At 56.5% G+C, this 137522-nt stretch overlaps 4 protein-coding genes across 16 annotated transcripts; 3 read left to right on the forward strand and 1 right to left on the reverse strand.

Annotated features, from left to right (window-relative positions):
• Nucleotides 1–22409: 22409 nt before the first annotated feature.
• TACC3 (transforming acidic coiled-coil containing protein 3) lies at nt 22410–35156 on the reverse strand. The gene is made up of 16 exons (XM_041752876.1): nt 34725–35156; nt 32859–33021; nt 32566–32708; nt 29865–30797; nt 29042–29117; nt 28726–28843; nt 26698–26750; nt 26304–26407; nt 25844–25943; nt 25644–25748; nt 24908–24984; nt 24787–24830; nt 24150–24310; nt 23030–23136; nt 22795–22915; nt 22410–22612 (listed from the first exon to the last, which is right to left on the reverse strand). Exons 2-16 carry the CDS (start codon nt 33018–33020, stop codon nt 22547–22549), a joined length of 2370 nt encoding a protein of 789 aa, XP_041608810.1. The 5' UTR covers nt 33021; nt 34725–35156; the 3' UTR covers nt 22410–22546.
• A 79-nt stretch (nt 35157–35235) lies between these two features.
• TMEM129 (transmembrane protein 129, E3 ubiquitin ligase) lies at nt 35236–40338 on the forward strand. 3 transcript variants are annotated; one of them, XM_041752877.1, is made up of 4 exons: nt 35236–35599; nt 37561–38035; nt 38645–38804; nt 38917–40338. In XM_041752877.1, the coding sequence occupies exons 1-4, from the start codon at nt 35395–35397 to the stop codon at nt 39163–39165; spliced, it is 1089 nt and encodes a 362-aa protein (XP_041608811.1). In that variant the 5' UTR covers nt 35236–35394; the 3' UTR covers nt 39166–40338. The 3 variants fall into 3 exon arrangements, with proteins under 3 accessions (XP_041608811.1, XP_041608812.1, XP_041608814.1); XM_041752878.1 differs by having other exon boundaries at nt 38702–38804; XM_041752880.1 differs by lacking the exon at nt 38917–40338 and having other exon boundaries at nt 38596–38803.
• A 355-nt stretch (nt 40339–40693) lies between these two features.
• Nucleotides 40694–55002, forward strand: LOC121489633 (stem-loop binding protein). Of its 2 annotated transcripts, XM_041752881.1 has the most exons (8): nt 40694–41095; nt 41197–41313; nt 45288–45392; nt 47800–47859; nt 48558–48695; nt 49323–49472; nt 50875–50956; nt 54055–55002. In XM_041752881.1, the coding sequence occupies exons 1-8, from the start codon at nt 41037–41039 to the stop codon at nt 54169–54171; spliced, it is 828 nt and encodes a 275-aa protein (XP_041608815.1). In that variant the 5' UTR covers nt 40694–41036; the 3' UTR covers nt 54172–55002. The 2 variants fall into 2 exon arrangements, with proteins under 2 accessions (XP_041608815.1, XP_041608816.1); XM_041752882.1 differs by lacking the exon at nt 45288–45392.
• A 1284-nt stretch (nt 55003–56286) lies between these two features.
• FAM53A (family with sequence similarity 53 member A) lies at nt 56287–101403 on the forward strand. 10 transcript variants are annotated; one of them, XM_041753062.1, is made up of 7 exons: nt 56287–56500; nt 79493–79732; nt 83788–83873; nt 84765–84813; nt 86314–86368; nt 88040–88713; nt 95187–96038. In XM_041753062.1, exons 2-7 carry the CDS (start codon nt 79655–79657, stop codon nt 95490–95492), a joined length of 1248 nt encoding a protein of 415 aa, XP_041608996.1. In that variant the 5' UTR covers nt 56287–56500; nt 79493–79654; the 3' UTR covers nt 95493–96038. The 10 variants fall into 10 exon arrangements, with proteins under 10 accessions (XP_041608996.1, XP_041608991.1, XP_041609000.1 ...); XM_041753057.1 differs by lacking the exon at nt 56287–56500 and adding an exon at nt 69535–69652; XM_041753066.1 differs by lacking the exons at nt 56287–56500; nt 95187–96038 and adding exons at nt 69695–70366; nt 101079–101403.
• Nucleotides 101404–137522: the final 36119 nt, after the last annotated feature.

Here is a 137522-nt window from a genome sequence, read left to right on the forward strand (position 1 = left end):
GGAGGACCGTGGTGGGAGGGTGGTATGTGAAGGAAGGCTCACGAATAGGGGTATGGGTATGCCAGCCATTCTAGGACCTTGTGGGGACCCCAGAGGCCTGCTGCTACTCGGGAGCTGCCTAAAGCCCTGGCTAGGTGGTAGGACACTGGACCCTAACAGAGGGGCAGCCCCCTTCAGCAGGCATGGGCTGAGCCCATGGGAGCATCCACTGGGTCAGGCCACTGGACACTTGAGGCCCTTTGTGGCTCCTGACTTAATCTGGTTTCCCGGAGGCTTCACCTTGGGGTCTTGCAGCCGGGAGGGCTGGATCATGGGGGCCACACTGGCCCACAGAAGGGTGCAGGTGACAATGCAGGGGGCATTGCCTTGCTTCCAGAAGCTGCAAAGGGCCTTGGGGCAGGGGGCATGGTGTGGCCTGGCCAAGGGGGTTAGGTGGACAGGCTGAGTGAGAGGCTGGGGCCCGACCAGGGCAAGCACACAGTGGAGGGTGGTGCAGGAGGCCTTGAGGCCTGGCTCCTGGCATCTGCTGTTGATGGGACGTGGAGGGAGAAGGGGTCCTCTGCTGCTCATAGGCCTGTGGTGGGGCCCTCAGCCGGTCACCCCCATGCCAACCCTGTCATTAGTTGATCGGGTTTCCCGATGCAAACCCCAGGCTCCATGCGGTTTCTCCAGAGTCATAGGATCTGGCCTGGCCTGTCCTTGTCCCGACTAGGCGGGTGGAGGCCTCTGGGCAGGGGAGGGTCTAGATCTGCCCCTCTTCTGCCTTTCCAGAGGCAAAGGGGTGAGAGGCAGTCATGACCTCCTGAAGCCAGCAACAGCAGGACTCCTAGCCTTATGATCCCAGTGGGGCCCAGGACCCAGGGAGCCTCTGTTCTGGGGCCCTACAGCCAAGGGCTCTCCAATAAGGCCTGGAGGCCCCACGCTGTATGTGGTGGGCCTTGAGTTTGGGGTGAGGGGTGGGGTGGGGAGTAGGGGGTAGGGGGAAGTGGTATACTGAGGCAGCAGAGCTGTGGACCCACAGGCAAGGCAGCCTGTCTTTCTTTAGGCAAGATCCCAGGAGCAGATGGGGCAGCCCTGGGGGCCTACAGGCCCTGAGTCCTTCCTGGGGGCTGGGGGCAGGGTTGGCCACATGGGTGCCTGTCCACCGGGTACTATGCCCCCACCCCCCACAACACCCTCCCTGTGTGGGAAGCAGGCCTGTGGAGGAGGGGAGCTGTCAATGTTTTACCACTAAACTTGAGAGGCCATCATGACTCCAGGGTGGTAGTAAGAGTGAGGCCCACAGGCTCCTGGGTCTGGTTTGGCCACATTTTTTCTCTCAGGAGACAGGCCTGTTGCTTCCTCTGGAGAAGATATTTACTCTTCCCAGGGTGGGGGCGCTGCTGTGGTGCACATGCATGTATGTGCATGTATGTGCGTGTGTGCACATGTGGGGCCCGGTGCACTGTCTGGGTGGCAGGTGGGTTTGTGCAGGAAAGGAGGCCCAGTCCAGGACCTGCTCACGCTGGGCAGATGCTGAGCCCCGCCCTCCCCCAAGAAGGATGTGGCTGCTGAGAGTGAGAAAGGGGACCCTTGGGTGTAGAATTTGGCACTATGACCTTCCCCACCCAGGACTTCAGTCTCCCTGTTCCATCTGTGTCAGGTGTCTGGGACACCGTGGACCAGCCACTGTGTCACCCCAAGTCTAGCGGGGGACAGTCTTCTAACATCTGTAGTCTCCTCTCTGGCCCCCCTGGGAGTCACTGGCCCCACAGCCCCAGAATTACTTTGAGAGAAAAGGGTGAGCCTCTTGCAGGGTGCTGGGGGAGGGATGCTAAACCACTGAGGTAATCTTAGAGCCCAGGGCTCCAGGAGAAGAAAGTTTTGGAGACCCAGAGGTCTGGAGCTCAGTTTAGGAGAATTCAGGCAGGCTGCCGGGAGGAAGAGATGCTCAATTTAGCGAGAAGGTTAGAAGCAAGGGCATGAGGGGGTTTTGGAGCAGCCAGGCCCTATAGTTCTAGGGGCGCTGCTTGGAGGTTGAGGGACCGAGCACCAGGCCACCCCAGAAGCTGTGGGGACAGGGGTCCCGGGGGCAGGGCCTGCCCCGCAGGTTGGGCGTCCAGGCCCACGCTGCCCTGGCCTGGCACGCGGGCCTCCCGGGCCTCCCCTTGGCTGGGCTGCAAGCTCGGCCGACGCCCGGTCCGAGCCCGACGCCCTCGGGGGAGGGGGCTCCCCCCCACCCCACCCCGCCCGCGGTCCGGCCTGTGCGGGGCGGGACCGGCGGAAGGGGCGCCCCGGGCGCCGCTCAAAGGGCCGCTAATGTGCGCTAATCCCGGCCTTTCAGGCGGCCGGCCGGGCTGTTGGCCCAACAACCCGCGTCTGAAAGGGGAGCGCGGGGCGCGGGGGGCCACTGCCCCCGGCCGCCACGCCCCCGACCCCGGCGGCCCCCCGCCCCCGGGACCCGGAGCCCGCGCGACCCGGCGCAGGTGCGCGGGCGCAGGCCGGCCCGCTGGGGAGACTGAGGCCCGGGGGCGGAGCCGGGGGGATGGGGTGGGGGTCCAGCTCCCCCTCCCGGGCGGAGTCGGGGCCGGCGGGGCGGGGAGGGCTGGCTGGGCCGCCCCCTCCGGCTGCGCGGCGGTTCCCAGGCCTGGGAGGGGCGCGGGGGCCCTCACGTCGCAGACGGGCTGGGCCCCTCCGGAGCGTGACCCCGGCTTTCAGCGCGCCTCTGGCCCGGCCCCAGCGCCTCGTTAGGGATTTAATTAAGGAGCCGCCAGGGATTTGCATAATCTCTGAGCGGGGCTGGGAAGCCCCGGGCTGGAGGGTGGGCAGGGGAGGAGCTGGCGGCTGGGCTTTGGGCTGGGGTCTCCCGGGGCGGGTACAGAGGGTCCCTAAGGAGGCCAGGGGGCAGGCTGGAGGCAGGAAGGACCCCTTTGTGTCAAAACCGGCCCTGGAATTCCCCATCGGATCCGAGGGTCCCTCCCCCACCCCAGCTGACTGAGCCCGTGGACTCAGCTGGCCTGGGGCCCTAGGAACCGGGAAGGGCTCCCCAGGAGGGCCCCCCCTGTCCCTGTCCCTGGGCACCACCCCCCGCAGGCAAACAGTGAACGCAAACATTCCAGCCCGGGTGGCCCTGGGGAGCAACAGGCCCCGCCCCGCCGGCAGGTCCCTCGTGGCAGCTGGGGTCAGGCCCGTAGGGGTTCCCAGCCCGGGGGAGTGATGTCCAGGGCTGCCCGCTCTCCCAGGGCAGCCATGTCCTTCCCAGGAGGTCCTGGCTTGAAGAACACAGGGACCCAGATCTGCACCCCAGTTCTGGCTGGAGCTTCCCTGTGGCCCCGGGAGCTGTGATGGTGGCCCCAGGATAGAAGTTAAAAAGAGGCCTTTTTCTTGGGGACTTGGCCTCCATGAGGCCATCCATGAGGCCCACACTGCAGGCAGCCTGGCTTCACATTCTCAGTCTCTGTCCCTACTGGCAGTACAGATGGGGACACTGAGGCACTGGTACATCCTGCCCCCACTGCCCGCTGGCATCTCTGACAGGGCAAGGACATGACCATGTGGCCTTGGGAAAGTGGCCAGGGCTCAGCCAGGAGGTCCTTTCGGCCACTGCCGCAACACCGGCAGCCCCCCTCCAGTGCCTGGCACCCGTCTGCCCTGCGGGCATTCCCACAGCCTTCAAAGGGCACTGTGGGGGCCCAAACAGGGCAGGGCTGAGGCAGGGCCTTTCATCTCCGGGGTGGCAGGCTGGGAGCGGGATGATTCCAGGGGGCACAGCCACCTCCCAGGCCCTTCCCCCTGGCACCCCCTGGCAGGACCTGGCACCATCACCCAGCCTGGGTGCTGCTCCAGACATCAAGAAGGAGCCCCAGGGAAGGCTGCGGGGGAGACAGGAGGCTTGGGGCTGGTAGCACCCCATTCAGGCTGAGTCCAAGGGCCTGGAATCATCCTTCCCCATGATTGACCCAGACCTCTGCCCCTGCCTGGCCCTGCCACCTGCACCCATGTGCCACTCTGCATCTGGAGAGGCAAAGCCAAAGTGCCTGCTCTACCCCTGAGGCGAGAGTCCCTGGTGCCCCTTGCCTGGTAGCCCTCGTTTCCTGCCTCCCCCACAGGTCCATGTTCTCCAGCCACTGGACCACCAGGTGCCCCATGCTTGAGGCCACTAAGGCCTGGCTCCTTCTTATTATTCAGGTCTCAATCCAAGAGGGCCCTCCTCCCTGTGCCGGCCCTGCCTGGGTCCTTGAACTCCTGTCGCTGGATCCAAGTATCAGGTCTTTAACATATACTGTGATCTGTCTCAGTGGGAGGCCAGCCCCACCCCGTGCAGGTCATGTTCTCAGGACCTTGCACCTGAATTGGAGGGGATGGTATCAGCCATCTGTGACCCCTGGTGCAAACAGGGAGTATAGAGTGCGGGCACCTAGCCAAAGCCAGAGCATGGGGGGGTGCAGGCAGAGGGGCTCTGAAGCCCGGAGGGAATCTCCACCCTAGCCGCTGGCCCCATTTTCAGGGGAGGTGTCTGGAAAGTCCACAGGCCAAAGCCCATTGCGCCTTCAGCAGAGCAGCCAGATGACCCTGTGCCCCAAACAAGCCCTTGCTTGTCTGATTTGGTGTGTGAGGTCTTACTACTGGGTTCCTACCCTGCTAGGGACCCAGATGCAGGAGGTCACCTCAGCCCAGTCCTCTGGGCTCTGCAGTGGTGTAGAGAGGAGGGAGAGAGGACCTCAGGCTGTACCTCCACTGTGGTTCAGGGGCTGGGGTGCTTTGGGGAGGCCCTGGAGGAGGCCGTGTGCACAGAGGTGCTGGGCAGAGGGTGTCGCTCAGGAGGGTCCCTACTGGGGCGAGGCTCGGGGGCTGGGCTGAGGGCCACCAGGGCTTCCTTTGGGGGTCGATGTGTGGCAAGAAAGTACACTTACAGACCCCTGAATTTCTGCCCACTGTCCATGCCAAGGCCTGTGTGTGGTACCCTCCAGCCCTCCAGCCATGGGAGGGATACAGATAAGGCCCCTGGTTTCACATTCATTTCCACTTGATTTGTCTCAATACTGTCCTGGGCATTTCTGAAGCCTCCAGTCCCCTCCCCTCCCACTGCACAGCCTTTGGGGTGGGGGGGCTGTGACTGAGGGCTGGCCTGGGGCTCCGGCCTCCACTGCAGGGTGCCACTGTTCTGAGAAGCCCTGACCCCCTCCCCTTCTCTGGCCCCCACCCCTCCCCCAAACCCCCAGCCCAGAACAGGCCTGGGTCTTCATACCAACCCCTCTGTTCCTCACACCCACCCCTCTGTTCCCCAGGCGGCCCATCGCCAGGCCCAGACAGGGACAGAGGTGTTGCACCCGGGAGCCGGCTAGGGGGTGCATAGGGGCCCCAGCGTTGTGGAGGGGGGGGACCCGGGTGGGGCCACCCAGAAAGCCCGTGGCTCTGGCCATCGGGTCCCTGAAGCTGGAGCTGGGCCCTCCCGACGGTGTGGGGGGGTCTCTTCTGAGGTCCTGGGGTGCAGCTAGAGTCCTGTGCCTGCCCGGTGCCCAGCCTTGCCATTGGCGCCTCCCAGCCGGGCGGCCGCAACCCCGATGTTGCTTTAATAAAACAAAGTTTTTCTTTCGTGCACAGCCTCCAGCGGTGAAAGGGCCGATTTACGGACGCCCGCGCCCCCTCCCGCCGCCCCGCCTGCGCTGCGGTGGCGCTGGCCTCACCGGGTAATTTATAGCTTCAACTTCGGGCACTCGCGCTGGGCCAGGCAGCAGCATGACTGGGGCCATTTATCCAGGGGCCCCCCCCCAGGCCGCGGAGGACGGCCTCTCCCCGCCACTCACAGGCGCCATTCACGCCCGGCCGCCCGTTCCCGCCCAGGCCACGTTCCTTATTAAGACTTTTGGAAACTCTGTAGAAGCCATGGGTGAAAACAAGCTGGGCTGTTTGCACGGTGGCCACCGCCCCCAGGTCACCGGCCCAGTCCGCAGGTGAGCAGCGGGGGAGGCCACTGCTTGCAGCTCCCTGTCTCCCTCTCTGCTTGGCAGATGTGGTGTCCTCTGGGAAGCACAGCTCACAGGGCCGTGGAGGCAGGCGAGTCACAGTAACATCATCCCGTTTGGAGGTTCCCGGGTTGGTGACCTGCTTGCCCGAGGCCAGGAAATGGCTTCCTTTGGGGGGTGCTCACTGGTGGCCCTCCCAGGATCCCCACCCCAAGAAGGAAGGTATCCATCACAGGGGTCGGGGGTCTCAAGCCCATCTGAAGCTCAGAGTCCCAAGGGTGAGTGTGGTATGTGGACAGAGCTCAGGGCTCCCCAGGGAGGATCTGCACTGTGACCCCTTGGGGCGGGTGGCGGGTAGAGGGGTACTGCTGTGATCATGAACACACAGTGCGTGCCTCAGCATCAGCACCTGCCTCACACCCCACCCTGGTGATGCTCCTGGGCCCAGGCCTGGATCTGGACTGGCACACATAGGCCCATGGGCACACACTCATGACACATGCACCAAGGGACAACCATAAACATATGAATATGCCACCTACTCAGGGTCTGCACGTGGACCCAGCCCACGGGCATCTTGACTGGGGGTCCTGAACTCAACAGGGTCGTGCCTTGCTCCTGATTCTCAGTCACTGCCCAGCTTGAGCACTGGCAGCTCTGCACCGGACTGGCTCCCAGGCCAGATCCCTGAGTCCTTCTTGAGTCTATCTACCTTCCACCCACCTGGGCACCCCACTGGATCTTGGCCTCCCCCCTGGCTGGCCTCCCCCACATTCTCTGGACCACCCCAGGAGCCCCTCCCTGGTCTCCCTGTGTTTGCCTGGCCTCACAGTACGTTCAGTGGAGCGGTCCTGGGGAGGTGTGGGTGGTGAGTTGTCTGCCGGGACTCAGGTCCAGGAGCAGGGGTGACCCTGTGGATTATCCTGTGGAGGCACCCTATCCTGAGCTGCCTGTTCCCCCCCCCTGCCCCCAGCCCAGTGCATGCTGCTGATGCAGGATAGGCTGGGTGGGTGCTGAAGGCAGTGTCTGGTGGTGGGCTAGTGCCGCGGAAGCTGGTCCTCCTCCACAGGCATCTGGCACTGGGGCGAGGTGAGCCCTGTCTGTTGCTCCCGGGATGCCTCCTCCCACTGCTGACGCCCAGGAACAGCCCAGGCCTGCTGGCCTCCCTGGGGGCTGCTCACTCGTGCCCCTGCCCTTGGAGCTCCTTGGAGATTGTCCAGTTTGGCTTGGACTGCAATCTTCTATGTGTCGCTCTACTTCTGCACCAGGTCCCTGGACACCTGGCCCTCCAGAAGAAGGAGGCTCCGGGGCACCCAGGAGCTCGCCAAGGCCACAGTGGATGATGGGCCTTGCATGCTGCGCCCGGAGGCTGTGTGGGAGGCACTTTGGGTGGCACTTTGGGTGTGAGGGCATGGCCATGGGCAGCGGGGCAGTGGGCAATGGGCTGGGGGCATCCTTCTGCTCAGGGCCTGAATGAGGACATGAGCAGGTGGCTGTCACCTCCACCATCTCTGCCCCAGCTCTGTGGCCCACAGGGGCTCCACCTTCCTTCCCTTTGTGAGTGGGAGCTCTGCAAAGGTGACACTCCACCGGAGTGCAGCTCCTTGTCCCAGGTCAGGATGCCAGAAACTTGCGAGCCCAGAGGGGAAGTGATGATAACCCAAGCCCTGGGTTGTGTCCTGCTGCTGCGCAGGGCCTCATCCCACCCAGTGCCTCTGGCAGGGGACCGGGGCACAGGTTGCCTGGGTGGGGGCACTGGCAACCCAGGTCTCAGGCCCTGTATCTTCGGAGATGAGATTTTTGGTTTGTTCCCCATCTTAAGGGGTCAGTGATGGGGGCCTGGCTGGAGGTGGGCGGCCCCAGGGCAAGGGCCCGACAGGGTTAACGAGCTGCCTCCACTCCCACCGTCATAGTCGGGTCATTAAAACCCCATCTCCTGCCTGTGTCTCGGCCCTCCCGGGGCCTCCCGGTCCTTTGTCTCACTTTCTAAGGCTCTGACAGGATCGGCCGGGTGGGGGCCCAGGAAGAGAAGGGGGCCCGCAGCATACAAAGCCCCCGGCCCCCTGGCCCTGGCGCCTCCTCTGCCAGGATGCCAACCCAGAGCCACTCCCAGGATGCCCTCCTCCGGGGGCTGGCACGGGCCGGGCTGGGCAGGCGTCCCCCAAGCCCAGCCTGGGATGGATCCGCCCCAGCCGCACCCCACGGCCACCCCTGCGCTGTTCCCAGGCCCTGTGGCACGGAGCCCCCAGCCCTCCTCACATTTGCCCACGCTCGGCTGCAGGTTGCTAGGAGCTGGCTGGGGGGTGGGGGTGTGCGGCCTGCGGCCGGCCCGGGTGGAGGATCCGGGCAGGGAGGCAAGCGCCCAGGGACAAAGCCTGCCTCTGATTAAGTCATCTGCCTGATGGCACCACACATGCCCCTCCAGCCAGCTGAGGGCCACTCCTGCCCATGCTTCATGGTCACTGCAGCCCCAGGAGCCCCTGTGCTGGAGCTAGGTTTGAGGGCCCCCCTGCCACAATCAGAGGTGTCTGTTTCCACCCACCTGATCCTCTATGTAGCGTCAGCTGCCCATGAGACCCTCTCAGGTCTGCCACTGACCGGCAGGTGGCCACAACCAAGGCCCCTTGGCCTCAGTGTACTGTTTTGTTCTGCAGGCTGGCTGAGCATCTCAAGGCCTTAGTGCCAGGGCTGCACTGTCCCCATATGCCCCTGTCTGCCCCCCATGCCCCATGACCTCTGCCACCCCGAGTGCCCATCGGAGCTGGAGGTGCTGCCACGGGGCACCAGGAAATGGCCAGGGTGGGAAGGTGGGCCCCTTAGTTTCGGGAAAGGAAGTAGGGAGGTCCTTGTACCACAGCCGCCTTTCCTCCTGCCCCCTCACAGGTCCTCCAGGGACCTCTGTCCTCCTTGGGGGCCTCCTGGGTGTGCCCACCTCCATGAGAAACTCTATGTTAGCTTTCCTCTAAGACCCCTCACCTGGGGACCTGCTGCCCCACTAGGCATGTAGGAGGCCCAGGCCCAGCAACAGCAGTCAGGTGGGGAGGCCCTGGGGGCAGGGCAGCTTCAGGACCCTCAGGCACCTGACCCTTAAGGTCGGTGGAGAAGGCTGGGGCCTCAGGGAGGGGCCACGGGTGCATGCCAGGGGTGGTGGCCTCCCAGGCTGGCCTGCCCCGGATGGGCGGGATCAATGCCCAGGCTGAGCCAGGCTGCAGATGGGGTTTCAGGATGGGGCGGGGACTTCCTGGGATTTGCCATTAATCAGGTCCTGGGGCGGGCAAGTTTATCTGCATCTCAGTCACACACTATCTCTGCTGCATGGGGAAAGGGGCACTCTGACTGCAGCAGGGGGCCCCAGGGTCAAGCACGGCTTGGGGTGGGTGCCAAGAGCCTTGCTGTGGAACGTGGACCTGCCCTTCTTTCTCAGGCCTTGCCCTCTCCAGGGGTGAGAAGACTGATGTGCTCCACAGCCAAAAGGGTGGTGGTCAGCTCTCTGGGGAGCCCACCTAGGGTCCCAGGGCCCTTCTCCCCAGGGAGCTGCTCTGTGAGCATGAGATGCCCAGAGAGCTTGCGAGTGAGGGAGGGGCTTTCTGCCCTCTTCCCCCTGCTCATGAAGGGGTGGGCTTCGGGTGGGTGCCAGGATTTGCCAGGACCTCACTTCCTATCCTATGGGCTATGGCTCACTCTGCTCTCCTGGGGACCTTGGCTGAGTCTCAGTACGGGCACAGGATGGAGCTCTGGAATCATCCTTTGGTTTATTTTTATTTTATTTTATTTTTATTTATTTAATGATTTTATTGATTTATTTATGAGAGACACAGAGAGTGAGGCAGAGACACAGAGAGAGAAGCAGGCTCCATGCAGGGAGCCTGATGCGGGGCTCGATCCCGGGACTCCATCCCGGGACTCCAGGATCATGCTCTGAGCTGAAGGCAGATGTTCAACTGCTGAGCCATGCAGGTATCCCTCATCCTTGGTTTAAGCCCCAATATTTCCAGCTCCATCTTGGCTGGGCCCGGGACCTGGGCTTACACGCAGATAGCCTTGAATCCACCAAGTATCCATTGAGCAGCCATCAGTGTGCCCCATGGTTCAGCCCAGGGGCAGTGGAGGGAGCACCCAGATGTCCACCCTCTACCTGACACAGCTTCGAGTGTGGCTCTCGAGGCCAAGGCCATTGACTCCTGTGGACTGAGAGCCTGGTCTTTGGGTTCCCAGGTATGAAAGGGGTCCCGACCTCTGGCCAGGTACCATGCCAGCCCAGGGGACATGGTGATGAGGCAGAGCCACTTTCTCCTGCCCTGGTGGCAGGGAGAAGGCCTGTATGACTCCTGAGCCCTGTGGCTACCTCCCACTGCCCTCAGACCCCCAGTTAAGGGAAGGCATGTCTCTGTCCTCACAGCCTCACTGAGCTGGTTCCCCTGGCCTTGGAGACCCAGAGCAGCAGGGGCTGACACCCCAGGGGAGGGAGCTTTCTTGAGCCAGTGCCCTTGAGGTCCATGGTAGGGGCACCTTCAGCAGAGCCTTTCCTTCACTGGCAGGAGTGCAAAGCAGCTCTGGGGGTGGGTTCCACCTTGGGGCTGGTGGGGACCATCCAGTGTCTCCCCCTAGCCAGGATCCAGCCAGGAAGCTGGGGTAGGACTGAAGAAGGGCCTGAGGCAGGGAGGTCGTGAGAACGATGCCAGTGCTGGTCCACCCTCTGCTGGGGAGGCTGGAACAAGATGGGAGGGAGGGGTGCCTCCATCGTGCCTGCTCAGGCCTGTTCAGGCTGAGCTTTCCCAGAACCCTAGGCTACAGCCCTGGAAGGATGAGGGGTGTCGGTGTCTGTGCCACCCCTCCCCCAGTCTAGCCCCACCTTTGGTGCAGCCCCTACCCCTTGTGGCAGAGGCAGACCCAGACTGCAGGGGCTCTGGATGGAGGGAGAGGCAGATCCTTTCCAAACCCCCAGACCCGGCTGTCCCAAGGTAGCTCTTGGCTTCTTCCTTGGGGTCCCAGACTCCTGGTATACAGCAGGCACTTATCAGGTCTGTTGTGGGACTGTCTCTTGCACCATTTCCCTCTCATTCCTTCTGTCCTGTTCATGGCCTCCTGCCCCACCCCACTCAGGACCTGCCACTTGCCATCTGCCCTGCTAAAGACCCTGTACCCCCACTGACCTCCCCACACACCACACTCACTTTCACAGACTGACTGCCCCTCCCCCCGCAGCTGATTCACTGGCAGTCTTCTTGCCCTCAGCCAGGAAGCTCCTGAGAGCACGACCTTGCCCCACAGTGCCTGGGACCATGTGACTGGGCAGTTGATGTTTGTTGGGCAGATGGATGGCTCAGTGACTGGTCCAGTGGCAGGGTGGGACAGGCAGAGTGATGGAATGGTAGCCAGGGGCATGCACACAGTTGTCTGGTGAGCCAATAGGTCTGTGGGCGGCATGTAGCATGCAGAGGCTGCACACCACAGGGTGAAGAGATGGGGAAGGCTGATGGGCATATGGGACTCTGATATCTGGGAGACAGGTGGGTGGTGAGGGTGTGGAGGGGCTATATATGGTGGAGGGGTGTGTATATGGAGGGTGAGGGGGTGGTGGAGGGGTGTGTGTGCAGTGGGTGGAAGGGTGGAGAGGTGAGTATATGGAGGTGGAGGAGTGATGCAGGGATGAGTATGTGGAGGGTGGTGGGATGGTGCAGGGGTGAGTGTGTGCAGGCTGGGTATATGGGGGACAGAGGGTGGAAATGGAAGTTGGTGTCAGCCCGAATCCTGGGAGTTGGCACCCTGAGCGTGTGGAGGTTTGAGCTGCTGGGAGTTGGTGATGGTCCCAAGGGGAGGCGGCTGGGGGGCTCCGTCTGGAGTGTGGAGAACATGCCTGGGGGCCTGGAGGCCTCAGGTTGGGAGCTGGTTGCTGGTATTAGTGGTGTGGGGGCCCGAGCAGCCAGGAAGCCGGACTCCCATCAGCACTGGCCAGGGGCCGGGAGGCATGCCTCTGCCTCCCCCTTCTTGAAGCAGAGCTGAGGGCTGCTCATGGGTGGGGAGGGGTGAGTCATCAGCCTCGGGAAGCCCGGGTGAGGGAGTCCCACACCTGCCTTGGTGGGCCCTGGAGCACCTCTCTGTTCCCAGTGGAGGTGAGGCCGCAGGATGACATCACGTCTGCCACGGGTGCCCCGGGGCCTGGCAGCGGACACCGGAGGTTGGGGTGCTCTGCCCAGCACTAGGCCAGGTCCTCACCTTGACCCTGCCAGCTGCAGTTCACTCAGGGTCACTCCAGGGTCACCGGGGGGGCGGGGCACTAGGAGGGAAAAGCCACCCGCCACCGTCCTCAGGCGGCCTCACCGGGTCTTGGCTGTGGCTGCCTGGCTCAGGGTCCAGCCCTTCTCTCCCCACCCTGCCCCAGGCCCCTGGTAGGGACTTTCAAGGACTCAGGCTGAGCTGGGTCACCTCTGGTGTGCTGGCTGTGACAGCAAATAGGGTCTTGGTAGAGCTTCCCCAGAGAACAGGGCCAGGAGAGGCAAGGGCAGTCCCACAGAACGAAGCCACCCTCCACACCTTCCCAGACACACTGGGAGGTATCCTCTGCTCCGTGGGGTGCTGAGGCCAGGTGGTGGAGTCGGGCTAGGGACAGCCAGTGGTGCCACCTCAGGGCTCCCGACCTGGTTGCTGCTCATCAGCAGAGCCAGGTGAGGAGGCCCTGAAGGGGTGTGGGCCTCACCACCGTTGACACTGCAGCTGCCATTGTGCCTCCTGGGCTCTCTCCCCTGTGCCAATGGGGTGAGCGGCCTCAGCCCAGCACATGACAGAAATGGGATCTCCGCCCCCTTGGCCCCTCACTGTACTGCCCGTCCTCTGAGCCTGGCTGGGCTGGGGCAGGGGTGCAGCGGGGCAGCAGAACAGGGCGAGGGGCGGGGGGGCTGGGCAAACACTGGCCACCATGTCCACAGGAAGGGCCAGGGAGGCTGAGCTGGAAATCTTAGTAGCCTCCTCACTAACCACCTATTGACCTTCCCCTTCCCCCGCCGCCCCTGCTGTCTGTGGCTGGGGCTCCCTGAGCAGGTAGGACCAGGGCCTTGGCTCCCACTCTGGCCCTGGCCAAGCCCCCTGCGCTCTTGCAGCTGAAGAAGGATGTGGCTCTCCTGGTACATCCCTGCCTGGAGGGAGCTGGAGGGGCAGGTGGCAGCCCTGGGCTGTGGGCAGCAGGCAGACACAGTGCCCTGCCACTTGGAGCCAGGATGGAGTTGCGGTCAGTAAGCAGCGATGCTCAGCCTATCACCATGGAGATGGCCTTCCCTGGGCATGCAGTCCAGGCCCTCTGCTGACCACGTCCCTGACACACCAGCTGGAAGCTGGCCTCTGCTCTGGGGCCTAGGCCTGCCCCGCCCCAAGGAGTCCCTTGCCTGGAAAGGTCCCCGGGACAAGGTACCAGCTCTGCTCAGCAGGCCTGGGCCTCAGCTTCCCCATCTGTTAAATGGAAATCATGAACCATGAGAGCTACTCCCATCTGGGCAGTGAGCCCTGTGCCGTGGCAGCTGTTGTCACCCGGAGGGGGCCCAGCCTGTCCCCCCCCTTCTTCCCCCAATCCCAGGCCTAGAGCAGAGCAGCCATCACTGGGGTCCCCATCTGGAAACGATTGTGCTCGTGGCCCTCAAAGATATAATTAAAATATATTGGGTTTTTATGCTCTTTCCTTGGCTGGGGCGGAATCCAGGCTGGTTATGAAACAGGATCGCGCTGACGGTAGGCGCAGGGGGCATCTGACCCCAGCCCGGGCTGACCGTCTGTACAGCCTCCTCCGTCGAGGCAGCAGCAGGGGAGCCTCTGAGGCCTGTGCCTGCTGCCCCTTGGCCTCTGAGTGATCCTGTACTTGGGGGGTGTCTCCTGCCTGCCCTTTGGCAGGCAGTGAGACTGCTGGGTTTGGTCCTGCTCCTCCTCCCTGGGAGCCCCTCCCTTCCCTCTCCTGGGTCGTACCTTCTAGGCCTTGCCTCCCCCAGGAAGCCTCCCTGCCTGGCAGCCACATTGTAGAATGGGACCCCCTTCCTCACACAGCCCTGTCTGTGAGATTCGACGGTCATCCTGGCCTTGAGTGCCCAGGATGGGTTTGGGGCTTGAGGGGGCCTTGGATGGGTGCCTGCCTGGCTGAGGCCAGCCGCTCTTCCAGCCCCGGCATCTCCGCCAAACCGCCGGCTCCAGGAGCTGATGAGAACAGCCCACTGCAGCCTCCGGAACTGGCAGCCCAAGGGGCAGGGCACTGGGTGGGCCGCTGCCTCCTTCAGAAAGCCCCCAGCCTGCAGGCTGGGCTGCTCCTCTCACCCTGGGCTTGGGCTCCTCTGAGGGACCCCAGGTAGCCTCAGGCCCTGTCTCCCTCCCAGCCTCAAGCAGCGGTGCCCTCTGGCCCCCTGCCATTCCATTTCTCCCTGGCCTGGGGCTGGCACTGGTGGCTGGGGGCAAGGCCAAGGCAGGGGCGACCCTGACCGTGTCCGGAGAGTCCTGCTCAAAGCGGCTGCTGTGTCCTGTCCGTGGGCTCTCCAGTGTTGTGGCCTCTCAGGGAGGGGGAGAGGACAGAGGGGGCCCGAGGGGCCCTATGTCCCACCGAGAGCTCTGTGTGTCCAGCCACACATCGCCCCACAGCCTGGCCCCAGAACCCTCAGTACAGGGCCGTCCCTGCCACAGAATGGGTGACACAGCCATCCATCCCCACTGGGTGACACAGCCATCCATCCCCACTGGCCTCTGGCAGTGGGATGGAAGGCTCTCCTTATCAGGAATGAGCCCCGGGGGCTGGCAGTGCACTGTTCACACTGTGGGGGGAGCACCTGGGCATGCGGGCCCTGCTGGGCTGGGGGTAGCCTGCCTGGCCCTGCGGGAGCCCCATACCCCACCTCCTTCAGGGGATCCTTCTCCCGGGGCCTTCCCGGGTCTCCTCCAGGTGTCCCCACTGCCTCCCCGTATCTCCCACAGGCCAGTCCCCACAGGTCACTGTCCTTGCCATCCACCCTCTGACACCCTCTGCAGCTTCTCTGGATATGGGTCCCGAGGCCAGGGTGCTGGCCTCCCCTGCCCATGCACTCCCCCAAGTCCCCGCACTATGGGACTGGCCCTAAGCCTGAAGGCTGCCAAAGGGAGCCCAAGGTAGCTTTTCTGGGGAGGGGCTCCTTTGAGAAGCCCCCAGCCTCCAATGAGTCAGGGCCTGGCCAATGTCGCAGAGCAGGGCTCCGTGGTAGGGTGGGCCCAGCCAGCCTGACCTGTGGGAGGGTGTGGTCTCCCTGCTTATTGTCCCCGCCCCCTCCTGCAGGTGTGGGTCAAGAGCTCAGGTCTTTGAGTCCGGAGCTGGCTTCAGAGCCTGGCCATAAGGAGGATGACAGCTCGGCCTGGGGCCCCAGAGCCCTGGCACCTCTTCTCTTCCTGCTTTGCTAGAGCTAAGTCCCTGTGCAGAATCCTGGCCTGCAAGCCTCCCCGTGGGCTGCAGGGCAGTCAGGCCCAGAGCACCTCCCCCAGGAAGCCAGCCTTGCCCAGCTGTCCCTGGCAGGAGGGAGGGGCACGTGTGGCTGGGCCTGTGGGGCACCTTGGGCCAGACAAGCCTGGGCTCAGGGCGAGGGCACATTCCTGCTTCCTGAGCATGTGGGGAGGGGGTTCCCAGAAGCATCAAGCCGACCTGGCCAGTGGCCCGTGGGAGAGCCCCAGCACTTCCTGCTTGGCGGAGGACTGCCTGCAGGAGCCCAGGAACCCGGGAGCAAAAGAAGAAGTGGAACATGTCAGCAACAACAACCATACTTGCCCGCCTTCTCGGGGCCTGCCCTCTGCCAGGACCTGCATGGCCTCCCCTCCTGGGGATCCTGAGCCGTCAAGGGCCGCCCCGGGCATCTAGAGCCCCTGCCCTGCTGCCGCGTGTTGCCGCCTTCTCTGGTGCTGCAGGGCCAGGACTATGGTCCCATCCAGCCCCCTGGCTGTCCTGACTCCATCAGGGCCCCTGCTTTGGGTTGTCACCGTCCTTGTGAGGACATGGGGAGGAGGGGCTCAGGAGCCCCTGGGCTATTCCAGGAAGCAGAGGAGGGTGGATCACCAGGGCAGGGTGGGGAGTGGCCGAGAGGGCTGTGGGACCTCGGGCAAGTCACGTCGCCTGTGGGGTGGGGTGCCGCCCCGGCCCGCCCTGCGGGGGGGGGGGCAAAGTGAGATCATGCTGCTGGCAGGCGAGCTGGCACCTGGCATGTAGGGTGCGCTCCCAGAGGGAAGCGGCAGCAGGGTGGGCACGTCAGGGCGGGCATAGATCCGGCCCATGCCTGCCTGGCCCGGGTGGCCCTGGGGCTGGGTGGGGCCTCGCCAGGGGGACACAGCGACCCCCCAGGCAGTTGAGAGGCTGGGCGGGTCACGCAATGACCAGTCTCTTCTTGGAGAGGGGCCCTCTGCTGGCAGCACCCACTTCCCATCCTGAACCCAGCTCTAGAGCCCCTCCTCCAGGAAGCCCGTTGGTGCTGGGCTGGCCCATAGTGGAGTGCCCCATAAAAAGAAGTGGTGAGCAGGATGGCAGCGTCCCAAGGAAGGCCTGGACCTTGTCAGCAGCATGGGGTGACCAGGACCTGGGCGCCAAGCCCTGCTCTGGAGGCAGCTGCAGGGTCAGCTCCCGTCATCCCTCACAGTGACAGGAACCCCAGAGCCTGCCCCCCGGCGGTGTGCTGTCATGTCTGTGACTGGGTGCTCAGGAGGGCCCTTCGGAGCCTGAAGTCCCAAGTCCTCCAGGTGCCAGGCTACGGGGTGGGAGGACCATTTACCTGGGAGCCTCCAGCTTTGAGGACCCACCTTTAGTCAATGAGGCCAGGTGAACGGGCAGGAGCCTCAAAGCAGAGGAAGCACACCCACCGAGCTGGGTGATGGAGGGGTTGAGACCACATGGTGTGTCCAGTGTGGACAGGTGGGTGGAAGTGGGAAGGCCTGGTGGATCCCGGCCCTTGGGTTCCCGCCCTGGCTCTGCTCTGTGGGTGAGCTGCCCGAGGGCTGGATGCAGGGACACAGGGACACGGGGCTGGCCTAGCCATGTGTTTCTGATTCTTGAGGCTCCCCAGCGTGCTACTTGTGTAAGAGGCACGCCCCCCCCACCTTGGGCCTGCCCAGAGCCCGGGCTCCTCTGGCTGCTTGGCCTGGCACAGGGTGACATACCCGCCAGCCCCAGCCCAACTGAGGGGGATGGTGGGGGGCCACCTTTCAGGTCCAGAGGAGGCTGAGAATCATTGGCACATGACCTCTGTATAGTACAGAGAGGGTGAGGGCTCTGCCTGTGGTCCTGAGAGCAGGGAACAGAGCCGGGCCAGCCTATTCTTTGGTCTCCCAGGATAGATGCTGCTCCAGTCATCTGCCCTCTGGGGAGCGCCGGGCCAGTCGGGGATGCGGGCTGCCTATGCTTTGTGGGAATGTCAGGCCTTGCAGAGCACAGGGGCCAGTCCTCCCTTGGGTTGGGGCAGGCTCACCCCTGTCCCTGTCCCATGCTCCCTGCTTCTGCCACGGGAGGGGAGGGAGTATCCCAGCCACCCCTGCCCGGGAAGCTTAGCGGGAGTGGGTGTGTCTCCATGGCATGTAGAGGGTAGGGCAGAGGAGGCTGGGAAGCAGCAGCTGGACCTTACTGGCTGCAGAGGGTGCCTGGACATCCCTGAGGTGCACTGATGCCCCTACTCCCCCCACACCCCTAGCCCACAGCACGCCACCTCTCAGTGTGATTTGTAGTCATTTGCTCACTCCTCTGCCTTCCGCCCCTAGGTCAGCTTTGCCAGGGCAGGGACTGGACCCATCTGCTCCCGGCTGTCCTCCACGGCCTGGAAGAGGGCTTGGAACACAGGAGGCCCTCCATACGTGTTTGTCATGTGTGTGGACAATGCATATGTGCAGTGTCTCAGGGCCTGAGGTCCCACCTCCTCTTGGGGGCTGTCAGGGGTCTGGGTGGCCAGACCCACAGTGGCCAGCCCCTGCCCTACCTCACCCCTAGCACCAACCACTGTCTTCTGGTCAGCCCTGCTTACTGGACTCGCAGTCACCAGGGCCCGTAAGAGGGTCAGGCGTGGCCTCAGCAGCTAGTGCTGGGCAGTCCCTAGGTTGGGGTAGGGGGGCGTCAGGCTCTCCCACAGGCCACAGGGCTGGGACACTGCCTGCGGGTGGGAGGTTCACAGTTTGGCCCCAGGCCCTGTCCTTGGCAGCTCACCAGGCCCCACCCGGTCAAGGCCCTGCCAGCCTGGCACGCCAGGGAAAGACCGCCCTCTGGTGGGACCCCGTGAGCTGGCTGCAAGTCTGGCTCTCTCCCCGTTGGCATACACAGCACCATTGGACACCCAACGGACAGATAGACAGCAGGCCAGGCCAGTGGCCCACAGGCCCCCACCTCTCTGCAGCCCAGCTCAGGGGTCCCCTCCTCAGGGAAGCTCAGTGTCACGTCACCCCGTTGAGATAAACACAAGCGTGCTCTCCCACAGCCCTGCCTGCCCCATCTCTGCCCCAGCAGAGTGAACACCTGGGTCCCTAGGATCCCAACCCAGGGTAAGCCCAATGTGGGCCTGCGGGGGCTGGGTGCACACAGGACTGGGGCATCCTCTCCCAGTTGGCCAGGACGACCAGGTCAGAGGGTACCGCCTCTGGGCACCTGGCTCCTGTGCTGGGCACAGCCTCCCCTCACTGGGTCATTCCCTCCCTCCCTCTCCCACTCACTCATTCGTACACCCTGTCAGTGCACCCGCTGTCTGCAGGAGGCATGTCCTAGAGCAAGGGGACCTGGGGGTTGGTTTCCTGCTGCCTACACGTCTGTCTACCCCTGTGTTCACTCTACAGACACCTGGAGCCCAGGGCCAGGTTGGGGGCAGAGGGTTTTCTCTGAAGAGTCTGGCCCACTCCTGAAGTATTATTGTGCCCTGTTGCCTGGCTGGTGATCAGGGGGGCCAGGGTGCAGTGCCTCCCACCCCCAACATTGCTGGACAAAGACTGGGCAGGGAGGGAAGGGGCTGTCCACCCCGCGCCCCCCCCCCGCCCCAGCTTGCCCAGAGCCTCAGGGGATGATGCTGGCCCCACCCTGGGACTTCCTCACCCAGCACCCCTGCTAGACTTTGGGGCAGGCCTGGGTTGGTGCATGGGGATCTACTGGGTAGAGGGGAGGTGTAGGGGGGAGGATGGGTGCCCCCAACAGCTGAGCAGGGCCCCAGGGTGGAGGCTTGGCAGGAGGCAGCCCAGTCCAGTCCAATGGCACCCCCTGCAGGCTTCCTGGCCCAGCGGCTGCCTCACAGCCTTGGTCAGAGAGCAGGAGGGTCAGAGGAGCCAGGCCGGGCAGTGCAGGGGTCCTGGGAATGGAGGCCTCTAGGAGCAGGGCCGGGGGGCATGTCCCCACATGTGTAGCCCCCACAGGCATGCTGTCCACCTCATGCACACACCCTGACACATGTGCCCACCTCCTGAGTGCACCCCATCTGGGCTGCATTCTGGCCTCATGCAGCCTCATTGGAAACAGGAGCAGGCTTGGGGCTAGAGAGCAGTCACTGGGACCAAAGTGGTATGGTGGCTTGCTGGCCTCTGCCTGCCAGGACCTCCCAAGAAGGCATGAGTGACATGAGCCCAGCACACCCAGGGTAGCAGAGGGGCCAGTGAGGGAGCCCAGAGCCCAGGTCACACATGCACACACAGCACAAATGCCCTTCGGTCTTTCCAGAAAGCATAGTGGCACAGACGGGGTGGCCTGCCCGAGAAAGGGCCTTCTGGGCACCCACTTGGCCACGCAGAAATCCTCATTCCCTTCTAAGGGGCCAAGGAGAGTGTGGGGTTCCACTGGGGCTGGGGGCAGCTGTGGGTGGAGGCAGCACTTGACTTCAGGGAGAGGCAATGGCGAGGGGGAACAGATGGTGACCTACAGCTGGGGGCCGCAAAGGTGGCCAATCCCCTGCTCCTCCCCCAGGGGGATGGAGCCACGTGGCTGGCAACCCCTGGCCAGCAGCCCTTGCAGCGGGGTGTGGTGGCCACAGGTCAGGGGAGGTCAGGTGGGGCACTCATGCCGAGTGTCCCAGTCCCTCATGACCTACCTAACCTAAGCAACCCCTGCTCCATCCTGATACCATCCTGCTAGGGGGTTAGACTTGTCACGGGAGTTTGGGGATGCACATTCAGTTCATAAGAGGAAGATTCTCCACAGGCTGGCGGGGGGGTCCAGCACCCTGGGGTGCTCATGTCCCGGGCAGGAGAAAGATGGCTGGCAGCCCCTGGGTGCCCGGCTACGAGGCCTCTGCACCCACCCTGCTGACCCTACTCCCCCCTCCCCCCCGCTCCTTTCTGGGGACCTGGAGGCAGACCCTGTGTCCCCAGGCGCCGTGGGTATCGCATGCGGGGAACGCAGGGTGCGGAAGTTGAGCCGCAGCGCCGCATGCCTGGCTTGGCGGTGTTTATCCGGGGAAGACCGGTGCCAGGCCTGCCCGGCCTTGCAGCCCCGAGTCAGCTCAGGCTCCAGTATAAACACCCATTCAGCCGCACAAGGCCCCTTTGTCCCGGAGAGAGGCTCCTGGCCCAGGATGCTGCCCGGCGGCCCGTGTCCTCAGCACGGCCTGCTGCCCCGACTGGCCTTCTCTGGGCAGACTCCTTGGCCTGGCTCAGAGAGGCCCCGGCAGGGGACAGGGCCCCGGCGGCAGCACTCGGTGAGGGGGGGTGGCAGAGAGGCCAGGCAGGCAGGCCTGAGTGAGGAGGTTGCCCCTACAGACCTCTTCAGGGCAGCCCCGACCCTGCAGAGAGGCAAGAGCCCTGCTGCCACGTGGCCACCGTGCTGCCCATGCCAGACGTGCCTGTGGGGCCAATGAGGCTGCAGGGCTGCCCGGTCCTGTCCCCAGGCAGAAGAGGTGCTGCCCACAACCTGTGCCCTGCCCGGCCTCTTCTCCCACTGTGGCCTTTGGTCCCTGTGGGCCTCAGTAGGCTCTTGAAGCTCTTCCTTGGTGGGGGTGTGGTGGGGGTTCCTGTGCAGGGGAGGAGTATGCTGGGGCAGGTTCCTGTGTAGGGCAGGTAGGTGGGTCCCAGGGACAGGGTTAGGGCTGACACGTGGGGTGGCGGGCAAGGAAGAGGTTACGAGGTTTGGAGTAGGGTGGGAGGGACTGTATGTCAAGAGCAGGAGCCCCAGTCATCCTTGGGAAGAGCTCGTATGATGAGGACGGCCCAGAGTGCTGCTTCAGAGGGGCAGGCCTTGCAGCTGGGCCAGCCTGGGTGGTGCCATGCTTCTTGCCCACACCCCCTTGCCAGCCAGGGCCAGCTGATTGTACACAAACCCTGCGACACCCAGTTCTGCTCTTAAGGGGATGGCTTCTAGGGTCCACGTGCCCTAACCCTAACCTCTCGCAGGGGAACAGGGGAGCAGAGGGGGGCACGGCCAGTGGTACAGAGGAATCACAGAGCTCCGGGTGGAGGAGCCTGTCGGGTTATTGTGGGGGGGTCAGCCTGGCCTGCTTGCTGGGAGGCAGCAAGGGGTGGCCTCTGCGTGGGAAGAACACTTAAGTGGAGGCCTCATTTGCAGGGGCCTGGGCATGGCTACCAAGGGAGTTCCCGGACACCGGTGCCCCCAGACGCACCCGGTTTGGCTTGGTGATGTCAAGGAGGCCACTCTGAGAAGTGGCTTTTGAGCAGAGGTGATGGCTGTAGGGCAGCACCTGCCGGGGCCAGTCCTGGGGGTTCTTGAGTGAGGGAGGTTACGGATGGGAGGTGCCACAAGGGCAGAGATCCTGGGACTGCGGGCAGGAAGGTCATGAGGACAGAGGACGGGGGACAGGGGAGGCCTGGAGTCGGGGGCCCCTCAGTTCCTGCTCCTAGCCTGGCTCTGTCCCAGTACCAGGCACGTCCCCTCAAATGCTCAGAACAAACATGCTCTCCACCTGGGGAGTCCAGGATGCTCTGCTGGCTGGCCCCATAGTCACCTCCCACCCTGGATCTTGTGCCAAGGCCTGCGGCTGGCAGCGCCCCTACTGGGGGTCAGGACATCAGTGCTGCCCACCCCTGGGTGGCATTGGGATGCTGAGGCCTCCTCACAGGCAACACCGCCCTGGGCTTGGTGTTGGGCGCCTGCTCCCTCTTGCTGGCCGTTCGTCCTCAGGTCTGGGCACGAGCCTCTCCTTACCTACGTCCACGGGTGTTTTCTCCCCTGTGCCCTCTGCCTGCTTGAGGACAGCGTTAGCACCCCAGCACCACCTGGGGACAGGTATCTATCTGGCTGCATCCAGGGGCCATGCTGTGAGGGCACGGCCAGAAGGCCAGCCTGCTGTGGGAGGTATGGGCAGGACCCACACTCGTGGGGGTGGGCAGCATTGACGTCCCAGCCACCAGCATGGGGGCGCTACTGGTTCCCCATGGGGACTGCGTGGTGGTGTGAAGTCAAGGGCAGGGCTGGCACTCAGGCAACCGCAAGGTGCACAGGTCACAGCAGCAGGGGTCGAGTCACCCTCTGGCCAAAGCCAGAAACCTGCACTGTAGTCAAAACCAAGCAACCTAAACATGCGAACCTAAGGGAAACTTTATTTACTCTTCTTAAAGTAGTCTAGTTTAAAAACCAGAGGTTAAGTGAGAGGAAAGAACACAAAACCTTCCCCAGACAGACAGACAGATATACAGAAAGGGGGGGGAGGGGCTTCAGGTCAGATCTTCTCCATCTTGGAAATGAGGTCATCACAGATTCGGGTTAATTCTTCATTTTCCTTAGTCTGAAAGAAAAAAGTCCAAATCTTCAAGAAAACAAACTGGGATTTAAGTCACCCCTTTATCCGCCATGGGGCTGAGTCCGAGATGAGAGCCGGGTGCCCTGAGTCCCTGCTTCTGGGTACTGGCCAACAGCCTCTGCTCCAGGTCCCTGCCACCCCCAGGTGCTGTGGGTCCATGAGCCCACCTTCTGCTCTACTGTCTTCTCCAGTGACTGGATGCGCATCTGCTCCTTCCTCAGGCTGGCCTGGAAGGCCAGGGCCTCCGCTTGGGCCTTGCCGCGCACCTGGGCGATCTCCTCACTGGCCCTGGAGACACAGAGGACAAGGCTGAGAGGTCAGCACAGGAGCTCCCTCCCCAGACTTGCTGGACGTTTCTCCACCCACTTCCAGCCCCGCTGGGGCTCTCCCAGCTGCACTCACAGCTTGAGCTTCTCTTCTGCGTGGGCCTTCAGGGCCTGGTACCGCTGGCCCTCCTTCTCAATCCTCACTATGTAATCCTCGACACACTTCTTTAGAGATTCTTCATTCTTTGAAGAATGAGTGAACATGAACCGCCAGCAGGGCACCACTGTCAGAGCCCCCCCCCCCCCAGGCCTGGCTTTGGTCAGGTGTGGACGGGCCCAACGAGTAAGGCCACAAGGACGTTGCTGGTGCCCCCAGTGTGTGGCTCAGGATGGACCCAGCCCCTCACAGCTGCCACCGCTGCCTACAGCTCCCCCATCCCCTCAACCTGCTGGTCACGCAGCACCCAGGCCTCAGGCGGGCATCGCTGGCCACAGGAGGGAAGATGTAGACAGGGACTGGGGCTGTCCCGAGGGCCACGTAACCACAGCCCCATAGCAGTCGGAGCTCTGGCTTCAGACCATGACAAAGCAACAGCTGAGAGGCACAGGTGGAGGGAGGTTGTAGGCAGGGGGAAGGCTGGAGGCAGAGGCCCCAATGTCCTTCATGGCAACAGGGACCTGTCAGTTCTGCCCGTTGCTTCCCTCCATCCAACACATCAGGCAGCACCTTCTGGCTCCCCCACCACCCCACAGGCCCCTCCAGCAACTACACGGTCACTGCAAGCCACACATGTGCCTCCCTATGTCCTCTGGGTAGAGACTAGCTCCTTTAGGTGCCCTCCCCTCCCAGAGGAAGAAATGGTCAGCCGCAGGGGAGCCCTGGCCCTGCTGTGTCCCCAGAACGCATCCACCTGTGCCAGGTCACCCCATGTGTGGCCCGACTCCTGCAGGTGCATGTGGTGGGACCACTGAGGTGTGTGTGGCCCAGGCCTTCCTCCAGAAGGCACCTGCTTGGCCTGCCGTGGCTCCATCTCCAGTCCAGGCCCCACAGCTCGTGCTGCGCGCCCCTTGATGGATAGGAACCTCCCCCGACCCTGGGCACAGCCAAGTGCCAAGCTGCATGGTCTTCCTGGAGAGAGAGCAGCTTGCAGCCCCCACCAACGTGAGGACACAAGGCAGGCTGGCTTGGGGGCCAAGCCCTCCCCTCCTCTGGGACCCTCTGCTGGACGGGCACAGGCCCACCCACCGCCACCTACCGTGTGATACCCCTCGATCACTTCCTTCTGTTTCTCAAACCGCTTGAAGAGGTCAGAGAAAGACTTTTCCATGGAGCTCAGGTCTGCAGCCAACTGGTCTTTTTCCTTTAGAATCTTCTGGATTTCAGCTTTTGCTAGTTCCTTCTGTTTCTGAGCCTCCTCTTGAAGGGAAGAGAAACACATTCTTGGGATTAGAGGAGCAAGTGCTTGTGCCACAGACTATGGCAAACCGGAAGCAGGGGATGCATGGTGGTGGAGGAGAGCCGGACCCACTAAGGGCCGGGTGACAGGGCCCCTCTCCAAGGTGGCCTTCTAGAGCAGAGCCTGGGGGACAGGGGCACGAGAGCCCAGAAACAGCCATTGCCTCAATGCCAGCCCTTGGGGTGGGGGGGATCATAGGAACTTGGGGCGGCTCTGGAGTGGGTCCCCAGGCCAGGGGCCCCCCGGAGCTTGAGGCTTCGCCCAAGGTGAGGTGCTCATGCTCAGCCTGCCTGACACATCCACAGCTGGACACCATGGGTACCGACCCACTGAGGCCCCAGATGCCCACCCAGCGCCACCCGCTCTAGTGACTGCCAGATGCTCCCTCACTGGCCTCGACTGCTCTGCCAGAGGCGCCCAGGCCAGCAGCACTCACCCATTGCCTGATACACGATCCCCTCAAACCCGTCCATTATCTTCCTGTGGGAAGAACAGACGTGCTGGTGACCCCGGGCAGCAGGTGGACCCAAGCCGCCCAAGCCCACCACGGCCCTTACCCCATTTCCAGATTCTTTGCATGGAGTGTGTCACACCTGCTCCTCAGCAAGGAGTTCTCTTCTCTCATGGCTTCCACCTGCACAAACCACACGTCACAAGGACATTGGGTACCACCTTGTGCCCAGGGTCTCTGGGGCAACGTGTCAGAGTTGGGGGGCTGGCTGTGAGGAGCCTGGGGCAGGCTGAGGACCTGGTGCCTCACTGGAGGAGGTACTGCGGCCAGCTAGTGCCCAGGGAGAACACATCTGTGGGTGGATGGGTGACATCCTCAGCCATAGGCAAGGCTGGGAGAGCCACCTGCAGAGGGGAAGGGGTCTGACGCCGTGAGCTCCTGGTTAGCTCTGAGCGGGACAGTGGCCATGGGGCACTAAGAGCAGGGCAGGACTCAGCTGCTGGCAGAGGTGGCCTGGATGTGTCTGGTCAGGGGCATATCCCAGCCTGGGTCCCAGGAGGGGCCAGGCCAAATACCATCCCAGGGACAGCGGGGCAGCAAAGGGATATGGGGGTGCAAGGCCCAGCAGTCCTGCTTTACCACCCCAAGGTGGCCGGAGCAGTGCCCTTGGAGGATGCCTGTGACCCTCAGCGTGTAAACAGGCAGAAGTACAGGAGTTCCAGGTCCTTGGGCTGGGGAGCCCGTAAGTGGACATGTCCAGTTCTCCCTGCAGCCACCCAAGGAAAGCTGGTGCTCAGAGCCGTTGGCCTCAGCAGCCCGTGGACGCCACGCCTTGCCCTCACCGCTGCATCCATGTCCTTCTGGGTGTACTGCAGCACATCCACGATGGAGCCCAAGGGCAGCAGCGGGCCTCCAGGCCCGAAGACACAGGGAGGCGGATCCAGCACCTGTGGGGGTGACAAGCCCTCAGAGGGCTCCCAGAGCAGCACGGTGAGCTAACCCTCCGCCCCTTTCACCAGAGGCATCTCTTTGTATCACTTACGGGAGCATCTGGGGCTCCTAGGAAATCCAACTCCACTAGCTTCGCCTCGGGTGGGCTGCCTGAGGGAGGTGCGGCCATGTCCTGTGGGAGGTCCTGTGTGCTGAGACCCAAAATAGAAGGTAAGCGTACCCAGCTTCCCCAAAGGCCAAGGAAGAAAGGTCTTTGGGTCCTGGGCCCCACAGTCTCTGTCACAATGGCCTGATGCTGCCTAAGGCTCTGTTGCTGCAGCACAGGCCACCGCAGACCGTGAAGGAGAGGGGGGTGCCCATGTGCTCACAGAGCCTCATTCACAAGGACAGGCAGGGGCTGCAGCTGACCACAATCACTCCCGGGTACCTGAGAGGCTCCAGGGGATGCTGCTACAGTCTACCTTCCTGAGCTGGAATTGGCATGTCCCCACTTAGTCTAGAAATACTGACCAATGGCCATCCTGAAGCCCCATGACCGGGGGGAGGAGTACCTGTTGGTCTCCGGTGCCACAGGCACTGGTCTCCGAGGGCTGTCCTTCAGAAGCGGGTCAAACTTGAGGTACAAGGACTGTTTCCTCAGGGCTGACTCCTTGAACTGAAGGGACAAGCAAATCACTGTCACCCGAGGAGGCCTTCCTCAGCATAGGGCAGTGTGCACTTGAGTTTACCTTGGCACGGGAGCAGAGATGGGCATTGGAAGCTGTGAGTGTGGCTTGGGAAGGGCCCTGGGTGGGAGGTTCCCGGGGAGGTGTGGACACCACAGTGGGGCAGTAGGGCCATCATGATCTTAAGAGGCGCGATGGTGGCTCAGGGCTGTTCTAGAAAGAGCTCCCTCCTGAGAAGCATACTCAGGAAGAGATCACCACGAAGGTGCAAGGTACTCACCAAGGAACTCCCGAACTGTTCCAGGTAGTCCACCTCAGCTCCCGTGCCTAGGACTGAGAAGCATAGCGTCAGGGCAGCCGTTACTGGCCCACGTGGTGGGCGGGTCCTGCTGCTTGGGCACAGCAAATAGTACCCCAGTGCTTCCCGCCCTGCAGCGCTGAGGCTAGGACAATCCCTTTCCCTGCCTAGCCTGGACCTGCAGCCAGTAATTCTGTGCTTTGTAGCGGGGTTTCTGGTCTCACGCTAATGACTCCTGGGGCCAGGGCACTTTGTGGGGTTGTCTTGTGTCCTGCGGGAGCTGAACAGCTTCGCTCCAGGCATGATGACCAAGTGTCCCCAGGACCAAACTGCCGTGGTTAAGAACTACTGTTTAATTAATTAATTCATTCATTCATGAGAGAGACACACACACAGAGGCAGACACAGGCAGGGGGAGAAGCAGGCTCCATGCAGGGAGCCTGATGCGGGACTCGATCCCAGGTCCCCAGGATCACACCCTGGGCTGAAGGCGGCGCTAAACCGCTGAGCCACCCGGGCTGCCCAAGAGCTACTGTTTAGAACTACCCTAGAGAGTCCCTCGATTCCTGATTAACATATATATACATACACACACACACACACACACACACATACATGTTTAGAAAAAATCTAAGGTGGCTCACGTCATCTATGAAAATTAACTCAAAATCAAATGTAAATGTTATAATTGTAATGTTTTTAGAAAATGTAAGAGTAAATCCTTATGGTATTGACTTCACACCAAAAACACAAATAAAAAAACAAAAAAGATAAATGGGACTTCAGGTTAACGTCTGTGCCTCAAAGAACACCATCAGGAGGGAGGAAGCCCACAGGATGGGAGATGGTTCCCTCCATGTCACACGTCTGGTAAGAAGTCCCCACCTATGATAGATCCAAAGGCCCTGACGACTCAACAATAAAAACGCAACAGTGGAACAGCAGGGGAAGAACCAGAGCAAACACTCTGCAGAAGGTCTGAAAGGCACAGGAAAGAGGCTCGTCACCAGGAAGATGCAGGTCAAAACATGCGGAGGTGCACCTGGCCCCCTGCACCCCCACCCTGGACGGCTGGAATCGGGTCACAGTGGCCCTGGCGGCGACAAGGCCTGGAGAAATCGGGACCCTCAAACACTGGTGCCCTGAGATCCTTATATGCTGCAGCCACTTTAGAAAGCACCCTGGTGGTTCCTCAGTTTCACCCAGAGTTACTGCATGACCCAGATCACTTTCTAGGTTTATGCCCAAGACAACAGAACCCTCACAGGCACATGAACACATGTATGTGAGAGCTCACAGCAACCTTCAAACCGTCAAAAAGGGCAAACAACCCCGACGCCCACCAACGGGTGGACTGATGTGCCAACTATGGCCCATCTGCGCGGTGCTGCGCTACCCGCCAGGAAAGGAAATGCTGATGTTGTGGTACAAGGTGTAGGACTCTAGAAAACCTGACGCGCAGGAAGACAAACCAGACGTGGGACTCACAGGACTCCAGAGTCTCCGTGGCTTTTGTGCCACAGTGGTGAGAGCCCTGGGATCATTCCTCCACAGACCAACCCTGCATTCCATTTCCACTCTTCTCTAGGTGTGCAGGTTAAATAGGGAGCCCATCACGTTGCCTTACGGCTCTCGAGGCAGTTCAATTCCAGATTCCCCCTGGAACCACCTCAGGGCCTGCTGTGTCAGAGAGGTCAGAGGTGCTTGTGCCCCATCTGGGCTCCCCTCCAAAAGCATTTCCCCCAGAACTGGCAAGGCCCCACCCATGTATATGCAGTGCAGAGCCACATCCCCACCCCCAGCCCGCTTTCCTGAGCCCAATTTCTGGCCCCAGGATGCCTTCACATTAGGGCTACATCCTGAGAGCATCCGTCTCCTGAGAAACCAGTGGCCTCTGGGCGCCTTGCTTCAAGTCACAGCACGGAGTCTCCAGAAAAACACCTCTAAACACCAGTGCTTGGAGCAGTGCCCTGGTGGTGGGGACAGATAAGTGACCTGGGGGCAACATACCCTCAGTGGGGTCTCGGAAGCACTCCTCCTTGGGGTCTGAGGCTGGCTCCGGGTCCTGTGGAGGACCTCCCAGGCTGCCTGCTGGAGCGGATGCCCCTGCGCGCTCTGCTGCTCCCTCCTGCAGGAAGGCCGGCTCAATTTGGGCAGCTCGGGCACCAGAGGTCCCGTGTGGGACCCGTGCCTCCCCCCGTGTCTTGGGGGGATAGGGGTGTGTAGGAGGCTCTGGGTGCTGCCCTGCGTCCCACCCCATCTTCACCAGCCCCCCTCTGCCCAAGGACCCACACAATGGAGGCATGGGCTGTGCTCGTGGCCCTACCTCACCCGCCGTGTCTGGGGTCCCTGCCGCCGTCTGCACCTCATGTGCGTCCTCTGCCGAGGCCGTAGGCACCTGCCTGAAGAGATGGGGTCAGCAGGGCCTGTGCCCTAGCCTGGAGCTGCCTCATGAAGACTCCCCTGAGTGGCAGGGCCACCCCTGCCCACCTCAACTGCCCAAGAATCCTGTGCTCATGGGACTCGGCCAGGAGCTCCCAGGCTGAGTCTGCTCTGGGAGCCACCCCCAAAGCTTTGCTGGTCCTGTTTCATTAGGACATTGGCAAACATGCTCGGGGGAGGGTCACCAGTTACCAGGGCCAGGATCCTCCCTAGCCGGACTGTTAGCCCCAACACGTCCCACCAACAAGCTGCAGGTACAAGTGGCTGGGCACTGGCTAAGCTCCTCTTGGGACCCAGCACACAGTGGCCACTAAGCAGCCATCCCCAGAGAGCACCATGAGAGGGCCAGAGCACCCCAGAAAGCATGGAGAGCCGCTCCACTGGCTCTGGGACTACAGACAGAATTCGCTAGAGAGCTTCCTAAATTTCCAGTTTTTTTATAGACAATGCCCTTAGCAAGCATGTGGATAGCCCCACCCCTGTGGAGGGGATGGAACGGGGCTCCGCCATGGATGCTCCTCCACAATCTACAGTGGCTGTGAGCACCCTCCCGGTCTAGGGATCCAGGACCAGCATGCCTCTGCAGCCTATGTGTGCCCCAAGAACCCTTCTCGGGAGCATGTATGTGCATCTCTGGTCTGTGGTCCTCTAGCGTGCACACTACCAAGCAGCTAGCTACTCCCCCCCCGCCCCCACCAAGTACTCACTGGCTCAGAGGGGAGTACCCTGTGGCCTCGGGACCAGCATGCAGCTTCTTGGCCATAGGTCCAGCTGGCCTGCTCTGGGGGCTTTCTGGGGGCTGGGCCTCTCTTCCACCTTCAAACGGGTTAAAGTCTGGGTCATCCAGCTTGTTCCAGTCCAGGTTGTAAGACCCCCGGAGAAGGGGAATGGGCTCCTCATCCACCTCCTTGGGTGCATTTTCCTGCCTGGCCTCTGATACCCTGGAAGGAGGTTTAAGGCTGGGTCTCTCCCCCAGTTCCCTTTTGCTGGTGGCATTGTCAGAGAAATCAAATTCTAGCCTTATGGGTCTGTTGCTCCACGAGCTGACCCTTTGGTCATCATCTTCTTCCTTCTGAGGACTTGGGGATGGGGCCCCTCTAGCCTTCAGAGAGCTGTCCAGGATGGTGTTTCTAGGACCAAAGGGGTCCTCAGGGCTGGCTGGGGCCTTGCCAGGCAGGTCTGCGAAGGGTCCTTCTGCACATGCTTCTGTAGGCTGAGTGCCAGGTGGCCAAGTAGCCCTGGATGAGGATGCAGGGACCTGGTTCGAATTTTCTCTGGAAGCTCTGTGAGGGTCTTCTGTTCTGTCTTGGGGAGCCATCTGGGAAGAGTCTTCTAGGATTTCAGAGGTGGACATAATACTTTTTTCTAAGAAATAAGAACGAACACTTTCCTCCAAGGCTTGCTCAGGGCTCACAGATGTTTGTCCTAGAGAAGCCACTTGATTTTCAAGACTTTCTGGCATCTGGGGAGAGCTTGAGGGATCCAGGCTGGCCAGGTGAGTGGAGGTGGGTCCACTGGAATGCCGCCTATCTTCAGAGACTGCTCTCACATCCCCAGGAGGGGGGTTGGCATTGGTCATCATTGGTTTCTGGAGAATTCCATTGGTCATTTTGAGGTCAACCTCCTTTGTAAGCTGTTGACTTTTTAGAAACAAATTTAGTTAATATTAAGGAACCTATTAGCTTTTCAGTTATAATTCAGTCCACGAGAACACGTTAGTTACAAACAGGAAAGAGGAATGTTCAGTCAACACTCTTCTTAGGATTAACTTTAGCAAGTATGTCCTCATAAATCAAAGCTGGTGGACCAACTAGATCACACAAGTTTTGTTTGTTCATTTTAAAGTTTACTTATCAGGTAGTGAAAGACAAGGAGAACGAGTGATCACAAGCAGGGGGAGGTGCAGAAGGTAAGGGAGAAGCTGACTCTGCTGAGCCAGGAGCCCAATGCGAGGCTCGATCCCAGCACCCTAGGATCATGGCCTGAGTTGAAGGCAGAGGATTCACCAATTGAGACCCCAAACACCCCTAAATCACACAGATTCCTGAGAGATATAGTACAGATCTGACAAATAATTAATCAGTTAAGGTTTTCTGTGCTAGCTGATTTCCCCCTTTCAGGTAAGGGCCACTAGCTACACAGTCCGGAACAGAGCACAAGAAGGTCAAGATTTTCACCAAAGAGAAAGGCAAGATCGAGAGCTCTGCCTTCTGACAGAGCAGGGTTTGACACTGAGAACACCCAAGGCTGGCTTGCAAGTAGAAAAGAGTCCCTATTGGGTGTGAATAAAGAACCATAACCACAGAGCATCCTTCCTTAGAGTTGTGATCAGACATTTCATGAAATTAGAGAAACAAAACCCAGACCAATCTGCTGGCAAAGGTACAGTAAAGGAGTGGAACATAAACTTATTTGAGGCACTTGGTGGCTCAGTCTGATTTGAGTTCAGTTCAAAAGTTGAGCGTTTAACTCTTGAATTCAGCTCAGGCCGTGATCTTAGGGTATGAGGTGATCTCAGGGTGTGAGGTTGAGGTTCTCTCTCCTTCTCACTCTTCCCCTCCCCACTCCTGCTCTCTTTTAAAATATATAAAGACCTTAAAAAAAAAAAAACCAACAAAAAACCCCTTAAACTTTGTTCTGTATTTTTCGTCATTTGCTTTTCTACTAACAAATGACCTCTAATGCTAAGTGCAGAGCGAGCCAGGCAACACACTGCTCGAGCTCAGAGCAGAAACTAGGAGGAACTCAACCAGATGTGACTGAGGACAAAACAATTTTCCTGCCACATCCCCTGGAGGGGTTACAAATTGCAGCACATCAGGGAAACCTGGGTGGCTCAGTGGTTGAGCATTTGCCTTGGGCTCAGGTCATGATCCCTCTGCCTACATCTCTATGTCTCATAAATAAATAAGATCTTTATTTTATTTTTTAAAGATTTTATTTATTTATGCTTGAGAAACACAGAGAGAGAGAGAGGCAGAAACACAGGTAGAGAGAGAAGCAGGCTCCATGCAGGAAGCCCGATGTGGGACTTCGATCCAGGACTCAGGGATCATGCCCTGAGCCAAAGGCAGATGCTCAACCGCTGAGCCACCCAGGTGTCCCTAAATAAGATCTTTATTTATTTATTTATTTTAAGTTTTTTTTTTTAAATTTATTTATGATAGTCACAGAGAGAGAGAGAGAGAGAAAGAGAGAGAGAGAGGCAGAGACACAGGCAGAGGGAGAAGCAGGCTCCATGCACCGGGAGCCCGATGTGGGATTCGATCCCGGGTCTCCAGGATCGCGCCCTGGGCCAAAGGCAGGCGCCAAACCGCTGCGCCACCCAGGGATCCCCTAAATAAGATCTTTAAAACAACCAACCAAACCAAACAAATTGCAATACATCAAGCAGCATCAACAACTTACTTCTCTTTCTGGATCCGGTTTTGAGGAGAGTTTTCTAACCCAAAAGCATCCTCCAGAGCAAAAGGAGCCTCGAGCTTCCTGCTCATGCCAGGACTTAATATCCGATGTGTCTGTGGGTCCCGAAGAGGAGTCTGAAAAGTCACCTGTTGGGAGAAGAGACCTGTTCAATAATTCAAGTCTTGAGCAACTCTGCCAGCAGTACCCTGCCCACTTCCTTAAGTCCCCAGGAAAGCAAGTCCCAGGGTGATCGAAGGCGTGACACACAGTAGTTAACAGGGGCAAAACATGCTTACTTTCATAGCTTTGACTACGCTCTTGGGTGGCACATTTTCTTTTTGTGACAGACGAAGAACAGATAATCTTCCAGTAAGTTCCGGTGGTGAAAACAGGAACTCATGGTTTTCTGTACTTTTGTCACCAGTGACGTTTTCATCGTTGCAGATCTGCAGACTCATTCTGGAAAAGCAGACACTTTGCGTCAGTGGGAGGGCTGTGCAGTTTGGATGAATGGCCAGCGCAAGAAGCTGGCCTCACATGGGAGATGTCCCCTTCCTGCACAGGTGGGTCCCATCTCAGGCAGCATGTCCTATGCCAGACAATCCTTGTCCTATTTTAGGGCAGCTGTCACTTCTCAAGAAAAGAGGTGTAAGGGCCCTCAGGCTGTAAAGGGAGGAAGAAGAATCAGATCCTGAAAACCACTGGGGTTTAGTGGTAAAGGTCAGGAGACAGGGGTGCTGGGCTGTTGGAAAGCCTGGGTCTCCCCTCAGGCCTTTGCTTAAGGCACAGGCCACAGCACAGCTCCAGCAGGCTGCTAAGTCAGCTGAGCACAAGAAACAGAAGAGTGCTGTGGCTTGCTCTCCCATCACAGGCTGGGAAACAGGGAGCACCCTGGGGGCTCATGAGGGCCCAGCCCCAGAGAAAGAGCTGGACAAGGCACCAAACAGCAAAATGCAGCATGACTTGATGGGGACTACACTGAGACCTGGAGTCTAGAAACATGCACCAGTGACCTACACAGAGGCCCAGAGTGTTCTAGAACAGCCCCCGCTCCTCCTTCCCCAAGGTCCTCATGATGGTCACGTCATCAGTGTGACACTCCCAAGCCAGGAGTCACCAGAGGACCCATCTGTGGGAGTATCACAGGTGTTTCTGGTGTTGGGGATGCTGGAGACTATAGCTTGAGGAGCCAGGCCAGGGCAGCTGGGGCAGAGGAAGGAGGCTGGCCTGGAAAGAGGTGAGTCAGGGTAACAAGATGCCCTGGCAGGAATGTGGAGGCCAGGGAAAGGTAGGAGGGAAGTAGGGGGTCCTAGGCTTGCAGCCAGCCAGGGGTGCAGTTGTCGGCTCTGGCTGGCCAGCAGGCCCCTAAGGATGTGGAAGCTGGAGTGAAACAGAACTCAAGGGGAATTCTTTTTTGGTGTGACCTGGGTAAAGCAGAAAGGAGCTGGATGGCTGTGGGGTACGTGAGGGAGGGGGTAAACAGCCCCCGCGGTGCGTGGGTTCGGCCTCCACCCACAGCGGGGAGACGGCTCCGGAGCAGAGGCGGCCGGGCCAGGCAGCCCCGGAGCACAGGAGGTGGGTGCAGGAGCCACCCAAGCAGGTGGGGAGGATCGGCAGCACCGGGAGGGCTGGGCAGCTGCAGTCAGGGAGGCTCGCAGGTGCAGCGTGGAAGAATAGTAGGAAGCTGCCCCCAAAGGCTGCGGATTGGGGTCCAGTGGTGGGACCCCTGGACACTGCGCAGCCGGCCTGAGGGTGGGAGCTGCACGTGTGCAAGGCTCGGAAGCGAGTGGTGCTAGAGGCTGGACAGGCTCAGGAGGTGACGAGGAGGGGGCGGCCAGCGGACTGGCCGGAGAAACCCTGACACACGGGCCCCCTGGACCGCCACAACGCAGCCCATCGGGCGGCTGGGCGGCTTCGCAACCGGGTTAACTCGGGACCTCGGGGAGGAGGAGTCCCCGGACGGGCGGCCGCTGGGGCTGGTGCGGCGCGGCCAGCGCACCTCAGGGCCACGGAGGAGCGCGGAGAGCGGGGAGGAATGTCGGTCAAGGGCAGACGCCGCCCTGATGCCGCGGGGGCCGGGGGCTGGGGGAGGAGAGTGGATGGAGCCCTGAGCCCGGGACCCCGGGACTCCGGGACTCCGGGACCCCGCCGCCGCCGCCTACCTGCCGGCGGCCACGCGAAGCCCAGGGAGCGGGAGGCGCCGAGTCCGGGAGACCGTCCGCCCGCCGCGGATTCAAATACCGACGGTTGGCGCCCGCGGCCAATCAGCGCGCGACCGGGGGCGGGACGCACGGAAGCCGCGGCCACGCCCACGTCCCGCTTCCGGGGTAGGGGCCCGCGGGGCGTGACGGGCGCCGGAAGCCATCGGTGGGAAGGGGCGGGCGGCCGGCGGGCGGGCGGAGGCTGCTGGGCTGTCGGACTCGGCTGCACGCCCAGAGGTCAGGGCCTGACAGCCTTTGCCCCGGTCTTAGTTTCCCCAGGTGTAAAATGGGACGAGCTGTAGAACCGCCCCCAACGCGGGTCCTGAGATGGGGCCAAACCCTCGCGAGGACCGTCGCGGTCTCACCACGTCGGGCTGTGTGCTGGGCGTGGCGACTCCATTTCCCAGGGTGCCCCGCGCCAACGTGACGTCTCCTAGCGCGCCCACACAAGCCTGTGGGCGGGACCCCGTCTCCCAAAATGCCCCGCGGCGGGGGACACCATCTCCCAGAGCACCCCGCGCCGGCCCGGCGTCTACCTGCCGACGCCCACCGGCTGGGCGTTCTGGTGTCTGTTTCCCGTCCAGGACCGCAGGGCTCTCCCTGACGGCCTCCTGGCAGCCGCGGCAGCGTGATGGACAGCCCGGAGGTCACCTTCACGCTGGCCTACTTGGTGTTCGCCGTGTGCTTCGTGTTCACGCCTACCGAGTTCCACTCGGCCGGACTCACGGTGCAGAACCTGCTGTCGGGCTGGCTGGGCAGCGAGGACGCCGCCTTCGTGCCCTACCACCTGCGCCGCACGTCCGCCACGCTGCTGTGCCACTCGCTGCTGCCGCTCGGTGAGCAGGCCGGACCCTCCCCATGGAGGGCCCTCCTGGGTGGGCGGAAGCGGCCCCCTCGGGCTCGCGGCCGAGTTCCGGGGCCCCGGGGGCGGCTGGGCCCCTGGAGCTTGCCAAACCTGTGGAGCGGAGTCGGGGGAGCGCGGACCCGCGGCCACTCTGAGCCGTGGCTGTGGGCCCACCGCCTGTGCCTCTCGCGTCCGCTGCTCCCGGGAGCGGAGAGGAAGGTGCTGGCGGCAGCTGTCCGCTTGTAGGTGGAAGAAACGTGGGCTTAGGATGTTGGGGGGCGGGCATGGGGGGGATGCTTCACCCAGCTGGGATAGGTCGTGAGTTACTACGTGGGGGCAGTTCCCAGGAGAAGGGCAGGAGTTAACTGATTGTAACAGGAAGGTGGAGGGGCCTGGGAGAGCAGGTGGCCTTGTCCCAGCTTCCTTCTGGAAAGGAGGGAAGGTGGGAAAGAAGGCAGAGATGGGTGACTCCATGGGGGTGTCACAGGTGCAGAGGTTGGGAGGGTATGGTGTGTGTGGCGGGCCAGGAGGCTCACACGCTGCCCAGGGATTGGCCTGGGTGGAGACCTCTGAAAGACTGGCTTGTCAGCTGGTTGGACAGGGGACTGGCTGGAAAGTGGGGTACTAGGTGTGTGTGTGAGGGGCTGGTTCTTTGGAGGATACAGGGCAGAAGCAGGTCTGGAAGGACAGGTGGCTGGTAGGGGGCCTGCTCTAGCGCTCAGTGGACTCGACAATTTCCCGCTGCAGCAGGGCTCAGCAGCCTGGGCCAAGTGGAGAGCAGCCTAGAGGGGGCTGGGCTGAGGCCAGGCATGTGCTTGAGAACTGCCTGCCTCATTGGGAAGAGGAGCAGATGGGCCCATGCTGAGACAGACACAGGGCCTTCTTGGCGATTGGTGATCTCTCTGCCTGCTGTTGGGATAACTATATGGGTTTCTCAGCTTCCCTGTGAGGCAGGGATGTTAATTAGCCCATTCCTCAGATGCGGAATGTGTGGCTCAGAACTTGGGCTCCCGGGAGGCTCATGGGTAGGGTTTCTGACCTGGGAACTAAGGGTCCCCACAGCTTTCTGGAGTCCTTTTAGCAACCTTTTCTATAAGCCTGTGAGTGGCTACGCTGTCACCACGCTACACATGGGTGGAGAAACCAGAACTTAGAGAGGAGTTCAGTGACACATGGAGGTGGAGCCTGGTCTGGTGACTGGTCCTAGGGTCTTTTTCTTTTGAACTCATTTTGAGCAGCTTTGAGAGTTTGTATGTGTTATCTTTTGCTGCATGAACTACTTTAAACATAGCAATTTAATCAACAGTAAATGTTTACTATTATTTTGCAGCCTTAAACGTGCTTGCACAGGTATCCATTATCTGCTTTATTACTTCAGTTGTTTGGACATGCAGGTTGGCCCTGATCTGGCTAGCAGGGGCCCTGGATCTGGCTAGCAGGGGCCCTGGAGCTGTCTCCCACAGGCTGTGCCCCATTATTCTTTGCTTACTGTTTGGCACACGAATCTGAGCTCTGGGATTGGGCCACATTGATTTGCCTCCTCAGAGGGGGTGGGGCTGAGACGCCAAGATCCCGCCCGTTGGAGGGCCAGCGTGTACCTCTGCGTTGGGTGACACCAAATCCTTGCATTTGTTTTTGCATTTTTTAGGTTTTCCTATTTTTTTAATCATATTGTGTAAAACTAAACTAGCAAATTAAAAACACTTTTTCCTCATTTATTGTATTACTATCGTGGGCAAAGGTTGAGCTGGGCCAGCCATGAGGGCAGGTAAGGTCAACCTGCCCTAGGCTACCGTGGTCTGGCCCTGGGAGCCCGCCAGGGCTGGGGATGAGGGTAAGTGGCCCCTTCCGGAGATACAGGGACAGGACTGTGGTCCCTGTAGTCACTATGGGGGGGGAGAACGATGGCTTGGCAGTCCTGATCTCTGCTGAGGCCCTCCCCATTCTTTGTAGGCTACTACGTGGGCATGTGTTTTGCCGCTTCAGAAAAGCAGCTCTATTCTCTTGGCCAGGCCCCGGAAGCCTGGCAGCTCTTCCTCCTGCTGGCAGTGACCCTGCCCACCATCGCCAGCACCGTGATCTACTACTGGTCCTGTGATCAGTGGGCCCGCCACCCACTGGCCCGCACCCTGGCGCTCTATGCCCTCCCGCAGTCAGACTGGTGGGCTGTGGCCTCCTCAGTCAACACCGAGTTCCGGCGGATTGATAAGTTTGCCACGGGGGCACCCGGTGCTCGTGTGATCGTGACAGACACGTGGGTGATGAAGGTGACCACGTACCGTGTGCATGTGGCTCAGCAACAGGATGTGCACCTGACCGTGACGGAGTCACAGCAGCACGAGCTCTCCCCAGATTCCAACTTGCCTGTGCAGCTCCTTACCATCCACGTGGCTGGCACCAGCCCTGGCGTGCAGGCCTTCAACATCCGGTAGGTGCACTTATGGCCAGGGTGAGCATGAGTCTGGGGCCACTCTGGGAAGCGATAATACGTGGAGCAGACTCTTCTAGCCACCCTTCCAGCAGGATTCTTAAGGCTCTTTATCCCTTGCACCCCCGTAGGTACCTTTTGTGGCCCTTTTCTGGGGGGAGCACATTAGGGATCTTTGGGGGTGGTACAGGACCGAGGTTTGGTGATTGCCTTGGGTCTGGGGCCCAAACGGAGATCTTCTCCTCCCATTCAGACTGTGGACTGTCTGTTGTCCCCCTCCTGTGACCCGCTTTGTGCCTGAACTTGTTGAAAGCTAGGCATTCTGTCTCCGCTGCAATCCCCCAACTCTCTCTGCCCCTCCCTGCATCCCTTGGGGGCAGGTCGGCGGTGCAGGTTCTGTGGGTGCTAGCCTCAAGGCTATCTTTGCTGACTGGTCTTCACCTGGCAACTGGGCTGCACCTGAGCCCCCATCCCCGTGTTCTGTGAGGTTTGTGAGTGCCCTGTCTCCTGGAGGCATGTCAGCATCCCCAGCAAGAATGATGGCCCTCCCTGCCTTGCAGAGGGGCCTTGGCTCAGTGGCCCCAGCCTAGCAGCCCCCACCTTGTGCAGGCTGAACTCCACGGAGTATGGTGAGCTGTGTGAGAAACTCCGCGCACCCATCCGCAGTGCAGCCAACGTGGTCATCCATCAGAGCCTGGGCGACCTGTTCCTGGAGACATTTGCTTCTCTGGTGGAGGTCAACCCAACATACTCAGTCCCCAGCAGCCAGGTGAGGGCTGGGTGGGGGCAGATGGGTTCCCATAGGCCAGGCCCCCTGGGGTGGGGGTGGGGCCCACAGCCACTTGGCCAGGATCCCCATGACCCTCTTGGCCCACCCACAGGAGCTGGAGGCATGCATTGGTTGCATGCAGACACGTGCCAGTGTGAAGCTGGTGAAGACCTGCCAAGAGGCAGCTGAGGGCGAGTGCCAGCAGTGCTACTGTCGTCCCATGTGGTGTCTCACTTGCATGGGCAAGTGGTTTGCCAGCCGCCAAGACCCACAGCGCCCTGATACCTGGCTTGCCAGCAGAGTGCCTTGCCCCACCTGCCGTGCACGCTTCTGCATCCTGGATGTGTGTGCTGTGCGCTGAGCCTTCTGGCTGGAGCAAAGGAGTGGCCTTGGGGGTCCCTGAAAGCCCTACCAGGGACCCCACAGCCACCATGAGGAGTAGCCAGGGCTCCAGGCCCTTGTTTGTGTTGTCAGCCAGGGGCTCTTTTCCCAGCCTCATGGAGCTTGAGGGTTTTTGTTTAAAAAGGAAGATTTTTTTTGCAGCAGTGGCAGTGGGATGGGACTTCAGTGCCTCTGCTTCCTCGCTGCTTGTTTCTCCAGGTAGAGGCAGGTGCTGGACACGAACACAGTATGGCGTGGGGCCCATTTCCAGAGCATTCTGAGGCTGCCTGAGCTATCTTCTGGGAGACCAGGGGTCTGCCTCCATGGCCCTACCCTGAACCACTTGCCTTAACTTTATGCAGCACACCTGCCTCTCAGTTACACACCAGAACCAGGTTCATCTAAGCTGGTTGCAGTCTGTCCTCCAGGCTTCTGAGTCCAGGCTGGCTGCTGGCCCTGTGGTAGTGTCCCCTCTGCACCCCACCAGGCTGCTGTGAGGATGCAGAGAGAGGGGTGCAAGTTCAGGGTGAGAGCACTATGTAGGCTTCCTGGGTGGGGTGGCCCCTACTTAGTTACCTGCCCCCCCCCAGAGGTTCTGGACTTCCTGTCGGGCTGGCTTCCATCAACTCCTGTAATTCAAATGCATGCTTGTGGGGGGGGGGGGTGCCTTTCTCCTGGAGGGCATGCACCTCCATGCCTCCTGCTGCCCCAGGAGCCCCGAAAAAGGCCAGGCCTGACTCCTGGCTGGAGATGGGTATTGAGACATCCTACATCCGGACAAGTGCTTTGGGACGTAGCACAGGGCCCACCACAGCTCTGCACCCTGGAGCGGAATGACTTGCCTCTTCCCCATTCCTGGTGGCCCATGGGGAGGGCAGGAATAGCCTGGCCCTCGTGGCTGTGGGGGTGTGTGTGCGGGGGGTCATGCGTGGGGCCCTAAGCCGCGCCCCCCCCCCCCAGCTGTTGTGTCCGCTGAGGTGAGGGACCCAGCTGGCGGCCATCGGGGCGGGGCCGGCAAGCCCAGCCTCAGCCCCAGCTCACGGGCTGCCAGAGGAGGCCGGGTCGGGTTATTTTTACTACTAGGGAAAGTTTTATAAAGGGGAATTTATTGTAGCTGAGTGCGACGGTTCTTAATAAATGTTCGTCTGAAGTCCGCACTGGAATGGCTTGTCTTTCCTGATCCTCGCCCTGGGCCCAGGAGAAGCCAACTGGGAAGTGAAGCGCCGTGGCTATGGCTGCTGCAGGCGAGGCGGGCGGCTCCGGCAGGGAAACCGGGGCAGCTGCCGCCGCAGGGCCTAGGGCACCGGGACGCCCCTTCCGGGTGCCTCCCCTTCCGGGTGCCCGTTTCCCGCTTGCACGGAAGGCTCGGCCAATCAGACGCGCTCTCTCTCCTCGGCCCCGCTCAGCGCCTGCGTCGCGCGCGTGTCCGAATCTCCCGCCAAGGCCCCTTCCCTTCCCCCCGCCCTGCTCGCGGAGGCTGCGGCCCGGGCCGTCCCAAGGCTTGGGGGTGGGGGGCACCGTTCCTCGGGCCTCTTCTGGCTCGGCCGTCTCCCGGAAGGCCGTGGCAGCGCCGTGGTCCCTGTCCCCGCGCGGAGCGCGCGCCGCCGCCTGGGCCCCCCCCGCCGGCCTGGGCCCGATGGTCTCGCCCACCGCTGCGCGCGGGAGCTCCGAGGGGCGGGGCCGCCGGCACATAAAGGCGGTTGGGGGCGGGGCGCGCGCGCAGAGCCTGTCAGCGCCGGCGCGGGTGAAGACGCTACCCCTGTTGCTGCCCCCGCCGCTGCCGCCGTCGGGCCTGAGACCGCCACCTGAGGACCCCGCCGCCGCCCGAGGACCCCGCCGCCGCCGCGCTCGATGGCCTGCCGACCGCGAAGCCCTTCCGGGTGCGGGAGCCGCCGTGACGGCGACGCCAGGTGAGGCGGACCGCGCGCCCCGGGGCGTTCCGGGCCGGCCGAGGGGTGGGGGGGGTGTCCTCGCGGCCGGCCTTACCCCTGACGCGGTCTCTCGTCTGCAGCCCGCCGACCCCCGCCAGATGGAGCCTTGGACGGAAGCGCAGAGCCGACGGGAAGCGCAGGAAGCCCGAGGACGCCGAGGGCCCAGTGAAGCCCGAGGGCGACGGCAGGCCCGACAGGTGGGCCCGGGGCGCTGCGCGAGCTGGGGGTCTGGGGCGCTAGTGATGGCACTGGGAGGGAGGGAGGCCCTCATCCTGGCTTCTTGAGGCGCCTGGGGGGCTCCAGCGGGCTAGCGATGGCGCTGGGGGTGGGGGTCCTCATCACGGGTGCTCGAGGTGTCTCGGGGTGGGGGTTCTCCTCCTGGCTGCTCGAGGCGACTCGGGGTTAGGGGTCTCTGTGTGGCTGATTAAGTAGATGGGGTCTGCACTCGGCTGGTTGAGGCGCCGAGGGTCCCTACTTGGTTGCTTAAGGAGATTGTGGCTCACCACCTGACTGGTAGAGGCCCCCAAAGATTCTCATCCGATTGGTAAAGGTGCCCGGATTCCCCACTTGTCTTGTTAAAGAGGCTGTGGGTTACTACCCAACTGGTTAAGGCCCCTGGAGAGTCCACACCCAGCTGGTTAAAGTGATTGTAGGTCCCCACCCAACTGGTTAAGGAGGCTGCGGGCCCACACCCCACTGATTAAGGTGCCCAGGGATCCCCCACCCAGCTGAAGAGGCTGTGGGTCCCCACTTGGCTGGTTAAGGTGTCTGGGGCCACCACCCAACTGGGTAAAGACGCCTGGCAGCCCCAGCTGACTGGTTAAGGCGCCTGTGGGCCCCTACCCGATTGGTTATGGAAGCTGTGGGTGGCCTCCCTGACCACTTGTGGTGTCTGTGGCTCCACATCAGTTGATTGATCAAGGTGCTTGTGCATCTCAGCACCTCACTAGTTATAGGGCCGCTGCCTCAGAACACTTGGTTAGTCGTGGTGCCTGCTGGTCTCTGTATCTGACTAGTTAAGGCCCCTGTGCTCCAAATGCTTGGCTAATTAACGAGCCTGTGTCTTCTGACATTTGACTACTAATGTACTGACATGTTATGTGATGTGGCTGAAGATGTCATGAAGATCTCTAGTGACAGGTGTCAACAGGATCTGGTCTCAGTGAGTGAGCCTTCTTGGGTTTTTGGGACAGCGTGGGAGGCTGCCCTGAATTTCCTAGAATGTTTCAGTGCAGCTCGTCAGGTTGGCTTCCTGAAGAATCAGTTTAAAGATAGTCATCCCACAGTGAGAAAAGGCGTCTGTATGCAGAATACAAGCTGGGTTTAAGTTCCACTTTCCTTTTCCCTGTGGCGCTCCCTGGCACTTTCTCTCCGAGGAGCCTTTGCTGCAGCATTCCTGTGAGCTCTTTATTGGGTCATGTGCTGGGGAGGCTAGGACACTGTGCGAACCCCACCCCCATTTTCTTGTCTCTGTACTCTGATGTGGGTGGCTCCGCTACTCATGGGACAAGGAACCGCTGAAGAAAACCAGGGGCAGTGGTGAAGTCCACGGGCAGGGAAGGCCTCTGTTGGCGACCGTTGTGTGGTGACCAGGTGACGATCAGAGTCTGTGTGCCAAGCCCCTCAGCAGGGGACGTGATTGGCCTGTCTGAAGCCTGACTTAAGGACAAGGGGAAAGGGAGGTGAGGAAGAATGTGTGATGCACACTAGACTTTTTAGGGCAGTTCTTACACTTGCTCATGGGGCAGGGCGGGGGTTCAGAGAGGGGTCTAGGATAACTGTGTTTCACTCTGAACACCTTTGTTCCTTGTGGGACCATTTGCTAAGATGAAGAGGGTGGGGGTAGAGCAGACCTGGCATGGGGAAGGCGGTAGTTAATGAGGCTTGGGTTTGGATGCAGAAGTGCTTACGTTCTGCATGAGTGGGACCTCTCAGCACATGGTTCAGCCTTTTGGAGATTTGGGGCCAGAAGATATATGTGGGAAGAGATGCAGAGTGTGGGAGACGGTCTGGACGGTGCTGGAGCTGGATGTTAAGAGAAGCCATTAAACACCATTGAGATCAAGATCTGAGTCTTCCAGGGGTCTCCCGTTTAGCTGAGGAGAAAATGTTAAATCCTTACATTGCTTTAGAAGTTTCTTGTATCCCCGTAGCTACCCCTCTAGCCCAGTAGTTAGCTACACAAGTCTTCTTACTCATCTACAGTGGCAGCAATGCCTTTGGCTCTTGCTTTTGGCTCTGTGGGTAGTGCTTGTCTGCCCCGTCCGCTGTGGTGGTGCCCGGGAGATGCATATAGGTACCTGCAGGAGAGCCCGGTGCATTTCTATTGCAGAATGTGGGTACTTTCCCTGAGAAGACTCCTGTGCTAAGGCGTAGGATAAGTTCATGAATACAGTGTGCTTACTCTAAAAAACACGGGCTTTAGTTCTACAAGAGGTATTTTCTATCGTTGTATGAGAAAGTTTGTGATGTAGTGGAAGGTCATTTGTAAGCTCCTTTTAAGAGTTCAGGATCCTTTCGTGGCCCAGACCTGAGCCTCATGGTCCGCTAGTGAGGTCCAGCTTTGGACAACCCTCCATTTGGCTCCTCTGTAGCTGGGATACAGTTACTGAGTCACATTAGTTTTTGGCTCATTAAGTTGATTTCAGAGCCTGCCAATCATTTTTAGATTCTGGAAATTTAGTTTTAGAAATCTAATTTTAGTTTTTCTGGGTGAGGTACCTATAGGACAAGGAATGCTAATTGTGCACAGTGATCGATCATCTGTTACTGCAGTTGTGTTTTTTTTTTTTTTTTAAACTTGTTTTATTTATTCATGAGAGACAGAGAGAGAGAGGCACAGAGACATAGGCAGAGGGAGAAGCAGGCTCCTTGCAGGGAGCCCAATGTGGAACTTGATCCTGGATCCTGGGATCATACCCTGAGCCCAACGCAGACGCTCCACCACTGAGCCACCCAGGCGTCCCTGCAGTTGTGTTTTCAAAGTACCTTGTGGTTTGCAGCTAGGGTGTATCCGGTTGCTTAGAGTGGCAATTGAAGCTGTGTCTAGCTTCATGCATCAATGGTGGCCAGTAGGAAATTGAGGAAAAGTAAAAACGTCTTAGTTTGCATCTAATCTACAGATAATAGGCGTACCAGCAATTCTGACTGCCAGACTTCTTGGCATTAAGGGTTTTTCAAATTGCTTGCTCTTGACAAAAGAGCTCTTGATCTCTAGATAGATAGACCTGAGCTCCCTATTTACGCTTAACCCAACTCTAGGGGGTACTGTTATCAGTATAGTAAGTCCTAATATAGCAAGGACTCACTGTATGTTCCCATTCCCCATTTTCATTATGTGACACATTCTGAATTGTTTTTTTTTTTTTTTTATTTATTTACGATAGTCACAGAGAGAGAGAGAGGCAGAGACACAGGCAGAGGGAGAAGCAGGCTCCATGCACCGGGAGCCCTATGTGGGATTCGATCCCGGATCTCCGGGATCGCGCCCTGGGCCAAAGGCAGGCACCAAACCGTTGTGCCACCCACGGATCCCTGAATTGTTAATTATGTGCATTTAAAGGTAAACAGCAACACTTAAGGACTTTTTTTTCCTTTTTTAAACAATGGTTTTTTGTTTTTTTTTTTTTTAAGATTTTATTTATTTATTCATGAGAGACAGGCAGAGGGAGAAGCAGGCTCCATGCCGGAAGCCTGATGTGGGACTCGATCCTGGGACTCTGGGATCAGGCCCTGAGCCAAAAGCAGATGCTTAAACACTGAGCCACCCAGACATCCCATTAAGGACGTTTTATGTGCTAGTTGCTTCGCTTAGTATGAAATAGCATTTTTTAATACACTGAAAATAACTTCTTATTTTGTAAATTAAAGAACAAACTATTAGGCCCCATTCTCTGCCTCCCCCCCACCCCCCGCCAGTGGGCTGTTTCCTAGTGATTCAGCTAACACTGGCACATGGTGGGTGCCTAGAAGTTCGACAGATGAAGCCCAGAGAGGCTTGAAGTGAATTGTCCAAACTCAGTGAGCTTGTAAGTGATGGAGCAAGAGATGATCCAGGAGCCCATTCCCTTGGCCCTCTCTAGACAACATCTGGACATCTCCTGATGTGCTGTTTGAAAGAGAACTGAAAGTAGGTGCTGCGGTTCAAGTGCACGTTTTCATTGTATTGCAGTTTTACGACTCCTGAAGGCCCGAAGCCCCGTTCTAGATGTACAGACTGGGCCAGTGCAGTTGAAGAGGATGAAATGAGGACCAGAGTTAACAAAGAAATTGCAAGGTATACATTCTGGAACATTGTGAAGTGTTCTCTGGTGTTTTTAATTCTATGTGAGCTTTGAGGTATGTGTTGGAAGGATGATTCTTCAGAGTCCGTCCCCATCCCAGCAGCATTAGCAGGGCCTGAGAACTTACTATAAAAGTGCTCATCCTCGGGCCTCACTGCAGAATGGGTGATGAATGGGAAACTTGGGGTGGGTCCAGCCGTGTTTTAAAGAAGCCGTCCGGATGAGTCTGCTGTCTGCAGTCTTAGGTGCCATCCTTCTACCGTGACAGCGGGGGGAGATGGTGCTCGTTGGCGGCAGAGGATTACCATGTGGTTCTCACCTACTACATAGGGTTCTACCACTCCAGCAGAGTGTGTGGCTCTCTTTGGAAAGGGGGCGCACTCTTGTCTGCCATCTGGCTTGGGTAACAGCTCAGGAGTGCGGGAGCACAGAGGGGTCCCTGAAGTGGGGCCTGTGAACCCGTTGCAGTTGTACCCAAAATTCTTGTGTATATATAGATTCTCACAAACTCCAAGCTACTGCCTCGACTCATTATGGTTCAGGTGATGCACCCTTAAACACTGCTTATCTCTCTTGATTACATTCTCTGGTATTTTTCAGTTTTTCCTCCCATTTGATATATGCCATCCAACCTGGATGATTGAGCTTTGAGTTAAATGCTGTAGCTCATAATCATTTGGAGTATGTTGAACTGAGTCTGGTGGTTCTTAGTTCTTATGAGAAATTGTGTCCTCAGCAGGGAAGCAGGGCCAGATTGTCTGTTCCACCTCTGAGTGGTTGATGATATTTATAGCTGCCTCCTTAGGAAAGCCACAGGCACACGTGGGGGTTAGGATCACTCAGAGGGCTGCTTTAATTTCTTTTAGCATCAAGATGTATGTGTGTGGGTGGGCAGCATGCCTGGGTAGAAGAGTGAACTGGAAGTTGACAGACATGGACCCCTCTAGTGTTTTGAATTAGCTTTATTTACAAAGATCTCAATTTTCCCGGCTGTGGAGCTAGGATGTTTGATTTGTTCTGTGTAGTTTGTGTGCTCTGCTCTCAGGGCTCACCCAGCCTCATAAATACTCGTGTGTGCTGACCCTTGCTGGGGACTGTCTGCAGATCTTACGCTCTGTAGGGAGACTCATCTGTCTGGACCTTCTGATGGGCTCTACCTTGTTCCTCAGTTGTCTCACAGGTCTGTCTCCAAAAATTGTTTTCCTTTGCAAAACAGGCGTGCTCTGTTGTGGGCCACCGCTGCTTTAGGAAGGCTCGGGTGCTCTGCCTTCTCAACGGAGTTTAGTTTACTATACTCAGGGAGCCTTATACACACCCCAGCTGTCTGAAAATTGGAAAATGCATTTTTTTTAAAAGATTCTATTTATTTACTCATGAGAGACAGAGAGAGAGAGAGAGGCAGAGACACAGGCAGAGGGAGAAGCAGGCTCCATGCAGGGAGTCTGACGTGGGACTTGATCCCAGGTCTCCAGGATCACGTCCTGGGCCAAAGGAGGCACTAAACTGCTGAGCCACACAGGCTGCCCGGAAAATGCATCTTAATCATAATTCAAGCCAGTTTTTTTCACCTGGAGTTTGGAGAGCATGAAGCCCCTACAGAAAGTGGTACTGAGGGCCTGCTTTGTCAGTTCTCACAGCCTGGTACAGAATTGGTGCTTTCCTAGGTACACAGAGGGAAACTGATTCCTGCTATCCAGACTGTACAAATCTTGGGAGCTGGCAATTCTGGAAGGAGACACAGTAATGTATGACTTGTTTTAGACATGTGAACGTCTAGCTTGCGGTAGTTCATGGTTTTGGTGTTAGATTGTGCTGCACTTCTTTGGCTGATGTACCTTGGCAAAGGTGGGTTTTGGTAGTTGCTGTGATAGAAATTAGATGCCTCCTGAAATCCACGAGGAACAAGCCTGGGGGGTGGTGTTTGGTCTCCTTCCAAAATTAGAGGAGAGTAGAACCCAGTAGGCACACACGTAAGTAGTTGTGGTATTAGAAATAAAGATTGTGTATTTCAGCTTTACATTTATTTTTTTCAAAAAACAAATCTCACTACTTAGCCTGAAAACTGTTAGGGGCATTTTTTTATTTTATTTTTTTAAACTTAGAACCTCTCTGTTACATATGGTGGTGCCTGGGGAATTGAGGTAATCATTTGCCCCCAGAGCCTGGTTGCCCTAAGCAGTTTGTACAAGTGTGACCTCTAACTGATCTTACGAGAGCAGATGCCCGAGGGAGATTGGAAATAAATGGAACCACCGTGTGCTGTTGCCCTGACTCGCTTACCAGACCACACTGCTCAGGGGCAAGGCCTAAATGCTGGGGGGCTGTCTTTTAGTATTAAAAGCATCGTGTTCAGTTAATTTGTATACTTTTCTAAACCAGGAATATTTATTTTGCTCTCAGATATAAAAGAAAACTCCTCATAAATGATTTTGGGAGAGAGAGAAAATCCTCAACGGGAAGGTAAGTGCCACATAAATGTTTCTTCTCTAATCTAATAGACCTGCCATTGGCTAGGGGGCAGAACCGCGCATAGGATGCTGGGTCCTTTGTTCCCTCCTTTGGAGTCTGTATCTGATGTGTGGACCGTTCTCGGATTTTTTTTTTTTAATACATATTGTTTTTATTTTTTTTAACTTTTTATTTATTTATGATAGTCAGACACACAGAGAGAGAGAGAAAGAGAGAGAGGCAGAGACACATGCAGAGGGAGAAGCAGGCTCCATGCACCGGGAGCCTGACGTGGGATTCGATCCGGAGTCTCCAGGATCGCGCCCTGGACCAAAGGCAGGTGCCAAACTGCTGTGCCACCCAGGGATCCCCCGTTCTCGGATTAATACGGTTTGTAATCCAGAGAACAAATGTTCTTTCACCACTGTGTTTCAGCATTTTCTTGTAGTGGTTTTATTTTTTATTTTTTATTTTTTTTAAAGATTTTATTTATTTATTCATGAGAGACACACACACACACACAGAGAAAGAGAGGCAGAGACACAGGCAGAGGGAGAAGCAGGCTTCATGCAAGGAGCCGGACATGGGACTTGATCCTGGGTCTCCAGGATCACACCCTGGGCTGCAGGTGGCGCTAAACCGCTGTGCCAGCGGGGCCGCCATTGTAGTGGTTTTAATCTTGAGGCTCGTTCTGTCCATCTCGTCTCTAGCTCTGACTCCAAGGAGGTGGGGCCCATGATGCCAGCTGACTTAGAGACGGATGAGAGCGTCCTGATGAGAAGGCAGAAGCAGATCAACTATGGGAAGAACACCATCGCCTATGACCGCTATATTAAGGAAGTCCCGAGGTAGTCTTGTCTCATTGGTGTGTCCTGATGGTGTCATGGGGCACTGCGGTCTAGAGTCTAGTTGCTTCTGTGCTGAATCTGACTCTGAGTGTCCTTCATAACTGCTGAGGACCATTGAACAACTTTGAGGCACTTACATGAACGAGGAGGAAGGGATACGAAGATAAGAAACCAACGCTTATAGTTCAGGGTATTAGAGAACATTTCAGGTCCCAGAACTCCAATAGCCTCAGAAATGTAAGGCTATTAACGTGTGATGGGGGAAGAGTAAAGTTCAGGTAGCAGGTTGTAAAGATGTTATTGGAGAAAAACATGAGCTTTGCCCCTTTGTCCCAGCAGCATGCTCTCCCTGGTCTGCTCTCGCACAGGGTTGCAAAGAAAGCTAAGAGAGGGCATCCATTTCTCGGTAGGACTGGAGTTTAGGTGTGCTTTTTTTTTGGAGCACAGATAGCAAAGGAATAGCAGAGTCAAAAGGGTAGTGCTTTTTTTATATATTACTTTTGTTCATTTTATAGAGTCTCGGTTGATTAGTTTTTTGGTAACTCTGATCTCCAAGTTTGGTTAATCTTCAAGCTGATGTACAGGTGTGGGTGGTGTGTACTAGGACAATCTCCCTTTCTCCTGTAGACACCTTCGGCAACCCGGCATCCACCCCAAGACTCCCAACAAATTCAAGAAGTATAGTCGACGATCATGGGACCAGCAGATCAAACTCTGGAAGGTGGCTCTGCATTTTTGGGATCCTCCAGCTGAGGAAGGATGTGATGTGCAGGAAATGTATGTCTTTGCTGCATTCTTATCCTCTTTCTGTGATTTGTGCCATGACTGAAAGTGCTGGATCGCTTGGGTGGCAGGTTATCATGGTGTTAAGTCCCCCTGGGAGTTCTGAGAGAGCAGAGTAGCCAGCTGTCACAGCATCCTATCTTGTCCTGTTGGATGGGTGGTGGAGGTAGGAACATGCTTCCTGGATTTAATTCACTTTTTGTAGCTAGAGAAAATGGAGCTCAGTAAACCTAGTAATACGTGGGCTGTTGTTCATTTTTTCTTAAATTTTAAAATAGACTTTTTAAAAAAGATTTTATTTATTTATTCATGAGAGACACAGAGAGGCAGAGACACAAGCAGAGGGAGAAGCAGGCTCCTGATGCGGGACTCCATCTCAGGACTCTGGAACCATGCCCTGAGCCAAAGGCAGGCACTAAACTGCTGAGCCACCTAGGGATCCCCTAAAAGGCATTTGAGTAATTTATGTTGAGTTATGAAAATAAAAGGTTGGGTTTTTTTTTTTCCTAAGATTTTATTTGTTTATTTGAGAGGAGAGCAAGAGTGGTAGAGAGGGGCAGAGACAGAAGCAGCCTCCCTAACGAGCAGGGAGCCTGATGTGGAGCTCCATCCCAGGACCCTGAGATCATGACCTCAGCTGAAGACAGATGCTTTACCAATGGAGCCACCCTGGTGCCCCTCACTATTGGTTTTTAAACTCAAGCCTAGTTGGAAAGACCTCAGGCCCAAGTTCTGGCCCTAGCCTTAGGATGCTTGTTGAACAGGGACGAGGACTGCCTGGTCTTGCACTCGCCCCGTCTTTGGGCACATCTTCTCAGACCCCTCCTGACCTGAGTCTTTCCCTTCCTCGGAGACAGATTCAGTAGATACTTGAGCTTCTGATTTGCACTGGGGAAATTGATTAGAAACTGTTATGTTTGAAATGATTTCTAACATGGCTTTACAGATTTGCCTCACAGATGTCATAACATCATACTGATTTTTTTTTTTCCCACCGTGACACTGTTGTCCCATTTTCTATGAGTAGAAAATTGGAAAATTAGCAATTTCGGTGTTCATCCCTCGCCCTACCCTCTCCTGGGCTTATATTGATGCTTCTCCTTAGAAGGATGCTTGTGGGTGTATGAACAGTCACTGTGCAGTTGAGAACGGGCAGGTGTGTGCTCTGAGCTAGGTGAATGTTTCCCCCGGCCCTAACTGCCGCCAGCTCTACCTGGTGGACAGGGCAGAGGTGGGGATGGGAGTCTCACTGGAAATTGTCTTGATTCCTCCACTCGACAGTCAGTGTTCTTGTGAGGCAGCGCAGGACTGCTGGTGCTTGTATTCCGTCAACGGACTCAGAGGACCTCCTCGTTTTCAGCGGCAGCTGACGCATCTGTTTGCTTTCATTCCGCAGACACCCTGTGGACCTCGGGGAGATGGAGACTGGGTCTGCAGAAAGCAGCTCTGAGTCCCAGACCAGCTCGCAGGATACCTTCGTAAGTACCTTTTCTTGGTTTTCTCTCTCCCCATGGTTGTTTGTGGGCAGTTGCTGACCGCGTGTACCACCTGATGAGCTGACATTTAAGCTGAAATCTGGTTCTGGTGCTTGTAAGGGGCTCCTTTCTCCCTTGTATGGCATTGTTGAGACATCCAACTGGATGGCATTCCTAGGCAGTGGCCCTAATTGAGGTTTTTGGGTCAGTCTACCTAATCAGTCCTACCACTTTCATTTTAAAAGAGAAAGACCTTTTTTCCTGTGCTCCCAGTGTGTCTGTAGGCCTCGGCCGTAGCCTTATAGGCTGTGTACTGTTCGTGCTGGTGATTTGCTGCCACAAGAATCATTTGCTGATTATTGCTAGATAAAGGTATTCTTTGGGCCTATGGGTTCCCCCACATTTGCTGACTTTAGAATTACATGTTTTTGAGGAAGAAAGCCTACAAAGATGAAAAACAACATATAAAATTACCTCATCTAATCCTGCAGTTGTAGGTTGGGTGCTTGTTCTTTCAGACTTTTCTGCACCTATACAAGCAAACATATGTGAGCAGTTTTTTTTTTTTTTTTTTTTAAGATTTTATTTATTTATTCATGAGAGAGAGAGAGAGAGAGGCAAAGACACAGGCAGAGGGAGAAGCAGGCTCCAAGCAGGGAGCCCGACGTGGGACTTGATCCCAGGTCTCCAGGATCATGCCCTGGGCTGAAGGCGGCGCTAAACTGCTGAGCCAACTGGGGCTGCCCAGTATTTTTTTTTTTTTTTTTTTAAGATTTTTTATTTATTTATTCATGAGAGACAGAGAGAGAGAGGCAGAGACACAGGCAGAGGGAGAAGGAGGCTCCATGCAGGGAGCCTGACGTGGGACTTGATACTGGGTCTCTAGGATCACACCCTGGGCTGAAGGCGGTGCTAAACTCCTGAGCCACCCGGACTGCCCCATGTGAGCAGTTTATAATAAAAGGAGCCCTTTATTACTTTTAAAAAAGAGACCACCCTGACATTTGCATATTGAAATACCCAGCATAATAAGTGAAAAAACTGATAGAAACTAGGAAATGCAAATATTTGTTGTGAAGTACTTAGACTTTATTTGGATCATCTTGTACTGAATTTGGATGGTTGAGAAGCCAATACAATAAAGGGATATAGTGACCTTTTTCTTTTCTTTCTTTTTGCCTTCTGTCTGTCCCCCCACCCCCTCGTAAGCCTGGGAGGTTTCCTTCCAGTCTCATGGCCCAGCTGCCCCCTTCACACTTGGGCCTGACAGCATGTGACTGCCAGGTTAGGAATAATACAAATGTCCAACACTAGAGGAGTAGCAAAGTTATATCATAAGGAACAGAGCTATTCTAGGTTGTTTTTGAAGACTAATGATGTGGGAAAATTGTGGAGATAAAAGCAGGATATTTAATGATAGAATGATCTCAGTTTTTGTGGATATTTACATGTGTGTAGGACTGAAAAGGAACCCATGAAAATCTAACTGGTGGCATCTTGAGTTTGGATCAAGAGTAATCCTTGTCCCAGCTTAAGAAACAGGTTCTGAACATACCGCTTGTGGAATCAGGAGTTAGAGGCAGATGCTTAGGCCCAGGAGCCAGGGGAGGGAGCCAGATGGAGATGTGAGGCAGGAGTCCTGGTGGGGATTGTGCAGGGTCCCTGAGGAGGTGGTTCAGAAATGGCCACGTGTGCTGAAGGGAAGAGAGGCCCGGGCCTAAGCACTTTATTTAGTACATCCCTCAGCCACCCCACTAGGTGCTGGACGCAGCCATGACGGCGACGCCGCACTCAAAAGTGTCAATGCTGACAGGACAGAGACACTCCTGTGTGATCAGCAGTCGGTGGTGGTCAGGCTTCCCAGCTGCCATGAGCACGTTCTTTTTACAAGTTTTTTCTTTTTTGATCCACAGTTTGATCAAGAATTACTTGTCTAAATTGCCATTTCTTATGTTTTTATTAATTTAGAATTGTTTCCCTTTTTCCTCCCAGACATTGACTTTTTGGGAAGACTTGAGTCTAGTTTTTGTAATGCACAGTTCCTCATTTGGGAGTTCTGTTTCTTTAAGAACTAGATTTTTTTTTTCTTTTATAGATTTGATTTATTTATTCATGAGAGATACACAGAGAGAGAGGCAGAGACACCGGCAGAGGGAGAAGCAGGTTTCATGCAGGGAACCCGATGTGGGACTTGATTCTGGGACTCCAGGATCATCCTCTGAGCCAAAGGCAGGCACTCAACTGCTGAGCCACCCAGGCGTCCCCAGTAACTTTGTTTTTAAACATTCTTTTAAAACTTTGATTTCAGTTGACATAAACATTGAGCTTTACTGGGTTTAAATACCTTAAATTGTAAACTCTTTATGTTTGGTTGTATGACCTTGTAATTAAGCTTTTATAGCGAAAAAGGAAAATCAGTTTAGCAATGCAGAAATATACTAAATTAAACCCTTCTGTCTCCTGCCCTGAGAGCCACTACTCAGTTTTGTCTAGTGTTTGAGCAGTTTTTTTGTGCTTCTAGAAGATGTACATGGGTGTACACACCTGAACTTTCTGTTTCACACAGTGCCTTGCATCTGTCATACATGATCCCTTTGGTAGCACAGTTACTGGGAATCATAAGTGAGTGCAGTTATGGGGTGGGGAGAGGTCTGTGCTCTTCCCCCAGTGCCAGAGCAGCTAAGCTAGATCCCCCTTGGCTGCTGAGCATGTGCTCAGTGGTTTGTTGTGGGGAGCGGGTGATGGTGCACCCAGGCCACATTGTAATCCCCTAGAGTCAAAGGGCTGGGGGGCTTAGAAACCATAAAGGGTCAGTTAGTTTCTACCAGGTTGGTTAGTGGATAGGGATTTGATTTTTTTCTACCTAGAAGAAAGATTGATGTTCCTTGTAAATTTTAATTAGATAATGGTTTTGAATTCTCTCCCAAGCATGCCAGCTGCATAGACCTTCGCTGGTAACACTGCATCTTAGTCCTGTGGTGCTGTGGGCACAGGAGGATGCAGTTGCCTCCTGGTCGGGGTGCACAGCCTTGTGCTTAGTGCCACCAGCAGTAAGTCCCATGTGTCTTGGGAGCTGGCATGACCATATTCCTGTTTTCTAGGATGTGTACTCTGGTACACCCACTAAAGTCAGGCACGTGGACTGCTGTGTGGAGGACGAGTTTGATTTGGAAGCTTGTTTAACTGAGCCCTTGAAAGATTTCTCAGCCATGAGCTAACTGATGCCACCTGGAGGCCACTGGGAATGAGCATTGGCTCCACCTGGCAGGTTGGGGGCCAGCCAAGCATGTCCTGCGTTGGTAACTGGATGGTTTCTGTTCACAGTTCGTAGTCACATTATCTCACGGTGAATTTACTTTTGCCTTATTTCCTTAAGCGTTAATTTTATGTATAGTAAGTGTATTTTGCATGTTTTAAATTGTAAATGGAAAGAAATCCAAGGAAAATTGAACTCGGAGCAGTCTTGAAAACTTAATTGCTTGAATCCCTACCATTCTCCAAGTTAACCTGACAAGTATACTTTAATAACTGGTTTTATACCGGTACATTAGACATTAAGTTGCCACTTTTGTCAGGTGGCTAGTTTGGGGTTAGCCGCATATCCATGGGGCCAATTGTGTGTCAGCTTTCTTTACTGGTATCTGAGTATTCTCATCATTGGATAGCTTTAATATCTTTATGGAAACTTAATTTTGGGCCTTTTGTCAATACGTCAAGATGTGTTTCTTCCTCAGAGCACTGAATAGTCAAAGATAGTAAATTGAGCTGTTAATGGATTTTATGTAAGTTACACATTCTTAATTTGGTCCTTGTAAATAGCACTAGGTAGGCCTTCTACCTGTAATACTCCAAGAGTTAAAGGCAGCAGAGGGGTTCAGAAAGAACATTTTTTTACAGTCAGTTAATTTACCATGTAAAATTGCTGTAAATGATAATGTGTACAGATTTTTTTGTTCAAATATTCAATTGTAAACTTCTTGTTAAGACTGTTATGTTTCTATTGCTTTTGTATGGAATGATATTGCAAAAATAAAAAGAAAAGAACCTTTTTTAGTTGATTTGTTATGTTGCCAAATAGATTCACTGCTGAGATAATTAATTCCTGTGTTTGGAGGACCTGAGTATCTGTTCTTAATGCATGGCACTGGGGGGACCTCATGCATGGTGAAGGAAGCGTGGCCCAGGCTCATTAAACACCCAGCAAGGAGACCTCATGTCATAGGTTTGGAGCTCTGATGGGGGATCTTGGTCAGGCCAGAGCCACATCTAGATCTCCCATCACTGCAGAGCCTGGTCACGTTCTGTGTGGGCCCAGGACTCATGGAGGAAGTAGGTGGGCCTCAGTTTGATGCTTATTTGGCAACTGGGGTGGCAGGGCCTTTCCCTGTTTGCTGAGATGGACCAGGGCTGTGCAGTCTGCCCTGGAGCAGGGTGAGCATCAGACCTGGGTCTCGAGGGGCAGCCCTGACCACTGCTTGTTTTCTCTAGCCATGCTCTCGAACCCTGGAAATTCTGCTGACAGACTTGGCCATGTGCTCAAGGACGGTTCTTCAGAAGTGATGCTGAAGTTGCCTTAAGCAAAGGATGAGTTTTGGCAGCTTTGTTCAAAGTCCTTCAAAAGGGCAGGAACCCTTCCTTGTTCACTTTGTTGAGCCCATGCTGTGTGTCAGGCACAGGTCTAGTAGACATCAGAGACTTGCAGGAGACTGGGTACTCCGAAGTCTGTGCCTATGCTCTAATGGAGACAAGACTAAATACAGTGTCAGGTTAAGGGGTAGGAGCGGGAATGGGCAGGGGGGTTTGGGTGATTGGGAGGTGGAAAGTTGCCATTTTTTATAGGCTAGTTGATAGATGCTTGATGAGGTGGCATCTGGACAGACATGCTCTCAGAGGAACATCCGCCTCAGAAGACAGCAAGTGCAAAGGCCCTGAGAGTAGGAGTTTGGTGTATAGATTACTGGCAAAATCATCACATGTGGGAGAGACTTTGTAGCTGGGCCAGAGCTGGTGGGGCTGTGAGGAGGAAAGTGCTGGTGGGTGCCTCTGGGGCTTTGAGGAGACTTGGGAAGGTGTGGGATTATTAGGAACTAGAGCAGAGTGGGTCCTGGCCATGTAGCGACAGAGTTCAGCACCATGTGGGGTGGATGGCAGGATGACAGCCTGGATGGTCTGGGCAGGAATCCCAGGTGGCACTGCAGGCCCCTCTGTGTCCCCCCAAAGCTCAGGCTGAAGGGTAAGGGGAACAAGGGGAACCCGTGGGAGGGCTGGGTGCGAGGGGGTTGCACTCAAGGGGCTCCATTGCCTTCAGCTTTCTGGGGCCTCACAAGGCTCCTGTTTAGATGTGTGCTCGCCAAGGCTGGCCCTATGGGACGGCCGGGGAGGTGTCCTCTGTGATGAAACTGTGGCTCGGGGGACGGGCTTAGCTCAGGGAGGCCCGTGCTGTCAGCTTTTGTTGAAGGAACTGAGCCCGAGGAGGCCTCGTGGGCAGCTCAGAAAACTTTGGAAAGAATTATGTTGTCAGCTGCTGGTGTGTGCTGATGGGGACAGGTAGGGAGTGAACTGGGGCCTCGACCCTCCTGTTCCACCAAGAGGACGAGGCGCACATGGCCTGCTTTTCTCTCTTCCCTTGGGAGGGCGGGGAGGGGCAGGGGGAGAATCTCCAGTGGGCTCCATGCTCAGTGCCCAGCTGGCCTGTGGCTCCAGTGGGTCGAGATTGCGAGTCCGGCTGCCTAACCGGCTGAGCCATGCAGGCTGCCTTTTGTGGAAAAAGTGACTCAGGGTGGACCCAGGAGCCCAGAGGCAGAGCCTGAAGCATGGAGCCCCCTGATGGGGCAGGACCAGGCCCAGTCTAGGGGCTGCATTGCCAGAGGCCCCCATGTGCCTCTACCCACTCTGAACAGTGGGTACAGGCCTGGCCCATTGCTGTGACCTGTCTGTGTGTGTGCGTGCATGGTATGTGCGTGTGTGCCTCTGTGCATGTACATGTATGTGTGCATGTGTATGTGCATGAGTGCACGTGTGTGCGTGTCTGTTGTATGAGTGCATGTGTACCTATCTGCATGTATGTGCATGTGTGTGCATGTATGTAGGGGGTGCTGGGAACAGCAGATAAGGAAGGTATCTCTCACACGGAGGTCTTCAGACTGAGGAACTCCAGGCCAGGAGAGCCAGGGTGGACTGGGGTGGTCTTTGATAAGGGTGAGGCAGCTGGGGGGTCTGAGGCGAGGGTGAGGCAGCTGGAGTCTGGGGGAGTGGCGTGTTGCCCATGTAGACTTGGGCTTTATTGAGTGAGACGGGCAGGGCAGCAGGGGACAGGACATCTGATTTAGGTTCTAGAAGAATCATTCTGGCTACCAGTTTTGCTTCACATTTAAATTCTTGGAATGCTCTTAAGCAACAAGGAAATCAATCTTCAGGCTTTAGTTCTTGCCTTTTAATGCTGTTAACATAATCTAGTATTTTCTATATGAGTTACAAATAACCAATAGGCTAGGATTGAGTCGTCTTTATTCTTGACTCTTGTACATCGAACCAAGAAGTGTCAGAACTAAATTAAGTTTGTCGGGCATGATTAATTCTTCACAATTGCAGGCTGATTGCTATCTCGTTTCCATTGGTGATTCATTTTCCTATCTCCCCGTGCATAGACGTGGTCAGCTTATCAGGGTTGTCATCCTATGTGCCCCAGCTTACCTTTTTTTGTGCACTGGAAAACCATTCTTGTTTCTGGTTGGTCTCTCAGGATCCTTTCCCTTGAGTGGGAAGAGGTCGATGGAGCCTCTAAGGTCTCTGCCTGAACCAAAAGGCTGTACTTTTTGGCTTTCTGGACTCATATGGGTGGCTCTTCGGATCAACAGAGGACTTTTTATTCCATGCAGGTCAATTTGGAAAGCCTGCTAGGAACGTCCTATCACAGTACTTAGCAACTAAAAATGCCTTGCACGTTAACAGCTGGGCTGTTGTCTTTGAAGCTGGGCTGGTGGATTTGATCAGCAGGTCTGCATGTTTTATTTAAAGATGGTTTTAGGGCAGCCCCGGTGGCGCAGTGGTTTAGCACCGCCTGCAGCCCAGGGCGTGATCCTGGAGACCCTGGATCGAGTCCCCGTCAGGCTCTCTGCATGGAGACTGCTTCTCCCTCTGCCTGTGTCTCTGCCTCTCTCTCTCTCTCTGTGTCTCCATGAATAAATAAATAAAATTCTTAAAAAAAAAAGATGGTTTTAGCATGATTTTTCTGTGTGTGTGCACACACGCATGTGCAGGTGCATGTATGTGTGCGCACATGTGGGTTTTTTGCATTCCAATGTGCAGGCTTTACTTGGATGTAAGTTTTCCCTCAGTGCAAAAACCAAGTCCCCAGATGTTGGGACTAAGGGTTCTGGTGACTAGTGTTCCAACAAAGGTACCGCTGTGTACGTGTCCTGGACTCTCCGCCGGACCTGGCATGCCAGGGCCGCTCAGAGTGTGCAGAGTGTGGGATGTAGATCTGCTGCGGGGTCTAGCTTCTCCACGGGATGGGGCTTTCATGTTTCCATCTATAAAACTAGGATGGTAGCGTCTACCTCGTGGGACGTCTGTGAGGGTTCAGGGAGAGAAGGAAGGTCATATAAGCAGCTGTGGTGGCCGAGAGACATACTTGATGCATTACCACAGCCCTGCAGTGGAGGGGCACGTGGCATATCCCCCAGTGGTCCTGTGTGTGACTGAGCATGCTGTCCAGTGTGAAGCTATCTGCGCCCAGGTCTGCTCCTCAAGGAAAAGGCAAACTGAGTTTCCAGAGAGACTCCTTCCTCTCCTTGGGCAGAATTGCCACGACAGGGGCCTGCAGTTGACATAGGCAGGTGGTGCGAGGCCGTGTGAGTTCTCTCTTGCTGCATAGCAGGTTCCCCAAAGCTTAGTGGCTCACAGGAATGACCTTGTCTCAGTTTCTGTGGCTTCTTGGGTCATCTGATTCAGGCTCTCATGGGACAGTTGAGAAGTTGGCTAGGGCTGGAGTCTTATTGGAAGTCTCACCCACATGGCTGTTGGCCAGAGATGGCCTCTGTTCCCTGGCACATGGGTTTCTCCATCGTCAGGGCACACAAGCGGGAGACTGAGCCAGAGCCAGCCAGATAGAAGGCACAGGCTTGTGTAACTTGATCTTGGCAGTGAGAGTCTATCACTCCTATTGATTAGAGATGAGTTACTCGCCAGCCGGTGCCCAAGGAGGGGGGATCACAGGAGAGCGGGAAACTGGGAGGAGATAATTGGCATCGCCTTAGAAGTCATCCTATGGTAGAGGCACTTGCTGGGCAGGTGGACATCCACAGCTGAGCCATGAGGTAAACCTTACATTTTAGGTGATGTAGGCCACAGACTTCAGTGTAAATTATAAAACTCGTAGAAAATCATTAGCCCCTGGGGCTGGGGAGAGTTCCTAGTCTTGACCCCAAAAACGACCCATGAAATGAAGCCTTACTGACATGGACCTCATCACAGTTAAAAGCTTTTGTTCTGTGAGAGAGCCTGTTAGGATGGAAAGACACACCACACCGCAGATGAGAAAACCACACATCTGACGATGGACTTGTATCCAGAATATGCAGAAGTCTAAGACTCTAAAGTAACTCCAATTAGAAAGTGAGTGAAAGGGGGGCACCTGGGGGTCTCAGTGGGTGAAGTGTCTGCCTTTGACTTAGGTCATGAACTTGGGGTCTTTGGGCTCCCTGCTCAGTGGGAAGCCTGCTTCTCCCTTTCCCTCTTCCCCTTCCCCTGCTCATGCTCTCTCTGTCAAATAAATAAAGTCTTATAAAAAGTAAAGTGAATGAAAGGGTGTATGGGGAGTTTTTGTCGGAGTGGCACAGATGGCAGAGAAGCCTGTGGAGGGGACTCTCCACATTGCTTTCCTCAGGAACGTGTGTCTGAAAACTACCTGCTGGAGCAGCTAACCTAGTAGTGTCGACACTAATGCTGCTGAGGACAGGGCAGGGGGCATGGGGGGCAAGGGCCCCTCCCATGGTGCTGGTGGGATGTGGGAAGGTCAGCCACTCTAGAAGCGAGTTTGACCATTTCTTAAAAAACTGAACATATAGCCACCATGAAAGCCCAGTACTTGTGACCCTGGGTATTAATCGCAGAGGTAAAACCACACATTCACACAAAAACGTGTATGTGAATGTTCACTGTGCTTGTAATTGTAGCACCCCCAAAAAAGACGGCCCAGGTTCCATTGAGCAGGTGAACAGTGAAACTACGAGTGCTCGGGGCAGCACACAGCATCCCAGCATGGACTGCCTACATCAGTGCCTGTGTTCCCAGGTCAGAGCATACTCTGAACTTGCCAGAGATGACCCTAGGGGCAAATAACCATCCACGAAGACTTTTCCAAGGTACAAAAGATTCAAAACCATACGCTGAAAGCATACTACATTCCTGAAAATATCGGCCCAGAATGACCAACACTAAGACAGAGTCTAGCAAAATTACTGGACTTTAAACAAACAAAAAAATCCTTTGGACATTTTGGAGAAAAAGCACGTTATTTATAAGGGAAAGCATTGTTAGGTTGTTAGACTTCTTGACAAAAAGACCTTATGCTAGGACATGATAGAGTAGTAGCGTGTTTAAGAGATTTGAAGAAAGAAAATGTGCACCAAGGATTTTATATCCAGAAAACTCAATTTATTTTTTTTAAAGATTTTATTTATTTGATAGCACACAAGTAGGGGGAGGGGCAGAGGGAGAGAGTGCCCGATGTGGACTCAGTCTCAGGACCCTGGGATCATGACCTGAGCTGAAGAGCCAAACGCAGACGTTTGACTGGCTGAGCCATCCAGGCGCCCCCCAGAAAAGTCAACTTTACAATATAGATGGTACAGGGCCTTGTTATCCACATGGGAGAACCCCAAATGCTGAGAACCTGCTCCCGGGAGCCCTTCCTGAGGAATCTACTGGAAAATGAGCTCTGACGGCTAGCGTGATCACGACACAATTTTCCTAGCGATCATTGTGCAACACGTGCTGTTGGCTGTAGCGCCAAGACACAGTGAGGCTCCGGTGGAGATGGCACGGCACTTGGGTGTTTGCTCTGGCGGCTGTTGGAAAGGGCAGGGGAGGGTAGCAGATGTGAGGATCATGTTTGTAGTGATAACGCTCTGACACTGTTGGGAAAACCCAGGGAGTAGTTACAGGATCTCCCATGTCCTCCATGTAGGGGAAAGGACACACATGCACCCAGCGGACAGGTGCTTCCAGAAGAGCACTGTGATCTTGGATCCTCGGGGAAAGTACCAGGAGGCACCATGGATGTTTAATAGCCAATTAATAGCCAAACTGGGAATGACAATGCAGACGCCCTTCAGCAAGTGAGCGCTTGGCCTGGGGTGGTGTCAGCTGACCTTGGATCCTGCTCAGCCACAGGAAGGGGTGAGCTGTCCACGCATGCAGCCCCAGGGAGTCCCTAGAGGGTCCTGCTGAGCAAAGAAGCCAGTCCAAAGTGATTCCTTTGATATAATGGTAAAAAGGCAAAATTAGAGAAATGGAGAAGAGATGAATGACTACCAGGGATTGTGTGTGTGATGTGTATCTGTGTCTCATTTACATGTGTCTGGATCGTATCTACATCTGATCTGAATCTTACCTATAATCTATAACTAGCTTATCGTTATCCATATCCATATCTAATCTGTGTCATCTTTATCTCCCCTCCCGCTCTTTTGTGCTGAGAAGCTCTAGAAACAGTGACTAGTCCAGTGTGGTGACCATCCTTTGCCCCATCTTGTGGTCTTGAAATACGGTTAATCACTACAAGGGACTCTTGGAAACACGGCTGACCCCAGGCGTGGGGTGTCTGTGATGAACCTGGGCATTGCATCATGGCAATCACCCCTGTGTTGAAAGTCCAGTAGGTCGCACCCCAAGACTCAGCAGTGACCTGAAGAGACCCACCCTCACACTGGCCCCAAACTGAGACAGTTTGATCTTCGATGGGGACAAGGATTGCAACGGATTAAAACCCATCAAAATGTTTCAAATTCTTAAGTTTCTAATGATATTTTGGAAAAAGCAAGGAATGGACCACTTTAGGAAGATGAGAGCCAGTTCTCTGTTGAAAGCTGGTGAGTCAGTCTCTGGTCTGACCTGGATGAACCGTGCCACAGGGTCTGCAGGGTTGCTGACAACACTGGCTCCATCTCTGGCCCTTTGTCCTGTTCACTGGTTGAGTGCTCTTGGAGTGAGTGATGTATCTGGGCCCCTTGGAGATGGATAGACATCCTGAGAAATGCCCGCCAAGGCCAGAATGCAAGGAGGCTGGCTGTGCCCCTGGGAATCTGTTAGAGATAACAAACTCCCCTCCTTGGGTACAGGTCATGCCCAAAGTCTCCTTACAGTTAGCTGTCAGGCGCGTGCAGTTACCCCGATTGCACCGCAGTACCCTTCTGTGTGTCCCCGTGCTCTCTGAGGTCCAGGACTAAGGTGTGGATTTTCTTTTCTTTTTTTATTAAAGATATTTATTTATTTATTTATTTATTTATTTATTTATTCATTCATTCATTCATTCATTCATTCATTCATTCATGAGAGATACAGCAAGAGAGAGAGGCAGAGACATAGGCTGAGGGAGAAGCAGGCTCCCTGCAAGGAGCCTGATGTGGGACTTGATCCTGGATCCCAGGATCACATCCTGGGCCAAAGGCAGATGCTCAACCGCTGAGCCACCCAAGCATCCCAGATGTGGATTTTCAGAGAAAAACTGAGCTGCCATGGATCATCCTCTGCCCGATGTCCTGTCAGCCAGTTCCCTTGAATAAAACTGGAGACGGTGTGGAGTGGCCTGCGTCATCTGGTCTTAAAGCACCTTCTCAGTGTGGGGGATGCTTTACTTCTTACGGGGGCACCACGTGGGATGGTGTTTATATCAGGATTCTAGCTGATAAGCGTAGAAGGAAGAATTGGAATGTCTGCGCAGCATGTGCAGCCTGACAGGCACCAGGTGCCAGTGGCTGCTCAGATCTCGTGGCACCAGTGGCACTGCCTGGCATCGGAGCCGCCTCGGCCTGGCCCGCCAGCACCGTAGTGTGACCTGTAGAGTCAGAGTGGAGTCCAACCCAGGCCCTGGGAATGACTGCCGGTGGGCAGGAAATGAGACGAAGGAGACTGTGCCAGACTTGGCCCAGAGAACACAGCCATGTCCAGGCCGTGAGCTTCTGCAGGGACAGGCCCCTCGGCCCTGCTCCTTCAGCAGTATAGACCAGACAGAGGGCACCTCTGTGGTCTGAGATGCCAAAGGGACATAACGTACGGACATAGGCAGTGTCTGGGTGGTTGCCTCAGGCCATGGAAGCAAGGATTTAAAGTCAGGCTAAGGGTGACTTCACAAGCTGGGGGCCCTGCCCACACGCTGTGCAGTTTGCTTGTTTAAAGGGCACCGTTCATGGGCAGCCCTGGTGGCTCAGCGGTTTAGCACCGCCTTCAGCCCATGTCATGATCCCGGAGACCTGGAATCATGTCCCGCGTCAGGCTTCCTGCATGGAGCCTGCTTCTCCCTCTGCCTGTGTCTCTGCCTCTCTCTCTCTCTCTGTGTCTCTCATGAATAAATAAATACAATCTTAAAAAAAAGAAAAATAAAGGGCACTGTTCAGTGGCTTGAGAACCCTCGCCTGCACAGTCTGGCCCCTGCTTGGGCCTGTGTGGCTGGGGTCTCCCGTCCCTGCTGCCCAGGATGGCGGACCTCTCTGGCTGGCCTGCATAGCTTGTTCACCAGGCACAGGGCAACCGGCCAAAAAGTCGGGTGCAAAGGAGAGTAGAGATGATGGTGGCGGCTGCCCCACATGAAGGGGCCATGTGCGGGGGGAGGGGGGGCGGTGCACAGGGACAGGGCTAGCCCATCCACCCCCGGGGGGGCATGGCTGGCCCTAGGTAGCCTTTGATATGTTACAGATTTAAATGTAAACAAGATATCAGAAGAGGATTTTGGAAAAGGTTTGTCACCTTTGGGACAGGGAGAGAAGACTGGCCAAAGCCTAACCAGCACCAGGGAAGGCAGGCAGAGGGAGTGGGTTGATTTGAGGACCCTGGAACCCCGAGCCCTGAGGCTGACTAGGGGGAGCTAGTGGATCCAGACCCCAGCTGATGCTCCACAATGCTGGGCGTAACCCAGGCCTTCTGCCCAGGGGCTTGATACACCTTTGTCCCTGAGGCTGATGCCCTAGTACCTTTTGTTTATGATTCGGTAATCATAAAGTGAACAAATAGAGCCAGAAAAAAGAAGCCACATCATTTCTTTATCACATAAATATAAAAAAATGAGTGAGTCCAGCTGTGAGGCCTTCTGGAAGAGGCGTACCTCCAGGGACAGTGACTGGGTTAGCAGTGGTCGGGGTTGGTGGGAGGGGGTGAACAGGTGGAAGATGGTGGCTTTGGGGGCCGTGACGCCACGCTGTGGGATACTGTGGGAGTGGGCACCTGTCATGTTGCGTTCACCCAAACCCACAGAGCGTGCACCCCCAGGGGGTGACCCTGACGCTGTCTGTGGCCTCAGGGTGATGACACGTCTCCATCACAGATGCCCCACTCTGGTGTGGGTGTGGGTTGGGGGGGATGGTGGCACATGGGAGACCTCTGCACCTCCCTCTCAGTGTTACTCTAATCCTAAAACTGCTCTAAAAATAGTCTTAAGGCACCTGGATGGCTGAATGGTTGAGCAACTGCCTTTGGCTCAGGTTGCGGTCCTGGGGTCCTGGGGTCAAGTCCTGCATTGGGCTCCCTGCCCAGTGAGGAACCTGCTTCTCCCTCTCTGTCTCTCCCTTCCCCCACTTGCACCTGCTCTGTCTCTCTCAAATGAATAAATAAAATCTTTACACATAGATGTTTTTGCTACTAACTTCCTGTTTACGTCTGTTGCGGTCAGAGGATGGGCTCTGTGGGATTTCTTTCTTTTTTTTTTCCTCTGTGGGATTTCTATCCTTCAAGGTGTGTTAAAGAGGTGGTGATCCAGGTTCCCAGTGGGAGGGCAAAGCACTCTGATGAAACTGCTGGCTGGCGGTGGTGGCGAGCAGGGCATCCTTCCTGTTTTATGTCCACTGCTCTATAATTGCTGCCCACAGTCCAGGAGGATGTTGAAATCCCCCTCGTGGGACCTGGTCTGCCTCTTCCTTGCTTCACTTCTGCGTGTTTCTGAGCCCTGTGGTTAGGGTCCTTCCATCCCTCTGAAGACCTTCCTCCCCTTAGAGTCTTGCTGCCTGGCAGCTCCCCAGCTCTGCAGCCTCTCAGTCCTGATGGCCCCAGTCCAGCTCCCGCAGGTAAGCAGTTTATTTTCCTACCTCTGTTGCTCCCAGGGGGAGAGGATGAAAAGTCATTAGGGAGAAGCACAGGCGGCCTCGTGTCAGCGATGGAGAATGGCCAGGAAGTTCGTCAAAGTAAGGAGGGGGAACCATACACATGTGTTAAGGGAAAACGTGTTAAGTGAAAACCATACACATGTGTTAAGGGAAACACTCCTGAGCAAGCCTGTGGGAAAGTGACAGGAATGGCTGCCATCCGTTTGATGGCAGGAGCAACATGGCTCAGGTTGGGTCACAAGAACCCTGCCACGTGGACACACGGAGCTGCTCCTGTTCATGGTGAGGTCCGCCTCCCCCCCCCGCCCCCCTCCCCTGCCGTGAACCACACCAGGGTTGTGCATGAGGCCGGCTGCTGCCCAGGGTGCCCCAGCTCCCGCTTGCCCCCAGGTGCGGGCGAGCACCGGAGCTGATAGCTGCTCCAGTGTGTGTGGCGGCTTCCCGCAGCCTTTTAGTCAGCGATCAGGGACAGTTCCTGCTAGTGGCCTTGCCAGTGGCACCTCCTCCGCAGTTGTGTGCACTGGGGACACCCCATGAGGCATTGGGCTCTTCCATCTTTGCAGTTGTCAGTGTGACCTGGAGATTCTGGGCTGCAGAGGGGGTGAGGGCCACCCCTTGGGGCAGAGACATGGCTGGGGTAAAGCCACACATCTGCCCGCTGCCAGCCTGTGTGGGTGTCTCTGGATGGCTGTTCAGCTTTGATGGCTCCACCCCTGCCACCTGGGCCCCCAGCATCACCTGCTTCAGGGCCTTTGCGTGGCCCTTGTCCAAGGGCTCCCTGTGGGCCGCCAGACAAATCAAGACTACTGCCATTCCCTGGGTGCTCCTGCTTTGGAGGGTGTCCTTACTCCAGAGGGTCACCCCACAGCCCAGCCCAGCCCCTAAGCTCCTATGTCCACTCCCTGCCAGGACCACAGCTCTAGGGCTGGCAGGTGTGGGAGGGAGGCCCCAGGGTCTGCATGTGGTACAGGTGTGTGCTCGGTGCCCTGGACTTGTGGCCAAGCCCTCTCATAGGCCAGACAACAGCACACTTCCCTCCCCACTCTGGTGGCCATCCAGCCGGGTGCTGGTTTCCGCATCCTCCTCTGGCACAAGGGGCCTCAGTTTTCTCATCTGTAAAGTGGGAAATGAGCACACGCAGGATTGACTGGATGCAAGGACGCTCTGCAAAGGGGTAGCATCAGTGGCGTCAATGCTGACGGGCACCCAGCCTCGCATCAGCATCGCAAGTTGCTCCATGAATGCTGCGGACAGCAAAGGAGCGAGGGCAGGCCGGGGCATCCCAGGTTCCTCTCTCTCCTGGAGCTTAGCTCCCGAGTCAGGTGAGTTGTTTCTGCTCTCTTTCCTCTATCCCTGTGGCATTTCTAAAACGATTCCCTCAAAGTCAGCATGAGAGATGCTCTGGGATCAGAAATTCACTTAATTCTGGCAAAGCTGCATTCCCCATCTCCTTACAGCAGTCCACTGACTGCAGATTGAAGGCTCTGATAAGTCCCGCAACAAGGGAGCCAGTATAACATGGAGTTGCCAAGTGTCCCCCACACTAATGGATGGTAAGACTTCTTTTGTGAACACCTATGGCAGCACAGTGAATGAATGGCTGAAAATACTATATTGTGGCTCCTTTTGGAATAAGATGGGGCAAGTCACTTGAAAGGCACTCTGCCTTCATGTCCCCATTTGCAGCTCCCTCTCTCTGGGTACCTCCCATTTTGCCAGTTGGAAGCAAGGTGCTCAAAACTAAGTGACCTGATTCTTGCTTGTTTGGTGCTTGGCAGTTTTGGCAGGTGGTGGTCAGGTGATGGCCACCGGCAAGCTGGGACATCTCTCCCTTTGCCTGGCAAGGCCTCAGTGGGCCCACTATGTCCCCCAGTGAGGGGTAAGGGCTGGTGAGTGGTGGGGGGAGCTGGCAGCCAAATGCCTGGGAGCACTGAGGCCTGAGCAGAGGAAGCAGCAGCAGCAACAGGGGGTGTGGGGTTTGGGGGCAGCTACAACAAGGCCCCTGGCCCCTTGCCCCCACACTGGGGTTTATGACCCTGACCTGCAGGGCCCTGGCTTCCTCTTTGCAAATGCGGTTTTCATTCATGTGTCAAAGGTCACATGAGAGGACTGAGCATGGAGAGAGCTAGGAAACCATGTCCCCAGAGAGAGTGGACAGCCTCTCCTTGGAGGGGTCTATCAAGGACAACTTGGCTTCTCCCTGCCAGGGGCAGAGGCAGGTGGCAAGGAGCCAGGGTGCCTTCCCAGGGGGCCTCAGCCTCAGAGCACATATGGTCCAGGTTCAGTCCACTCTGCCAAGCTGTCAAGGCTGTTTTGTTTGTCCCCGGCTGTCCTGGGGAATCTAAACAGGGTGCTTTGACACAGTCCTCCCACCTGCGGTCTTCTGTAACCGTCCCTCCGGGGATCCCCTCCTAAGGCTCCCTGAGCTGTGGGACCCAAGGTCCAGCCCCATAGGGGTGAGAAGTGGTGCAGCACCTCTGCATTTACCCCTTCAGGGATACATTATTCAAGGTCCCTTCCTCCAAAAACACAAAAATAAAAATTGCATTTTAGCTGGCATTGGTCCAAAGGCAAATAGATTAAATTATGTATTAACACATTTCCTTTGACCTAAGGTCTCATTTTTTTTTCTGGCTTCCCTCTGCTCTAAGCTCAGCTGGCTCTCTTGTAATTGGGGGGGGGGGGCTGGACCCTTCCCATGGCTCTCGCATAGCAGGGGCCTGACATCCAGCCAGGGGTGGGTCCCCTCAACAAAACCATGGCAGGTGGAACTCGCATCCATCCATTGGGCGGAGCAAGAAACCTGGCCCTGAACCTGAGGCTCCCACTGTGACCTCTGCTCTACTGCTCTGTCCCCACAACATGGGCCCTGGCTGCAGGAGGGCTCTGAAACGCTTCTCGGGTTTATGTGAGATCAAGCCCGATGATCTCAAAAAAAAGTGGCACAGGCTGTCTGTCTCTCTTCTTCCACAGTGATCCCAGTAAAGGCTGAGAGGGGCAGGTGGATTGAACCTGATTCATCTCAGGCTTTGGTGACTTGAGGTGTCACTGGTCCAGCTCCCCTGTCCTGGCACAGGTGCTCTCAGGTATGAGTCCTGCTCTGGCTGGGGTCACAGACCCATGCATCCTTGGCTAACCTGGCCAGTACCCATCCACTCTTGGAAGGCCTAGGACAGCAGTGAAGACCTCTGTGGCTTTGCAGGCCTGCCTATGGGAATGGCCAGAGCACCTGCATCCCAGCAGTTGCCCCCAGGTCCTGAGGTGCTGCTGGCTCTGCCCCTGCGCCAGCCCCGCGGGGCTTCCTGCTCTTCCAGAGGACACCAGGCCACATCTTTCCCACCAGGTCGGGGAGCTGCATCCCTGACACCCTCTAACCCAACCCCAGGATGCTGGGTGCTTCATGCTCGCTCCTCCTCTGGGTCCCTTCCCGAGTGCCACTCCCTTTTCTCCCTAAACATGGCACTCTGCCTCCAGGTGTCCCGGCGGAGGGGAGCGCAGAGCGGGCAGGCAGGGAGCTCTGTCTCCTATCTGTCCCCTCTCTACACCCCCATGCAGAGCTTGGGGCTTCCCCGTTGGAGCCCCGGACCGACCGCACCGTCCCAAAAGGGCCCCTCCCGGCCCAGGAAGGTCTGCAGCCCGCCAGGAACGCGCGTGCGCCGCCCCGGGGCGGCCCTAGGGAGCGGGAGGCGGCGGGGAGGGAGACGACCGCCCCCCCCGAGACCGGGAGGGGCCCTGGACCACGGCCGGCTCCCACTGCTCTGCCGGTCACTCCAGGCGGATTTGGGGGGAGACCCGAGAGGGCGAGCGCCCTGCCCCAGGTCACACAGCGGGTCGCAGGCAGCTCACCGGCTGCGCGCCGAGCCGCCCCAGCGTACGGTCGGGAGTGGGGACCCTAAACGACCCTTCGCGCCGGCCGTGGCCGCGCGCCCCCTCCCCGCCGCAGGCCACGGCCGCCAGCCTCCGCCGCCCGGTACCCCAACGTCACTTCCAGCGCAGGCAGAGCGCACGGCGGGCGGGGCTTCGGCCCGGGGGTGGGGCCTGGTGGCGCGTGCGCAGTCCTGCCGCCGACGCGGATGCGCGATCCCGAGCTGGCCGACGGCGGGGGAGCTGCGGGCGGGACGTCGAGAGGCCGCTCCCACGCCCCCGCACAGGCCCCGCCCCCGTGCGCGGCGCTGAGGGCACGGCCGGGCGCAGGCCGGCTGACGGGCGCGCGGCGGCAGCGGCGGGGGCCAATGAGCGAGGCCGCTGGGGGCGGGGCCCCGGCCCGGTGGCGTTCCGCGCAGGGAGGCGCTTGGCTTCTCGCCCGGGGAACGCGGCCTTTGGGGCTGGCGCCTCCCGCGCTCCCCCGGTCCGGCCGTGGCCGCCGCCGCTCGGCCGCCCTCAGGTACGCGGCCCGGCCTCGGCCCCGACCGGCGCGCGCCCCCGAGCCCTGCGCGCGCGCCCCCGAGTCCGTGCGCCCGCGCGAGGCCGCGCGTGAGTTTGGGCCGCCGGTTCCCGCGGCTGTCAGGCGCGGAGCGCTTTCGGCTCGTTACCCGGCGTTGGGGCTGCTGGCCGCGCGGGGGCTCCGGTGCCGGGACGCGCGGCCGTAACGCGCCGTAACGAGCGCGGGCGGGCTGCTGGACCGGACGGCCGGCGGCGCCCGGGGCGCGGCCTTCGGTGCCCGCCGGGAGGGGTGCGCCTTTCCTCTGCGGCGTGCCCCAGGACCGGGCGGGCGGGGCGAGGGCTCGGGGGCGCCCCCTCGCCGTCCGGAGCCCCCGCCGCCTGAAGGGACGTGTCCCTCTCCCACCCGGAAGCCCGGGTTTGGAGCGGCGTCCGGCTTCCCGAGACCGTGGTGGAGACGATCTGGACTCTGCTGCTTCCAGCAGCCGCCCGGCACCGTCCCTGGTGGAGCAGGTGCAGAGGGAAGTGACCTCCCCGGAGACCGCCGTCAGCCGGAATGCACTAGACGCCGTGGCTGTTCCTCAAGCCGCGCTAGTTTGCAGGAAGTCTAAACAGGGTGCTTTGACACAGTCCTCCCACCTGCGGTCTTCTGTAACCGTCCCTCGGGGATCCCCTCCTCAGGCTCCCTGAGCTGTGGGCAGTGGCCGTGGCTTCACAGGTGCTTCCCGCGCCCCGCCACGGCCCTAGAGCGCCTTGGTTCTGGGGCGCGGCCCGCCCGAGGGTCACCCTGCTAGGGCGGCAGGGGGCGCTGGTGAAAGGGGGCCTTCAGGACGGCTCTGCCCACTGCGCGGGCTGTATGCTTTCCTGACCTATGTTGGATTGGAAGCCATAGAAAAGAGAGTTCTTACTGCTCCTGGAAATACAGATCAGAGGAAACACCAGAGTTATTGTCACTGTCCCTAGTTACCCGCACTGCTTGGGCACACTCACTGCTGGAGCCAAGCGGACACTTAGATGTTTTCGCAGGTGCCTTGCAAACATTCCAGACCAACTTTTTTTTAAAAAAAGCAAATGGAGAGTTTTATAGAAAGCCCTTTGGCTTTTTCTGCAGTAATATTTCTTTTTTTTTTAATGTTATTTATTCATGAGAGACATACAGAGAAAGGCAGAGACAGGCAGAGAGAGAAGCAGGCTCCCTGTGGGGAGCCCATTGCAAGACTCAATCCTGGGGCCAGGATCACGCCCTGAGCCAAAGGCAGATGCTCAACCACTGAGTCACCCAGGTGTCCCTGCAGTAGTATTTCTTGAAGGAAGGTTGACTTTCACAGTCTTCTGAGCGTTTGTGATGCATAGGCATAATTATAAACATGTCCAGGAGCCTGGGCATTGTCACATGTCTTCAGTCATTTGACTCCTTGTGGCCTCATGAAGTGTGTGGTTCTTTACTGTCTCAGTGGGGAAAGGCAGGCCCAGGGGTGCAGCCCCCATCCGGGAGAGCCCAGCCCGTCGGAACCCTGTTCTAGCCTGCCGGGCCTTCCTTACATCATTCCTCTCAGAACAAAATTACTTGTTGCGGTGTTTTTTCAATTCAGTATGGTCTCCACAGATCAGTGGAGAGAGAGCAGTGATCATCTCATTTGGGATGCGAGCTTCTCCTCCTTCGTTGACTTGCAAACGAGGTTTCCGTGCCCCTTTAACTTCCATGTGTGGCTGTCCAGAGCCTCCAGTTGTGGGTGTTAACGTTAGCACGATGCTGGTTCATCAGGACAGGTGACCTTTGTTTTGAAGTTTTTTCAGAACAACGTCTAGTTTGTCAGCATTACCAGCTTCATGGTGCGAGCACGGGACTTTGCCATAGGCTTTTCCAGGAACCGCTAAACACAGCACCCAAGTGAGCTCTATTAAGAGAAGGTGCTGAGCCCCTTAGGCAGAGTTGTACCCCTGGCTCCAGCACCTGAGAATAGTTGAGTGATCTTAGTGGTCCACATTAGCTTCCTCTGTGGCTTATACCCCGCCATGAGTGTGAGGACACGGCCCCTTTCGCTTTACCCCTCCCCCCCCCATGTTAAGAGGTGGCAATACTTAGGCCTGGCTCCAGCAGTGCCAGAGGGACGTTTGGCTCCATTTGCTTTGTTAAAGTGTCACTGCTTTAATTGTTTTGGCAGCATTACCAAAGCCTCCAAAATTGGTGGCTTTAGACAGCAACAATCACTTATTATTGCTTATGGTCTTGGGGGCCCAGGATTCCCAAGCAGCAGACTGGGAGGTCTTGGCTTGGGGTTCTTGTGCTGGTTGGTCAGATGGCGGCTGGGGCTGGAGTGTCTCCTGTGGACATTCTCACTTGGCATCTGGTACCTGGGCTGAGAAGGCTTGAGCAGCAGGGGCCCCTAGGCCCTCAGTCTTTCCCAGTGCAGTGGCTTTGAGGTGTGTCCTCCGAGAGAGCCAGGTGGTTGTAGGGTTTCCCCACTTCAGTCTTGGAAGTCACTGAGCATCTGTCCATATTCAGGGGCAGGTGAAGTCTGCCTTTACGGGAGCAGTGCCAGAGGATCTGCAGTCGTGTGCTCAGACCAGCACGTTGCTGATGGCTGGCTAATGTCTGTGGGGTGCCTGGGGATTCATTGGTGAAGCGTCTGCCTTGGGCTCAGGTCATGATCCTAGGGTCCCAGGATCGAGCCCCACATTGGGCTCCCTGCTCAGTGGGGAGACTGCTTCTTTCTCCGCTGCTCCGCCTGCTTGTGCTCTCCTTCTCTCTGTCAAATACATAAATAAAGTCCTTATTATTTTATTTTTAAAAATTTTTATTTATTTATTCATGAGAGAGAGAGAGGCAGAGACACAGGCAGAGAGAGAAGCAGGCTTCCTGCAAGGAGCCCAGTGCGGGACTCAATCCCAGGACCCCGGGATTACAACTGGAGCCGAAGGCCAGACGCTCAACCACTGAGCCATCCAGGCATACCATAAATAAAATCTTAAAAAAAAAAAATTAACGTCCAAGCAGACCATGTTGTTGCGTGAGTGCTCTTTGAGAGACGGCTCTGAAACCTGGACTTCGTTCTAATGTGTTAGCAGTGTGTCATGAGTCTGCATGGTACTCATGCAGAATGAATTTGGAAGGTACTTGGTCAGGCAGTGTTGGTGGGCTTCTTGTTTTCTGTGAAAACCCACCCTTGGCACCTGATGGTTCTGGGCTGTGAAATGGGCCTGGCTCTGGCCTTTCATTACTGGGGAGGCTTTCTTTCATTACAGGGACACCTGTTGACTGTGTGCTCTGGGGCAGGCTCTGGGCACAACAGACTGAACGGGTACTTAAAGCTGTTCTCTAGTTTCGTGCTCCGGAAACCAGCATGGAGCTGCTGGGGTAGCTTGTCCAGAGCCCAGATTTCGGCTCAGGTATCTGGCCAGTAGCTAGCGGAGGGGTCCAAGAGGAGTGTAGCCAGGCCTCTGCCTGGGACTCAGGAGGCAGAAAGGCTGTGTATAGAGATGACTTGGTCCATACACCAGGCTCTTGTTATTGTGGCACCTGGCTGTCCATGCACGTTCCTTGATTTATTTATTTTATATATATTTGAAGGTTTCATTTATTTATTTATTTGAGAGAAAGGGAGAGAGTATGAACACGAGTGGCAGAGGTGCACAGAGAGAGGGAAAATCCCAGGCAGACTCCCTCCTGAGCACAGAGCCTGACACGGGGCTTGATCCCACAACCCTGAGGTCCTGCTTTGACCAGAAACCGAGAATTGGATGCTCAACCCATAGGGCTGCCCAGGTGCTCCACCAAGTTCCTTTATTCTACGAGTGTTTATGTCAGCCAGTCTGCTGTAGGTGGCTCCCAAAGGGGACACGGCCCCTTGGTCCCTCTGCCAGAAGGTTCCCTCTTAGCTCATGTCAGGGGCCAGGGTGATGGCACAGAGGAAGCCTCTGGCTTGGAAGCGGAGACCACATCAGGCAGAGAGGCCGAGGGAGCAGAGATGCCCTGGGGTGATGTAGCCGTAGGCCCGCACGGGCAGCACACAGACTCAGCAGGTCCTGGGCAGGGCGGAGGGGCTTTGGGATAAAGCGTTTCCCCGGAAGGCATGGAATATGATGTTGAAGGCCACTCCTGGAGGTTGATCAGCAGTAGCAGAGCGGCAGGTGGAGGTGAGGGAGGCCAGCCCAGGCGGCATGGCAGACCAGGGCTCTGGGTGGGAAGAACTCCAGAGTGATGCCAGCAGATCTGGGTGGGCACACCCTGCTGCATGTGCCCTTGCCATTTTCTGACACCTGACTTGGGAGAAGGAGGACCCCGAGAGCACTGCAGGTGTCCAGGGAGGAGGGACATCTGAGTGGAGGCTGGGGGTCCCCAGTTTGTTTGTCAAGTTCTACCATTCTTGTGGGGAGGAGTTGGTAGGGGGCAGGGACTGCATGTGAGGAAAGGCAGATTGTGAACTTTGGGGAACAGACTCCTCTGGGTGGCTCAGCTGGGAGTGCTATTTATAGGGACATGATACCATCTGACGTGGCCATACAGCCATTTTGGGAGGTTTGGAGGTGGCGAGTGGGGAGACTCTGACCCTTACTGCATGGCCCTGGTGGGGTCGCAGGACACTGCTTTGCAGGCAGGAGCTACAAGAGGTGTCACGAGGGCCTGCGAGCCCCGATACACATCCTCTGTGGTCCCTGTGGTGCTTGTGTGGGGTGGAACCTCTGTCCGTGGGGCTGGCCAGTTCTCTCACCAGGCACCAGGCTTCTGGCCTCCATGCCCAGAGTCCTGGCTTTGCTCCCCGTTTCCTGGCACCTCCCACTCAGGCTGAGTCTTGCCTTCCTTCTCTGAGTGCCTCCTAAACAGGCCGCCCTGCTTATTGCTTCCTTGTATCTGCTGCCCGCTGGCATTGTGTTTGTGTCTTGCCTTTCCCAGGGGCAGCGCACATTCCCTTTGGGCCAGGATGCTGTCCTGAGCTGCTCCAGGCCTGGATCTCCTGCTGACTGTGACTGTGTATTATACTTTGTGACCGTGATGGTCCATCTTGATGGTTCGATTTCTTGTAAAGGGAGCTGGCTGGGCATTGTGGATTGAATTGTGTCCCCTAAAAGAACAGATTTAACAGGACCTGTGAATGTGACCTTGTTTAGAAGTAGGTCTCTGCAGATGTAATTAAGATGTAAATTAAGGGATCCCTGGGTGGTGCAGCAGCGGTTTGGCGCCTGCCTTTGGCCCAGGGCAGGATCCTGGAGACCCGGGATCGAATCCCACGTCGGGCTCCCGGTGCATGGAGCCTGCTTATCCCTCTGCCTGTGTCTCTGCCTCTCTCTCTCTCTCTCTCTGTGACTATCATAAAAAAAAAAAAAAAAAAAAAAAAAAAGGATGTAAATTAAGATGAGGCCATACCGTATTCGGGTGGACCCCCATCCGATTACCAAGAAGACATACAGAGATTCAGGACGTGCAGGTAGACGGCCATGGGAACACGTGGCTCAGCTGCAAGGCGGGGGGCACAGTGATCACTAGCCGCCACCACGTGCCTGTATAGAGGCAGGGAACCACTGTCCTAAGGCACCTCCAGAGGAGCCGACCCTGCCCACACCTCGACTTCTGACATCTGGCCTCCGGGTCACGGTGCTTAGAGATGGCAGCACCAGGAAGCTACTGCACTTAGATTTGAATGCATAGCCAGTGATCCCTGAACTTTGGCTTTGCCTTCGTGGTTTCAATCACTCATGGTCAATGTGGTCCAGAAGCTGATGATCCTGCTCCTGATGTGTAGTCAGAAGGTCAGCTGTAGCCTGGTGCTAGGTCACAGCCCCACATCACTCCCCTCCTGCGTCTCACATGGGTGACTTTCTTATCTCTTATTTATTTATTTATTTTTATTTTTAGAGAGTGGGGGAGGGGGAGAGAGAAGCAGACTCCCGCTGAGCAGGGAATCTAACATGGGGCTTGATTCCATGAACCTGAGATCACAACCTGAGCTGAAACCAAGTGTCGGCTGCTCAACTGACTGAGCCACCTCGGTGCCCCCATGGTAAAATGTGGGCACTTCATCATCTCACATCATAAGAAGAAGGGTGAGGGCAAGACATTTTGTGAGAGAGACCATATTCACTTAACTTTTATCACAGTATCCTGTTACACTCGTTCTAGCTTATTGTTATTCTTATTAATCTCTTGCTGTGCCTCACTTGCAAATTAAACTTTATCACATGTTCGTATGCATGAGAGAAAGCATAGTACAGTTGGTCCCTGAACAGCTAGGGGTCATGGGTGCTGGCCCTACCAGAGTAAAAAAAATCCATGTGGAACTTAGGATTCCCCAGAACTTACCTGCTAATGGCCTCCTGTTGGCCAGAAGCCTTACTGATGTCCTAAACAGTTCATTAATAGCCGTTTTGTGTGCTGTGTGTATTATTTGCTGTTTTCTTATGATCAAAGAAGGGAGGGAAAAGAAAATGTATTATTCATATCATAAGGAAGAGAAAAGACATTTCTGGTGCTGTCCTGTACTTATGGAAAGAGAGCCCCATGTGAGTGGGCTTGCGTAGTTCAAACAATGTTGTGCAGGGGTTGATAGTATATTTAGGGTTCAGCACTGTCTGTGATTTCAGGTGTTTTAGGGGCTTGGTGTCCCTGCAGTGTGGGGAACTGCTGCATTAACACCTGATGACATGCGTATGTCCTTGAAGGAGATTAAATTGTTGCATGGCTGGGTCTGGGTTCTCTCCTGCCTTGCACTCCTTACCCACCTTGGCTTCTGAAGGGGCTGCACTAGCCGCCCCGTGCAGTCCTTCCACACACTGGTTTTTCTGCTGCTTTTGTGCAGCAGGTGCATACTGCACTGTGCCATGGCCCTCCATTCACTGGGGTCACGCTGGCCAGCCCTCACAGACATAGCATGCCATGTTTTCTTTGTTCTTCTGACCTTCTGTAAGTTGTGATGGAGCGAGTATGCCATGTTTGATGTAGCTGTGCCTGAGTAGGCTGCGGCCCATGCTCCTGCCTGACAGAAGCATGGCCCAAGCAGGAAAGTCTGGGGATCTTGTGCTGTGTGGCATTGCTGTCTGGCTCTTGGGGCTGCTGTCAGCTCTTGGGGCTGCTTTCAGGCCCACAGGGCTGCTATCTGGCCCATGGGGCTGCTGTCTGGCCCACAGGGCTGCTGTCCGGCCCTGGGAGGTGCTGTCTGGCCTGCAGGGCTGCTCTTTGTCCCTCGAGGCCGCTGTCCGGCCCTTGGGAGTGCTGTCCTGTCCCCAGGGCTGGTGTCCTGCCCTCAGGGGTGCTGTCCTGCTCTTGGGGCTGCTGTCCAGCCCTCAAGGGTACTGTCCTGCTGGTGGGGCTGCTGTCCTGCCCATGGTGGGGCTGTGCAGCCCTCAGGACTGCTATCTGGCCCTAGGGGCTGCTGTGTGGCCTGTGGGGCTTCTGTCTGCTGTCTAGCCTATGGCGCTTCTTTGGATCGTGGTATGCGTGCTCTGGAGCCTGTTCTCTGACCAGCTCAGCAGTTGGGTGAGGTCGTCCCATCTCCTCTGTCCCCTCCTGGCTGGTGCACACCCAATCTCAGGTGGCATCAGGGAGGACACTTGCCTGAAACCTCACAGGGTGTTTGTTACATGCTGACTTAAGGAAGGAATCTTGTCATTCGTCAGCACTCCTTGGTCTGCACTCTGCCCGGGAGGAGGAACTTCCCCTCCTACTTACCGATCTTTTCTAGCTGTTTCCATCAATATAGACTCACAGGTTTGTATTTTATTCTGTGAAGTGGAACATATGCCTCTTGGGAGCTTGGCCCCATTCTCTGCTCACATCCTGGCTTTCTGGTGCCTTTGAGACACTCCCACTGCATCTCGCCCGAGCCCTGGTACTGGAAATCAACGATGTCCCCAGGGAATGTGTGGCCTGTTTCTCAAGCGAAATGCTAGTCATAGTGTAGTTTGTTCAGGTTTTGTTGTGGCTGCTGTAATCTTTCTAGTGTGGTGCGTGCTATGTGCCACTAGGAGGACTGACAGGGTGGTGGACACAGGAGGCCCATGGCAGGGCCTTTGCCATTGTGGGAGGGTGCAGTTGCAGCAAAAGTGGTCAGGTGGAGGGGTCCTTGTAAAGCCTCTATACTTGGAGAAACGTTGTCAGTTGGGGCTTAGGGTGAATTTATGGGGAGAGGTAGTGAGAGCCCGGCCGGGTTGCAGCTGGTAGGTCCTGCCTAGGTGACTGGGGATGAGTGGTATAGGCATGGAGGTGTGGCTGGCTCTATTTGGTTCCCTGGTTCTATACACATTTATGTAGAGCCACTCCCAGGGCAGGGAGATACTTCCCTGGGGAACTAACTGGCCCTGGCCTGGGCTTTGGGGTCCCTGGCTATGCTGGAGCAGGTGGCTGTCCCTGCCTAGGATGGTGGGAGCCCAGGAGAGTGTTGACAGTGGGTGCCTCGCCTGGCCTGGAGGAAGCCTGAGTGTGCACGATACCTTTGGTTGGGATGAGCTCACGAATTCCAGGGCCCTGGGTGAGCCCGTTGCCTGTTCTGCCAAAGGGAGAGCCCCATGCCGTTTCTCGGCTGCCTCAACATGTGCCCAGGTACCCAATGATGGTGGGCTGTCCTCCCCATGCTTGCTGGATGCCTCTCTGGCCCCACTTTGTGAGGCTGGCTTTAGGTGTGGTGTCAAGGCGGTGTCTGTTAATGCCTATTGAGTGTGCACATGTTCAGGGGTGCCCGCGGGTGTGAGTCTCTCTGGCCTCTGGCAGCATCTGTGCAAAGGTCCCTTGGTTTTCTCCCTGGTCTGCAGGTGAGCTCTGCTGGCAATTTCCATGAAACCGTGTGCTTCTTGTACTCCCTGCCAGGATGGGTGCTTCTAATATTGTGTGTGTGCTGTTGCTTCCACACGCTGGGCTCTCAGGCAGATGTCCTCAGTGACGCTGCCCTAGAGGGTCACCTAGTGGGTGTAACATGGGGCCTGGTTGTCTACCCTGTGGCCCTCTGCCTTGTGCATGGTCTGCTGGACCCGAGGAGGCCTCTGGGAAGGGGGGAGGGCTCAGGGTCTGGTGGTGGTTAGGACATTCTGGAGGTTTTGTCGCTGCTCTCATTTTTTAATTTCTGAGAACTCTTTTCTCTTTCTTTAAATACTTCTTTTTAAGGGTATTCTGATCTTATTTTGTGGGCTGGGCACCTTCTTCTGAGGGCAGGATTGTTTCCTGTGGGTGGCTGGGGCCCTCCTGTCTGACTGGCACTGTCCATGGCTTCCCAGGCAGGTGGCCTTGCTCCTGCTCAGCAGCGGGCCGCTAGGAAGAGTGGGAGCCGTGAATGGCGGGCGGGAGGCAGGCTGCACAGGGGCTCAGGGCCCTGTCCCTGCTGGTGTCTGTGGGCAACCAGGTCCTGGGTGCAGCCTGCAATGCCCCCAATGGGCTTCCCCTGCCACCCTTGACCTGAGAGCCTGGGGCCAGGCTCTGGGCCCTCTGTACCCTCCCCTGGGGGCCAGCTGGCTGGACTGAGGTAGGGGTGTGTGGCTGCTGAGGGCAGGGGACAGTGGTGAGTGAGAGTCCAGTGGTTCACAGCCAGCTGTTTCTTGTATGTAGAATTTGGCTTCTTGTAGCTGTCTTCCATCTGCTTTGCACTTCGAGGGGTGGGTGATGAGGTGGCCTCACTGCTACTTCGGTTGGGGCTTCGGGACTACTAGATCTCAGGTAGGCACTTAACCTGCCATCCTTCAACCAGAATGCCACTTTTAGTACCATTTCCAGGAGAGAGCTCACACAGTGGTCTTTAAAGCAGGGGGGTTTTCATCAGGCGGAGGTGACAGAAATATTCTGCACACAGTACTCAGCATATAACAGATAACCCGCCCAGTGGTTCTGCATGTAGTCACTTCTTTCTCTTTACCAAAAACACAGACACAGAGTTCTGAAGAGTCCTTGGAAATGGATTGTTCACCTGTAAAGTGGAAATCAACCTTGAGGGTCAGCTCTGACCCAGCAGTGGCCCAGGCCTTCTGAAGCCTGCTGTGCTGAACCCCACTGTCTATTGGTACAGACGGAGGACACAGGGCCCTGACCATGGTCACATTCATCACTGAGAAGCTGCAGAACCAAAGCCTGGATGACCTTGTCTGCAAGAGCTACGATGCCAGCCAGGTAAGCTGGCTGCAGCGGCAATGGGCAGGACCCTGGCCTCCTCCAAGGGTCAGGGGAGATGGCCAAAGCTGGATGGAGGATGTGTGGCCGAGGCCTGGGGGGATCTGGCAGCAGGAGGGCGGAGGGGGCTGTGTCCCAGGGCCATGCTGTGCATACACAGCCCCCACATCTCCTTAGCATTCTGATGGGTTTCCAGCATTGTTGAAACAACCCAACTTTTAGTGAGCATCTAGCCTACTCCTAGAAGTATGCAAATCCTAAGTGCATAGCATGCACATTTTCATACCTGTTAAATGTCTTTCTGGGCAAGCAGCACTCAAACCCACCCTGATGCCCCTCATGTAGGTGCCACCCCTCCTGAGAGAGCCTCTGCCTTGAGTTGTCACCACAGGTTAGTCACCTGGGTTTGAACTTCGTGTAGGTGGAACCGTTTTTCTAGGGTCATGTTAATGTGAATCTCAGGACACCAGCCCTGTGCTGGTTCAGTCATAGGTCCGGACAGAGGAGGCTGAGCGTATAGCCCTTGCATGATGGTTGGAGGTCTCCTGAGTGGTCCCACTGACATAAGGTACCCAGAATGGTCTGGCTGTAGCCCCTTGGCGTGCCAAAGCAAGCAAGGTGGTGGGGAGCTGTGGATCCCAAACCTCTGTTCTGGGCTTGTGGCCTGTAGTCACAGCAGGTGGTTTTGAGGCTCTGAGGCTCAGCATTAGACACAGGAGCACCAGGGACAGGAGCTGGGCCTGTGTCTACAGCCCAGGGTGGTTGGGGGAGCTCAGGGGCCTTTGTAGAGTGCTGCTTGCTGGCCTTGGGCTCGGAGCCCTGATGGGATCCTAGCAGCACACCATGTACCTGCTCCTGTCTTCACTTGTGCTTGTATGCAGCAACTGTTTTGTGGAGACTCTAACCAAGACCAAGAATGTGGTGCAGCACACGTGTCATCAGATGGCCATGCTCCTTTAGGATGTTTGGCAAAGTGTAGGCAGCCAGGTGCCATGTGGCTTTCCTGAGGAGATGGGCTAAGGATCGTGCCTGCAGGGCCCCCTCTGGTGGTGCAGACATGGCTCCACGTGCTCTGCTTCCTCGAGGCTGGTCCTAACACAACAGAGAAGGGCCCTTGTGAGACCCTGCTTGGGAGGTGCAGCTACACAGTCAGCCTGCTCCCCCTCCTGCCTTTGCTGCCCAGGGACACTCTGAGCTCCGTTCTGTTGCCGTTGGTGGTGATCTGTTTGTTTTGGCTAGACACGTGCTTTTTAAAAGATGGCCTGTTAACGTGGTAGGTTTCTCTTCCTGAAATGGGAGAGCTGACCTTTCCTCTCCCCATATCTACGTCTTCTGAATTTTAAGAGCCATTTTGCTTTTGGAAGCAGAGTTCTGGTGCATGGCAGAGTGACCTACAGCCCAGGGCAGGCTACCACCAGGGTTGGGATGGTGGGGTGTGGATGAAGTCCAGTTGGTCTTTTTTCTTTTGTTGTCCATGCTTTTGGTGTCATGTCTAAGAGTCCTTGGCTGAACAAGGTCATGAAGGTTTACTTTTATGTTTTCTTTGAGAGTTTTATATTAGCTCTCACATTTAGGTCTTTGATCCCTATTGAGCTACTTTTGTGTGTGGTGTGAGGTAGGGGTCCAGCTTCATTCTTTTTTATGTGGATTCCAGTTGTCTCAGTGCCATCTGATGAGAAGACTCTTTTTTTCCCCTTGAATGGTCTTTGGCACCCTTGTCAAAAGTTTACATTTTCAAAAACAAAGTCTTTGAAACCTGGTGTATATTTTACACTTAACAGCAGATCTCCATTTGGATACCAGTCTTCCTTCCTTCCAGATTTTATTTATTTATGAGAGAGAGAGAGAGAGAGAGAATATGCAAGTAGAGGGGCAGAGGGAGAGACAGATGCCCCACTGAGCAGCGAATTCTTGGGATGATGACCGGTGCCAAAGGCAGAGGCTCAAGCTACGAAGCCACCCAGGTGCTCCTGGACACCAGTTTTTCATTATAGAAATATTTGATCTGTATTTAGATTTCATGAAATATATACTTGAAAAAGTAGATTTCACATCCTGCCATTGTTCTAAGCACACTGAAAAGTTTTCAAAAAATTGGATTATTAGTTTTAAAGCTAAAATTTAAGATAGCTTTAAATGTAAATAAATGTAAATAAAGTTGGGAATCACTAAACATTTTCTGCCTTTGTCTCTCTAGCCATGTGCCATCCTGGTCACTCACATGTCCTTCCCTGGGCACTGCCACATGCCAAGTGTCAAGTGAGGAGGTTGTTGGGTCAGGAGGAAGTGCTGGGAGTGGGAGGCCCAGGGGGGCTTTTCATCCAGTTCTGAGGTCTCTGCCCTGTTAGTGTCCACTGTGTGGCCATGCTGCACTCAGCGCCTTCTCGTGGATGTTCTAGGCCACCCCATGTCCTCTCTGTCCTCACCCATTCAGTGTGGCTGACTCTTTATTCTCTGTTCCTTTCTCTGGCCTCAAGTGAATTCCCGCTTCCCATCAAGGCCCCTGGTATCTTACAAAGTCTTCTGATTACCAGGGTGAGGTCAGCTCTTCCTATTTTGCCTCTGTGATGCTTGGGGGACATAGGCTAGTCTAACTGACCACAAAGGCATAGAAGCACATGGGTTTGTGTCTCCTGCCCAAACAGGCCGTTGAGTGCCTTGAGAACCAGGGCAGAGCTTCTGGTGTTTTCCATAGCTAGTGCACTGGGTCATGTCAGCAAATGCTGGTTGTCAGTGAGTGTGGATGGGGGACCTGGGGTAGCTCTGTTCAGGAGCTACTCCGTGCTGATAGGAAGGCTCCTTTGTCGCTGTCCAAGCATATAGCTACTTAAGGCATGTGGTTACTGAGCCCTGAGATTGGTTGGGGTGACGAGAGCTGAATTTGTATTTTATATAGTTGAAGTTTAAATTTCAGGAGCAGCCTGTGGCTCTGGCTGTCCCATGGGGCAGCGCAGATGGAGAGCATCATGGGTGTTCAGTGGCCGTAAGCTGTGCCCTCATGTAGCCCCTCTGTAGCCACACCTGGTTTCCTCCAAACAAGCTCTTTCATCTCTATGATTTGTCATTTCCAAAATGATCTGTGTGGAGTATGTGACGGTTTTTTCACTCAGCACGATGCCCTAGAGATGCATCCAGGTGGTTTTGTGGTTCAGTGGTTCACTCCTTTTGGTTGCTGAGGAACACACGTGTAAGGGTGTACCAGTTACCCATTGAAGGATTGTTGCAATTCCGATAAAAATCCCACTACAATATTTGTGGAACTTGGCAGGCTGACCCTAGAGTTCTCAAATGAGCTGTAGGTTCCCAGATTCATTCGTTTACGACTTGAGGCCATGGCGCCACCATGCATGAGTGGACATGCATGCTGTCTCTGAGGGGCTTGTGCTCTCGTGGGAGGATAGACACAGTGGCCCTGGGACCATGGCCAGGGTCTGGTGGAGCTGTAGGGGAGGCAGAGAGGTTGGGAGGTGTGGTGCAGACTGTGCACTGCAGAGGTGGGAGGGGTCTGTCTGTTGGACAGGTGGACGCTTGGGGCCTCGGGAAGAGGACGAGCAGCCATCAGGTGGACAGCCCCAGATGTCAGGTGGTAGCGTGCTGTCTCAGTAAGCAGGGAGCCAAGGGGCCCCCTAGTCTGTGCTGGTGGACAATAGAATAAGAAGGTGGTGTGAGGGTGTTGAGAGTTGTCTTAGGGCGGCTGGGGCCGGACCCGACCCTCAGTGGGTGGAGAGCCGCATGCACCTCGGGGTGGGAGTGGGTGTGGGGGGCTGAGGGGTGGGTTGTGGGATGGAAGTGTGGTGGTGGGGGGTGGATCGTCAGGAGGTTCAGCACCATCCGCTGTGTGTCCAGCTGTACAGGTGCAGGCTTGGGTGTTGGGGAGTTTGGCTTTTAAAAACCTTTGTCAAAAATGTGCTCTTTTAGTGAGGTATTGTTTCATACAGTGAACGTGCAGCTTGGGTGATGTTCAGCTGGATGAGTTCTGCAGGTGGTGTGCACTGCTAGCCTTGTCACCATCACCTGGACAGGTTCTGACCCTTTGGTTGCCCCACATGGTGCAGCGTGTCCCAGAACATCACAGAGGCGTGGCTGCACGGCCTGTGCTCTGGCTTCTTTCCCTGATGAGAACTCTTCAGAGACTCACGATGTAAGTGGTGTGGCTTACTCTGCCGTGCAATCTGTGTCCCTGCTGAGGGACATTTGGGCCATTCCCAGGTTTTGGTGGGGGCTGCCCGCAGGCATCTGCCTGCAGCACCCAGGCCTGCAGCGTGGCCTGGCCACTGGTCACACCAGGTGCCATGTCGTCTGGGCTCTGACCTTATTCCCTGGATAACTAGGGAGGTCTACACCTTATGTTCTGCTTACTGGCCAGTTGGGAGTGACTTCAGATCTCTGCCATTGGGTCATGTGCCTTTTTCCTTATTGATCTGTAGGAAGTCATTGCTAGGTCCTGTCACGAGTCTCTTCTTGGATACATGTTTTTTTTTTTTTTTTTTTTTAAGATTTTATTTATTTATTCATGAGAGACACAGAGAGAGAGGCAGAGACACAGGCAGGAGGAGAAGCAGGCTCCATGGAGGGAGCCTGACGTGGGATCCGATCCCGGGTCTCCAGGATCATGCCCTGGGCTGAAGGCAGGCACTAAACCGCTGAGCCACTGGGGCTGCCCTTGGATACATGTTTTGCAAATATTTTCTGCTGTCCTGTGGTTTGCCTCATTGTGGGTAACTTTCAATGAACAGAAATTCTCATTTCAATGTGGATGGAAGCATCCATGTAAGTTGATGTGTTTTGTATCTCACTTAAGAAACCTTTGCTACCTTGAGTCTTGAAGATGCTCTTCTGTGTCTTTCTAGAAGCATCTGTGTTACTTTAGCTCGAAGACTATACTCTGGGGTGGAGTCTTGGGTGTGGGATGAGACTAGGCCAACAATGGGTTTTCTTTTTTCTTGCATGGATGTGTGGTGAACCCCATGCCCTTTCTGGAAATGGCTGTGCTTGCTGCACCATTCGTCAATGGGTTCCGTCACTGTCACAGAGCTTTGGAGCCATCTCACGTGTGCGTCCCACTCTCACTCCAGCCCCAGGTGGGGAGACCAAGGCTTACACAGAGGAACCAGGCTGCCCCCATCAGGGCTGCTCAGGGCAGTGGATTGCAGGCTGCAGGCTGCACTGGCTGTGCCTGAGCTCCATGCTGGATGGTGTCAGGGTGCATGTGGTGTGGCCAGGCCTGCCTGGGGACCGGCCTGTGGTCTCCACACCCCCTGGTGGCCTCATCTGGTCAGGACTCCTCAGCGTGAGGCAGACTATACAGCCCGTCCCGGGCATGGAGGCCCTCGACGCCACAGCTGTCCTCCCATAGAGAGGCCCGGGCCAGCCCTGTTCTGCGCTGCAGCACGGGTGCTGTCCATAAAACCCATGTCCTCTGGCTGTTCCCCACACCTGCTTGTGCACCTTTGCACTGAGGTGGAACCTGGGCCTCCTATGTGGGAGCCATTGGAGCCTTTCCCTGATGGATAGTGGCTCTGTTCAGGTGTCCTGCTGTGTGTGGGGATCACAGCTCTGGGAGGGTGCTTGTGCCTGCTGCTCACCTGGGGGACAGTGGCTGGCCAACCTGGTCTGGGGGTGGGCGGTGGGGTGGGGTGCTGGGAGGTCTGTGAGGGGCTGTGGGGGCACATGGGAGGTGATGTGGGGGTGCTGTGGGTGCTGGGAAGGCTGTGGGAAACACCATGGGGATACTATGGGCACTGGGAGGGATATGGGGGTGCTGTGGGGCTGCTAGGGGCCCTGGGAGGGATGTGGGGAGTGCTGGGGGCACTGGGAGGGCTGTGGTGGCGTTGGAGGTGCTGGGAGCACTGGGATGGCCATGGGGGGCATTGTGGGGGCATTGGGGGTGCCAGGAGGGCTGTGGGGGTCTTTGGGGGTGCTGGAAGGGCTGTGGTGGGAGCTGGGCCATAGTTCTTCAGGGGGATTTATAGAAACTAAGAGGGAGGTAGGATTCCCTGATGGTGTAGATGACCAGCTTGTGTGTTAACAATTTCCTGGGAGTTTTGGAGCTGCTTCTTCATTTTGTCACCTGACCAGGTCCTGGGCCTGGGGAACTACTGGTCACCTGGTCCTCCTGAGCATGGCCAGGTCTCTCTAGCTCTGTGCAGCTGCTGGGTGATGCAGCCCCAGGGCAGCCATCTGCTGGCTCCAGCCCTCCTAGGCCCCACTGCCCTGGGGAGCCTAGCCTTGGGGCTGGCGCATGTGGAGGAGGGCCTGGTGGCGTAGCTGAGTGGGGAGGCTTGTGAGGAGCCCTGGCTGCGGCGAGGGCTGCTCGGGCTGTGGGAGCACAGATGCACATGCACAACACTTGGGTTCCCTTCACTCACTGGAGTATTGTTAGGCTTTTAAGAATCTTGATTAAGAAAAAAACATATTCTGAGGTCAGTGCTTTTCTTTTTAATCTCCAAAAAAGGCAGTGTTGGGGAAGAGCGGAATTGGTTGCCGGGATGAGAATACAGCGTTATCCTTACCTCTGTGCTGTTTGTGAGCTCAGCATCTGTGTCCACTGTGTTCATGCTGGTTTTTCTTAACATTTTCAGCATTCTGGCAGGACACTGAGCAGCAGTGGCCATGTGTTCCCTTTTGAGAGCAATGGTAAGTGTTGAAAAGTCCCTGCTGGTCTTCCTGGGCTTCTGTGGCCATGGGCCAACGGAAGGTGCGGGAAGTGGAACTAGCACATGATGCTGACTTCTGCAGGAAAGTCCACCCTCACAGTGAAGGTTGCCCACAGCAGTCTTCCCCATGCTGGGCTGTGGGTCAGGGCATGACTGGGCCTCTGCCTTAGGACACGGCAGGTGCCGGGCCGCCGGGCCCCTCTGGAAAGGCGCCTGGCAGTGTGGAGGTGGAGGCTCGCCCTGGGAGGCCTGTGGGCATTGAAGGCAGAACAGGGAGGGGTTGGGCGCAGCACGCGGTGGGTGTGTAGCTCCGGTGTGGCACACTCTGGGCCATTGGTGTGGTTGGGGCTCAGGCCCTGGAGCACGGAGGACACCTCTTGCCAGTGTATGTGTCCTACACGTGTGCCTATGACTGGAAAGGCCACCCCACACGAGTGTGTAACTGAGCCTGGGTGTGCAGAGCTTGCTGTCCTACACTCTTGGTGACCTTGGCTCCATGTCACGGGTTGTGGTGAACATGTTAGTTGTGGTCTTTAGGGACAGACAGGCCTGACTTGAGTGCCAGTCCTCCCCCGCCGGCCCTGGTCACCGTGGCTGTAGGATGGCACTCACTGTGTTAGATGGCTCTCCAGACTACCAAAGTGAAGGTTTTTAATAAATTCTTTTGTGAACTTGTAGAGGTAGAAACTGTGAGCCCAGCACCGGTCCTTGGTACTGTGTCCTCAGTGGTGGTCCATCTGTACACGGGGCCAGTCCTCAGCAGGATCATCCTTTGCTTGTGCCTTTTACCACAGGGGTCCTGGCCCCATACCTTGGGTCCCACTGCCTCCATACCCACTGGAGGCTGGGGGATGCTGAAAAGACTTATGGCCAGGCTGGTGGGAGTCAAGGCTTTGCAGTCCACCCTGCCTCCACATGAGGAGTCAGAGGAGACCCATTCATACTGCTCTGCCCCCGATAGCAGTTGGGATACAGCAGAGCTTGTGATGGCGGCCCTGATGGGCACATTCAGGGTCTGGGCACCCAAGGGCTTTGTGAAGGGTCTGAGGAAGGGCTCGGGTAGGCTACTCTGTGGTGTTGGAGGCAGGTGGGCAGAGGGAGCCCCTTGTGCTGTGCTTGTACAGTGTGTTCTCACATGTGGATGCCGAGTGCTGACCCCTGGACACTCAGTGTCTCCTGTGACCCTCCCGGTGGCTGTGTGGAGTGGGGGAGTGGAAGCTGGAAAGGGGTCCCTGTTTGATGTGTGCTGGGGGCCGTGCCTCATGTTTCAGGAGGACAGGAGGTGAGGGACACCATAGCTGCTGCTCTGCCCAAGTGCTTACCATGGCACTGGCTTCCTGGAAGAAGTGGCTTGGTGGGGGGCTTGCATACCTATAAGATTACTTGGCCGCAGATAGAGAAGTAGGGGATGTGGGGCCAGTCTTTTCACGAAACTGAATGGGGAACAGCATGCTTTGGTCATTTTCAGGGAATGGCTAGCTGCCTGACCAGGGAATGTCGGTGGGGCCTGTGCTGACCAGATCCCCCAGCTCTTGCAAGGCATGAGGCTTTGCGTCAGGCAGTGTCCCCAGCTGGGCAGGTGTCTCAGGGCACAGCAAAGACCATGCCTTGTCTCCTGTTCACTTGTCTCTTCTCTTTTGTGTCTTCTCAGAAGACAGGTGCCCCTGGAAGGTCTTAAGTGGCGGATGGCCCATTGGAAATCAGATGGCCACAGGGACGTGGAGCCCCAACACAGTCCTGGGTGCGGTGAGCACCACAGACCTGAGGGAGAGCTCAGGGCCCCCCTCGGCACCACCTACCAAGCGACACTGCCGCTCCCTGTCGGAGCTGGCGCACTGCCACTCCCTGTGGCGCCCCAGCTGCTCCAGGGTCTGGACGCCGGTGTCCAAGAGGTGGTGCCACAGCGGTGGGAGTGCCACGCTGCAGGAAAGCCTGGGTGCTAGCCTGCCCAGGGGTGCTGCACCGCTCGACCGCACCCTCCTGGTGGCTGGGCCCACCTTGTCCCCGGCACCCCAGCCATCTTCGGCCAGCGGCGGCTGCGTGGACAGCTATGAGGGCAGCTCGGGCCTGCCTTGGCGGCCCCGCGTCCCATCCTGGAGGCACCGCCTGTCGCTGTCCCAGGAGCACCTGGCAGAAGTAGGCACGGCACTGCCCTCTACCAGCAGCAGCCCCTCGTCTACCCCCGAGCTGGGCCGGCGACTGGGCCTGCTCCGGTGCTGCTCACAGCCGTGCGTGCTCGTCGGGAGGAAGTGGCAGCGCAAGCGCAGGCGTGAGGAGGGCACTCGCTGGCCGCGCCCATCCTTGGACTTTCTCAAAATGACACGGGTGAGGCTTGTCTTGTGTCCGGTGTCCTCGGCTTGCTGGCACTGCGCACACCCCGGGGCGGTTCTGTGGTGAGACTGGCCTGCCAGCGGTCTCGGTGCCTCTGCACCCTGTAGGGTATGAACTGCTTGGGCTGCGCTCTGGGCCTGGGTGGGCTTGAGGTTGCAGCGTCCCCAGCGCCAGCTCCCATGGCCCGTAACCTGCCTGCCTTGGTGAGGTGTGAGCTGTCCTCAGCCCTGCTTGTGCATGTGGGTGCGTGTGGGTGCATGTGGGTGCTCATGTGCAGGTGGACATGTCAGGATCCCAGCCCCCAGGTTCCCATGGTCCTCATGTCCCCTGTGCTCCCTGGGGTGTGGGACGGCTATGACCACCTGTCTGTATGGAAGGCTGTGGAGCAAAGTCGGTGAGCCAGGGTACAGGACAGGGCAAATCTGAATGGGCTTCAGTGGTCAGGTGGGCTGGCCCACTAGAAGCAGAAGGACAGGGTGCAGAGTCAGCAGGGTGCTGATATTGGCAGCCCAAAAGAAACAAAGCCCAGTAGATGAGAAGCCTGCATGTCTGTCTGTCTTTTTTTTTTTTTTTTAAAGAGTGTGAGTGGTATGGGGTGGACTGGGGAGGGCCAGAGGCAGGGGAGAGAGGGAATCCCAAGCCAACTCCCTGCTGAGCCAGAGTCCCATGTGGGGCTCCATCTCATGACCCTGAGATCATGACTTGAGCTGAAAGCAACATTGGATGCTCAACAAGCTGAGCCACCTGGGTGGTGCCCCCCTTCCCGCTTGTCTTTCTAGAACATTTTCCCTCATTGTTGGTATGTTGCTGTGACCCCCTCCCTGACCCCCGGATCCTTGAGCTCCCCCTGCCCTGCCCCAGGCTTCTGACTGCCTGACTCCTTGGCCTCAGTGGCCTGTTGCCTTGGTTAGCCTGGCACCCGCCAGGATTGCTGCATAACAAACAGCCCACATTTACCAGCTGTAAGTGATGCCCATTTGTTACGACATGGCTTCCACAGGTCAGGTGTCCGGGAGCAGCTCAGCTGGGTGGCTCTGCTCAGGGTGCCCTGCACGCTTGTGCTCTGCAGGGCTGTGTCACCTGCAGGCTCAATAGACCGGATGAGCCATTTACTTCCAAGCTATCACATGTGAGATTTGCTGGGGGCTTACCGGGAAGCCATCTGGGCCTGGGGTGTATGTGGAGGTGAACAAACCTGCATGCTCAGTGTCTCTGGGGGAATCTGCTAAGGCTTTCCAAAGTTTCACATTTCTGGGAAGTGGCATTGCATTTAAGGTGTCAGTTTGGGGCACAAATTTGCTTACTATATCTCTTAGAACTTTTAAAGTCTCTGAGCTGGTGTGTCCCTCACTGTCTCTTATTCCTGATGTTGTGAATGATGAACTGTATGCAGATAGAGGCATAGAGAGCAGTCATGATAGCTGGCTGACACTTCTGATTGTGACCTGGGGGATGGAGGCCAGCTTCCAGCCCCGTCCTTCACCAGCTCCTGGCTGCCTCTGGAGACAGAAGGCATTTCATGTGCAGCTGTGGTCAGTGGTCACCATTAGGGCTTGTTTCTACTCACACCCCTCCTTGTGCACTGTGTATGGCTCTTGCACCCCAAGATCCCGGGCTCTCTACAGACACTGGCAGGTGTCTGACAGTTTGGCACCATTCTGACATGAGCTGCAGAGAATGCAGACCTGTGGGCTAAGAGTTCAGCCTCATAAGACCACCCGTTTCAGATGCCTCAGTACCCCACTGGCCAGCTACAAACTGGGGTTCTCACGACCCCCTCCTCAGTTTCTGTACTTGGCTAGAACAGCTTGCAGAATTCTAGAAAGCACCTTACTAATTACCCATTTATCGCGAAGGACACAACTCAGGATCATCCAGAGGGAAGAGATGCACAGGGCAAAGTATGGGCCAGGGGGTGCAGAGCCCCCACACCTCTCTGGGAGCACCTGTGCCCAGTGCCCAGCACCCAGATGTGCTCACCCACCTCCAGATCCCCCAACCCTCTGTGCAGAGATTTTTTTTTATTCTTTTTTTTTTATTGGAGTTCAACTTGCCAAACATATAGCATGACACCCAGTGCTCATCCCACCAAGTGTGCAGAGATTTTTATGGAAGTTCTAGTGCACGGGTGCAACTGATGAGATCACTGGCCATGGAGATGGACCGAATCTCCTTCCGTTCTCCATCCTCTGGGCGGGGGACTTAAAGTCCAACACACTAAGCCTGGTGTGATCCTTCTGTCCACTGCCCTACCCCAATACTGGCTGGGGACCTACAAGGGGTCATATTCACCTAAACTGAGGTGTGGTTGAATGGGGCTCTTTATGAATCACAGAAGATGGTCCTCACCCCATCACTCAGGAAGTTCCAAGGTTTGTAGGGATCAGAACCAGGTATGAACAAAGGCCAGCTATGCACCTCTTACTGTATCACCACAGATCTAGGAAACTTGGTTGTCTTAAACATACAAGGAGGTAGAAGCGGTAGTCTAGCTGTTAATGGTTAAGTGGCCAGGTTTTGTGACTCTTGATGTTTTGGGCGAGACCCATGAGGTTTCTCTGTGGTGCCGCGTGTTCAACTCAATGTCACCTACAAGTAGAATGGGCACTCATGGGTACTTGTGGTTAGCGTGCAAATGGAAGGAAGCAGAAGACTTAAAAATACTTTGGAAGCATGGATGTGACTGTTGAACCCTAGAGGACCAGCCATGTGCAGGCGGCTGTTGTGTGAGTGGGAGGTGGGTGCAGGCCATTGGCTCTGCAGACAGCAAGGGGTGCAGAGGCCCTGAGCATTGCCAGGTGCCACATGTGTGCCTAGACGTCCTGTGCACCCTGCCCAGGGTCGTGGTGTCCCCTCTGGGAAATGGAGACCCCAACTGTTTCCTCTCAAGGTGACTTCACTTCTACATGAGACTTCTCAGAGCAGGCACGGGCAAAGCCCTGGGACCTGCCTTCAGGTGTGTCAGGTGTCCATGTGACAGTGTGGCAGTGAGCAATGCCAGGAGATTCTCTGTGGCTCCCGCTTTCTGTGCAAGAACAGTTGGGACCACATCCATCCTGCGTGTGCACGCTCCAGCCTGGTGGTCCTGACATCAGCATACTGGTTTTGTGTCTTAACTTGAAGTGGTGCGGTGGGGAGCACAGGGTCCTTGACCTCGGGCCTGGATGTGGTGTGCTGGGTGCTGAGCAGCCCACTGCCCTGCCCTGCCCTCTACAGTGGGCATGTGATGCAGAGTGCCTAGTAGCCCCTGAATCTTGGCTCGAGGGCTGCTCTGTCTTGAGCCAAGCAGGGCCTGAGGGGTGGCTTTGGTCATCAAGGAGGGGACACTGCTGCCACCTGAATCTTCATTCTGGGTGATTATTTCTACAGGAAAACATACAGAATTTTCTATTTTTATTGGCAAAGCTAGGTCTCAAAATTGAAATTAAAATATCATTACTGAAAATGTGCTGATCAGTTATGGTTCCAGTAGGGTATGGGAACAGGTACCAGTTTTCATGAAATTGTGTGTTTTCAGAAGCTTTTATGATGTAGAGGAGATCCTCAGCTGCCTATGGTGTAATTGAAGAGTGCTCCAGCCTGTGGTTGGGACATGTAGCTCCCTGCCAGCCTGAGATGCAGCCCTAGCCCCTGGCCTGGTGTCCCAAGGAGGGTGGTTGTAGCCGGGGGTAGAGGAAGGGGTGTGCACGTGTGCTTCCAGCTGCCTGGAGCCACCTGCCTGTCCCGTGTGGCCTGGCAGGCCTGGGGAGGCCTGAGCATTGTTGGTCAGCTGTAGGTTTCTATCACTCTGTCATGTGAGCGTGCTGGTTTTTGTTGGTTTTCCTCCAGCTGAGCCCCCCCCCCCCCCCATCTCTGCTGTGTGAACGACTTCCACTCTCTTCAGGATTGCGAGGGTGCTCACCCCAAAGTGAGGGAGGAGGTCTAGGGATCAGTTGCTTGTCAGCTGGCTTCCTTATTACAACTCCCTCGCCCAACACATGCAGACACACTCAACGCTCCTGTGCATACACACCCCCCCACTCTGGCTGTCTCTGCCCCCACCTGTGGTGTGGACGTTGCAAGCCCCGCAAGCCACTGTGGCTTGGGCCAGGCCTCCCTCTCCCTCTGCTGGCTGAGGAAGGCGCCTGGGTTTGCCACATCTGCCTTGTGGGGCTTCTGGTTTCTCTGGGGCATAGCTGAAACCCTGGATGGACACGGCAACCAGATGGGTGCTGGGGTCCAGGCGCCTGCAGGCAGTTGGAGACCCCCCAGGGCTCCTGCTCAGCCCTCGCCTTTGGGATGAGTGGGACCTCATGGGCAGGGTCTGCTCTGGTTGAGCAGAGATGCTGTGAGCTGTCTAGGAACGCAGAACCATGTGGTCTGGTTTGGAGATGGCCTGATGCCTCTGCCAGTGCACATGTGGCTGGCCAGGCGCTGGACGTTCCTTGAAAGGAATGGGGGATGGCTCACAGGCACAATTCTGTTTTTCCTGCAGAATCTCATCAGCTTACCTGTAGCTGATGACCTTGGCTTGGGGTGAAGGAGGCATGTGCTCTCACTGCCCTAGGAAGTCGGGGCCTGTCTCTGGGGCTGCTGCAAATGGTACACAAGTTGGTGGACCCTCTAAAATCTAGAGCCCCTGATTTATAATTCAAAGTCTTGACCTTTGATTTTTGAAAAAAATATTTTACGTTCATCTGCTTAGATGCAGGGAACCTGAAACCAGAATGACAGTAGCAGAAGCAGGACTGTCCAGTGCTGAGGGTCACACATATCAGCATGGCCCCAGGCTGCTCCCAGTGGGCCTCAGACCCTGCTTTCCTGTCATCCCCAGCTTTGTGTGATGGCGCACCTCTATGGGAGGTGGCAGGTGGCACCCCTTTTGGGGCCAGGTGGTTGCTGCCTAGAGCAGGTTCATATAGCTCTGCATGAGCAGTTTTGTTGAGCGGCCACCACATCTCTTTAACAAGTGGCAGGAGTGGACTGGTTTTACATCTGTGACCTGTAGATGGACTCATGTCCCAGTGACAGAAGACCTCTCCACAGCAGCTCTCCTGCCACCTGTCCAGTCACTGCCCCATCACATTCCTGCTAGCTCGTGGGTGTGCTGTGGGGTGGGTGAGCGCTGTCCACATGTGGACCAGGGCAGGGGTGGAGCGAGAGCAGGTGCCGGGGGAGCCTGGTGAGGGGCTGCGTGCTTTGCCTATGTCACTACCAGCCTGCAGAGACATGCTGGGCCAAGTGGTTTGCATAAAGAAGTGACCTTCCCTGTCAAATCCACCTTGATTTGAATAAAGAGGAAGTTATTTCATGAATCCTCATTTTGTGACCAAATTATGTGATCAATTGTACCTTTAAAGATTGAATCATTAGGGCAGCCCAGGTGGCTCAGTGGTTTAGCGCCACCTTCAGCCTGGGGCGTGATCCTGGGGTGCCGGGATGGAGTCCCACATCAGGCTCCCTGCAGGCAGGCTGCTTCTCCCTCAGCCTGTGTCTCTGCCTCTCTCTCTCTCTCTCTCTCTCTCTCTCTCTCTGTGACTCCCATGATTAAATAAATAAATAAATAATCTTAAAAAAAAAGATTGAATCATTAGAATTTTACTTCTCAGTCAGTAATTACGCACAAGAGAAGTCAGTGTATTTTATAGAGCCAAATAATTTCCTTAAACATGCTTATTTCAAAGAGGAGCTCTGCTCCCCTAAGGGAAGTGTTTATTTACTATAATTCACTGTGGGACTGTTTCCAGCACATTTTCTAACCATGGAGACAGATTGTATGAGGCATGTCCTGGCTCCAGCAGGTTTGGATTTGGGTTGTGTAGCATCAGTCAGCTTGTGTTCTGAGCCCACATTTGTAGGTGCCAGTGTACTGGAGCTGGGTGAGAATGATGCCCTTTAAAGGCCCTGAACCGTGTGGTGGCACCTGTCTGAGGGCACTGTGGGTGTGGCCCAGGAGGGGAGCCCGATCCCCGGGTTGCTGAGATCACCCCTAGGCCAGGTTGAGAGGCTGCTCCAGCAGAGGTGTGGTTGCGCAGTGGGCAACACACAGGTGCTACCCAAAAGTGCAGGACCAGGGGATGGTGGGGATGGTACCAGGGGCCCTGTCTGTGCCAGGGGGGCTGCTGTCATGTGTGGTCTGGAGGTAGGCTGTGGCCAGGAGGTGGAGGGGAGGAGGCCAGTACACACTGCTGGTGTGTAGCCCTGGAGCAGAAGCCTTAATGGGTGGGGTGGCCTGCTGGGTCGTGGGCCCTGCTGGACTAGCCAAGGAGAGGTGCCACCTGAGTGGACAGGGCTCTGTTTGCAGCGATTGCCCTGGGAGCCCCCATCTTTAGCAACATGGGGAAGAACTGGCTGCGGGAGGCAGGAAGTGGCAGTGCTGGTGCAGCTGGGGAGTTGGGTCTCAGCGGGGCAGTACCCTGGGTCAGTAGGATGCTGCCTCCTGCATAACCCCCTGGAAATGCTTTAAGCTGATATCTTTTCTGTTGCAGACTTTAAAAAATTCAAAAAGCCTTTGCTCCCTTGATTATGAAGATGAAGAGGAGGATGACGCCCAAGTGAAGCTGACCCCGTATGACCCACACGGCCTCACGGGCATTGTCACATCTGGCTCCAACCCACTGAGGGTGTGCCCCAGGCCCTGCTGCCCCAGCCCGTGGGCCTCTGGGGAGCCCATGGCTGCTGAGGGGGAGGGTGGGAGCAGCGGAGACCCCAGTGACTGGGATAGTGCTGGGGAGGAGGGCGTCTTCCCTCCTAGCCGCGGTGAGCTGGACCTGGGGCAGATTGAGAACAATTGACCCCAGGCAGGTGGGTTGGGTATCCGGTCTCTTCTCAGCACATGGACAGAAGCGGGGGTGCATAACTTTAAACATTATTTTGATCTAGTCTTCCCTAAAGATGTGTTTTGGATTTTTATGGCTTTTATGCTTTTAGAGAGAGCTGCTCCATTTTGAATGAATTCTTAGAAGGGCATTCTATGAAATGGAGGCCGATGGGCTGATCCCAGTGTGGGTTTGTGGGTTTGTGTTCCTTTTGTAAAATGCCTGCCAGGCAGAGTCCAGGAGATCTGGGTGAGAGATCTGGGCGGGGGGTCTGGACAGGGGATTCAGGTGGGTGGTCTAGGAGGTCCAGGCAGAGGGTTCAGGCGAGGGGGTCCAGATGGCAGTCTGGGTGAGGTGTCTGGCCCCTCCAGTAGTCTCTGTCCTCCATGTGTGCCTGCCTCCTTCTGTCTGCCCTTTGGGGTGGTAGACAGTGGTCTCTGCACCAGGAGCTGTGGGATGGGCCTTGAGGATGGTGGTCCTGGCGGCACCAGATATGACTTCAATAAAAAACGTTTACTTTGCTGTGTTGATTCCTGGTGTAAAGCAGCTGGGCCTCAGGTGTGGGTGCAGCACAGGACAGAGCATGTTGTCTCTGGTGTTTCACTCCTGATTCTAATGACATGGGGATTTCTACCAGAGACTCCAACCCCAGGAGCTTTGGGTAAGAGGACGCAGGTTGTGGTAGCAAAAGAATACAGTAAGAACCTTTGGGGAGATCTTGATGTTTTTTTTTCCCCTGAGAACATTTCCTCACATCATAGCTGTTAATGGTGTCCAACTCCCTGGGTAGACTGTCGGTGGGAGGAGGACAGAGGCAGGAGGTGCCAGGCTTTCTCAGGCCTGCTTGCTGGCCCCTTCCCTGCAGGTTGGGGGGTCCTACAGCCTGCCCTGCCCTGCTCTGAACTCCCATCACGTGGGATAAAGCCAGTGGCACCGGGGCTGACATGGGGCTGGCTCCCGCGAATCCCACTGATTTGCGGGAGCCAGGAGTGGCCATGATGGCTTCTTGATGACTATCGGAGAACTTTTTTCCTCTTAAGCTCTAGGCTGTTGTCCGAGGGTCCCTGAGACTTGTGGAGGTGCCCATTTCCACTTTGTTAGCTTGCTGGCGAGCCTCCTGTGGGAGCAGGCGCCTAGCATCTGTGTGGAGGGGCAAAAGGTTCAGCAGGTGTGCTGTGGCCAGAGTTAGGTACAGAAAGCCACCTGTGCTTTGTTCTAGAATAGTCCCCCTGTCTAGTTAGTGGCTCTCAACTGTGGGGGAGTTTACAAAAATACTGGCATCTGGGCCCCTCTGGGGTGTTGCCTGGCAGGGGAGGGGTGTTGTTTGCAGCTGTCTGGGTTTAGCCTGAAGAGGAGAGAGAAATGGTATGGGTGGCTTAGCGTATCCCAGGGTTGGCAGACCTTTGGCTGAGTATGGGTCTGGAGTGGGACCAGAGCCAGAGGGCCACTTGCAATGCAGAGGTGCCTTTGGCGGTTTCTGAGAGGGGACTTTGGGGGTCATTCTGGTGCCTTAGAGTGTCACCAGCATCCCCAGAGCCACCACCTGGCTACACATGAGGTGGAGGGGCCCAGAGAGCCCCTGGGACCTGCAGACTGGCTCTTGGTGGGCACAGGCCTTGGGCCCTGGGACCCCTGCATTGAATTTCCAGCACAAATGCCAGATTCTCCACTAGGAGGTTGTGTTTTGGGTTGAATTTCTGGAGATAGGCTCTGTATACTTACCTGCATAAAGCCAGTGGTCCCAACTCAGAACTTTGCTTTGGGGTTGACCTGTGGATCTGATGGGGTGGGGGGTGGGTGATGCTACCAGATTGTTGGGTGTGGGCAAGGTCCCTGTGCTGACAGAGCCTGGCCATGGGGCTGTGTGGCCTATAGGTCACTGATGCCCTCTGGGATGGAGCAGCCTGGACAGCCACAGGAGCCTTGGGGGGCATCATGGAAGTGGTGTCAGGCTGCAGGAGAGTCTGCCAGGGATGTCTCCTTGGCCGCAGCTGGGTGGGGGTCCTGGCCTGGCTGTGTCTGCTGCAGGTCCCGGGCTGGGAAAGAACAGGAGAGGATCAGACACAGAGGGGCTGTACTGTAGGTATGAGGAAGCCCAGCTGCCCCCCTGACCTGGGCACTCTGGGCAGGTGGCAGGTGGGTGGGGGGAGGGCCAGGGCAGGCTGAGTCAGGTCGGCTGTGTGGTGGCAGGAGTATGGACACTGTAGGGCCGTGGCAGTCAAGGGGCTCAGAGGTCAGTCCCCTTTGAGGGCCCCTCATCCCCTGCAGCATGGAGGAACCCTGCTGTCCCTGGTGGTGACCCTCCAGGGGTCTGCCCAGTGTTCCCTCCTGCTGGATGGTGAGCAGGCTTGGGGAGGCACCCCTAGCTCAGTGCACCTGGAGCACTGGGGTTAGAGTACTTCCCACCTGTTGTTGTGAATGGAACCCTCCCTCAGCCAGGAGCAGACAGAGGGTTTGGTGGGCTTGTTCTGTGTCCCCAACCAGGACAGGAACTGCTGTCCGCATGCAGCTGGCTCTGAGCCCAGCCCTGGGCTGGAGGTAGTGAGGGACAGGGTGCTGAATGTGAACTTGGCCCCGCCTGGCCCCTGGATCCTGCCTCAGCACCTATCCAGGGGACTCCTGCTGGGGGTGGGGTGGGGGGCTGTGATGCCCCCCACAAGGAGCACTTGAGCTTGTGCCTGACTGCCTCCCCCATTCTGCACATCCTCCTTGTGCATCTCCTCACTTCTCGCTCAGTTTCCCCCCATGCCCTGCTCAGGGGGGCCAGGATAAAGAGCCCCTCCTATCTTAGCCTGGGTCTCACTTCCATTAGCTGTGGCCCTGCAGCCATATGGGATCCAGGTGGCCTCCCTGGGCCCTTACACTGGCCGTGGGACCAGGCTGAGGTCCTGCAGTCCTCTCACTGAAGCCACATGAGAAGCCAAGTGGGGGCCTCCATGGGTCTACCTCAGCAGTCATTCCTCAGCAGGCCTTCCAGGTTAAGGCAGACCCTGCCTGGGTGGAAGTGACTGGAGGGCTAGACACCATGGCCCTGGGAAGTGGGCAGAGGTCATCCTAGGCCCTCGGGGACAGTCATGTTCTTGGGCTGGGAGTCTCGAAAGGCCCCTCTTCACCTGGTGGCTTGGGCTGCAGACAGTGCCCGCCCCCCCCCCCCCCCAGGACTCTTGCTCTTCCTGGAGGCCCTGTCCCCTCCCCCACTCTAGGCCTCCCAGAGCACAGGGGGCAGAGGCTGGGAGATGGAGATGGGGCCTCTTGCTGAGGAGCTGGACAGCAGCCCCCTTCACTAGCCCTCACTGTCCAGGCTCCCTGTATCGCTGTCTAGGCCTTCATACATCACCCTCAGCCCCCCCTGGAGGATTGGCCTCACTCCTGGGCTGATCCTGCAGTACCTGTCCCCCCCCTGCTTTGGCCCACTGTGACTCCCTCAGTGTCCTTGGGAAACCAGGCTCAGGGAAGGCAGCGCCCTGGGGATGGGCCAGCCCTGAGACCCCTGCCCACAGCACCAGTCACCTCTTTGCTGGTCTGTGCACTGAACCCTCCATGGCTGTGGTCCTGGCCAAATCTGTGCCTCTATAGGTATAGGTCCCTCCACTAGGTGGCTTGGGGTGGCTCTGAGGGACCGGGGCACAGCCTGGGGCCAGCGGGGACAGTCCACCTCATGTGAGGGCCCTGCCCTCCCACCTCTTGTCCCTCGTCCTGGATTTTCTCTGGCCACCTCTGCGGAGTGCCAGTGCCCAGATCCTCCACACTGGAGCCAGGCAACACCTTGGAGCAGAGTGTCTGCAGGCATCCCACCCAGCGGGTGACCCCCTGCCTGTCTGGACTCCCTGGAGGACCCTGAACCCTTGCCGGTCCCAGTGGTTGGCTGACACCTGGCCAGAGACGCAGATGCAGACCCCTCTGTAGAAACATCAGAGAGCAGGTCTCAGGAACTCCTGTACTTGCTCTTTGGGTAGATGTTGCTGAATGATGGCTGGGCACTGCAGCAGCTTGGGCAGGTGAGCCAGGGCAGGTATTGGGAATCCTCTTCCATATGCGAACAAGAGCCGTGAGGTGGGAGGCATCTGGGGGCTTGAGTGGAGAGGGGGTGGGTGGGGGGAATAGTCAGCTCAGACACACTGGTTTGCACACTCTATGAAAAGGAACCAGAGGGACACCTGGGTGGCTCAGCGGTTGAGCATCTGCCTTTGGCTTGGTGTGTGATCCTGGAGTCCTGGGATCGAGTCCTATGTCAGGCTCCCTGAATGGAAGCTGCTTCTCCCTCTTTATCCATGAGAGGCACATAGGCAGAGGGAAAAGCAGGCTTCATGCAGGGAGCCCAACGTGGGACTCAATCCTGGGTCTCCAGGATCATACCCCGGGCTGAAGGCGGCACTAAACCCCTTGGGCCACTGGGGCTACCCAATAAATAAAATCTTAAAAAAAAAAAAAAAAGAATGAGGCCGAGGTTAGCAAACTTCCTTGAATGGGCCAGACAGTTGATATTCTGGGTTTTGAGGATGGCAGGTCTATTCTTTCCCCCCCTTCCCCCTCTGATTTCATCCCCACAGTGTCATGTGCTGATCCCCGAATTTGGGGAATGAAAGGGTTAAGGCCAAAGGGAAAAGAAGGAGAAGGATCGTTAAGAGCAGCAGCGAGTGAAGCAGACAAAAAACCAGGGGGAGGGGACCCCGTGCCTGGAACAGATGCGTGGGGAACCACTGCAGCGGGGGCTGCACTGACCAGGGCCAGGGGCCAAGTAGGTTCTCAGGAATGAGGACGGGCCATGAGCACAATGGGGTGTTAGGAGCGACTTGGAAGAGATGGACATGTTTCTGGGAAAGTATTGTCAACAACTCAGCAGAGCAGAGATGCCAGGGCTGGTCCTGGGAACCGTCCTTTGAGGAAGCTGTGGTTTCATGCCTTCCCAGGAGGAAAGCACAACGCCAGCCAACTTTGGAGGCAAGTCCTGCAAAATCCACAAGGGTGATCCCAACTAAATCCGAGCATGGGCCAAGGGGGCGGGAGCGGGGGCTGCTGTGGTGGCTGAGGTCGGGGGGGAAGCCCCTTGGGCCTGGCCCCTGAGCGCCCCCTCTCCCAGCTCCCCAGACTTCTGGATGGCATGGATGGGACTAGGGGTCGTCGGGAGCCTCAGCAGGGCCTGACCAAGTAGTAGGCCCTGAGGCCACCCTTCCCACCTGCTCCACTGCCACCTGTGTGGGGGGCCGGGTGTGTGAAGCAGCTCAGGAGGCTCCCGTGGCACCCCAGGGTCGAGGTCATGGGCAAGCAGGGACTGGCTCCTGCTGCCTTGGCCCTGCAGTCCTGACAGCTGGGGAGGAGCCCTGGTTCCCCCGCAGGGGTGCCAGTCCCTAGAGCTGAGCCCCTTACACCCTCTCCCTGCCCGCCATCTGTGCCCCCGGGGCCCCCCTGAAGCCTCCCGACCCCGGCCCAGGTGTCCACCTTGGTCAGGAAGCCTGTCCCTGTCACTCCATGGCAAGTCCCATGCTTTCTCTGCTTCTGCAGTTGTGGATGTAGCTTCTTTAAGCTTCGTTAAGTTACTTCTGTTAATTTCTGTTGTCCTAGGAAATCGTGCATTTCATCAAGAACGTCAGCCATCAGTGCCTGTCACCACGCCTCTGTGGCTCCTGCTCCCTGTCACGGCCCTGACAGCGCCGGTTCTCTCCCTCTCTGGCCAGCGTTGCTTTATTTTGTTTATTTTGAGGACCGGCTCTTGGATTTACTGATGAGTTCTTCCATTTTTCTTGTTTCCAATTCATTAATTCGCTGTTATCTGTACCCCTCCTGCTCCCGTGGATTTACTTTATTGTTCTGTTTTCCCTCCTTCGTCGAATGTTTAGTGCATTTATTATCAGTCCCTCTTGCTCGGTAATAAAAGCATTTAAGGGTGTGAATTCCCCGCCAGCTCCTCCTGAAGCGGGCTCCGCGGACGTGCAGTCTCCCTTTCTGGACGGTTGTAAATCGCCTGTCCTGGCAACTTTTATTTACTCTCTGACCTAGACGAGCACTTTTGAATTTCCAAATCATCTGGCTTCTCTTTTAGATCCTTTTATTAATGTTTAGGTTCTTGTATTGGTTTATTTATTTATTTATTTATTTTTTATTTTTTATTTTTTGTATTGGTTTAAATAATGAGGCCTATAAATGTTCTACTGTTCAGAAGGTAGTGAGGTATACATACATGTGTGTGCACCTGTGTCTGTGAGCAAGCACACGCATGTGCACACTCTGTGTGTGTGCCAGATGCATGCATGCCCATGCATGCGTCTCCATGCATGTGTGTTCAGCTCTGCCCACATGCTTGCACGTGTATACATGTATGGGCATGTAGCAGGTTCTGTGGTTTCTGACCAGGCGAGTGCCACCCTGTCAAGGACTTCTGGGAGAGGACCAGGTGAGTGCCACCCTGTCAAGGACTTCCGGGAGAGGACTCCAGTTTTGTTCCCTGATCCTGTGTCTCTGGGGGAAGGCTGACAGGTGTCAGCTGGCAACCCCCTGTGCTTACAACAGGTATACCTGATTCCATGCACCTGCTTTGGGCTGGATGGCCCAGTCTGCTTGTTGACAGGGCACCAAGGTGTCTGCAGGGCCTGTCACTGAGTGACCCAGGGGAGGTGGTGTCAGGCACAGGCTGCAGCAGAGAGCAGGCTTGTCAGGTGGCTCAGATGGTCCCTCTGACCTGGAGCAGCCTGAGCATGTGAGTGCAGTGCTGGAGAGGATCTGGGAGATTTTCAAACAAAGTTCAATTTAATTCCTAGTTTGCTAATTATACAAGATGATGAGTTAATTTTATTTGTTTTGATGTTAATTTTATTGTCTTTATTGATCTATTGAGATGACCATATGATATTTCGTCTTTAATCTGTGTATGAATTTCCTAGGGCTGCTGTAATAGTGACCATGGGCCAGGGAGTTCCAACAGCAGACATTTATTCTCTCAGAGCCCTGGAGGCTGGGAGGCTGAGATCCAGGTGTGGGTGGGTGGCTTCCTTCTGAGGCCTCTCTCCATGCTGTGTAGACAGCTATCCTCTCTCCATGTCTTTATGCGATCATCCCTCTGTGTGTGTCCGTGTCCTAATCTTTTCTTATAAGGACACAGGTCAGGTTGGATTAATGCCCACCCCAGTGACCTCATTTTACCCTAACAACTGCTTTAAAGACCCTATCTCCATTTTTTTTATTGTGGTAAAATATATATAACATAACATTTTCCACTGTAACCATCTTTAAACAGGCAGTTCTGTGGCATCAGGCACACTCATGGTGTTGTGGACAGCCCCCCCTCCACCCCCAGAACTCTCTCATCTTCCCAAACTACCCCCAATAAACACAAGCTCCCCACCCCTCCCCCGTCCTCACCCCCAACACCCACCACTCACTGTCCCTCTCTGTGGTCTGACCCCTCCATGGGCCTCAGAGAAGTGGGATCACACGGTGTCATCCCTGGGTGGCTGGCTCACTTCACTGAGCATAGTGTCCATGGGGTTCATCCAGGTAGTGGCAGGTGGCAGAGTCTCCTCCTGTTTAATGCTGAGTAACACTCCATCATGTGTATTATGTGTCCCTTTTGTTCATCCATCCATCCATCCATCCATCCATCCATCCATCCATCCTACTGTCTGTCCATCCATTTGTCCATCCATCCATCCATCCATCCATCCATCCATCCATCCATCCATCCAAACATCCTTTCATCTCTCCATCTATCTGTCTGTCCACCTGTCTATCTGTCCATCTGTCTGTCCGTCTGTCCATCTGTCCCTCCATCTGTCCATCCATCCATGGACACGTGGGTGCTTCCATGTCTCAGCTACTGTGCATAATGGTGCTGTGACCGTGGGGACCCTGCCTTCAGTTCTGGGAACCTACCCAGATGTGGAATGGCTGGGCCATGTCGTCATCCTGTGCTTCATTTTTGAGGACCGTCCATGCTGTCTTCCATGCCGGCTGCACCTTGTTACCCGCCCCCACAGTGCTTGGGTCCAGTTTCCCCATGTCCTCGCCAAGGCTTGTTGGTGTCTGTGCCTTGGAGAGCAGCTGTCCCACGGGGTGTGAGGTGGGTCTGTGGAGGTTTTTTTGTTGTTGATAGCTAACTTAGCTGCGTTATAGTAGGGAATTTATTGAAACTGTATGGCCTAACATGGCCAATTTTTATAGATACTCCACCTGTGTTTGAAGAGAAAATATATTCTAAAAATATCTACAGCATTCTATATGTCTGTAAGGTTCAGGTTGATTGTACAGATCTACATCCTTACTGGATTTTTTGTTTAGCTGATCATGGTTAGACTCTGGTGGCTGATTGGTGTATTTTTCCTGGTGGCTTGTGCTTTTCTTCACATTTAGGATTATTATGTATTTCTTTCTTTTTTTTTAATTTTTATTTATTTATGATAGTCACAGAGAGAGAGAGAGAGAGAGGCAGAGACATAGGCAGAGGGAGAAGCAGGCTCCATGCACCGGGAGCCCGACGTGGGATTCGATCCCGGGTCTCCAGGATCGCGCCCTGGGCCAAAGGCAGGCGCCAAACCGCTGCGCCACCCAGGGATCCCTGTATTTCTTTTTTAAAAGATTTTATTTATTATTTATTCATGAGAGACACGTGTGTCTCTCTCACACAGAGAGAGAGAGAGAGAGAGAGAGAGGCAGAGACACAGGCAGAGGGCGAAGCAGGCTCCATGCAGGGAGCCTGACGTGGGACTGGATCCTGGGTCTCCAGGATCAGGCCCTGGGCTAAAGGTGGCGCTAAACTGCTGAGCGCCCCCCCCCCCCCCCCCCCCCCCCCCCGCCCCGGGCTGCCCTTATTATGTATTTCTGTTGCATTGAACCTTTTCTAATTATATGCTGACCCTGTCTGTCTCTAGTGATACTTTTGCTCATGTTCTATTTTGGCCTCATGTTGATGTAAATGCGTTTTCTTTCTTTTGGTTGCCATGTTTGCCAGCCCTTCATTCCTTCCAGTGGATCTGAGTTTCCTTCAGGTATTATTTGTCTTCAGCTTGAAATTTTTTGTTTTTTCTTTTTTTCTTTTAGATTTTGTTTTTAAGTAATCTCTGCACCAGGTGTTGGGCTCAAACTCACAACCCTGAAATCAAGAGTCACACCAGCTGAGCCAGCTGGATGCCCTTGAAAATTTTTCCTTTATCTTTTTTTTTTTTTTAAGATTTATTTACTTATTTATTTTGAGAGAGCGAGCAAGCAGAGGGAGGGGCAGATGGAGAGGGTGAGAGAGAATCTCAAGCAGGCTCTGTACTCAGTACACAGCCTGACATGTGGCGAGCTGAAACCAAGAGTTGGATGCTTAACCGATGGCGCCACACAGGTGCCCCTGAAAATTTTTCTTTCTTTCTTTTTTTTTTTTTTTTTGAAAAATTTTCTTTAACGTTTGTTTTGATCAGGTATACTGTCTCAGCCTTCATTTATCAGAAAATACATTCCTTTTGCCTTAATTTTTGAAGGATAGTTTTGCCAGATACAGAATTCTGACTGGTTCTTCCTTCCTGTGTTTTAAAGAAACAGTTCCATTGCTCTCTGGCTTGGGTAGCTTTCCATGAGAAGTCAGAGTGGGTGGTTTCCTAGTTTTCCCTGTATGTAATGTTTGTTTTGTTTTGCTGTTCCTGGAAGCTTTTAAGATTTTCTACTTTTTTTTTTGGTTTCCAGCAAGTTGGCCATGACATATTTAGGAATGATCTTGCATTAGCTCAGGGTAGCTTTCTTTCTACAGCACCTCTCTCCTCTTCCCCCTGGGCTCCAGCTTCACATATGTGGCTCAAGCCTGGCTGACTCCCCTGGTCTCTGCAGGTGCAGGGCCAGCTGGGTGCCTGCCCTGGTGTGGAGGCTGCTCATGAGACCCTGTCCACTCGCCGGGAAATGCTGCCCTCTTGCTGGAGCCCAGCCCCTCCCCGGCCCTGTGACAAGGCAAGGCTTGACTTGGCAGCATCTCTCTTGCAGCTACCACAGGACTAAGGGCTCAACCACCTTTCTAAGCAGGAGTGGAACTCAGCAGGTGGACACTTTACATGCTCCTCTGCTGAGTCTTCTGGAGCCTTACACAGTAGGTCTTCGGTGGACTAGAGTGGTTTTCTTAACCTGGCCTTCAACTTCTACTGGCAGGGTTTGCATGTATTACTTCTGTCACCTGAGCTGGTGCCTTTTGTTCTTTATTTGTGATGCTATCAATTCTATTTCTGATCTGTAAGTGGGGACGCCAGAAATAGTAACGAGCACCCTCACGTCATAAAGTGTTAAGGTCATCACCTAGGTCTTGACCTTCCTCCTGGACAGAACCAGAACCTGGGTTCACTTGAATTCTGGCCGCTTCCCTCTTGCTTTTATTCTCCCCTTGTGTTTTGGGGAGTTTTGTTCTCAACCCCACAAGATGTTGCCACTCCTGTGCCATCTGGTGTCCCCGTGCGCTCTCTGCTGTGGTCACATCCCCTGCCCTTCCCGTGTGCATGTTTCCTCTGGGGCTGCCCTGGGTCCCTGCCACGTCTCCCCAGGGAGACTAGGCTAGCCAGCAGGGATTGTGCCCCCACGATGGAGGCCATGGTCTGTGCAGCCTGATCTTGGGAGTGACGCCTAGGCCCTACCACACAGTTTGCTTGGACACAAGCCACTGGATGAGGCCCACACTCAGTGGGAGCCCCAGGAAGTGGGGTCCTTGGGTGTCTCAGAGGCCACCCAATGTGCCCTAGGTACAGAGCCTTCCTGTCTCTGGTGAATGCTCTCTTAGCTCAGAGGACCTCACTGCCCACCATGTGCTGCATGCTGGGCCCTTCCCGAGGAGCTCCTTGTCTGTCTGGGAAGGCACTCAGGGAACAGAAAGCCATGATGCCAAGTGAGAGGTGAGACCCCATGAGTCCGGCCCTGCAGAGGGAGAGAGCACATCACAGGTGCCTGGGAGTCAGGTCTGCACCTATGCAGCGGGAACGACGGGGACACTTTTTTTTTTTTTTTTTTAAAGGAATGGAGAGGTGACTGGCTGCCTCACCCCATAGAGCCTGCCCCTCTTTTTTTATTTTTTTTTATTTATTTATGATAGTCACAGAGAGAGAGAGAGAGAGAGGCAGAGACACAGGCAGAGGGAGAAGCAGGCTCCATGCACCGGGAGCCCGACGTGGGATTCGATCCCGGGTCTCCAGGATCGCGCCCTGGGCCAAAGGCAAGCGCCAAACCACTGCGCCACCCAGGGATCCCCGACGGGGACACTTATTGTGGACTGCAGGGTGCAGCTGTGTGGGGAGGCTCCCACTGCTGGCCCCCCAGGGAGCCCAAGTGATAGGCTGGAGGGCGCTGGAGGGTGCTGGGCCAGGCAAACGCAGCAGCCCCAGGGCAGAAGCCATCCTCTGTCCGTTACATTATTGTGATTTTAAAGTGTTAACAATCATTTATTGGAAACATCCTTTTTATAGTTAGCGTGTCAGGAATTTATTGATTTCAGTAATAATTGTACACATCCAAATTAATTGCCTTTTTTTAAAACTTATTTTTGAGGTGAAATTCATGGCATGAAATCAGCTCTGACCACGTTAAGGTGGCATCTCGTGTGCTTACCAGGTTGTGCAGCCACCACCACCATCTGGTTTTGAGGCATGGTCCCCCTGCCCTTGCCTGTTCCGGACACTTTACAGGAGTGGACGCTGGAGCAGGGCCTGTGTGTCTGGAGAGTGGGTGGCGGTGGGGAGCTCAGGTGTGGTGGCCTTGTGCTGGGGGACGGTTCTGGGCTGAGCATCCAAACCTGTTCCTGTGGTATGTCCCCACACCATCCAGGCTGGCTGGGTCATGGCCCTGAGGCCAATCCCAGCCCACTGGTGTGTTAGCAAGGAGGGCTTTATGGGAATGTGCCCATCAGTCTGCATATGGTCTGTGGCTCTCGGCAGATGCCATGCAGCCCATGAAATGAAAACATGGACTTTGGCTCTTGACGCCTAAGTTTGCCAACCCTGGCTCAACGCTGTGCCCTTTCAGGCACCCAGCCTCTGCTGCCAGGAGGCCCAGGTGCCTCCCCAGACATGTGACTGCCTTGCTGGCCTAGCTCTTGCCAGATATGGGACACAGGATCCTGGACCCAGGTCAGCCAGCCCTGACCCTATGGGAGGTGGCCTGGCCGTGCAGGGTGACCCTGGGCAAGCCCCAGTTCCTGCCTGCTGGGGATGGCTCTAATCTCTGGGAGTGAGGCCAGGCTGCACTGTCCCATCATGAGGGCCTTGGGGAACAAGAACTTGCTGTGGTCCCTCATGCAGGCCCTAAGGCCTTACCTTGCTCCTGTTGCAACACCTCCCCTGCCAGAATAGCTCCAGGCTAGCTGCCTCACCCTGGCCCAGGGCCATGCCAGGAGGCTGCGGTTAAAGCCAGAGCTGAGTCCTGACTAGTTTCTGGGCACAGGGGGGCCACTAAAATGTGCAGACTGTGGCCGTAGGGGTGGCTCAGCCCCAGCATGGGGCTGCAGGCTGTGAATATTGGGCTTTGTCCTTTTGCGGGTTGGGTGGGGGGATGCTGGGCCTCATCTTGCCTGCTAGGCATCAGCTGCCACCTTGTGCTTCTTCCCTATCCCCCAGCCTACCAAAGCCCCCCTGAGCTGGGCTGGGGGAGATTTGTCAGCATCTCAGGCTGTGGCCACAAGAGGCTCCCTCACAGCTGGGTTCTGTAGTGAATAAAGTCTATCCCCCCACCCCCAAATGCTCCCCTAGGAGTGCATGGATATCCTGGCCCCTCAGGCTGGGAGGCAGGTAAGGCCCGGGTGGCTGGGGTCATGATGGGAGTGCTCCCTCACCATCCTCAGAATGGGGGTGCAGCAGGGTGATGTCCCTGAGGTGTGTATTCAGGACTGAGGGCCAGGAGTCACCCACAGGCTGGGGCATGAGGGCCCCTGTCTCCAAGAACCTGCTGCTCTATCGGGGGCTGTGTGTGTCACAGCATGGATATGCCTGTCACGTGTGAGTGTGTGTGATGCTGAAAGTGCCACAGTGCTGTGGAGTCTGGTGCTCCAGGGGCAGCAAACACTGCAGGAACGGGAGAGTGCACACCTCGAGCAGCAGGGGGCTTGCCTTCTCTTCCCAGAGGAAGGGGGAGGGGGCGCCCCCCCCCTCCCGCAGCACAGCCAAAGCTGAGGAAGGGTGGTGTCCTGTTCTGCCCAGAGCTGGTCTGACCTGCCCCCACCTTGGCCCCAGGTGTCCTCTGACACGGCCTCTAGGGTGCACGGTCCAGGCCAGGGGAGGCCCTGGGAGGCCCCTACCGTCTCCCACCCTGGGGCTGGGTGGTCCTGGGTGGCTGGTGGCCCCAGCCGTGCTGCCCTTGGCAGCCGCTGGGTGGCAGCAAAGATCGCCCCTGGCAGAGCCTTCCCCCTCAGCCTGCCTGGGGTTGGCAGGGCCTGTGGTGTGGCCTGGAGCCCAGGGGCTGGGGGCACAGACCCTCTGGGAACTCCCATCAGTCCCGCCAGTCCCAGGACCCCAGCTCTCTGGTAGCTCTTTCTACTCCCTAGGCAAGGCTGATCTGAGGAGGGGAATGTGGCACTGTCCCCAGAGGGGTGTTTGGCATCCTGGGCACATGGATGGGGAAGAGACAGCTCCCTCAGGGAAGCCCAGCAGTCCAGGGGATTGTTGAGTGCACCAGTGGTGGGTGGGGTGGGACATGGTGGGCTGTGGCTATGGTCCCAGGTGGCTGTGGAAGTGGTCCCAGGTGGGCTGTGGCTGTGGTCCCAGTTGGCTGTGGAGGTGGTCCCAGGTGGGTATAATTTATGGAGGGGACCCTGAACCCAGAGAGTTGAGATGACTTGCCTGAAGCCACATAGCTCACAGCAGAGCTGGAATCTTCTAGGGACCATTCCATGGTTGTGGGAGCCATATGGGTTCTGGGAAAATTGAGTTTCAAGCCCTAAGCTCCCATTGACCTGCAACATGACCTCCGGAGGAACCACCCCATTGAGGGGAGACCCTGGGAGGGTCTGCTGCTGGGACCACAGGGGAGGCCTGAGGGGCTTGGGACCTCTGGACGGGGTGCTGCAGAGGGCGGTGCCAGTTGGGGACCTAGGCTCCCTCCCTACTTCAAGCTGGCTTTGGCTGCAGCTTCTGGCCATTGGGCATGGTGTGCACACTGGCTCTTGTCATGGGCAGGAGAGTACAAGTAGGATCAGACCCAGGCCGTATGGAGGTGGGGCTCAGGGCAGCAGGCTAGGCACCCCACAGTCTCCCTCAGTCTGGGGCCCCTGATGCCACTGATCCTGAGGCTTTTGGAGAAGAGGCCATGACATGTCAGGGTCCAGGGAAGTGTGCCATCCATAGGTCATCCATGGCTGATCCCAACTGTCACTTGAGGAGTTAGTCAGTGACCAGCTGATCAGCGCTTGTGGCTTGGGCAGGATCAGGTCTGGCCAGACCAGACACAGCACTTTGGGGTGGAGTCCCTTCCACCTGCTGGACCAGGCGGGGTCCCACAGCCCCTGTGCAGGGACACTGTGTGGGGGACTCAGGGCCAGGCCAGGCAGGGCTGGGTGGGCACTGGGCAAGGGAGCCACAGCCTCTGCAGGCCTCTCAGGGGCCAAAGGCAATGCCTAGCTTGGGGCCTAATAGTTCATGGGCAGATGTGGCCTCCAACGCCCTACTGACCCAGTACCAGACACCAAGGCCTCCGTGTGTCCTTCAGTGACCCTCTCTGGAACCTGGTCTCCCTCAGGCACTGGGTCCGGCAGAAGCATGGGCCTTTCCCTTGGAAGATTCCTGTGTGTGTGGTGGTGGGGCTACCTGGGGCCCACCTGGGACCCCGGCCTAACCACAGCAGCGGCCCCAGTGCTGACTCCAAACCCCAGCCCACCCCCAGCCCACCCCAACCTATCTTACCCTCTCCTAAACTCACTAGGACTCAGTACTCCCGGATCCTGGACCCCCTCTGCTCTCCCCACAGCCTCCCAAATGGGGGCTGCCCACATCCTGACTGTGGCTGCAGCCTGTGGAGATGGAGTGAGACAGGCTGGGGGCACTGGGGGCCTGGAGGCCTGGGGGGAGTCCCAACCTCGGATCCAGTGACCTGCTCTCAGCCGGGGGCCTTGCTCTGCTTTCTGTGGGCCAAGCCTTGGATGCCCGTCCTGTCCCAGCGCCTGGCTTTGGGGCAGCCTGCCCATGTGGCAGCCTGGGGGACACACAGAGACCCCATCCCTGCCTTGGGCACTCTGTTTGCCTTTGTTGGATGAATGGCCCCTGGGACCAGGACATTCTCATCTGATGGCTCAGGTTCTTCAACTCCTGGACAGGCCCTCCCGGGAGGCCCCCCAAATCCTGTGGCAGGGTTTTCCTGTTGGGCCTGTGAGCCCAGGAGGTATCTCTGCATCAGCTACATCAGATTCTGTTGTCGAACTGCTGTGTGACAGACAGCTCCACACTGTGGGGCTGGAGGCAGGAGCACTTGTTAGCCTTCCGTGGAAGCGCTGGCCAGGCCCTGTCCCCCACCGTGGCTCCTCCTGGGCCCGCAGCTCCCAGCCAGCTTTTCTCCCGATGGGGCCGGCACAAGAGGCAGGCCCACTGTGCAGCACGTCATGTTCCTTGTGTCCTGTTGGTAGGCCAAGTCTGATGGCTGAACCCCAAAATGGGGTAGGGACAGTCCGGCCAGCCTCTCAGAAGGCTCTGCTGGGCACCTGCAAAGGATGTGGCTATATGATCCCGTACCGGAGGGCAGGGTGGGGAGTGCGGGTCCCTGGCAACCCTGGCAGCCTGGACTCCACCCTCCACCCAGGCCCCTGGTCTGAGGCTCCACCGACCACACAGGCCAGACCCTGGGCTGTGCCGCACCTCACACCATGGGTCATGTCCTCGAGTGACTCCTTCAGGACAGTGTCGAGTGAGAACCCATAGGGAGGAGTGTTCCTGCTGTCACCAAGCCTCAAGGGCAGCACTAGGCAATGCTGGGGCGGCATTCTAGGCTAACTTTTCTGGGGAAGATCCAGCAGCCTGGCCCGTGCCCTGCAGGGGTGCTGTTGTCTCTCCCCTTTGGTTCATGTGTAGGATGGTGCTGTTGCTTCTGAGGGCTGAAAACCTCCTGGAGGGTCCGGGGTGGGACTCTGCTGGTGGGCTTGGCTGGGATCCAGTTCCTCCCGAACCCCATCTCTGGCAGCTGGTGGTTTGCCTGCCACCCCTGGGTCGTCGCTGCTTCGAGCTCCGTGTCCTCCTTGGGCAGTGGAGTACCTGGACTTGCCTGGCGCCCTGCCCTCCTGTCACCCAGGGCTCCCATGGGGCTTTACCCCACTTGGCTAAGAGGGACCCTGGGTATGCGTGGGCTCCAGCGGCTGCTGCCATACTGAGGCTGCGTTCTGTGGATCTGCCCCCTCTCTTTGCATGTTGAAAGCAATTTACTGACCCTCCCAAGGAGCCCCAGGGGTGTCCGACCTCAGAAGTCACTGTGAGAGCCCTGCCGTGCCCTTCGGCCCTGCACCCTGCAGTGCCCTGGTAGTGGGTGCCCCTATTCCTTTTGTACATGCGGAGGTAAGGCCTGGCAGGGTGGCCAGCTCCCAGGGGGGCTTGACGTGGGGTTGGCTCACCCAGCGTTACTCTGCCCTGGTACTGTGGGCTATGTGGCTTCCCTACTCCTCGGCCCTGGGAGGGGATGTGGCAGGAGGCAGCTGGCTGTCCCTGTGCTGCTGAAGCTGGACAGTCCGACAGGCTGCCTGGAGCCAACCAGGAGCTGCTGGGATGGGAAGGCCCGTCTCAGACCCCTTCCCAGGGTGTGCCGACCCTGGGCCCTCGCACCTCCCGGGGAGAGGGGACACCCTGTCTCCCGGGCCGTGGGCTGTGCCTAGCCGGCACCGAGCTTCTCACTGCCCGCCGGAGACGGAGCCCGTCAACGCTGCCCCCTCGACTTTTTTCTCCTCCCCAATTAATTAATTTAAATTGACCATTAAGTCAGCCGAGTTTTTGATTGATATTTTCATTAGCAGCCCTGTCCGACGCCCCAGGAATGTATGGTAATGTCCAATCTGCGGGCGGGCCGCGCTCCTCCTGCCGCGCTGAGTTATGGCTGGCACCGTCGCGCGTCTCCCAGGGTAATTTGAATTCAGATGAGCTGCCGCAGTGTTCCGGAGCCTGGCGGCCGGCCGCTGACGGATGGCACTCGGGTTATCACAAGGTCACTGGCGCAGCCGCCACCCGCCGCGGGAGGGGCTGGCCAGGCCTCCGATGCGCGGGAAGGTGGGCGGCCGAGTGGACTCCCGAAAATTGCCCGGCTGGTGGCCAACGGAACAGAGCTGTGCCCAGTAAAACCCAGGTGAGCAGACCTCAGGGCCATGTTGCCCAAGGCTACGGTTGTCCCTCATGAGGGATTAGAAGCTCATCTGGGTTTATGCCCACGGCCACCCTCTAGAAGGGGCAGGAGTGCCAGCCTCATCCCTAGAGAAGCACTGACCAGCATGGAGCAGCTGCCTTGTGTCCTGAGAGTCTTGACTGGTTCCCAGTGACCCAGCCGTGATGGGCACAGGCTCTGACAGCCCTTCCGTAGGGGCTCTTGTCCCCTTGGACTCCCAGCCAGGCCCTGGAGGGGTGGCACCCCACTGCCTCATCCCCTGGGCCTCTTCCCCATGCAGATCTCACCCACAGCCATTGTGCCTCATTCTGGCCCAGCTTGGGCACCAGGCCTCAGGGTTCTGTGGCAGACACCACAGGAGTCCCCTTCAGGCCTGAGGGGCCAGGGAGCTGGATCTTCCCCAGAAAGTTGGCCTAGAATGCCACCCCAGCATTGGCCAGTGCTGCCCTTGGGGCCTAGTGACAGCAGGTATGCTCCTCCCCACATGTTCTCACGAGGTGCCATCCTGAAGGAGTCACTCAAGGACATGACCCACAGCGTGAGGTGCAGTGCAGGTGGCCAGTTCTCAGTGTGGGGCCAGACCTGGCTGACGACCACCATGGGGATGGTCCAGCCGAGAGACCACATGGGTTACTTTAGCACTCTGTGCCTTGGTTTCCTGTAAAGTGGAAGAGCATGGTGCCTCCCCTTGGTGGTAAGGTGGGCGCGAAGCCCGAGGTTCTCTCTGGACACTCCGAACCCCTGCATGGGGCCTCTCCTCTTGGCTCGTGTTGTCCAGGTCCCTCCTGCTGCCTGCTGATCTTCAGGGGAGGTGGCAGCTTCTGTCCTACTCCTGCCCTGGGACCCTTGGGGGGCCTGTGCACTGCCTGCTGACCTCAAGGGGGGTCCTGGAGATCCTCAGGGGGGTTGGAAGTGTGGTGCCTGCTGCGGAACCCCAAAGGCTGGAGCCCGAGCTGGGCCAGAATGAGGTACAATGGCTGTGGGCAGGATCTGCGTGGGGACGAGGCCCAGGGGATGAGGCAGTGGGGTGCCACCCCTCCAGGGCCTGGCTGGGAACCCGAGGGGCCAAGAGCCCCCTGCAGAAGGGCTGTCAGTCCAGGCATCCAGGCCAGAGCTTTCACCATCACACTGGCTGAGTGGTGTGACCCGAGGGTGGGCCTGTATCCTGAGCTGACTGCAGGGGCCACACTGGAGTTGGTGGGATGTCAGCCCTGTGTGCCTCGATAGGGACTGTGCAAGCCCTGACATCTGCCCCAGTCTGTGGGCCCTGTTGGGGCCTGAGTGTTGGAGAGGATGGGGCTGTGAGTTGGTGAGGAAGAGGACATGGGGGTCCCCACCCTTCCTGCAGGAAGGGGCTGGTGTTGGCTCTGTGTCCTTGGCTGGGACCCCGTGGGGGCTCATCCCAACCCTGTGTTTGCTCTCTGCAGCTGGTGGGCAGGCTCATCACAGTCAAGCCAGATACCCTCCCAGGACCGCATTCCTGATTCTTCCTTGCAGCTGGGTGGGGCTGTGTGACTCTTCTGGCACATGGGAGTGTTGGACAGAACTTTAGGGAAAGCTACTTATAAGTGTCTGACCCACCTGGGAAAAGCACCCCTACTCTCTGCATTTCTTCTTTCCTGTTTCCCAAACAGAGATTTGATGGCTGGGGCTCTGGCAGCCATTTGCCCCAGGAGGCAACCTTGAGGCAGGAAGCCATGTATGAGGAGATGGAGTAGAAAGACTGAGGCACCTGGCTCTCTGATGACTGTGGGACCCAGGCCAGCTCTCGCCTCCACAAGAAATGAACTCATTACTTACTGAAGCCACTTGGTTGGTGTGTTTCTGGTGTTGATGTTTTTGGTGGGGGATCAAGCCAGCACAGTACCCGACAGAGGCAGGAAAGCAAAGACACTCCACCCTATGTTGAACACAGCTCCCTGGACAGGCTTCCCTTGTCGGCACAGGGTGAGAGGAACACACACGGGCTGGGTCCTGTGGGAGATTCAGCAGAAGGAGGGATCCTTTCATTCAGTGGCAGTGGCCAAGCACAGGACTACTCTACTGTGAGAAACAAACCACGTGGTAGGAGGCATCACTGGGTTTTTAACACAATGTCAGGAAACGTGGAGACAAAACATGGAGATGAGGTGTCTATGTGAGACATCAGAGGGGAGCCAGCTCGGGATGCCATGGGCTGCAGGACCTGTGGGGACACTGAAGCCATAGTCCCCCCCCCCCCCCCGCCCCAGCTGGCCTGTCTGCACTCTCCTGGCTCAGGGCCCTCTGCTCCCTCCTGGTCCCCTCTGGACAGGTAGCTTCCCTGGCCTGTGGCAGGTCCCTGGCCCCTCCTGCCTGGGCCCTGTTGGTCAGAGACAGAGGTGCAGGTAGGGGGGTGGCTGCTGCAGCAGCAGAAGGAGGTAGTAGGAGGTCTGGAGGAGAACCTGGATGGCTGCCCAGAGAAGCACCATCTCTGTTGTCCCAGAGAAGCACCTGCGTCCCCAGGCCAGAGGTGGCATGAAGGCTGGGAACACTTGGGAAGGGTCAGACAGCCTTGGTGTGGCCCCTGACCTGCACTCAGCCTGGGACCCCAGGATCCAGCTGGTACCTCCCCCTCCTTACCTCCCTACCCTGCCCCCTGGTTTCAGGGCCTTGGCTCTGGGGGGTTGGGTGCAGGCAGAGGCAGCTACAGAGCTGCTCTGGGCAATCCCTCACCTCATCCTGTGAGCTCAGGGTGGGAGTGAGGACTGGGCTGTCACCTGGGGAAGGGACCTGCTGGACGGCACCCAGCACGCACTGCTCCTCATCCATCAGGCAGGGGGGACAACACCCCCTCCCCAGTTTGCTGAAACCAGTGAGCTGTTTAGTGTAGAAGGTGCTGGCGTCCAGAGGGTGGCTGAGCGCCTCTGGGGCCTCACAAGAGGATGAGGGGCATGGCCTGGTGCAGCTGCCAGGGTGGCCCTGGGGTCCCCGACGCCTGCCCCCTCCCTCAGCATCACCCACTGTGTTCCTTGCAGCCTCCCCGGGCCCCCACTCAGGCCTGGGTGTCCTGTGTTTGAAGCAGGAAACTGCTTATTTATTGCATCAGTTCAAGGTATGCGTCAGAGATGCTGCATATCATCCCTGAGCCCTTGGGGTCCGAACAACCTGAGGGGGGTCTCTCCTCTCAGCGTGGCCCAGCAAGGGCACTGCTGCTCAGGCACATTGCCAACAGGAGACCCCCAAGGTCATGCCAGGGTCCTCCCAGGGGGGACACCGGAAGGTGTGCACGGCCAGTTCTGGGACTGGGTCAGTGGTTCTGGCACGTTCTCCTGTTCACACCAGACTGTAGAGGTCGCTCCGTGCTGGGGACAAGGGAGGGATTTAGTGACCACTTCGCAGCCGGCCAGTCTACCTTGAAGCCACCAAGCAGCCTTTCCTGTCTCCCCACACACCAAGCCCCTCTCCCAGCAGGCACGGCCATGGTCTGGGGTTCACCTATCGGGGTCTACCTGCTGTGCGCATTGAGGCGTGGGCCATGTTCCTGTGGACATCTGGGGTGCTGAGTTGGGGCTCAAACTGTCAGCAGGTTTGCACCCTGGAGCCCAGCCTCAGCTCAGGTGCCTCCTAGCCACCAGCTTCGTGTCTAGCTGTGCCTGAGTCAGGCGGGAGGCACAGGGGGTGTGGCAGCTGTAAGCCTGTAGGGCTTGCCCCCCCTCACCCCGCTGGACCTCGATCCTGACCCCGAGGCCTGCATTCCCTCCCATGGCTGCAGCCCAACCACAGCACAGGTGTGATTCTCTATGAGCACTCTGGCCCAGTGTAGACACACACAAACTGACGAGCCACCTCTAAATAACAACCTAAAGAGCTCTATAAAGGGTTACACCCAAAATCATTCTAGATCACCCATGCGTGATCCCCAAAGTTATGGAGATAACCTCCTGTGGCTTTAGGTTTGGATCTTCAGTCTGTCTTGACATAATCAGGGGTGTGTTATGAGGGAGGTGACACACTTGTGTGTTGTCCCAACACCATTTTGGGAAAAGACTTTCTTTGCACTGTTGACGAGCATTGGTGTCTTGTCCAAAGTACATGGGCTGTGTGTGTACCTGCGCCCATGTTCGTGGCCTTGATCTCTTGGTCGTGCCTGCCCTGTCGCCCTGCCTGGACTCCTGTGGTGTTATAGTGACACCTAGAATTGATAGTGGAGTCCTTCAGTCTTTTCCTTTCTTTCAAACAGTGTAGGCTATTCTAGTCTTTCTGGATTTCCCTGTGACTCAGCAAGTTTTACCATTTAAAAAGGCTATGCATATTTTGATTGGGATTATGCTAAATCTACATACTAGTTTAGGGGAGAACTTCTGTCCTAACATCACTGAGTTTTCCAACACATGGACACGGTTTGTATCTCTGCTTATTTTTGTCTTCTGTGATTTCAGTCATCCATGTGAGGTCTCACACGTTTTGTTGGATTGATTCCCATGCATTTTATTTTTGGTGCTGACTTAGGAGTTTTTTTTTTTTTTTTTTTTTTAAGATTTATTTATTTTAGAGAGTGAGCACAGATAGGGGAGGGGCAAAGGGAGAGGGAATCTCAAGCAGATTCCCCATGAGTGCAGAGCCCAACATGGGGCTTGATCTCAGGACCCTGAGGTCATGACCTCAGCTGAAATCAAGAGTCACAGGCTTGGGATCCCTGGGTGGCGCAGCGGTTTGGCACCTGCCTTTGGCCCAGGGCGCGATCCTGGAGACCCGGGATCGAATCCCACGTCGGGCTCCGGGTGCATGGAGCCTGCTTCTCCCTCTGCCTGTGTCTCTGCCTCTCTCTCTCTATCCCTCTGTGACTATCATAAATAAATAAAAATTAAAAAAAAAAAAAAGAGTCACAGGCTTAGGATGCTTGGGTGGCTCAATGGTTGAGCATCTTCCTTTGGCTCAGGGCATCCCTGCAGGGAGCCCTCTTCTTCCTCTGTCTATGTCTCTGCCCCTCTCTGTGTGTCTCTCATGAATAAATAAATAAAAGAAATCTTAAAAAGTCATAGGCTTAACTGATTGAGCCACCCAGGTGCCCCTCAATAGATTTTAAAAAATTCATTTTTCTAATTGTTAACAATGCTTATGTAAATAAAACTAGGTGGCTTAGTTGGTGAAGCCTCTGCCTTTGGCTCAGTCATGAATTCAGGGTCATGAGATCAAGCCTATGTTGGGCTCCACACTCATGGGGAGTCTGCCTGAGATTCTCTCTCCCTTTGCCTATTCCCCCACTTGTGTGCACTCTCTCTCTTTTTCTCAAATGAATATATGAAATCTTTATTTTTATTTTTATAAAGATTTTATTTATTCATCACAGAGAGAGAGAGGCAGAGACACAGGCAGAGAGAGAATCAGGCTCCATGCAGGGAGCCCTATGTGGGACTCCATCACGGGTCTCCAGGATCACACCCCAGGCGGAAGGTGGCGCTAAACCGCTGGGCCACTGGGGCGGCCCTCTTTATTTTTTTTAAATGAAATCTTAAAAAAAAAATAATTTTATGTATTGACCTTGTATCTTGTGATCTCACTAGAGGCATTTGTCAGTTCTATTCATTGTTTTGTGGATTCCCCATTATATTAGTTATTTATAGTTGTTTGGCAAATCATTCCCAGAAGTTATTTGCTTAAAACAATAGCTATTTGTGATATCAATTTCTAAGGGTCAGTAGCAGGTATGGCCTGACTGGGGGCCTTTGGTTCAAGGTCTCACAAAACAGGCTGTGGGCTGGGCCATGGTCTCATCTGATGGCTTCCCCTGGGATGGATGGGGATCCACTTCCAAACCCACCCGCCTGAGGCCCCCCTGGAGCCCTCCTTTGAACGTGGCTGCTACTCCCCAGCTGAGTGGCCAAAGGGGAGGTTCTGAGGAAGGAAGCCACAGTCTTTTGTGGCTGAATCCCAGAAGTGACGCCTGTCACCTGCATGATTCTGTCTGTTAGATGCTAGTCACTAAATCCAGTGCACACTGAGGGAGAGCATGTCAGGTGTGAGCACTGCAGTGTCTTATCGTCTTCTTCACAGGCCGTGGTATTCCACGGGAACAGGAATGTCCTCAGTGAATAAATGATAAGATCTTGAAACAAGATTATGATCTAATCATTTCCATGTTGTGTACAGGTGTTGAAATATGCTCTTAGATATGAAAGGGCTCTGAGAATATCCCTCTGTGTACCCTTCCCTTAAAAATCACTTAAAGATGTTCTCCTGAATGATGAATCCAAATCAGGATAACTGATAAACAGAGAAATGGAGTTCAAGGTCATGTTCTTTTTTTTTTTTTAAGGTCACGTTCTTTTTTTTTTAATTTTTTATTTATTTAATGATAGTCACAGAGAGAGAGAGAGAGGCAGAGACACAGGCGGAGGGAGAAGCAGGCTCCATGCACCGGGAGCCTGATGTGGGATTTGATCCCGGGTCTCCAGGATCGCGCCCTGGGCCAAAGGCAGGCGCCAAACCGCTGCGCCACCCAGGGATCCCAGGTCACGTTCTTAATGCAAATGTAAGCACACATAAATTCTAAAACACAGGATGCATGTTTACTTTTATTTTTTTCTTTTTAAATTTGTTCTCATTAGTGAATGAGAAAAAAGCAAGAACATCATAACTCTTAGGCCAATGGCAGAAGTGGAGAGAATGGGGAGTGCGAAGAACCAGGCGTGCAAGAATCCTGTGGGATAGGACAAGTGTGGGTGAGTTAAGTGTGCCTGTGACATAACGGCTGTGTCTGTGCCCAGGTGGTGAGCATCTGCCGCTGTGCAGGGTGCAGTGTGCTGGCGTTGGCTCCAGCAATTGTGCAGATGCCCCTCTAGCACATGCTCCTGCTGGGATCCTCACCTCTGCACCCCAGACAGAGTTATATCCCACCAAATGTGGAGGAAGCAAGGGAGGGACAAATGTCACCAAACTGAAGTAGTTATCCTTTGCTGTGCCATAAATTAACCCCAAAACTCAGCTGCTCAAATAGTAAGCTTTGATTCCCTCACAGTTTCTGCAGGTCAGGAATTGGGGAGACACAGAGCTGTGGGGTTCTGGTTGAGGGTCTCTTGCTGGGTGATGGGTAAGCTGTCAGTTGTGTTATCAGAAGGCTCAGCTGGGGCTGGGGTCTGCTCCCAAGATGCCTTGCTCACCTTGTCATCCCTTGGCTTGAGGCCTCCTGGAGGGGATGCCCACATGATTTCTGAAGTCACATGCGATCACTTGTCCTTTGCTCTGTGAGAAGCGGGTCACTGTGTCCAGTCCACACTCGGGGGACAGGAATTAGATGCTTTGTCCTGAAAGCAAGAGTTCTGAAGCATCTGTAGGTGTTTAAGAATGTCCACAGACCAAGTGTTTTTTTTTAAATTTTTATTTATTTATGATAGTCAGAGAGAGAGAGAGAGAGAGAGGCAGAGACAAAGGCAGAGGGAGAAGCAGGCTCCATGCACCGGGAGCTTGTCATGGGATTCGATCCTGGGTCACCAGGATCACGCCCTCGGCCAAAGGCAGGCGCTAAACCGCTGCGCCACCCAGGGATCCCGTCCACAGACCAAGTGTAATTAAAGGTAAGAAGCAGTAAAATGGAGAAAAAGTCAGTTTATATTGATAAGAGGTAAAATCCACAATGAAGAAATTAGAGCTATAAATTTTGATGTGATGGGCAATATAGCATCAGAGTATTCTATTTTAATATTTTATTTTTAACAAGATTTTATTTATTCATGAGAGACACAGAGAAAGGCAGAGACACAGGCAGAGGGAGAAGCAGGCTCCCTGTGGGGAGCCCCATGCTGGACTCACTTCCAGGACCCTGGGATCATGACCTGAGCCGAAGGCAGACGCTCAACCACTGAGCCACGCAGGTGCCCCAGCATCAAAGTATTTTAAAGAACAGCTCTTATAACAGCAGAGGAAACTCTAGTGAGGACAGTGTAGTGAGAGGCTCTGGCCAGATGAGGTGCATAAAGATGCGTCAAACCTTGTACTGTACACTTGGAATACTTTTACTTTAAGCGTTTAAGGAACATTAGTAATTGAAAAGATGTATCTAGGGGCATCTGGGTGGCTCAGTTGGTTAAGCCTCTGATTCTTGGTTTTGGCTCAGGTCTTCATCTCATGGTCTGCTCTCAGTGGGAGCCTGCTGGGGGTTCTTTCTCCCTTTCCTCCTGCCCTCCCCTCCCTTCACACCTGCACTTTCTCTCTCTCTCCAATAAATAAAATCTTTTAAATAACAAAAAAATAAAAAGAGGTATCTAATGGTCCACAAAGAAAATCTCAGTAAATTCCTCAAACAGAAGTAACGCCATTCATATTCTTTGGCCACAATATAATAATGCTAAGAATCAATAATGAAAGCCGAACCAACTAAACATCCTCACAGCCAGCTAAAAATTTAATCTCTTTCTTTATTCCTTAAATAACCATTGATTCAAAGAGGAAACAAAAGCCCAGCCATTAAAGGCAATTTAGACACTAGTGATATTGAGAACATTACACATCAAAACTCACGCGCTCTGGGATTAAATCTGGATATTAAATGAAACAAACATGGAAAATAATGAATGGCCTTCGAACCACTCCCTGGGGCAGTGCCCTCATTGCCCCAGGACCCTGGCACATGCATCTGCTGGGTTGCCTGCCACACCTGGCGGTGTTTCTGGGCTAAGAGGTGAGAGCAGAGCAAATCACACTTGTGGTTCTTCCCCCACCAGTCGGCGAGGGGCCCGTCTCCCACTTCTTGTTTCGTGTTATATTTCATTTGACTGTGGTTCACGGTCCTCTGGGAATCTGCCCTCTCCTTGCTTTTCAAAACAGAGCCCCTGAAGTTGGCCTGTGGTCCGTCTCATGGCCACTTGACCGAGTTTGGGGAGTGTGTGGCTGAGGTTCTCCTCGCCACCTCCCTGCACTCTGCATGCTGCTCTTTGAAATAGTACGTGCTGTTTCTGTGGCTGATACTCAATATTCATGGGTCCTGGAATCGCGAACTCGCCCACTCACGAACACTTGTCTGTAAGTCCACAGTCCACATTCCCCGCACTTCCATAGTCATTTGAGGACATGCACCTGGCAGCGAGAAATGAGAGTGACCTGGTGTCTCCGGCGGAAGCAGAATGAGACGAAGCCGAACTCACGCTGGAAACGAGTGTCATTTTTGTGGTCTATCTAGTGCCACTTTTCCTGCATTTTCATGCTTTTGGTTGGTGACTCCATGTTTTTACCTGCCCCCTGCGTGGTGCTGAAGATCCACCAAGGCCCCAAGCACGGGAGGCTGTGATGGACCTGCGGAGAAAACCATGAGCTAGGTGGGTTTTGTTCAGGCCTGAGGTCGGTGATGCTGGTGCAAGGGTTTCTTATGCATCTTCAGTGTCTTTGATGAGGCGATTTTAAATGGAAGCCACATGAAACAGGGCTCTGTGTTGACCCGTTGGTAAGAGCATTGTGACCAGAGGCTCCCAGGAGGCTGACCCTGCATTTCCCCAGGAGCCCTGGTTCCATGTTTGCCTTATTCCCAGTTCTGGGCTGTGACCACGTGTGTGGTGAGAATGGACAGGACTCCTGTGTTCCCAGTTCCGGAGTGTGACCGTTGCGGGGTGTGAGTATGGACTGCACCATCTGAACTCATGTGTGGTGTGGGGCCACCCTTTGCTACCTTCCACGTGACCTTCGAGTGAAGATCCCTGGTGTGGATGCATCTTATGCACTCTCTCTTTCCTCCGGTGATAGCGGATACCAGGCAGCCAGTGACCCCACACATGATGGGCCTGGCATGGGGAGTGTACCCAGCGTGAGGAGTGCACACACCCCATTGCCCAGGCCTCAAGGCTCTGCCAGTGTTACCATTTGGGCACTGGTGTGGCTGATGTTGTTGCATGAATCTGATTCCCGTCAGGGTCAACCTCTTCACAAAGGGGTCTGCCTCCCCCTGTGAGTTACCTGCTCATTTATTCTGCTTAGTTTTCCAGCTTTTTCATATCAGTTTCCAAAGCTTGCTGATGTGGCCTTAGTCCTACATTTTCGCCTAAGGTCTGAGCTTGGAAGTCAGCTCTGTTGTTCTCCATATAATGATCCAATCACCCTTCATTCCTAGTGTTTGAAATGTTAAAAAAAAACAGAAAGAGATGTTTACCAAGTACACTTTTTGTATTTTTTGAGATGATCATGTGGTTTTTCTGCCTTAGGCTCCTGGCGGAGCTGAGTCACACCGACGACATATTTCCTGAGGCACCTCCTACGTGGTCATGAGGTGCCCCTTGGGACACCTGCTGGTCAGAAGGTAGAAGTTAGAAGCATTTCACTTAAAATGTGTACATCTGTAATTGTGAAACACATGTGTGTACCTGTATGCACACATATCTGTACATGTGCATGCATCTCCACACACACACACACACACACACACACACACGTGTGCACACAGGTATCTGTGTACTTCGGATTTTCTGTTCTGTGCTGTCTGCAGGTGCTTTATTTTGGCAGCGGGGTCATCCCTACCTTGTGAACTCAGGTGGGAATTTCCCTTTTCTGTTTTCTGGAGCCACTTGTAGTGGGCAGGGAGATCTGAGCCACCGGAGAAGCCTGGAGGCAGGCCGGCTTGGGGCCTTGCAAAGAGGAGGGTGGACTTTTCAAAACACCCACTTTGATGCATTTTCTGGATGGCCTTTTAAGTACTTGCTCTGGGGACCATGCACTGGAAGGCCACCTGGGCGAGGGGCCATGGTGAGCGGTGAGAAGTGTGAGTGTAGCTCTGGGTGTGAGGACACCAGGACTGGGCTCTGCCAAGTAGGCTTGGGGCAGAGAATCAGCCTGGCCGGGTGCAGTGGTTGGGGTGCTGGCTGGACACAGTGGGGGTTCTGGGGCCACTGGGGGAATGCACCTGAGGTATTTAGCACTGGTGGTGAGGGCCCAGGAGTAGAAGGCCCGGGCGCTGGGGGGATACTAATTCTGCAGTGGTGTCTGGCCAGAGAAGCTCAGGAGAGAGGAAAGACATGCCTGTTGGACTGGAGCCCTTCTCTGCCCCTGAACCAAGGGAGGGAGACCACTCATCCCTGGGCTCCATGCTGGCATTACCTCCCCCGGGAAGCTCTCCTGGGTGCCCAGCTGGCATCTCTCATGACTTGGAGGTTTTGGTGTCCGGCCTTGTTCTTCTCAGAGGACATGTTGGCGTGTGGGAGGGTGAGGCTTATGGGGGCTGGAGGCCCTTGTGTGTAGGTCCTGCCAGGCATGGGCCATGGGTTAGCTCAGTACTGATGGAGTGGGGGGTTCCTGTCAGCCCCCAGAAGCCCAGGCCAGGTGGGTGTAGAGCCCACCACACCGAGGAGGGGCTGAGCTCGAGATGAGGCAGGGTCAATGTGGGGAGCACCTGCGTGGCCCTGCTTCACCACTGCACAGCTCCTAGGGCAAGTGCATGTGTGCACGTGTGTGCATTCCCATGTTAGTGAATCTGTGAGGTTGTGCACATATGTGTACCTGGCCAGCTGCCTTGTGTGTGTGTGCCAGCAAGTGTACATATGAGAGTATAAGCACATGTCTGTGGGCATGCCTGAGTGACCTGCATGCACATGCATGTTTGTCCAGGAGAATGGGGCAGCATGTACCTGTGTGTGTTTGTGAATCTACTCTGTGTGTACATGTGCCCAAGTACACGTGCTAGTGTGTGCATTCTTGTTCACACAAGGACTTGCTTATGCTGTTGACCTATACAGACATATGTGCATGCCTGCGGGTGAATCAAGCACACTCAAACGTGGGTACACATGTGCTTGTGTACACTTTCATGTGTACGTGCACAAGGCCTGTGTGTGCGCATGTGTGTGTATATGTGGCCTATGCGTGGCACATATGAGCATGTGTGTATGTGCCTGTTCACAAGTGACGGGGGGGCCCTGGAGGGCCCTTGGGGCGAGACCCCACAGGCATGGCCACCATCACCTTCACTTGGGCGGCGCCAACAGAGGCCCCCATGGGACCTGGTGCAAATACAGCAATCCCAACTTCAGATAAATACAAGATGCATCAAAAGATTTAAGGCACCTGTTGTGTATTAAAAGAATTATATCTTGTTTATGGTTCGGTATAAAATGCACAGCTGATTTATATAACGGCTGGCCCATCACAGAGGAAATCTCATTTCAATCATAAATGGCAGGGTTTGATTTAAGAATTCATTCTTTAATGGGTCTGCAATGTTCAAATTTAAACCCATTCAATTCATCAGCCAAATATTCAATATGGGGCACAGAGAACTCATTTAGGCAAACAGAGACTTTTAATATAAATTTTCCGGGAGATTTCTCCATCGATTCCGCAGTTTAGTGCAAAATGATTTGTGCGATACATTCTCGGGGATCAATGCTGCCGGTCAATGGCTCCTATAAAACCGCCTCCCCCGCCCGGCGCGGGTCAAGGAACTTTGGCTCTCGGGGAGCCGCCGGCCAATGGGTGCGGTGCTCGGCTGGGGTCACTGGCCTCTGCATGTGCTGAAGCCCACCCGGCACAGGGGACCTGGTGCCCCAGCCCGCCGAGAGTCTCAGGCTGGCCCAGGGGCCAGTGGGGGAGCCCTTCCCCACTCGTGCTGGCCTGGTGTCTGCTGAGTGGACGAGACCCCACGGCTCGGGGGGTGGGGGGCTTTCCTGGAGGCCCTGCCCTGCAGCTGACACAGTGCAGCCTGGGCCTACCGAGGGGACACTCAGGACTGTTTAGCTGGGAACTTGTCTGTCTTCTCTTGGGCCGAGGATCCCCAGCAGAGACTCTATCCACTGTGCTGGTTGGGCCCATGGGTCACCACCCTGGGAGCTGGTAAAGCAGCATTTGGGCCAGAGCCGTCCTCCTGGATCTGAGGGCTGGGCTCTGAGAGGTGGGGAGGTTGACTGCGGACGTGAGGTATCAGCCTGGGGTATGTCATCAGGAGAGTCCAGGGCTGGACCCCACAGCCCCCTGTACCCCGACCTAGCTGAGCCAGTGATCTAGAGGAAAGAAATGTTTGTCCCTGCTACGTGCTTCCTGCCCCTGGCCTGGGCTAAGTGTGAAACCCATGAGCAGGGTAGCCCTGGGCCTCTGTGTAGTGCCCCCATTTCCCAGGGAAGGTGGCCCGGGCCTCGGGGACCTGCCGGAGGCCCACTGGTCAGGGGCAAAGTCATGAGGTATAGTCTAATGCAGTGCAGCTGGCATGCACAGGGGAGGCCGGGCCATTTGGGCAGCACTGTGAGGGACCGTGGTGGCCATCACAGTGCCTGGAAGCCCAACAGCCTCCATGTATCGCCCCGGACAGGGGCTTGCTGGACACTCACTGCTGTAGGAGGGATGGCCCCTCCTGCTAGCCCAGTCAGCTGTGGAAGACATGATGAGGAGGGACTTCAGGGTGACCAGGAGGGGCATCCAGTGCAGTGGCCTTGGACTGTGGACTCAAGGGCTCCACCTCTGGACCAGGTGCAATGGCTCCAGTGTACCAACCCTGGGGCGGGGGGGCGGGTGGCCCTCAGGCTGTTTTCCCCTCCCCCATCCCAGGACCTGCCCACCTCCTCTGGCCCCCACCTCCCCACCCCTGTGATCCTCTGGACCCTTCCCTCAATCTCTTGGATGTATTTTGCTCATTAGTTCATTCATTCATTCATTCACTCATTCATTCATTCATTCCCTCACCCCTCATCTGTTTGCTCCCTCTGTGCCTGGGGTGCACCTGCAGGTCTTCCCTCAAGCAGTTCTGGCTCTGGAGGACTAACCCTGACCCTGTCTGACAAGGACCATGAGTCAGGAGCTGGCAGGTCCGTTGAGGTGCGGGGGCTCCAGGGAGCGGCGTAGGTATGGCTGTGTGCCTGCGTTCTGTACGTGCCTGCGGAGTGAGCACAGCAGGTGGGGTGTAGGAGGGTCCTGGGGTGGCGAGCAGCCCATGAGTGCCGCAGTGAGGAAGGGTAGGGGGCTTCAGCAGGGACCCCCAGGGTCACAGATGACCACAGGCCTAGGGAAGCCCCAGTGAATGCAGCTGAGCTACCCATGTCAATGTCCTCTGTGGAAGCCCGGGCTTCGAGAGACCCCCGTGGGGGTGCAGTCAGGGGGTCCCGGTGAGCTGAGGGCATGGGTCCTGCTGGGACATGGGTCAGGGGACAGAGTCCCTGCCAGGTCTCCAGGTAGAGGCTCCCTGCCACCGACTTGTCCACGGAGTCTGGACAGCTGCCTTCCCCAAGGCCAGGCACCAGACGTGAGTCTGGTCAGCAGATCCTGTCAGGGCCAGCCGCCCCAGCCCCGCCTGGTGGCCCTTGCCCGAGCAAGGCGGCAGCGTCCCTGTGTGCGGGGATACTCCAGGAATGAAAAGCAGAGCCCATATTGATTTCATTTCCAAATTATTAATCAACTTCACAGCTCAACAGAAATATTGTATTGTTCAGCTTGGGCAAGTCCAAATGGCTCTCCCTCAGGCGAGGAGCAGGAGGCCGGTGAAGGACGGCGGGTGATAAACGTCCCAGCCTCCGTAGAGGCCTACAGATGCCCACGGGAACTCAGAGCACCAGGCCCTGCCCGCCCTCAGCCCTCCTACCTGGCTAGGTGAGTGCTGGGTGAGGGGTGGGGGGTTGGGATCCAGGTGCCTTGTGGGCAGGGGCACCGTTGATCTGAGAGGGACCTGGGGTATGGGAACCAGCAGGGGACTTCTGCTGGCCCTTGGGAAGCTGGGAGGGCCTTGGGGGCAGAGTGCCCAAACACGCAGTGCTTCTGGGTGGCAGGCCTGCCTCCAGCACCCTCACGGCCTCCTCTCCCAGCCCCCTGCCCCTTATACCAGATGCAGGGGCTTCTTTGTTTACTTGTCCACCCGTCCGGGGCTGGCCCAGGTCCCCTGGCAGACTGGCTGCATCCAAGCCTACGGTGTGTGGAGGTTTGGAACCTTTCAAGGCAATGTGGGGGCCTTTATTGAGCACCTACTGTGTGCTGCTGTGGCTAGGGCCCTGCTGGAGTTTTGGTGGGTTCTGACGTCACATGGCCCAGGGGGCCCGGGACCCTGCCCCAGGATCTCCCTGAGGATGGGGCGGGGAACACGGACACAGCTGCAGTACCACGTGGTTCAGGGTAGGATGAATGGGGGCAACAGGGATCCTGGGATCTGGTTCTCAGTTGCAGGGAGGGTGTTAGGTGGCATCTGGTATGGAGGCTGGAGGGCATCAGGAGGACACTGGAGGCACTGGTCACTACCCCAACTGGGGAGTTAGTGGGGCTCGTTTTTAGTGGATGATGTGGTTCGTTTGGGTCAGTCTCCTTAGCTTTTAGAAATACACCTTGAAGCACATGTGGATGAAAGGGCATGTGGAGAAGTCCCTTCCAGGCAGCCCGGGGTAGAGGTGGGCCAGGGACAGACCGGGTCCCAGCAGGCACCATGTCCAGGGCACACGCACCTCTCTACTCCATGGTTGGTTAGTATTTCTGCAACAGTGCAGGTCAGAACCTCACCCCCTGTGGGACAGCTGCTCCCCAAGGAGCAGACACCAGCAAGTCTTGGCGAGGACGTGGGGAAATGGACCCTGAGCACCGTTGCGGGGGGTGGGGGCGGGGGCAGCGGGTAACAGGATACAGCCACCATGGAAGACAGCATGGACAGTCCTCAAAAACGAAGCATAGGATGACCACACGGCCCAGCCATTCCACATCTGGGTATGTTCCCAGAATGGATGGCAGGGTCCCCATGGTTATGGCAGCATTAGGCACAGCAGCTGAGACATGGAAGCACCCACGTGTCCATGGACGGATGGACGGACAGATGGATGGAGGGACGGATGGGTGGATGGCTGGAGGGACTGATGGATAGATGGAGAGATCGATAGATGGACGGATGGACGGATGGATGGATAGATGGATGGAGGGACGGATGGACAAGTAGATGAACGGATAGATGCTTGGACAGATGGATGGATTGGTAGACAGATGGATGGACAGATAGACAAACAAAAGGGAAACACAATACACACGATGGAGTGTTACTCAGCATTAAGCAGGAAGGAGACTGCCACCTGCCACCACCTGGATGAACCCCATGGACACTGCTCGGTGAGGTGAGCCAGCCACCCAGGGATGACACCGTGTGATCCCACTTCTCTGAGGCCCACGGAGGGGTCAGACCACAGAGATGGCCAGTGGGTGGTGGGTGTTGGGGGTGGGGACGGGGGAGGGGTGGGGAGCTTGTGTTTCTTGGGGGCAGTTTGGGAAGATGAGAGAGTTCTGGGGGTGAAGGGTGGGGCTGTCCACTCTGAGTGTGCCTGATGCCATGGAACTTCCCGCTTAAAGACGGTTATAGTGGTAAAAAATATATATCCATTATATTTATTTATTGATTGATATTTATTTTATTTTTATTATAAAATATTATATATATATTGCCACAATTAAAAAACTAATGTAATATATCCAAAGCCAATGGATTATGTACTCTAAATGGGTGAAGTACCTGGTATGTGAATTCTGTCCGGGTGATGCTATGCTCTGGAGCATGAGTGTATGTATCCACGTTAACCTGTGGACCAGCTTCTGTGCCGGTGGCTCAGGTGAGGTGGGGCACCCCCCCCGGGAACCACTGTGCAGACCGAAGAGGCAGCAGGGAACAGGGCATCGGGGCTTCTGGCTGAAGAGCCCACTGAGGGAGGAGGCCGGGAGCAGGAGCCCAAGTGGCTGCCGGACTCTTCAGGAAAGTGGCTCAAAGTGGAGGAAGCACTTCCTTTTGGGAATGAAAGGGGCAGAGATGACACAAAATGAAGACTGTGTATGGCCCCTGAACCTGGGCCGAAGCAAGATGAGAAACCCCTTAGTAACTAATGTGGGCTGCATTTTAAAAAACAAGGGGGCCCTCAAGAGGGCTGAGCAAGAGCCCGCGAGCTCTGGAGCCGGGGAGGAAGGCATGGGTCCCCTGCAGGCTGAGTGCCCGCTGTTTGCCTGCCACCCTCTTGTAAGGCAGGACTCCGGGGATGTCCCCTGAGGCCACCCTGAGGAGTGCCACCCATACCTGGACACACAGAGGTGAGGGACTGTGGGCCGGAGCCGTCATGACCTCTGGGAGTCTGGGGTGAGGGGCATCCCCTGTGCACCCTGGGGGAGCCGTGACCACAGGGCGAACTTGTCACTCCCATTTGTAGATGGCTGCAAGGGTGCTTTCTGCCCCACAGGCTGTCCTCCCGTGGCCTGACCCCTGACCCTAGAGGTGGGGCTTTGGCAGCTGGGTGACCACTCCTCCTGGCTCTCTCAGGATGGGGTTCCTGGGACCCAGGCTGTGCGGTGGGGGGGAGCCTTCCCTGTGGCAGCATCCGGAGCTGTGGCCGGCCCCACCCAAGGTCCCAGCCGCAGATGCTGGGGCAATACTGCAGGGGTTTGGCCCTGGCCTCGTGTCAGGTCCAGACGCTGAGCTTCTGCAGTCAAGGCTCAGACACTGGGGACAGAGAGCCAGGTGGATCTTTTGGGTCTTGTCTGGGCTCCTGACCATGTCTGTGAGCTTTCTAAGTTGGCAGCATGTGCTACTTGGTGTGGGAGTGGCTTGTTTGCTGCAGTAGGATGATGGGACACCAGTGGGCTAGTGTAGACAGAGAGAGGGCTGGAGGGAGCACGAGGCATTCGTGTCTACACATGTGGGGAGCAGAGGGCACAGAACTGGGCGCCCCTGAAGCTGAGGGGAGCGGGGTCAGCTGTAGTGGCTAGGCTGGAGGGGGTGAGCCTCAGCTGCGGGGAGGCTATAGGGGTGCTGGACGAGTTGGGGGCAGAGGCTGAGGGCTTGTAGACAGGAGGGGGGCACAGAGGCTGAGGGCCGTGTAGACAGGATGGGGTGGGGGGGGCAGAGGCTGAAGGCTGTATAGACAGGATGGGGGTGGCAGATGCTGAGAGTTGAGTAGATGGGACAGGGTGGGGACGAGGTGTCTGGTGCAGGGCTGGAGGCTGGAGATTCTAGATCGGCCAGCTCTGTCTGGAGGGCAGGGGGCTGCCGGAGGGGCAGCCACCATGGCAAGGGTCACCAGGGGTGGACAGGGCCATGGTGAAGGGGGTCAGCTGCCAGTGTGTGACTCTCTAGGGGCATCAGGGGCCACGGGTGTGTGCTGTGAGGATGGGCTCCAGGGCAAGGGCCCCGTGTGTGGGGTGCTCCCTGGTGTCTGGTGGGGATGTGCTGGTCTGGGGGTGCTACCTCTTTCCCTGCAAGCTGTTGCCCCCCCAACCTGAGCTTACGCCATGCTTCCCCTCTTTCCTGAGCTCTACAGGGACCCCTGTGTCCTCGTCTGCAAGGCCTCGGGGCCTCCTGCCCCAGAAACTCATGAAGTGTGGGGCCCGGTGCCTTGGTAGAACCCTGGGGCCAGGGCAGCCCACAGACCCAGGTGCCCTCTGCCCGGGGCCTTCTCCCATAAGCAGAATTGAGCACCGTCCTGGGTCTCCGCAAGGCCTTTCTGGGGCTCCCACCCGCAGCCCAATGTCTGGAGAGGCAGACACATGCCTATCCACATGCTTTAACCCCCTTGGGGGGGTTTGCTCACCTGTGCAGGGGGCATCCTCAGCCCTCTGCTGGCCCGCAGGGTGCCCAATGTCTTCTGCCTGGGTGGCAGCCAGGCTGGGGAAGGACCCTGCTGCCCACTGTCTGGCTGCTCCGTGAGCTCTGCTTGGCACTGGGCATGGAGGGCGATTTGGTGGCAGCCCCTGGCAGAGTGGGGCGTTCCTGGCAGGGCACAGAGGTGATGCTGTGCTGTGCTGGCTGCCGCAGACTCTGGGGTGGACCTCACTGCCCATGTTTCACAGCAGCAGCCATTGCCCTGGGGGCCTCCCTCTCCCTGGGGAGCCCAGTTCGTGACATGGCTTCTTCCTCTTTAAATTTGTTTTAATCCTTTCTTCTGACAAGTGGCCAGAAGTGTCCACCAAGCCCTATGTGGAAATGCCCAAGCCCATAGGACGCCAGCCTCGTGGGCCCCGTGGGTGGACCACAGGGCCGGGGAAGTGGCCGCCTGGCAGCCTGAATGTTATGGCTCTGTGGGCCAGGCCCCAGGACTGCTGCTGTGTGTGTGGGTCCTGCCTTCAGGACTCCCACAGCCAGACCTGGGGCCCAAGTTGGGGTAGGTGGGGGCCCTCCAGGTGGCTGCACTGCCCTCAGGGAGTGGAGGTACACGTGGGGGAGCTCCAAGGGTCTTGGGCTGAAGGACAGAGTAGGAACATGCACACCCTGCAGGCCCAGCCATGTGGCCAGCGGCCATGGAACCAGGAATGGTGGGCGATGGGAAGCCGCTCATGCAGGCCCGGGCTCTGGGGGTCTTGGGAAGCTGGCTGGCAGCTCTCAGGTTTATGCAGTCCCTGGGCTGTAGCCATTGCCCAGGGGAGGCCTTCCCTCGGCCGGTGCTCAGGGGCTCCACTGGGGAGGCCAGTCCCTGCAGAGGACACGAGGGCCGCTGGTGGGACCTGGCCCTGTGGGACAAGGTGGATAGGTGCTCACCTGGGTTGGCCCATCTCTGGGTATAGCAACGTGGATGGAGGGCCTGGGGGCTGCCAGTTTTGGAGACCCCACGGGAGGGGTGTGGGATGACCTCAGGGCATCCAAAGGCTCTGGTGGGGTGGGGGATGATTCCCTCCACTGAGCCCCCAGGGGACCCCCCCCCCACATTGAGTCCTGCATTCAGGCCTACCTGGGAGCCATGGCCCCCTTGGCAGGGCCATCAGGTTTGGGACACTTGTCAGAACCAGTTCTCCAGGAAGGGGATGGGGGAGGTGGTGCGCGGGGCAGGTGGGGGCTTTAGGGGCAATGCCAATGGTTGTGTGCAGGTGATATGGGCTGCCAAGGGCAGGGGGCTCCTGTTGTGGGAGCTGGAGCACCAGGATCAGAGACCCTTGGGAGGGGGTGGGGGCTGCCTGCATTAGGGAAGCCAGCCTGGACCCCTCTGGGTCCTAGTGCAGGGGATCAGGGCCTCTCCGGAGGGTGAGGGGCAGGGGGAGCACGAGAGCACCCAAGGCAGAAGGATGCTATGCTGTGCTCCTGCCTGCCCAGGGGGACGCCTGACCAGCCCATCATCGGGGCACCCAGCAGAGCACCTGCCTCTGCCTTCCCTGCTCTGACAATAGGCGTGGTTGGCGCAGCCCTGCCTCTGCCACGTGCCCAAGGCCCCTGACTTCTCGGAGGCCTTTGCTCACCTGTGCAGGGGGCGTCCTCAGCCCTCTGCTGGACCGCAGATTGCCCGTAGGTTCCCGCTGGCTCTGCCTCCTGGCGTGTGACATGGACGCTGTTAGAGGGGCCCCCCTCACCTGAGCTCTCTGCTCGGAGCAGCCCAGGCACTGGCGCCCATGTCTCAGTGGAGGGAAGTGGAGAGTGCAGAGCGGTCCTCAGCTCCCCTGGGTCATGCTCCCGGAGCTGGGCTGTGACCTGGGCAGGAGGCTCCCACGCCGGCCCCCCAACACCTCTGCCTGCAGAGTCTCTGCCCGTAACTGGGAGGCCGTCCAGGGAAGGTGTCTCTGGGAGACTCGGGGACTCGGGGCTGCACGTGGTCCCCTCCCTCTGCCCCCTCCTTCCCGTGCTGGGCAGCCAGTACCCTGGGGCCTGGGGGTGAGGCCCTGGGGGGGGTAGGAACCCCCAGGAACTCCTGGCAGGCCTGCCTCGGTGGCTCGAGGGGAGGGCCCGAGCTGAGGGCTCTGAGCAGCGGCTGAAATAATTCACTCCCCCCACCCCCCTCACCCCGTGTTGAAGTGAGTCAATTCTTTCAAACCACATTTGCTGTCTTATTGTTTATTTTCGGGCAGCAGTGGCAATTTTCGATACCCACCTCAGATATGGCTCGGGTCACCTGTCATTCCAGAAAGGTCAGCGATTCATTTAAAGTTTCATCACTGCACATAAGCAGGCAAACACCATTTCATTTGCTGCCTTTGTGTGGGCCAGAGGCCCGGCCTGTCGTCTCCTTCCCGGCCTGGGAATCGACAGCAAGGCCGTCACCCCCTGTGGGTGGGTCGCAGCCTCCCACCCGCCCCAGGCAACCTGCGCCACTGCCCGCCTCCCCAGCCTACACAGACTTTCATTCAGAGGCCTTTCTGGGAGCCAGAGCCCCCCGTGGCTCTTCGTTTGCCTGGTCTCTTAAGACAGAATTATCCAATTACCTGCCCTGCCCTGGGCTCTGCCTCCCCCTGGCCCCTCATCCTCGTCCACCAGGGCGACTCTGGGGCGGGGCTGCACTGGCCCCAGATGTGATGCGAGGCTGTGGGTGGGGCCGGGGCCTGGGGCTCCGAGGGAGGGACAGGAAGGGGGCAGATCCCTCCACGTTCAGCGGGGGGCTGCGTCTCTGAAGTGGCCAGAGCAGGGCTGGGCTGACCACCCCGCAGAGAAGCCTAGACTGGGGAGATGGCTCAGGTCCCAGAGACCAGGTGGCTCTTGTTTTGCTGCCTCCAGGGGTGGCGCTGGGGGGCCTCTGGGGCTTTGGGAGATCTCCATCGCTGGTGTGGGGGCTTCATGCCCCCTCTCCACCTGCCTGCAGACCACGGGCCCCAAGGGCAGGGCTGGGTTCTGGGGGTCCCTGATGTCTAGTGCCCTGCGTGGCCTAAGCCTGATGGATCTGTCTTTACAGCCCACCTGCTCTGGACATGACTTACAGCAGCAGGTGGGGATGCTTGGAAGGCAGGAAGGTGCCACAAATGTGGTGGCCCTGGCAAGGGCAGTGCGGTAATGGGGCCCAAGGGCACGGGGTCGGCAGCATGTGGTGGGGGTCCGGGCAGCATGGTCCACAGCACATGGACAGGAGGACCCCACTCATGCCTGGCCTGGGAGCCTTGTCCCTGAGGGACTAGAGGGCAGGGTGGGGGTGCATGGGGTGGCAGCTCCCTGGGACTAGGGTTGCATCGGGTTGTGGCGGACAACAGAAGTATTGAGATTGCCTGCAGATGTGGTGTTTCTGGCTCCTTCTGGCCCATGGGGCCAGCCGTGGGGCTGCTGTACCCACCTGTTCACATGAGCATCTGCTTCCGTATGCTCCTGGGTGCTGAGACCCCCACTGGGGTAACATGCCTGGCCTATCTCTTCCTCTCCCCTGGCACCCCCACAGAGGGCAGGGCTCCCCCAGCCCCAGCACAGGGAACCAGCCTGCCTCCCTCACCTGTGGGATCATCCCTGCCCCCAGTGCCTATAGTTAGCAGGTGATCCATAGAGCCTCAGGCACCATGCTAGGCCACTGATGTTGGCCCAGAATGGTAGTGACAGGGCCTGGTCCCCGGAATGAGGGAGAGTTGCTCTCTGCCCGCTGGGCTGCTCGGTGCCCGGTAGTCTGCAGTCTGTCCCTGGGGGGTAGCAGTAGGGAGAGCCAGCCCTGAGATGTGGGTTCTACCCCCCAGTTCCTGGGTGACACTGGGTGGTGAGCATACATCCCAGCCATGGCCTAGTCCTTGCACAACCTCCCCTGATCTGGTCCCTACAGGACCCTTGCAGGGATCCCTGCTCTCCTGGGCAGCCCCCCTGCCAGGCACACGCAGGGCCAGCCCAGCCAGAGGCCCTTGCTCTTTAAACCTTGTGGGACCTGCCCACCTGCCCGGCTGGCCCCAGAATGGCATGAGGAAGCCCTAGCATGGTGCTGGCAACAGCGGGTCTGATGAATCTCCAGAGTGGGATGGCTGGGCCAGGGGCTCTGGGTGGGATGTGTGGCCTTGTGTGCCCACTGGTCTGGGGTGAGGCTGAGGGGGGGCCCCAGGTGTGCCCAGCTTGGCTTCCTACCTGCCGCCTGTCCCCTCCCACCCCCATCTGCTCTGGTTGTTCCAGGGTCCCCTCGAAGCTTCTCTTTCTGGGGGAAACTGTTGGAAGCCACAGGGTTCCCCAGAAGTTAGCTAAAGAAGGCTTGAGGTGTCCCAGCTGGGTGAGTGTTTGGGTAGGAGGCCTGGGTGAGAGTAGCCGGATGTGTGCTGTGGGGTAGAACCAGGGCCCTGCAATGATAGGGTGGTGCGTGTGTGTGCGTGTGTGTGTCTGTCGGGTGTGTGCCAGGGAAGGAGTGTGGCCTCCTGGCAGGGCCAAGCTGCCTGCCTGCATCGCTCTAGTTCTTGTAGAGGAGCAATCGGGTGGATAGGCCCTAGATCATCCAGGGTGAGGCTAGAGTCGTCTTTCTTGAACATATCCTGCCATTCACATGATTATTTTTCATTCAGAACACATTCTGGTGCTGGGTGAGGCTGGCAGGTCCACCAGCCTCACAACAGAGTTCACTCACTTTGCTTCGCCTCCTTTTCTGTGAAATGGACCAAGAAATGTGCAGGTCATGTGTTCTTACCTTGGCCCAGGGAACAGTCCAGTCAGTGGGCTCCCAGCTGACTGGCCCATCCCTCAGGGCTGGAGCTTCCAGAAGATTCCAGATGTCTTAGTGAGGCCAGGGTGGAGCTGAGACAGTTGGGTTGTGGCTCTGCTGACCACTCCCACCCCCCCTCATCTCTGTGGCCCCTCCTCTCCACCAGCTCCACTGGCCAGGGGCCCCTTCCTCACAAAGCTGGCTCTGAGCCTCTGGTCCTCCTTGGGTGCCCCAGTTGGTCCTTGCCAGTCTCTACCCCATCTTGGAGCTCACATATCTGCTTCCTCAGGGACTTGGGGGCAGGGGGTCAGCTGAGAGCAGGACCAGAGTGGGAACAAGATGGGAGTGAGTTATGAGTTTTGGCTGCAGGGTCCAGGCAGCTGGGGGCATGAGGGAGCCCCTCCTGGTCTTAGTCAAGACCCTCCCAACACTCTGGCCTCCACAAAGTAGCTCCCAACCTCTCCCACTGCTCCAGGTTGAACCTAGGTGCTTCATAGAGCTGCATGATAGCCATCCATCATCATTCCCTCCACCACCACCGCCACCCACCTACCCACCCAAATACCTGTCTACTCATTCCCCCACCATTCCTTCTTCCCTCCCTCCATCATCCATCCATCCGTCCATCCCTTCATCCACCCATCTGTTCATCCATCCTTCCATCCACCCACATGTCCATCCACCCATCTGTCCATCCATCCATCCACCATTCCTTCTTCCCTCCCTCCATCATCCATCTATCTGTCCATCCACCCATCTATCCTTCCATCCAACCATCCATCCACCCACCCATCCAATCAGTGAGTCCATAAACGTGTAGGACCCTGATGGGGCCATGGTCTAGGCACTGGGAATCCAGAGGGTGAGTTCCAAGGTCTCAGCTACTGTACTGACAGAACACAGTACTGTCTCATGACTCCACCTCTTCCTGCAGGAACAGGTAACAGGGAGGTGGAAGGGCTGGGCTGGGCCTGGTGGCTTCACCATGGGGTCATTAGGGTCCATCCTAGGGTCCCATCTGAGCCCCTCAATTCAGCTTGCGTGTGTCTCTCTTAACCCCTGCTCTGGGGCAGAGCCCAGTCGTCCTGGGCACGTGGCCCTGCTCCTGCCTGGGCTGCCCCTCAGAGCAGAGAGGAAAGGGCCCTTGCTTACAACCCCATCTGCCTCTCCCGCATCCCCAAGACCTGGTGGGTCTCCAGCCAGGGGGCCTCTGGGACAGTCCAGAGTCAGGATGGGGTGAAGGAGGCCCTATCCTGAGACCCCACAGTCTGCGAGCAGGGCCATCCCCAGCTCCAGGGAAGGAGGCCCTTACTGCCGCCTCAGGGTCATGGGGCCAGCACCCACCTCTCCCACCTGAGGACACCTGGCCCCCATGTCCCACCAGGTGTCTGCTCCCGCTGAGTGTGCAGCGTGGCTTGGGGTGCACCTCGGCCCTCCACCGCCCCTGGATGGTCTCAGCAGGGTGTTGGAGGGTGGGCCAGGCAGGGGAGAGCGGAGGGAAGCAGGAGAGAAGCAGGCC

Source organism: Vulpes lagopus, chromosome 4 (assembly GCF_018345385.1).
Source record: "Vulpes lagopus strain Blue_001 chromosome 4, ASM1834538v1, whole genome shotgun sequence".
Classification (NCBI taxonomy): domain Eukaryota; kingdom Metazoa; phylum Chordata; class Mammalia; order Carnivora; family Canidae; genus Vulpes; species Vulpes lagopus.

Excerpts from the sequence above, each read along its gene's own strand:
- LOC121489633 (XM_041752881.1), top strand. The coding sequence starts at position 41,037 with ATGGCCTGCCGACCGCGAAGCCCTTCCGGGTGCGGGAGCCGCCGTGAC. Across the intron at positions 41,314-45,287 it reads GGCGACGGCAGGCCCGACAG|TTTTACGACTCCTGAAGGCC; the intron begins GTGGGCCCGGGG and ends ATTGTATTGCAG. Across the intron at positions 50,957-54,054 it reads CCAGCTCGCAGGATACCTTC|GATGTGTACTCTGGTACACC; the intron begins GTAAGTACCTTT and ends CCTGTTTTCTAG.
- TMEM129 (XM_041752877.1), top strand. The coding sequence starts at position 35,395 with ATGGACAGCCCGGAGGTCACCTTCACGCTGGCCTACTTGGTGTTCGCC. Across the intron at positions 35,600-37,560 it reads CCACTCGCTGCTGCCGCTCG|GCTACTACGTGGGCATGTGT; the intron begins GTGAGCAGGCCG and ends CATTCTTTGTAG. Across the intron at positions 38,036-38,644 it reads GTGCAGGCCTTCAACATCCG|GCTGAACTCCACGGAGTATG; the intron begins GTAGGTGCACTT and ends CACCTTGTGCAG.
- TACC3 (XM_041752876.1), bottom strand. The coding sequence starts at position 33,020 with ATGAGTCTGCAGATCTGCAACGATGAAAACGTCACTGGTGACAAAAGT. Across the intron at positions 32,709-32,858 it reads GCGTAGTCAAAGCTATGAAA|GTGACTTTTCAGACTCCTCT; the intron begins GTAAGCATGTTT and ends TTCTCCCAACAG. Across the intron at positions 30,798-32,565 it reads AACCGGATCCAGAAAGAGAA|TCAACAGCTTACAAAGGAGG; the intron begins GTAAGTTGTTGA and ends GTTTCTAAAAAG.
- FAM53A (XM_041753062.1), top strand. The coding sequence starts at position 79,655 with ATGGTCACATTCATCACTGAGAAGCTGCAGAACCAAAGCCTGGATGAC. Across the intron at positions 83,874-84,764 it reads ACTCTTCAGAGACTCACGAT|AGCTTTGGAGCCATCTCACG; the intron begins GTAAGTGGTGTG and ends TCACTGTCACAG. Across the intron at positions 84,814-86,313 it reads CACTCTCACTCCAGCCCCAG|CATTCTGGCAGGACACTGAG; the intron begins GTGGGGAGACCA and ends TAACATTTTCAG.